This window comes from Amphibalanus amphitrite, unplaced genomic scaffold (assembly GCF_019059575.1).
Source record: "Amphibalanus amphitrite isolate SeventyFive unplaced genomic scaffold, NRLGWU_Aamphi_draft 000044F_arrow, whole genome shotgun sequence".
Taxonomy (NCBI): domain Eukaryota; kingdom Metazoa; phylum Arthropoda; class Thecostraca; order Balanomorpha; family Balanidae; genus Amphibalanus; species Amphibalanus amphitrite.
Window position 1 is genome coordinate 858,264 of NW_024881540.1, and position 143,074 is coordinate 1,001,337.

The window sequence follows — 143,074 nt, forward strand, 5'->3', positions numbered from 1 at the left end:
ATGGTGAGGTCACGAAAATGACCTGACCTCATATGACCTTTAGGAAAAATCCGAGACATACAAGTTGTGAGACTCATAATGGATACTAGATCCTGCAAGTTTCATTTCCCTGTGACATCTCCTCTGGCAGTGAGGGCGTTGCGAAGTTGCGACATCTGAACACCGTGCAGAGGTTCACTTATGACGCCATAGGTCAGTGACCTGACCTGACCCAAAAATGCGGTTGGTGTCAAAAGATCCAGCTTGAATCAAAGGTCAGGTATGCCAAGTTTCAGCTCTCTATCACCAGCGTGTTCGGAGCTATCGCGAAAAAAACCCTATGGAGGGGGCGGCACCCGCCTCCCCCCCTCGGCCGGCGAGGGTTAAAGGGACCCTCCCACCTTCAAAAAAGTTTATGAATTGGCATGAAAGTGATGTCGCTCGGTTCAGAAAGAGCGAAAACGAATATCTACCAAATTTCACCGAAAAATATTCACCGGTTTTCAAGATATTAGACTTACTTTTGTTTACTTTTTTGGGATCTCCGCTGTTTCTAGCGACTTTATATTAGAAGTGCGGCGTTTGCGGCAGATGTTGCGCGCAAATAGCATATACCACCGCGTGCTACAAAACGTTTTAGTCAAACATTAAAAAATCGTTAGATATCTGCGCTGACGTCACACATTCAGAGGGGTATTCCTAAGCATTAGCCCCTCTGAATCAAAATGCTGCAATTTTGAAATTCAATATTTCCGATTTAACCTTCCAGGCGGTGGGGGGGGGGGCATTTTTTTGCCCCCCCCCCCCTTTAGTTTTTTCGATATATCTCGAGAACCGCTGCGCCGATCGTCACCAAACTTTCAGTACCCTCCCGGGAGCAGCTAGCGCACATGGTGACCAAAAATTTTTCCAAAGGCTATGATAGGTTGGCCGCTAATGACGTCAGAGTGACGTCATTTTTGCCATTTTCGACCCAAAAAAAGGTTTCGCGGGAAGAGCTGTCAGGCCTACAGCTTTAGAGATACAGAAAAATGTTACAGACATAAAAGGTGTGGAATTAAAAGGGCTACAAAACTGCTATTTCGGTTTTTCGAATTTTTTGGATTTTGACCCCCAAAAGTCAAAAAATAGATTTTATAAATATAATAGCCAAAAAATCCAAAAAGTTTTTTGAATTTCGGAAAAACCGGAATATATGTGATAGTCCCTACCGCCTTCTATCTACATACCAAATTTGAGATCGATACCTCTTTTTTTGGCCAAGTTATAGCGAAAAAACTGTTCAAAATTGATGACGTCAAATTTTCAAACTCTATTTTTGGCAATTCTAGACCTCGTAGCGCAAAACAAAGACCACCATCAGACTCCCCGTGACGAGCTGCATCGAATCGATACCCATTTTATGCAAAAATATCAACTTTAAAATTTGACCTTTTTTGACCTGACCTTGACCTGACTTTCACCAGAAAGTGACCTAAACCGTACCTGATGGTCTTATAACCAACACCATTGAGTTGGAAATGAAAAACTGGCCATAAAACATGCATCGCATAACCTTAGTAAAGCTGGGCTCATTTGGTGACCCTTGGTGACCTTTGATGACCTGACCTGTGACCTGATCTGGTATGACCAGTGACCTCTAATAGCAACATATGTACTAGACAACTGACGCCTTATCGCTGATTTTCGACAAAATGCGTTTTACTCGGTGTTATAGCACTTTCCCTAGAAGCCACGTGAACGGTGAAACATTTTATCTTTGACCTGACCTGTGACGTCATCGGTGACCCCGAGGTCAATGAAATTTGGTTTCCTTCGACAAATTTGACAGAGCTATCGAACGCCGTTTGAATTTTCCGGATCCATCCAGTAGTTTCGGAGATAGGGGGGGGGCAAAAAAGTGCCCCCCCCCCCACCGCGCGGAAGGTGGCTGGTAGGCCCACCGCCTGCCGGGTTAAGGCATTTCTCGATGTTGTGAGTGCCGAAACCGGTAATTGTGAGCCAGGGACCCCATTTTGGCTATCTCAACTCAAATCTAATGTTAAGGTGGGAGGGTCCCTTTATGGAGTGTGGATGGAGCTGAAGAGCTCATAGACACCTACTGCCACTACGACACTCATAATACCGTTATGAGAGTCGCGTGACACCCAATATTAGTGTCATTTTTGCACAAGCTTATCGGCGTGTTTTTCTTGTGCAAAAAAAGACACTAATATTGGGTGTCACACGACTCTCATAACGGTATTATGAGTGTCGTAGTGGGTGTTCTATGAGCTCTTCAGCTTCATCCATACTCTTTAAGAGTGTGTCGAGTGTAGGTCAACACGTGACACGCGCAAGAGTGATTTAACCCGCGCCCTGCTGGGGGGGGGGGGGTGTTTGAACACCCCTTGTGGTTTTTCGCAAATATCTCAAAGTGCCGCCGTTTTTGGTACACCTTATCATACATCAATTCTACACATGTGAAACTTTCACACCAAGGTCATTCAAGGTCAGGTCACCAGGTCACTTGAAGTGACCTCACCTCATAAAAAGTTTCAATGTCTGTCATAGCTACACCGAGTGACTGATCGCTTTGAAACTTTCAGCGATTGCTAAGGTCAGGTCAATTTTGCGACCTCCCCATTTTAAGTCATTGGGAGAAAATTGAAATGCGCCTCTTTTGGACGAAAGATAATATAAACACTCTTAAACACTGAATTACAAGTGGTTTAGACACACTGAACATGAAAATGGTGGCCGTTACCCCTGTTTATGCCCTGAGGTCATCTTAGGTCACGAATAGTATCTAACAGTTTTTCGCAAATAACTTTTGACAGAGGCATGCTAGAGCAATGAAAACGCCTTAGATGTGTTCAGCTCGACGATACGGATCGACTGATATGCAACTTGACCCTTTCCGGTCAGGTCATGACCTTGACCTGAGGTCAAATTTTCAAGCTGACCTTTCAAGGTCAAGTTATAGTTCATTCGATGCGTCTTGACAAGAGAAACACGATGCCGGTAAAAGTAAGCTCGTACAAGGCTTGGGTCAAAAGTTATTGCAGAAAAACTGTTTCCGAAAAAATCGGCTATTTTTGCAGTTTTTGCTCCCTGCAGGCAAAACCGTTGACGTTAGGTCAAATCTGAGATAATTAATCAGAAAGGGCGTTAATAGGGCTATCGAATGCGCTTTCCCGCGACGCTGTAGCTCTATTGGTTCCCGATTTATGCGTTGGCTTCTTGGAAATTGTCGACATTCGACCTGGAAATCGGCGAAATTTTGCCTTCAATGACCTCTGGTGACCTGACCTTTGACCTGACCAAAAAATTGACCGAAGTGATTTCGTCATTATTTTTGACGCTCTTTCGAACGCCGCATTCCGCGTATCGCTACGTGGCCCAGGAGCCGAGTTAGAACGGGGGGGGGGGGTGTTCAAACACCCTCCCAGCAGGGCGTGGAAATCCAGGACACCCAGCCGGGCGTGGGTTAAGGAAGCATCTTTATGGGAGTACTTGGCTCCGAAGAACCGAAGAGTGTAATTATTTTTTTTTTGTGTGTGAAGGCAAAGCTACCCTGTACCCAGAAAAAGAAGTTCAAAAAAATGATAAAGGTAAATTGCCCTTTTGCCCCCAGTTGGAATATCCGGCTAGCTCCCCTTTTGACGCGCAGTTCCAAGCAGCATCCACGTCGAACAATCCAAGTCAGTCTTGAAAATTCGCGGGCAATCTGTCCTCGCCAATCACCAAAACATCCCGGGGCGATGCTGCGAGGGTGCTACCTCGAGTGTGTCGGTCGCTGGCTAGATGTCTCCACTTGCGTGCTCGGTGGCCGGCCGCCGGCGCTGCGGCCGCCCGGGCCCGCTGGGCGGCGCGGGGCGGCAGTCAGCGCGGCCGGCCGCCGGGTGTCGTCAGTGCGTTATTCTGTGCCCGCTCCCCGCCCCGGGCTGCTCCAAGCCGTGGCCGTAACCCGACACCTTCCCACGTCGCGTCGCATCTTATCATGGGCCGGTTGAACTCTGAGACCCGTGCCGAAATGTCCCCCATGATGGGTGCCAAGGACAGCGTCACGATGAAGAAGGACCTGGGTGTGATGAACGGTGTCGCCATCATCGTCGGCATCATCATCGGCTCCGGCATTTTCGTGTCGCCCAAGGGTGTGCTGGTGTACTCGGGCTCCATCGGCCTGTCGCTGATCATCTGGGCGCTGTGCGGCCTGCTCTCGATGGTCGGCGCACTCTGCTACGCCGAGCTCGGTAAGTGGCACCGCGCGAGCGCGCGCATTACTCGCGCCGCCGACCGCGCCACGCGGGGCGCCCCAGCTGTGCTCTAGCGCTGCGCAGCGTCCCACCGGAGCGGCGGCCGGCCCGTCACAGAGCCGCCCAGCGCGCCCGGCCCGCCGGCCAGCCAGCCATTGGCAGGAAATGAGGGCCTCAGGATGAACCACTTGCAATGAACGGCCGGCCGCTCCATGAGAGACGGCGGTACGCCCGGACCCGGCCCCGGCACGTGGCGGTACGCCCGGACCCGGTCCTACGTCCGGACCCGGTCCGGCCCCGGCACGTGGCGGTACGGCCGGCCCCGGCCCCGGCACGTGTCAGTACGGCCGGTCGCGACCCGGCACGTGGCAGTACGGGTGGACCCGGCCCCTGCACGTGGCGCTACGGGTGGACCCGGCCCCGGCACGTGACAGTACGCCCGGGCCCGGACACGGTCCCAGCACGTGCCAGTATGGCGGGACCCGACCCTAGCACTGTCGGTACGCCGGACCCGGACAAGGCACGTGCTGGTACGGCCGGAGTGGGCCCCGGCACGTGGCCGTATGCCCAGACCTGGCCAGTGGCCACGGCAAGTCGTGGTATGCGGCTTTCGTGAGCCCCGCGGCACGTAGCAGTTAGAATAAAACCCAGTCGATTTTCCCGCAGAAAGCAAGACTAGAATTGTTTTCACCTAGTTGGCAAATAATTTCGACAGGGATCGTCCCAAAGCAAGGATCTTGGAATCATCTCTTTCTTCATACCAATCTCGAAAAATGCTTTATTTTGGTCCTGGGAAGTATCTTGACCTGAGATCAAGGTCGGGTCAAATAATACCTACCCGGCGGTCAGGCCAGGGAACATGCCAAGAAGGAAGTAAAACCGCGTGCCATTCGTTTTGCCACTGGTATACATACTTACAAAAGAAAAAGTAATGATCATATTATTAAGTGACCGCGATACAATCAGCTTAGGCCCTAGGGTCAAAAACGCAGAATAAGCATTGGACCAGCTAAGTGGCGTATGAGAATGAGAAATGTCAGTTGTTACCTAGCATTGGGTATTTCAATCATGGCGCTAAAACCGAATTTTGCGTATTTTCCCCTTGTCAGCTATTGGGGAGTTTTTATGATTGCCCTGGACCAGACCCAATGCCATCTGTGGGAAAAAAAACTATAAACACGGTAGATAGTTGTACGAATTCGGGGGCTTGATTCTTTCATTCAGGAGCTTGATTCTTTCTGTAAGACCAGAGATTGATGTTCTTACCAAGTTCTTACGAAAGAATATCTGGAAATGAGAGTTAAACAATCACGAGTAGGTATAATGCGTTTCGAGCAGTTGTGGAAAACCGACAGTGGGGGCACCGATCTCGGCCGGGGAGGGTCAAATATGTATATGACTTTTTGTTTTAAATAGGGGAAAATACAAGGAAAAAAAAGAATGACCAATAACATGGCAGTGAATGTGAATATATATCGGTAATAATAATATAGGTAATATGTATTTATACAGTCATCATGATAAAAGTACCTATCATCCTCCTAATGAAAATAAGTGGAATTTGTATACACTTCAACATTTGTTTTTGAATTTCAGGAGTACATTGTGAATGGCATATCGTAAATCGCTGAGAATCTTATCATTTATGATGCTTTTAGATATAGGCCCTGACATGAATATCCCCATCTGGATTCAATGTGTTCTTTCCGTGTTTCCTGTTTGACGGGGATCTGTCAGTTTCGGCGACTTCTGATGTAAACAATTCATCGCATGTGATCAGCACCAGGCACCAATTGTTGGGGACGGGGATGTCAACGGTTCCTATAGCGCTCAGATTTTAAACATTTGGACAAATAATTACTGCAAATCATGTCTAAATACCACGAAAGCGGAACAATGCCTACCAACGGGCGTGCGGTATGCAGTATGATGCGTACCTACTCGTTTGGTAGGCATTCATTGAGCGGCGCGCGCAAGGCGAGACTTGCCAAATTTGCGGTCCGCGCCAATTTTGTCGTGGATATTGTTACGAAGTTTAAAACGACATCCGTTTAAAAAGACATAAATTAAACTGAAAAGGTGTCTACAGTCCCTTACCAATAATGAACAATTTATCAATTAACCTTCGCCCCAGTGGGGGGGGGGCATATGTTACCACCCTGTCGCGTTTTTCGCGTGTAAATAAAAAAGCGCGGCGCGTAGCGCCGCGCCGCTTGGGGTAGCTTTTTGTACATCAATTTTGGACAATGTGTGAAATTTTTGACCCCAGGTCATGTCAGGTCAGGTCACCAGGTCAAGTTAACTGACCAAGCCTAAAAAAAAGTTTGCAATCATGTCCAGCCTGCAGTGTTTGTCAGAAAGGTTTCAAACTTGGTGGATTGCATGATGTTATAGGCGCCTACAATTTGTATATCTCGGATTTTTTATATACGTGACCTAAGGTCAGGTCAGTGGCGTGACCTTACCATTATAAGGCAATGGAGAAAAATGAAAATGCCTCTAGATCCGTGTGTACGCATAGGAACAGTCCAAATATTTCAGAATCACAATGATTTAGTCCACTCGTGATGACCAAGGTGTCATTTTTGCTGATAGCCTCTAGACAGGTCATCCGAGGTCACTTGAGGCTACAAACAGTTTTTTGCCAATAACTCGCGATTGGAAAGAGATAGAACGCTGGGGATGGTCTCATTGTGTTTGTCTTGTTGAGACGCATCGACTGATATGCAACATGACCTTTTCCGGTCAGGTCATGACCTTGACCTGAGGTCAAATTTTCAAGTTGACCTTTCAAGGTCAAATTATAGTTCATTCGACGCGTCTCGGCGAGGGGAACACGATTCTGGCAATAGAAATGCCGTGGCTTTTTGTAGTCAAAAGTTATTGTCGAAAAACACTTTTCGTAAAAACAGCTATTTTTGGAGTTTTTGCCCTCTGGAGGCTAAACTGTTGACCTGAGGTCAATATTGATAATAATCTTTTCAAAAGAAGAGCTCAAAAGCTATCGTTTGCTGTTCCATGCGTTTTTCTAGCTACCATAGTTCCTGAGATAGCGGCATGTTTTCTGAAAAATATAATGACAATTGGCAAATTTTGACCTTTGATGACCTCTGGTGACCCCAATATTGCTCTAAGGTGAAAAATGACTGAAATACTTTCAAACGTACGCATTGAGAGCTATCGACTGCTTTTTACCGCGTCTTTCTATCCCTCTTCGTTTTTGAGTTAGAGGTGGGTGGTAACATATGCCCCCCCACTAGGGCGAAGTTGGCTGAAACCGCCACTGGGGCGCGGGTTAATTGTTCAATTACCTAATTTAATTGACTCAGTTACCTAAGTTTGTTAGAAGACATATGGATGTTGATAGGATACCTATAGCTGTAACAATAGCTGAGGACAGGGACGACTTGACTTTTCAATTGTTTCGTCCCCTCAGCCTATGTGTCTGGTCATATCTCTCAGCTCCTGGTTCACTCGGTATAGGGGGCCCGAGGCTCCGTGCCGGGGCACGTGGGCCGCGGCTGGCCGGCGGCTATCGGCCGGTCGGCGCCGGCCGCGGCCATATGGCTGCTCGGGCCGGCCATGTGGCGCGCGCCGGGGGGCGGCTGCTTTTTGTCGAATAGCGCGGCTCGCGCCGCCGCCGGGTCCAGCGGCCACTGCAGTCTCTGTGATCGGCGCGGAGACAAGATGCTGGCCCCCCGGGCGGCCGCCCTCCGCCCTGCGCCGGCCCGGCGCTATACCATGTCCAAGATAAACCATGCTTCAGTGGTGCCGCCGTGTGTTACCATGCAGTGCAAGCCGTTATGCATAAATAGCAACTCGGCATTGGAATTTTGAAGCTGATGGCATTTCCTTGTCATTCTGCTCTATCTCTCCTACGTGCATTATTTATTGCCCAGGGAAAATTCATTCTGCATTAATGTCATTTTTTATTTACTCGGGAACGTTCCAGTGTTCATGTCAGTAGTCGAGCGTTCATATAGTTCATACTCATGCCCTGTTTGACGTGGGGGTTGGGGCAGCCAGCCGCCAGGACATATACGAATTACGGAAGTCTATACATAGACTGATGCGTTTGTTGTACAGAGTCCGGCATAAGTTTTCTCTTCTTAAAAATGTGCTCTCTAAGTACCTATAAGAGGCAGCGATCCTTTTTTTTAAATTCGAAAAAAACTTTTGCGATTTTTTGGCTATTAAAAAAAAAATACTTTTTTGATTTAAGAGGGTCAAAATCCAAACCTATCAGATCCTCTGAAAAAAATCTGGTTAGAATGTGTAAAATTGATGCGCGGAGGGGCCCTGAAAGTTTGGTGACGAGTTGACGACATCTGCAGCTGTTTAGGAGATAGATATCGACGGGAAAGGACAGGGGGGGGGGGCGTTTCGCCCCCACCCCCCACCCCCACCTTACGGGGCGCGGGTTAAGCCCGCAGGAGCCGTATAGTCAACTACAGAATGATGTTCCACTTTTCACAGACAATTATTTGCCTGGAGTGGTAGACTGTGCCACATCACACAGGTTGAGTTCACAAATTATAGCTTTGTCCCAATGCTCACAATTGACACGCCTTAATTGCGTGATAAACGGCAAAACTTGCGCTCCAGTCAACTGATAGCTTCGGAGTGGAACATCATTCGGTAGTCGACTATACTTCATGCTATTTTTTTATAGTTACGGCAATCATTCTTGATCCACATACCTAATGAAATGCATTTTTGGTTCATGTTGAAAATTGGTGCATTGGCATTACCATGTTCCATTTTGTCGGTGGTTCCACGAATGTCACGCAGAGTAGAGTGACTCTTGACATAGCTTGGTGACAAAAAAAAAAAAAACGCTGATGCAGCGTTCGAGGAGGGAGCCAACAGCGCCAGCAAGAAGCCTACTCGTACACCGGAGCGCTTCTGTCGGACATGTTTACCCCGGCTTATCACAGCTCTGTAATCATATGTTTCGCCCTTTGTTCAGTTTGTGCCGTTTTTAGGTTGACATATTCGGTAGATCTTTTTATACAAGCGCCACGCGCCTAAGACCAATATCCAATACAAACATTGTTTCCGGGAACTTTTTCATAAATTTAGCTCGAATATTTGAATGGGCGATTTGACAGCGGGAACCCACGCTACGCAGACTTTGTTACCTCCCTGGTCCCCTACAGTCCAATCGTGTGGTTATTCATACTTTCGGGAAGATTTGGAATTCGGATGCCGTGCAAAGCAGGACTCGGTCCGTCCCACCGACCGATCAACCGTTGTTCTATATACCCTGGATCGACCGGCCGTGACTGTTCCCACCACCCGGCGCCATTCCAGTCAGGAGTTTCGTATCGCCGGCAACTCGAATCCGGGCACTGACTACCGCGGGGGCCAACGCTCTATCAACTGGGCTACTGAACGGTCAAAAAGCCACGAGAATTCTGCTCTTTTGGGTGGTGCTATTCGCCAGGACGAGCCACGAGATTTTTATGCTCACTGGCTACACCGACAGATCGACCGCTTTATAGATTTCAGCAATGCCAACTATACGGAAAAGTAGGCGAACCCTGACCATCGTATTTTTTTTTTTTGTATAAAACATGTCTTTGTAAATAAAATGGCATCATTTGTTCCATTGTGAAACTTGTATAACATATATTGATTTGGTTGTAGAGAAAATTAGATGCAGTGGCACCATGCGCTCCTGGGTTCGGGATCTACAAAAAACTTTTCTCGATAACTACTCGTATGACCATTTTGTGGACAAAATAGCTCAGAAGATCAATGCGGGCCCGTTATTTGGCTTTTTAGCCGGTGTTGCCATTAGAATTTCTTTACTGGAAATGCCGGTTTCTCAGAGCGTGGTGTAGATCTGGCTGGGTTTAGGTAGGCTATAGCCACTGGCGGTTGCATTGCGGCACAGTCTACCTTCTGTAATAGACTGCCGCATACTGCAGCCCTTCTACAGTTTACCTATGCCCACAGAATCTCCGCAGATTAGCCGCCGGTTTCTGGTCAAGTGACCTTAAGGCGACGTCAGTAGATGGGAACGGGGCCGGGGGGGGGGGAGACGATGGGAAGACTGCAAGATGGGAGAGGGTTAAAATCGATTTGAATTTCATTGCCGCATGAAACATGCCTTGAAACCCACGACATTCGTAACAATACAAATATGGGTTTAATTTAGTCGTCTTCATCCTGAACTAAAGTAAAATTTAGCACAATCGGACGGTATATGGGTCTGTCCCTGGGCCTGCGTAACAAGCTCTGCTTGACATGGATCCCGTTACTCTGGGATCCCGTTCTACCTACTCGTTCATTCAACCATTCGATCTCACTTTAAAAGATATCGTTTCTTGAAAAAAGCAGTTAATTGACCCCAATACAGGTGTATCATGCAGTTTGACTCCGTCGCCTGCACAGCGCTCAGTTGGTGACAGCGGCGCGTCTCTGCCCACAGGCACCATGATCCCGCGGTCGGGCGGCGACTTCGCCTACATTCACGAATCGTTCGGGCCGCTGCCGGCGTTTCTGTTCCTGTGGGTGGCGCTGCTCATCATCATGCCGACCGGTAACGCCATCCAGGCGCTCACCTTCGCGTACTACATGCTGCAGCCCTTCTACAACACCTGTCACCCGCCGGACGACGTGGTCCGGCTGGTGGCCGCCATGGTTATTTGTGAGTACCGACCATCCAACCCCTTCAGAACACGCTCCGTTTTTTATGATTTTAGCACACGCGACTTTGTTGTTGCAATGATGGTGAGCACTAAATGATGCCTCCATTATTTATTGGCAGAAGTTGTCAAAAACTAGGAATGCAGATCGCTTACTGGCTATCAAATGAGATCATTGTAGGATGTCGGCTAGCTTAGAAAAGCGGCCGAGTTAGAAGGGGGGGGGGGTGCTCTGTGTTCCCAGCCAGATCTTAACCCCCCCCCCGCAGCAGGGCGTGGAAATCCAGAAACCCCCAGCGGGACGCGGGTTAAACAGAAGTGACGATAATAACGAATTTACAATAAAAAAGCAGAAAAACCAGGATTTCGCGACAAAAAACGTAAACACGGCGGAACAGCGGCAAAACGGCTGCGCACTGACCATCTGGGCTGCAGGAAACAGCGCAGCTAAAATAACAGCGCTGCAGAGCTGTAGGGCACCACAGCCTCATTCCGCGCCGTGGCAGGGTAGGGAGTCGGGTACGTTTTGTCGGCACCTTCGACCGGACGTAAAATTTCATGTAAATTTGCTGAAATTTTTAATGAATTTGCAGTTCCAGTTACCTTCTGACGATTACTTGCTATGTACCGCACCTACTTGACATACAACTAAAGAAGCATATAATCTTGGAATGCCCATCTCACTCCGTTTTACAATCTATACACTTGTCAACACGTTCATTTCAACACGAACAGATACTGGCGCTCGCACGCATTCCGTTCACTGTTTATATACCCCGGGGACCCAGAGGCGTTTGTGTATTTTTAAATGTTGAGTGGTGGCTTGGGTCTTATGTGTATGGGCCTCGTGTATGTTTGAGACTGTTATCGTCGTTATTGGTGGGGGTTATCAGTTCTGTTGCACCTCGGGGTGCTTGTATAGATTCCTTTGATTGTGGTCAGTTAACTCTCACACATATAGTGGATTGGTTGGACCCCTCGGTTTTTTCGCGAGTAACTCTTGAAATAAGCGTCCGATCGCAACAGAACTTTCAGTACCCTCGAGTGATTCAATTTTACACAAATACCTGACCTACCTATCCTAACCATATGTAGGTTTGTGTAAGTACCTACCCTTAACATTTTATGAACTTGACCCAAATGACCTTTGACTTGTTTCCGGAGCCCCGAGACCATATCAGGCCGGAATCACGATTCGGCATATTATCGGCGCAATTATACGTGCGTTTCCAGGCCTTTACATCTTCATTTCGAAGGCTAGGAGCAGTGGGTATTTATCAGGTTGAAAATAAGAAATGTACTCTAAATGGCATGCACTAATGCTTTGTTAGCTATGCCCTTGTACAGTCGGTTACAACTTGATCGATAGACACTCTTTATCCGCCGGTAATCTATGCCTCAGCACTGGCAGTAGCAGCCCCCTGGTACTGGTAGACTGTGCCGCTTGGCTTGGTGTTCAACGGCACAGCCTATCCACGCCGTATGACACCGGCCCGGGTCGCCGGAGGAGGTCTTCATTCCAAGAAGTGTTGTTAGATTTGAATGTTGTTAGATTTAGTTAGACTCCCGAGCTGGGAGGGAGGTGGGGGGGGGGGGGGGGCAGTCAAATACATTTTTAGTCACCCGGACGAAAAGTCGGAGGGCCTCAGCCCCCACGAAGCCCTTGGCTCCCACGCCTTTGATATAGTTCCTTTCGATCAACTTGTAACCGACTGTAACAAGCAGACATGTGCATGAATCCGAGAAAATGGAGCTGGGATCTGATCCCACGGATCCTGGGCCCAATCTTACCAAATACCGTGAATGCGCATTCACGGCATTTGGTAACATTCAGAGCTATTCCACATTTACTTTTTCATTCGTTCAGGCAACATTAATAATCATTAACACTACCAAAATCACTGGACAAGATTAGCTGGATGTAAATAAAAAGGATATCTTTGATATCAGTGCCGTAAACTCCGGCCAGTGCTGCCAAATCCTATTCACGGCATTGGTAAGATTGGGCCCTGATCCTGGGCCCAATCTTACCAATGCCGTGAATAGGATTTGGCAGCACTGGCCGGAATTTACGGCACTGATATCAAAGATGTCCTTTTTATTTACCTCCAGGTAATCTTGTCCAATGATTTTGATAGCGTGAATGATTATGAATGTCGCCAGAACGAATGAATAACTGAATGTGGAATAGTTCTGAATGTCACCAAATGCCGTGAATACGCATTCACGGCATTTGGTAAGATTGGGCCCCGGATCCGACGGGATCATAGATCCAGCTCTTTAATTTAGCGAGAGATCCGTAGGGATCATAGATCGGAGTCTTATTTTTTGTCAACACAGAAATCCCCGAAAATCACTCGTTGCAACTAACAAAGTTCTATTTTAGTGATTTGATGTGATTGCACGTCATAATGCATAGTTTTGTGGCACTTATTGACTTAGAAACACCTGGAAGCCTGGCTTCAAATGATGTGCATGGCGGGATCCACTCAGATCATAGATCCACGTTCTTGGTTTATCGTCAGATTCTATGAGATCATAGATCCAGGATAAAATTTTCACGCCAGATCTGGCGGATCATAGATCCTAGCCTGCTGAGTTTCCTCCGAGATCCACTGAGATCATAGATCCATCACTCGGATCCATGCACATGTCTGGTATACCAACGCATTTCTATGAAAAATGCCTCCGTTGCCACTGCCCACCTTTTCACTGAGGTCACCAGGGCATTGACTTCGGGAACCTCTCGCGCCACAGACGCCAGCGGGCTGTGCGCAGTCTGTCATGCAGTATACCATCAGCTGGCAGGCACAAGTGACTCACTTTGCTCCGGCTGTCTGTCTCGGTCGGGGTCGTCGCCATCTCAATTACGGCGCGGTGCTCGTCGTCTGCACTCTGGACCCACTGAACTCAGAAACACGCATTTAGGGAATGAGTCATGAAAAGACCAGACCGTTTTAGTGCGCAGATGTTGTCTTTACTTAGCATACCTATCCGCATTGTGTGTGTGTGTGTGTGTGTGTGTGTGTGTGTGTGTGTGTGTGTGTGTGTGTTTTTAACAGTTTTGATTCACTATATAGCTATAGGTCGACTGGTGGTATTTCGTTGGCTGCTTTTGATACTGATTCGCAGGTGCTGAATGCCCACTAAAGCATTGACAGCTGATGAGCAATATCAACTTCGCACACTAATTTCGGCTATTATACCTATTTTTTCAGTAAACTGATCGTTGTGAAAAACATTCCGTTGATGCTATTGCTATTGATCAACCTGCCTCGTCCAAATCCTCAATTGAATCAAAATATAAATATCAAAATTACAAAGTCAAGCACCAACTGAGCTTTTATACCATTCGACTCAGCTCGACGAGCTGACTCGACGATCTTTGGTTGATAAAAGTCGCAATCGAATATACCCAACTTTGTAATTTAGTCATTTATATTTTGATGCAATTGAGGTTTTGGTCAAGTAACATATGCTGATGGTTTTCCTCACAACTCTTTCAAACCTTCCTCGTCAACTAGAGTTTCGTGTATTGTGAAAAAGGCATGCACTGTATATGTCGACATAACTTCCCTTTTAGTTTCAATTCTTTGGTTTTTATATAAGGAACTTCTTTGCTGGGTTACTCTGGGGTGAAATTGTGAAAGCCAAAGAGCTCGCTTTATTGATCGGCTTATCATTGGAATAAAAACAAATGTTGACAATACGAATGGGAGTTTTAGGACTCCTTAGGTTCACTTATGTAGAAGGAGATGTTCAAATGAGACACTTGCTTTTTAATCAAAGATTAATATTCCCTCCTATCTGTTCGTCATTTTTGGACGAACTATATCATGTTGCAACTCCGACTCAATTTCGAGACGACCAATTCGGCGACGCTATGACGACCTTCAAGGCGCTAACAAGTGTCCATTCAGAGGACAATACTGCGCTCTTCTGCAGCCACCAGCCCACTGTGAAGCACTCAGCTGAAAAGAGCAATGCATCACGCGACGATAGCGGACGGCGGTGACAGCCAGCGGTCGCGGGTCGGGACGCGGTGCACAGCGGCGGTGGACAGTGGTGTCACTCGACCGCCGCACCCACCACAATTATCGCCAATTTCGCCAAATTATTTTCGAGAACGGTTAAAGCGGAATTCACCCTAGACCTAGAGTCAGACGACTGCCCTCAGCCCTACTCTAACATGAAGTTTGCTTTGAGTTCCACTGACATCATACATACCTAGATCCAACAATCGTAAGTCGTATCGTCTCAAATGTGTGATTTCTTATATGTACATTTTTCAGTATGCCTACTAAATCCTTGACTTTACTTTACAGGTTTCTTGACGTTCATAAACTGCTACAATGTGCGGTGGTCCTCAACAGTTCAAGAGGTGTTCACTGGAGCTAAGATTGTAGCACTTATCATCATCATCGGAACAGGTTAGTGGAATGTGATTCGGCAATAATGTGCTGGAAAACAGACTCAATAATATTTTTTTTTTTTCGGCCAAATCTTACACATTTGGGTGCATAGGCTAGGCCACGGAATATATAGTCTACGACATATACGATATATACATACGACTAGAATATATGTCGTAGACTATATATTCCGTGGCATAGGCCTCTCTCAAGGGCTTGCCAGCATATAATGGTTAGGGCGTTATAGGGTAATGATTAAGTAAAATAAAGTATATTCCAGTTCATTGTTTTTGTTCTGTGAATTACAAACGTACCGAAGCATTTGGATTTCGGCTTCATCTTTTTTTCGGCTTCGGCTTCATTTGGATTTCGGCTTCATCTCCGTTGATCTCGTAGTTAACTTTGTATGCACAACGAAAATTGGCATATACGTAAGCCAATTCTCGGTAAATAGGCATGACTCATTTGACCGTTGCCTTTCTCACGGGACAGGTGTATACGTGCTAGGTACCGGTGACTTCAGCAAATACAGCCAGCCGTTCGAGGGAACGCGCCTGGACCCGGGACGGATCGCGCTGGCGCTCTACTCTGGCCTCTTCTCTTACGCCGGATGGTGGGTATTGACCTCCCATAGGCTTACTAACCTACGTATACTGTGACACTCATTGTGCGACATGTTGGGTTCGTCCATGGTCCAGTGTCCGTATGGTTAGGGTAATGATAAAAATCAATGGTGCGCTCATCACTTTTTGCCAATTTAAAGTGCTGTTTTGATAGTTGTACTCGCCGTGACAGGTTGAACCAACACCTCGTTTACCGTGTATGGCTATTGGCTGTAAATCGGGATGCATGCATGATGTGAATAATTTTGCGAAGTGGGCAGTGTGACTCACATATCCTCTACTTAACCCGCGACCGATCTTCGTCGGAGCTACGGCCGTCACACTTCGTGAGAGGTAGGTATTCAATTTCGACTAAACCGACATTGTCTCGAAAGTCAAAGCCCAAAGCTCGACGTTGGCCCCAGGCTCTGACACAAGGCTCTTGCCTTACCTCTCGCTCTCTTACCTTAACTACTCTCGATTATTCGGCTGCATTTGATAAAAAGTTGTCTCCCTTAACAGCGCAATAGCGGAATGAGTTGCATGCTGATTGTTGAGCTTATTTTTCACAAAGCACAGTACTATGTCACATAGAGCGTTTATCGCTCGTCTGGGCACATTATGCACTTTATTTACATCTTATGGTGAAAAGGCTTCAATGGCCCGCAATTTAGTGTCATATTTCTTGCATGAGGTACTGCTCTGCTGCTGACAAACATAACCATTCATCTCGTCGACTGCTGCATATTTTAAATTGTTTATTTTATATATCTAAGCTCGAACATTATAATTTGAGCACTTTCTTTTAGTTGAGCCAGAAGCGTTGTACATAGAACCGGTGTCGCAGCTCAAGTACAGCCGGTTACAAGTTGGTCGATAGGGACTGTATCATAGGCGTGGGAGCCATGAGGTTCCCGGGGTCTGAGCCCCTCTTGACTTTTCGATCGGGAATTTCATAATGTATTTAACCCCCTCCTTCCAAGCTCTGGGCATCTATAAAATCTAACAATATTCAAATCTAGCAACTCTTCTTGGAATGAAGACCTCCTCCGGCGACCCGGGCCGGTGTGATACGGCATGGATAGGCTGTGCCGCATAACACTCAAGCCAAGCGGCACAGTCTACCATGCAGTACCAGGTGGCTGCTACTGCACAGTGCTGATGCATAGATTACCGGTGGATAATGAGTCACTGTAGATCAACCTGTAACCGACCGAACAATAAAATGGAGAGTTCCTTACCCCAAAACGTTGTATATTGTATGACGTTTATGTATATTTTAGACATTGTAGCTATATGTATGTACCTACGTAGGGGAGAGTGGGGTGGGTTGTATCAGTTTTTACTCCGAGACCCATAACCTCGTAACTATCCGTGATAAAGTCATTATTTCCATACTATCTCCTTCCTTGATTCTTCTGCTTTTTTGTGCAAAGTAACTTTTCCGCTACCTCTATCAGTTTTTCTTCTACGGTCTGCCGAATAGAACAATGTTTTTGATGCAACTTGCCCCATGGCTTGGGTGAGTTGTATCACATGGTGGGGTAATTTGTATCACTATTTCACGTTTCAGGGAGTGTGCTTGCTACTGGTTTTGAACATAACAACAACATCAAGTGGGGTTAATACAATGTATATGCTCAAAGGCTTCACTTTTATTAGACCAAACTTAGGTCAATCCGAACGAAACATCGAAACGAACAAAACATCAACAGACTAGACGCAAAAGTGGCCCGTTAGGAGCAAAGAAGCCAACAAATTGTGCCGAAATGGAACGAGTATTGACTAGCTACCTACAAACGCGAGCCAGGGCTTAGCTTTCGCGATCAAAAGCAACATACCCATACATACATACATACATACATACATACATACATGTTACAACATACCCCACCCGGCTCTGATACAACATGTACCTCGCCGCCATCTTGGAAAAAACATCCTCGTGCTCAAAAACAGCGGACAGCTGGAGAAATCCATTTTCACTCACGCAGCCTTAGAACCTACACTCACCACCGCTACGGAGATCTTTCAAATTCGTGCACATCTAAATGCCCAAAACACACATTTTCTTGCAACTTATTTTTTTTAGAATGACATTAAAAAAAAACATAAAATCGGCTCTCACCTCGAGACGCGTCCACCCAGCCACACGACAGAACAGGGAAAGATGGCGCCCGGAAAACCTCGTCGGCAGGTCGTGTCACAAGCGCCATCTATTGGATAAGTTTGGCACAATTCGCCCTGATACAACTTGGACATGATACAACTCTCCCCGCTCTCCCCTATATAATACGGAACGTTCGTTACCCGGAAAAACAGCAAATTTTGCACATCTAAACGTCGAATTTCTCAAGGACATTTGTCGCTTAGATATGAAATGTTTTCTCCAGTCAGTGGAAACTGGAAAGTGATAAAGCTGTTTCTGCTTCTTCTTTATAACTAATGTATGTTTTGTATCCGCTGTGTATTCTTTTGTGCCATCTTTCTATTTTACCTCTGACTCTATTTTAACACCAACGGTCTTGTTGTTCTTTCAGGAACTATCTCAACTTCGTGGTAGAAGAACTCAAGGATCCATTCAGGTAAGGGATGACGAATCGTTCTAAGGTGGACTCGCATCCCTGCTTTCATCGGTTTCTTACGTTCGTTATGTAGAGTTATCACGGGTGGATGATAACTCTACATAACTCTACATACTAGATGATAACTCTACATACGTTACCATACCTGGAGTCATCATACGTTCACGTAATTAGTTATGATTAAATTGATGTTCAAAGCGTTTAAACATTTTCTCGGGAACTCTCTCAATACAATGCACAGGTTATCACTTTTGACCATTCGAGGGTGTGAACTGTGACTGTCTTTAATCAAATGACCTTTCATGACCTTGAAGCCAAGTGGATCTTATTATGACATAGGTACCGCTATTAAAACTGATAGGTAACACAGAATGAATATGAATGCGGCAGGAGCCTGCCGCGCGCCATCTACATCTCGCTGCCGCTGGTCACTGTCGTCTACCTGCTGGCCAACGTGGCCTATTTCGCCGTGCTCTCGCCGACCGAGGTGCTGGCCTCCAACGCTGTGGCAGTGGTGAGTGGGTGTAGCCGCATTTATATTATTACCTATATACTTAGCCCCGAGCTCAACCACCAACAAAAACAATCACCAGCTTCAGATCATCAGAAGTCCCTGCAAGCGGACTCTGACAGAAACATTCAAGCTATAGTTTCAGCCAAGCGGTCAGGAAACAGTACAGTCAGCCAAGCGTTGCCAGAAAATCAACACTTCAAGCTCGTATGAAGTTGAGAAGGAAACAGCGTTTGGGCCTATATTTTAGCATGGCAAAATTAGCTAGATGCTTTCGTTTTGTGAGGAGATGTAACGCAAGCATGTCCAGAACAGGGTTGTATACGACTCAATCAATAGCAATCAATTCAATCACGACAAATTTGGGAAACCAATCAAATCAATCAAGTCAGAGCAGTTTTCGGGAATTGATTCAATCGACTCAAACGCGACAATGAAAGGAATCAATCAACTCAATCAATCGACTCAAACCAAGATATACATTAGGTTTTTTGCCCCACCAACTTGGAAAGTGTCCATAGCAGTCTGGTGTACCTACCTACCTACCTACCTACGTACCTACAGAAGAAACATAAAAATATTTTCATTTAAAATTATAAATTGCCATGCCATTCAAAGTTTCTATGTAATAAGGAAGGATACCTAGTGATGGACAGGTGGATCATGATATTGAGGTTCAATGGGTAGAATTGGAGCAGAAGTTTCATTTAATGGGTGCAAAATAACCCAGTAGTTGACTTCAACAAACGCCCCTTAACCCAAATCACCACCTTTCACCTAAAAGTTGTCAATTTAACCCTCGCATGTGTGCGGCGTTTGCCAGCTTCTAATGTGTAGGGGGGGGGTCGGTTGGACCCCCCCCCCCTTGCCGTTTGGCCCCTGATCGAGCTAGAGCTTCGCGGAAAAAACGAGCGTGTTGCCCGTGACGAGAGGAAGCCGATGATACCCAATTTTAAGGTCCTAGGTCATTGGTTGACCTTCCAGGTCAGGTCAATGACCCAAAGTCGGGAAAATCGGGACCTGTTAGAAAGTCGTAAAGTGTGGCTGCTAAGGGGTTTTTCGGGGTGCTGATCACGAATATCGTGTTAGTTTTGATCACAGATGATATCTTGAAGCATTTAGACCAGGTCGGGTCAGGTCAGGTCAGGTCAACCAGTAGGCGTCGTGACGGGTATTCGTAGTACGTGTCAACCGCCTCTGACAGCTTCGTAACATGTTACGAAGTCACCAAAACTACTTCGTAAATGTTCAAATGGTTGCTAAATTCGAATTCAGCTCCAAAAACTAGCCTAGAAACATGTAAAACTCGAAAAAAGTGACCCGAGGTCACCCGAGGTCACCAAAGGTCAATGACCTGACCTGACCTTCAGGTGACCTTGACACACACGGGAGTAACATCAAATCACATGTTTGAACGTTTGAAACCACGAAAAGCTTGCAAACACGCGGCTAGTGCGAGCCGACATACGCGAAATCGCGATTCCGGCCAAACATGGTCTCGGAAAAGAGGTCACAGGTCAAAGGTCATTTGGGTCAGGGTCATGAAATTTTCAGGGTAGGTGTAAAATTGATCAATACGAGGGTACTGAAAGTTTCGTCGCGATCGGCCGCTTTTTACGCGAGTTATTCGCGAAAAACCATGGGGGGGGGGTCCATCCGACCCCCCCCCCCCCCTACACATGCGAGGGTTAATTTTGGCCATATTCCAGCTAAGTCATCAGGCCATCTACCTCATGTTAAGCCCCCGTCTGTCTCTTATGTGAGTTATGCGGAGCTCTTCTGAATTGAACCCTGAACATAATGAACCTAGCTAGGTTTCATGCCACACTGACACCATATGAAAGTGTTGAAAATGTGCTACAAATTTGACAACTTCATTAGGTATGCTTTATGAAGACAGTAGGAAAGCAGGTAGGTACCTACTTACCTGCCTAGATGTGTCACTGGCTACCAACAGTACCAACGAAGGTAGATAGGTTATATGTGAAGAATTCAAAACATTTTTTGCAATACAATTTGAAACTGTTAGGACTGGGGGATAGGGATGAACATTAAAAATATATTTAAGAGGAAATGGAAAGGACAGGGACTCTGGAACCACAGGATAAGTTAAAGACAAAGGAAGAAGGTACAAGGAAAATTAAAACGCGAAAACGGCACGGTGCGACTGCGAAAAAACAAAGAAAACGTTTTGCCGATAAGTATGCTAAGCTTTTATAAATCCTTATTCTACGTCTTTTGATTTTTTGGTAAGATGACGTCATTGGTTATCATGTAGTATGATAGATCATCATAAAATAAATCGGTTGTACAACATTAATTTCGTTTTAATTATTATTTCATTTGAAATAAAACCACTTAATAATATTCGGTAAAATATTTTAAGGAAAATGAAATATATTTAATATGTTATGCTTAGGCTCTCAGGAGAAAAGTATCAACAAACGTTCTGTTGCAAATTAAACAATGTAGCAAATTAGCTATTAATTTACGTAAACGTTATTAGCGAGACGAAAACGACGCTTTTGTTTCAGTTATTTTTGTAGGAGTTTCAGATATTTATAGAGTTCAGTGGGTTGTTTCTGAGGAGATGTGGAGATGTGAATTATTAATTAATCACACTTTATTAGTATATAGGGCCTTGCACTTTATCATCTGGATTAAAAAAAAGTTTCCTGCTGAGTGCAGAAAGGTAGGTAGGTGCATCGCCAGGTATTATCTCATCCATGGCCAGGTTCTATCACAGGATTGGAGCAGTTATTGCAGTTGAAAGTCAAAGTTGGCTGTTCATGTTTAGGCCCTGTTCTTTATTTGGCCATCTACCCCATATTGCAGTTGTGATGACAAGCAGTTTTCAGTGTAGTTTTGTGATCTTTGATGTCATCAATTGGTGTCATTATTTTTCGTCAACTAAAACTTATTTAAACTTTCCATTCAATCGACTCAATCATACGAGTCACTCTAATTTTCGGGAATCAAATCAGTCAACCAGTCGCTAAAGTCAAACGAGTCAGTCAACCAGTCATCTCGAAAAGTCAATCGACTCAATCCAATCAACTCAAAATACGCGTTGAATCAAATCAATCAATTCAATCGACTTGATTGGTATACAACCCTGGTCCAGAACCGGACATGGCATAAAAAACATTCCCCGCTAATATTTTTCTTAGTTTGTAGTTTCCTAGTTGACAAGAGATTTTGTTTAGATGGTTTGTAATGATAATAGTGATAAGTGGTCCCCCTCCAACTGCTTTAAAGTGACCATCCCACCTTAACATTAGTTTTGAGTTGAGATAGCCAAATTGGTGGCCATGGCCTGCAAATACCGGTTTGGGCACTCACAACATCGACAAATGCTTAAATTCGGAGATATGGAATTTCAAACTTGCAGTTTTCGGATTCTAAGGGGCTAGTGCATTGGTATGCCCCCTTAGAATTTGTGACGTCAGCGGAGATCTAACGATTTTTAAATCTTTTACTAAAACGTTTGGTAGCACGCGGTGGTATATGCTGCTTTGCGCGCAACAAATGCCGCACTTTCAAATAAAGTCGCTAGGAACAGCGGAGATCCCAAAAAGTAAACAAAAGTAAAAGTCTAATATCTTGAAAACCGGTGAATATTTTTCGATGAAATTTGGTAGATATTCGTTTTCGCTCTTTCTGAACCGAGCGACATCACTTTCGTGCCAATTCATTAACTTTTTTGAAGGTGGGAGGGTCCCTTTAAATGTTTCCCCGGTCTATCGAAGCAGTAGATTGAATTCAGGGATTAATATTGCATGTTATCAAAGTTTAATTGCCATAATAAGTTTATTGGTCAATCGAGGCATCATTGTCAAGCCCTTTACTTTGCCATCCAGCTTTTTTATTTCTGGTTGCCATCTCTTATCCCAATATTTACCTATGTGTGTATTTATTATGTTGTCATGTCTTTTCCTGTAATCAGCATGCTCTAAGGTAGATTTGATGTGCCAACCCGCCTAAAAATGCAATATGCTTTAATCTCCATAGACCTTTGGTAACCGGATGCTGGGAGTCATGAGCTGGATGATGCCGTTCTTCGTCGCCTGCTCGACGTTTGGAGGGCTCAATGGCGGCATCTTCGCATCCTCGCGGTTATTTTTCGTTGGTGCCCGTGAGGGCTGCCTTCCGGTCGCCCTGGCAATGATAAACGTCAACAAGTTGACCCCAGTGCCTTCTCTCGTATTTTTGGTAAGTATTGATTCATTTTGTTGATGTGTGCTACGTGGCATGTATACAATACGTTCAATGGCGTCGTTTAGCGCTTTTCTCTCCCAAACATTTATCAGTTACCGATCGGTTTCTGTGACGCACCATTTCGTTTCAGTGCTTTCTCACACTCTGCATGCTGGTGACATCGGACGTGTACTCGCTGATCAACTACATCAGTTTTGTGGAGAGTCTGTTCATCACTATGTCTACGGCCGGCCTCCTGTACCTGCGCTGGAAACTGCCCGAGGCCCCGCGGCCGATCAAGGCGAGTTTAGACTCACCATTATCGGTGTAGAACGTCTCTCAATAGCCATCACGCGGTGTTAAGCAGAAACGTTGCTTGCTGCTGCAGCACTAATTTTATTTTGCTGCCTAAAAACATTTTTTTTGTATTTTCAATATTCAATTAGCCGATGTATGGCCAGAACTGATTAACGATTATTAATTCAGATTAATAATGGTTTCTCTAGCACGCTAGCAAACGTAAACGGCCATGGGTGGAGCTTTCCCAGGGAAGTTGGTGGGGCAAAAAGTCGTCAAACCTCAAATGTCCGATTGTTAGGTTAGATAAAGTGCAACATTGAATCATTTTTTCATTACAGAGATAACATTTTGTATTACACACACATTTCAAAGCTCCTCAATGCGAAAACAAAGTCCTACAAATCAGCGTAAGTTGGTGGGGCAAAATGTTTATTGGTGGGGAAAAATGGCAAGTTGGTGGGGCACCCGCCCCACCAACTGAATAGGAAGCTCCGCCCCCGTAAACGGCTTCCCGTTCTACATTGCTTCCATTACGGCAGCAGTATCGGATGACAATTGGTTTCTCCATTACAAACGCAGGTGAACATCGCGCTGCCGATCATTTTCCTGGTGGTGTGCCTGTTCCTGGTGACATTTCCCATCTACATGACGCCGGTGGAGGTGGGCGTGGCCTGCGGTATCATCCTGTCGGGCGTGCCCGTCTACCTGGTGGGCGTACTGTGGCGTCGGAACGTCTCCTGCCTGGACGGCCTCATGGGTACGTGACAGTCGCCTCTCCATCGTACGGCACGAATGAACTGAGTCGTATTGAGTTTTTACGCTCACTTTTTTAAACTGACATTTTGGATGATAGTTATGAGATGTTACTTTTACGGTGTGGTCGCTCACAATTTTCATTGTGTCGTATAATACGCTCTAAGCAATGCTGAAGATCTCTATATTTAATTTAGTAGCTAGATTTGTACCTAAAGGATGTATGTTCTCTGCTATCATGTGTGGGAAATCAAATTAAACACTATATCATGACTTCTTGTTTTCAGATTCCATGAATAACGCGATACAGAAGTTGACCAACAGTGTGATCGACACATCCAAAATGGATTGATGGTGCTTCGAACGCGGCTTGCGTTTTCCCAAGCTGTGATTTCGGACCGCGCTGTGCCGTATCGGAGGCCGCCGTCGGTCGGGTCGCCATCTAGCGGTGTGGCGCAGAGCCATAGTGTAATTGGTCGCCGGTAGGTGACGCCAATGGCGGCACGGGACTCGCCGAGTCAAGATGCGTGTTGTCGTTTCCGAGACATGAGCCTCGGCCGATTGTGAGCCGTGTGCAGTTGGGTGCCGGGTCGACGCGACCAGTGTTGCGATGACTGGTGCGATCCAGCCGGTTCACTCGTGCGTGTCGCTGTGTGAGCCAATGTGTGCATGTGGGCATTTCTGACCCCTGTCCTGCGGCCAAACGGGGAATAACAAGCGGGTGGGCGTCTTAGGCCGGTTTGTGTACGAAGCTGTACACAGGTAGACGACTTGAAGCGAATGGCGACTGTTAGGTGACTTGTACGTTTTTATGCATCGTTATAGCAATAAGCCATCGAGTAAATTTATTGGCTGGGTAAATTTGTTTAAAAGAACGTTTGTTGACTGACCTTCGCGCATTTTCTCCTACTTACTAACCAATGACGTGGAACACATGTTCATCGTGTTGGATTATCACCATACATTAGTTGATAACCCTAGCGAAGCCACGTACTTCGCTAGAGTAGTTTGACAGTTGAACGACGTCAACATTTAGCCATAAGGTATATGTGCTGGTGTGAGAATGATGTGTTTTCCTGTAGACGCCTATTTTAATAACACGAGTGTTTGCCAATGTGTTAATGAGTAGACCGGTAAGATGCTCTTGACAGCACGTATCTGGCTTTGGAGCATGTTTGTAGCGGTCAATAAAATATTTTGAGCCTTTGGAACGAGCAATCGTGAGTAGAATCGGAAAACTATTTTTTTAATACCTTAACCACTGTGGTAAATTATCTTGCAGTAACTTCTAAGCAAATATATATAGCTGCTTAGTAGAACTCATGCTCGTGCGCACCCAAATTAAAACTAAATCTGGGACTGGTTGACTGCTCAAACCTGCGTTTAATCTTGAACTTTTATTAACCTCGAGCAACACGTTCAATTCACATTTACGAGCTGTGGCGTCAGAATTCAACAATAAAACATAACAAACACAAACAAGCGCATGTGCACATCGACCAACATAATGCCCAAAATGGTATGATCGCACTTGACAAAACTAAAAACATTTAAACTTAACGAAAAGGTAAACGAAATGGGGGTAGGGCAACGCCGGCAATATCCACGTAAGATCGAGTCCTCTGAAGCCTATAACAAACAAAAACAAAACACTGAAAATGAACAAAGTGGTGTGATAACATGGCATGCCTACCTACAGCAATGGCATGCATTTTCCACTGATCGCACTCGAACACGCATTTAAATCGCAACAGACGTATTGTGCGACTGGTAACGTCCTGCCCGCTCGGTCCCCTAAATGGCTCTGTATGTATGTTTGTATTTAGTTCAACACTGCCCTGTCAAAGCTGACTGGTCTTTGGAGGCGGGTCATCGCTAACGCGTCGTTCCCCGTTGCTTTGGTGGAGTTTATCGTTCGCAGGCTGTCTTCCAGTCATCCCCGCAGGTTGGTGACACGTCTCCGCGAGCTCTGTCGGGCAGGTGCCGCCCAGACCGGCGGAGAAGAGCCGCTGATACTCGTCGAACCGGCCGCCACGGTGGGAGGAGAGCAGCAGGCTCACCGGCACGCTGCAACGAGTGTCAGAGTTACACTGACGCTCAGTAGTTGGTCAGCAATCCCGAGCCCTCAGCAGCTAGCTTCTGTGGTATCAGCTATCACACCTTCATGGAAGGCAAGTGAGTGAAGGGGGGCAGGTAACCTTCTGCTCCATTGGCAGCAATATGCAACAAATGTTAGTCGGCATTGAATGACCACTTAGGTACCTGATTCAAAATATTAGAAAACAATATCACAAAAAAGTAAACTTAGGCAAGTGAGTAATCCCTGACTGATCGGCAGGCTGACCGCCGGGGACCTGAGGACTTTGCCCTCACCTGGCGATGGCGAGCAGCGGCCGGTCCGCCCCAGAGCTGGCCACCAGGTCACACAGGCGGCGCTGGAAGCACGGCTCGTGGCGCCAGCTGCGCGCCGACACCAGACTGAGAAGAGTCCTCACCACCGCTGAAATCACATCCAACAGTCAGCTAAAACGGGGTTCTAGTTGCGATAACGGAGCCCGAAGGCATTTCACGAAACGCCTCTGGTGGCGACGGTTTGCACTTCACAGCAGGTGACCGGAAAATACTGATGCTTTCCGAAAGTATGGGTACAACTGGTCTCCGAAGTCCGAACTACTTTTCAAATAAAGCCATCTGAGTCCGATGGCTTTATTTCAAAAGGAGTAGACAAGGACAGTGAGCCTAAGCAGCTAAAGGATCCTTTTGACTTCGGCGTCAACTGTCAAGTCAGGTCGCCCTTGTGCGCCACCCGCCGTCACAAGGCATTTAGCAATAAGCAAATATGGTAAGTAAGTTCCCAAAAACCGACCCAAATCCGGCCCATGAGACTCTGTGATACACATCGCCCTCAAGGTGCATACGACAGGACTTATCTACGCCCTGTACAAACCTGCAGTGCGAGGCGCGGAAGCTGAGCGGCCGTTGTTGGTCGCCGTATTGGTGTTGGTAATGACGTCGTTGTCATTGTTGGTGAGCGTGTTGGTGTTGGTGTTGACCGGGTTGGCGTTGGCAGCCGTGGTGATAACGTCGTTGTCCGTGTTGGTCAGTGTGGGACTGTTGGTGTTGGCAATGGTGGTGGTGTCGGCATCGTTGATGGTGACGGTGACGCTGCCGGAAGAAGCGCCGGACGACGCTGCTGCCGCCGTGGACACGGAGGTCGAGTAGCCAACCAGCAGAGCCAGCGGCAGGAAACCGAGCAGGTCGCCGAGGTTCGACTTGCAGTCGCACATAACTCGCTTCCCATAGGGCTTCGGGGTTTTTGGCTTCTTGTTTGATTTGATGTGGCCTTTTGGTTTGCTCTTTCGTCGGAAACTTGACTTCAGTTTTGCTCTTAGATTGTCAAGGCTCAGATTCAGATTGATATTAAGCCCGGGCTTCTTTTTGGCCTTCTGTTGTCCCTTTGAAGCGATTTTCGTTTGTGCCTTATTCGTTGTTTGGTTGCGAATTTGACTGTATGGCATAGCGGTATCGTTCTTATTGTTTTTCTGTATATCGCCTTTCGCAGTGGAAACGGCTGGAACCTGTCCTTGGACACGAGTAGTTGTTCGAGCCGTCTGTTTGCGAGGCCACCGTCGTCGAGAGGACCCCCGAAGTCGACTCATTGGCTGAGAGCGGTGCGGTGGTATCAGGGGCCGATGTCCGGTCGAACGCGGCGCCATGACATTTGCGCGAGCACCTTTCTGTCGGGAGGTCCCCGCTCTACGCCAATGGGGCAGCACAGCACCAAGGCGCGGCTTCTGCCTGAGAGAAGGCCGCACTCTCAAGGTGTGCACCATTCCCCTGGGATGCAGCACCATCTCTCCGGATGGATAACTCCGGGAACTTGTCGTGTGGTTAGCAGATATCCCCATCTGACGGGCTTGGGCCGTTTGCCGGCTGACCAACACCAGCCGCTGCCCCCTCCGTACGGTTTGTGCTAGGCTGGGCTGCCTGCGACCCAGCCAGGCTAACAATCGTCCGAGGCTGGGCCAGCGGCGGTGGCTGGCGGCCGGGTGGCGCCGCTGTGCTGGCCGCGGCTCTGCAAGAGGGTGCCGCTGTGCCGGCTGCGGCTCTGCAGAGGGGTGTCGCTGTGCTGGCCGCGGTTCTAAGATATGAGGCCGCAGCTGTGCCGGTTGCGACTCTGTATGTGGGCTCCGCTGTGCTGGCCGCGGCTCTGTGTTTGGGCGCCTCTGTACTGGCCGCGGCTCGGCGGGGTGGCGCCGCTTTGCCGGTCGTAGCTTGATCGGCTGGACTGGAGACGTCTCCAGCAGTCGGTCAGTCGGAGACTGACCTGCTGTTTGCCACAAAACAGGTACCGACGCAGCGCTTTCGGCAGTCGTTCCGTTCATTTCTTCCTTCTGCTTGAACACTGGCGGGTCTATATGCTCTCCGCCGTCTATCGCTCCCTGTCCAGAGGAGTGATCGACTCCAGGATCCTCTGTCACCAGCACAGGTTTCTGGGTGACGCCGTCCCGGTGACCTGACCGGCCGACCGGCCGTGCGGTGTGTCCGGTCTCCCGTGCTGGTGCGTTGGTGGTTGTCGTTCCGCTGGCGAGCGAGTTGAACAGCTCCGGCCAGGTGAGGCGGCCGTTGCGCCTGGAGTCGGCTTCGGGCCGCCGTTTGCGTACGTTGATGGGCACGCCGAGCTGCTCGAGGCGCCGGCCGGTGCCGAGCCGGTGCGGTCGGCACAGCCCGGCGGAGTGGCACCGGTCGGGCGATACCGTCCCGTCCAGCCACCGCAGCAGCAGCGTCGACATCGGGCGCAGACCTGCAGCGGGACAACCGCAGTGAGTTACCATGACATGCTGATGCATTTAACATTAGCAACCGTATTTCATTTTCAAAGACTAGGTAAACTGGGAATTGAATGAATCTTAAGAAAAAATTACATGTAACTGGGGGATCGCTCATAATCAGAATTTATTAATTAATCCTCGCATGTGTGGGGGAGGGGGTCGGATAGACCCCCCATGGTTTTTTGCGAATAACTCCCGCAAAAAGCTGCCGAGCCCCGCGAAACTTTCAGAACCCTCGAGTTGATTAATTTTACACCTACTCTAAAAATTTCATGACTCTGACTTAAGTGACCTTTGACCTGTGACCTATTTCTCGAGGCCATGTTTGGCCAGAATCGCGATTCGGCGTACGTCGGCTCGCATTCGCCGCGCGTTTGCAAGCTTTTCGTGGTTTCAAACGTTCAAACATGTGATTGGATGCTGCTCCCATGTATTAGGGTGGATGTCAAGGTCACCTGAAGGTCAGGTCAGGTCACTGACCTTTGGTGACCTCGGGTCACTTTTCGAGTTTTACATGTTTCTAGGCTAGTTTTTGGAGCTGAATTCGAATTTAGAAACCATTTGAACATTTACGAAGTAGTTTTGGTGCCTTCTAACATGTTACGAAGCTGTCAGAGGCGGTTGACACCTACTACGTCTACGAATACCCGTCACGACCCCTACTGGTTGACTTGACCTGACCTGACCCGACCTGGTCTAAATGCTTAAAGACATCATCTGTGATCAAAACTAACACGATATTCGTGATCAGAACCTCGAATTCCGAAAAAACCATAGCAGCCACACTTAACGACTTTCTAACAGGTCCCGATTTTCCCGACTTTTGGGTCATTGACCTGAACTGGAAGGTCAACCAATGTCCTAGGACCTTAAATTTGGTATCATCGGCTTCGTCTCGTGACGGGCAACACGCTTGTTTTTTTCGCGAAGCTCTAGCTCGATCAGGGGACAAACGGCAAAGGGGGGTCCAACCGACCCCCCCCCCCCGACACGTTAGAAGCTGGCAAACGCCGCACACATGCGAGGGTTAACGAAAGAACGCTTCGCGCTCGTTATTCATACCTAACGAGTTTCATATTTAATTCTCCCGATTTTCAGTGCGCCACCTCTTTTCTGGATCTAGCCGACTGCTTAAGGTCTCCCCCCTCCCCCCACCCACCCCCGAGCGCTCGTGAACGGGCAGTGGCCGCACTCACCGGGCAGGCTGGCCGGTGATGATCGCGAGCGGGCGGTGGCCGTGGACGTGGAAGTGGCAGTGGTCGTTCCGCTCGTCGCGGCCACCGTGGCCAGCGAGCCGGCGTAGATGAGCAGAGCCAGCAGCGAGGTGAGCGCCGCCAGCACGCCCGGCGTCACCGACGACTCGGGACAGCGGCACACTGGCTCGTGCCGGTCCCCACCGGCGCGACGCCGCATGCCGGCGTTATCCAGATGCGAGGCCACGAGATTGGCGCCGACTCCGACCACCACATCCAGGGCGTCCGGGCCGTCAAGCTGACCGAGCCGGTCCCTTAGCCACAGCAGCTGCTCCGCCAGGCCGGCCTGGGGCGGAGCCGGCTCGCCCTGCACGAACTGGGAGCCGAGCTGAGTCAGTCGACTCACCAGAGGCTCCAGGGGTGGGTCCCCGGGAGGCGCCGGCACAGAGTCGCCACCGCCCACCAGGTCCGTCCAGATGGCGGCCGAGACGTTCTGAGAGAGCAGACCGGTGACTGCTGGCTCATCAGACAGCACTTGGTCTGCAGACGACAGGGGTTTCATTGTGACGTGTTGGTCGGCCACTGGCGGCTGCGACGGGGCCATGGCCGATGCAGGTCTGGTGTCGCTCTTGGGGAGCGATGGCAGGCGTGTCTGACCTCGGCGCCGGCCTGGTACGTTCTCCGTACGGGGTTGTTGCTCCTGTGTAACTGGCTTGTCGACACGGGAGATGCTGCCGTTGTAGATTTCGGTCCAGATGCTCTGTCGACCAGCTGTGAACCATGGTGGCATCTGATGCCCTGTATGTGTGCTGGGTAATCCCGTTCCATCATCTTTGACCTTGGAAGACCAGCCGTCTAATGGCCCCAGCACCGGCTCCGAGAGCATGACGCGCCGCCCGGCGGACGCGTGCTGCGCCCCGACCGTGTTGGCCTGGTAAAGCGCGCCGTGTCCGCCGACGGCGTCTGTGATCGGAGAGCTGGCCAGGAAGCCGTTGGCAGGCACCAGGTTCTGCACGTTGTAACGCGTGACGGGCGCCTCGTCCATGTTGTGGCTGGAGAGAGGACCTGCTGTGGCATCGTTGGGCCCTGAATGGTCCTGGTTGCTAATCGTATTGTTGGTCGCAACGTCGTCTGTTGTCTCAAGCTGAAAGCTATCAGAAAGGTCACTGACTTGTTTGGTAGAGGTTTCTGAAGGCCTACTTAATGCTAGTGCGGAAGTGACGCCACTAACATCGACCCAAGCTTCGGGCATCATTGCCTGCATCGTCTTAGCGGGGCTTGTGGTGTTGTAGCTTGTGACTTGACTTGTTCTGTTGTCTGACTTGCGTTCATACAAGACCGGCGCCGTGCCGGCCACTGGGTCTCGTCTCCGCGTACCTGGTCTGTGCCGATCACCCGCTGCTCGGTCCGCCGGTCTCCTCACTGAAGTCTGCACAGGCAGGCGCGGTACGCCCACCAGGGTAGCTGACACGGGCAGCGGCGGTCGACTCCGCGGCCAGCGCAGCGGCCGGCCGGCCTCGGCGCGCCCTGCTCCCCCGCCGGTCACCAGCACCAGGCTGAAGTTGGCCGAGGCGGGCCCCAGCGCGGGCAGCCGGCGCAGCAGCTCGTGCACCGGATCGACCGGCTGCCGGCGGCCGCTGGAGGCCGTGCCAGTCTGCAGGTCCGATCGGGCCGGCACCAGGGCCGGGGTCGAGATCGGCACAGGCTCCGTATCGGCTGCCACCAGAACACCTGCTGTGGACACGAAGAGCAGCAGCGACAACATCAGCAGCCGATGAGGAACATGCCCCAGCATGGCTGCCCTAGCGCGAAGGGCGCCAATTTCCTCGTCTGGACAGTCAGCCTTCCGAGGACCAGGCGGTATACCGAATCGGATACCCACTTGAGATGTTCGATGCGGCACCTCCGTAACGTGCCTCAATTGAAGCAGCAATTTCTTTCTGGGAAATTTTTCTATATTTCTCCCAAGTAGAGCACACGTCAGTCGTCCGTGCAACCTTCAATCCGTCCTTGATTCACAAAAGGCAACTACACTAGGTATCACTTGGAACTGCGGCAGACGTCGAGACAACCCTTATTTTGCAGCAGTCTCAACAGGCTTCCTCTGTCCATGTAACGTCGACGACTACCTTCTAACGACTGGCTTGTCATCCGTCGAGCCCATCGGGTTTCCGACAAGTGTCTGGAGCCAGACACACGCACGCACACGCCGAGGGGCAGCCGGCAGCAGCTCCCGCGTTTTTACCGCGCCACCTGCCCCGGGAGGCGTCGGCGGGTGTCGGCAGCGGTCGACAGATGTCAGCGGTACGGCCGGCGAGCGAGTGCGAGCGCGCCTGCGGTCAGTTCATTAGTGGCCGGACGTCCAGCGGATAATGTGAGAGTGCTGGGACTGACTCGGGACTGACTCATGACTGGTGACTGGGAACGGGTTGGGAAATCAATCATTCAGCGTGCTGCATACAGAACGGTTAGCAACTCTACTCAGCAATATCATTTATAGAAAAGTCATGCACCTCTGACTGTGGTCGGTATAGGGAGCTGAACCGGCAGGTCAGGTCAGCTGTCCGACGTGACACGCGGGACGAGATCGGCCGGCCCCTGGTGGTGGACGAGATCGGGCGGCTTGAGCTCCCTGGTGGCGCAGCGTGCGGCCACAGGAGAAGCGGCCGGCCAGACCATCGCCTGACGCGGACGTGAACGCTATCAGCCGCGATATTTTATCTGTGTCGGCCCGGCCGCGGCCCGGCAGGTGGTCTGTGCAGGCCCGGAGCCGGCGATACGCCTCCCAAGCGTGGCCACCGGCCGGTTCCAGGTGACAACAGTCACTCAGGGGTATATTAGTCGGATGGGCGATGAAAAGGCCACTTTGACCCTCAAGCCATCGCCAAAAGCACCGAACGGGTTGTATACGATCAGTTACTTTACAAACCAATAACCATTATCTATTATTATCTAGTCAGCATGGTCTTAGGTCGAATCCCTCCACTGACACTGCTCCTTACTGTAACAGATAGAGTACTTATTGGAGATTTGAAGCTATGGACCAGAGCGAGGTCAGTCTTCTACACCTGTTAGATCTGTGTAAGTGTTTTGGCGTTATTACTGCGCGCAAAGCAGCATATACCAACGCGTGCTACCAAACGTTTTAGTAAAAGATTCAAAATCGTTAGATCTGCGCTGACGTCACACATTCAGAAGGGGAATTCAAATGCACTAGCCCCTCTGAATCAAAAGTGCTGCCACTTGGAAATGAGATATTTTCGATTTGAGGCTTTTCTCGATGCTGTGAGTGCTCAAACCGGTAAGTGCAAGCCAGGGACTCCATTTTGGCTATTTCAACTCAAAACTAATGTTAACCCTCGCCCGCACATGGGGGGGGGGGGTGCCACCCCCAGGCAGTCTTTCTGCTCTGCACTCAACATTTTTAGAGCTAGAGGGCTGATTTTTCGTATAGCTGCTCCTCTATCCTTTCTTGATGTCCACTGAAAATGTCAAGTTTCTGTGACTTTTGGATTCGGAGATATGACCTTGTTTTTCAGGTCATGTCATGACCCAAATGGCCAATTCTCAACATCTTGCGTTTGCCATGGGCCTTGTGAGCTTTTGACACCTTGATTTCGGCCTTTTTTTGCCAGTCTTACCTCCCACCTATCATGGAACATGTTCGACGATGTACAGGGGTCAAGGTCAGGGTCAAGGTCAACCCAGGTCATCTAAGATAATTGCGTTTTAGGCAAGCTAAAGTTACTTTTTGTGAAGTTTTTTGACTACATTTCTAGTAAAAGCTTCTCAGATCATGATTTCATGTAATATGGACACAAAAACAATCGGTGCACACATCAGTATACACACAGACACACACAGACATACAAACACATATAATTGACCTTGACCTAACTTGACCTGAAATGACCTCAGCAGCAAAAATCTGGTCGGGTAGTGTGACAAAGAGGTTCTAGCTGGCTTGGCACCAGAAAACAGCATCGTCATCGGTATTTGATAAGCAGCGCACTTGATATCCAACGGTGACCCAAAACAGCAACATTTTTTAGTTTGACCTGACCTGGAAGGTCAATGACTGACCTGAGAAGGTAAAACTGGGTATCATTGGATTCGTCTCTTCCCAAAGAACCTTTTTGGTCTTTACCGCTAAGCTCTATCTCCAACAGGAACGAAATGGCGCGGGGGGTGGCAACCACCCCCCATGTGCGTTCTAGGATGGGAAAATGGCATGTGGGGGCGAGGGTTAAGGTGGGATGGTTACTTTAAGTGCATTGTAATGTCTGATAGGTAAATGATTAATTGATTAGTCTCTGGTGACCCTTTGAAGGTCACCAGAGGTCAGCAAAGTGAAAATATTATTTTTTCCCGGATTACGATGATTATCAGCTTCAGACGCTCTAGCGCGAGAACCAGAAGAGCTAGAGCGGCTTGGAAAAAGAAACGATAGCCCATTTACAGCACTATCCGGAGTAAACCGTCAGATTTGTCCTCAGGTCAACGGATTGGCTTCCAGGGGTAAAAAATCGCCAAAATAACCAATATTGACGAAACTAGTCTTTTTCGGGCATACCTAACTTCTGACATCGACGTGTTTTTTTTTTTCCAAACCCGACATCTGTTCTCCCGTAAATTTCCGGGAAGCACGAAAGATGTCTCCAAAAAGTGTCGAATTTCGATCTTGATCAATGTGTGTTCGTAAGCTTGTTCTGACATTGCTTAATCTGCCAAGACAAAAAAAAAAAAAAATCAGAGAAAAAGAGTGACTGTAGGTACCTTTTCTGAAAGGTTCTTATCAACTTGTCGGAAATTCCCGGGAGAACAGATATGGGGTTTGGAAAAAAGAATACGTCGACATATTAAAGCTCGGTCAATAATTTAATCAATATAACATTTTTCTCAGACGCGTCGTTTCGAAGACATCAATTTCAATAATGCATAAAATAGCCTCGAAAAGTCAAATTGAAAATTTGATCTCAGGTCAAGGTCACGACCTGACCCAAAAAAGTCATTACGAGCGAGCGAGCGCAGCGAGCGAAGCGAAGTCTTTTCAATATAACGGAAAAATCTCAGTATGAGCGGCCCGGCCCGGCCCGGCCTGTAACGCTTTTGAGAGGCTTATATCTCAGCAACCGCTGGACCGATTGGCCTGCGGTCTTTTTTGCTGGGTAGCCCCATCCCTTCTACCCCGTAATTGACTACTTTTGATACATCTAGCTCAGTGACCGTCGTGGCACGTGCCACGTGAAAAGTCAAGGGTGTTCAAGCAGTTTTGCAAAAGTAGTGATTTTGAGAGGCCCATATCTCAGCAGGGGCTTGAGCGATTGTCTTGCGGTAATTTTTATAGGGTAGCTGCATCCCTTCTACCAAAGGTCAGATACTCTTGATCGATGTGAGTGACCCCTACTGCACGTGCAAAATACAAAAAGAAGAGGTACCAAATTTGTTCCCATTTCAGTAACTCGGTAATTACTGGGGCGATTTCGCTGAAACTTGGCATACAGATAGGCACCCACCAGGCAATGCATTCCCATGTGTTGCGGTTAGGGCATGCTACTGCACGTGCGCACGTGCAGGGGGCTTTCCAGATCTCGAGAATGGCTGGGCCGATTGCGCTCAAATTTGGTACACGGTTGGGGACCGGTTAGTAGGGTGCCGTGCAAAAGTCATTTTGAACCCCGTTTTGCACGTGCGCACGTGCAGAATGCCGCTTCCAGATCTCAGGAACGGCTGGGCCGATTGCGTTAAAATTTGGCACACCGCTAGCGGCCGGTTAGAAGGGTGCTTTGCACAAGCACGTTGGAAGTACCCTCTCGCCCTTCCGCACGTGCAGGGCTCACTATCTCGCTCGCTCGTTCTTCGCCCAAAAGGCGTTTTACTGGTAAGTAATTTCTATTGATTTTTTCTCGTTTACCCTAACAATCCATTTTTGTTCCTCAGATTACCTGTATGCTTCCATTCCACGCTCATTGCCTAAATATTTTATGCGTCATGCGGTAACAAACAACGTCCTCACGCCCTTGCGGCGGCCTAACGAGCGGCCACCACAACAGAGCGCGGCAGTGAACGACACTCAGCCGACCGTCTCGAGGGACGCAACTCGAGCCGGGTCCTGCCGAATCGGACTCACCTCTGACCTTGAGCGCCCTATCGGACACTGCAGTACCTACACTGCGCACCATCCTCTCTCAGGTGTTGTTGAGATTGGAGCGTGCCCTTGCCTCAGACTGCTCTATTGACTCACATCGTGAGCATTGTTTTCCTCTCTTTGTTTTTACTTAGCGGATGATAAAGACGGGCTACGTCATCAATGCACCATACACAGGGCCTTCTCGGTACGTTTTTATTACGAGCGAGCGAGCGCAGCGAGCGAAGCGAAGTCTTTTCAATATATGTAAGGGAAAAATCTCAGTATGAGCGGCCCGGCCCGGCCCGGCCTGTAACGCTTTTGAGAGGCTATCACAGCAACCGCTGGACCGATTGACCTGCGGTCTTTTTTGCTGGGCAGCCCCATCCCTTCATCCCCGTAATTGACTACCTACTTTTGATACATCTCAGTGACCGTCTTGGCACGTGCCACGTGAAAAGTCAAGGGTATTCAAGCTGTTTTACAAAAGAAGTGATTTTGAGAGGCTCATATCTCAGCAGCCGCTTGGGTGATTGTCTTGCGGTAATTTTTGTAGGGTAGCTGCATCCTTTCTACCAATGGTCGGACACTATTGATCTATGTGAGTGACCCCCAGGCCTCACTGCACGTGCAAAATGCAAAAAGAAGAGGTGCCAAATTTGTTCCCATCTCAGTAACTCGGTAATTACTGGGGTGATTTCGCTGAAACTTGGCATACAGGTAGGCACCCACCAGGCAATGCATTTCCATGTGTTGCCGTTAGGGTGCTACTGCACGTGCGCACGTGCAGGGGGCGCTTACAGATCTCGAGAACGGCTGGGCCGATTGCGCTCAAATTTGGTACACGGTTGGGGACCGGTTAGTAGGGTGCTGTGCAAAAGTCAGTTTGGACCCCGTTTGCACGTGCGCACATACAGAATGCCGCTTCCAGATCTCAGGAACGGCTGGGCCGATTGCGTTAAAATTTGGCACACCGCTAGCGACCGGTTAGAAGGGTGCTTTGCACAAGCCCGTTGGAAGTACTCTCTCGCCCTTCCGCACGTGCAGGGCTCACTATCTCGCTCGCTCGTTCTTCGCCCAAAAGGCGTTTTACTGGTGCTGTACATCAATTGATTAGTCTTGCCCAGCTCTGAACGTAAGAAGTAAGTACATAGGACACCCCAGATTCTTGCAGATAGGTGTACTGATAACGCATGTTATCGATCAATGTGCGGACGACACTGTATACATAGCCCGCGCCGGGCCGGTGCTCGGCGCCAACCGTGCGGGGCTGGGCGGGGGTGTCTGAACACCCCCTGTCTAATAACTCGGCTCCCGGGCCACGTGGCGATGCACAGTAAGCGGCATTCAAAAGAGCGCAAAGATCATGACGAAAGTACCTCGGTCATTTTTAAGGTCTGGTCAAAGGTCAGGTCACCAGAGGTCACCAGAGATAAGATTTCGCATGTTTCATTTTTTTTTTTTTTTTTGACAAACCGGCGCATAGCTCGGGAACCAATAGGTAGAAAAATAGAATAGTTATAAGTACCTACTAGAGCGACGAGCGTCGTGGACGCATTCGATAACTCTTTTAACTCTCTTACTGAAATGTGTCATATTTGACTTAACCCGCGCCCCACTGCACAGTGGGGATTTTTCCGATCTAGCGCCTATTAATTCAAAAAATATTTTTTGGATTTTTGTTTATTTTTTGTGTCAGCAGGGCTAAGAAATGTCTGAATTTTTCATATATGGCATTGTTTTATCTGTACAGGGTGGGGCAGCATAATCGGGAATAAATATCAAACGGGATTATTTGGTCATGAATTTAAAAATATAGCTCCAAGCACTATTTTAACAACATCCCATCAATCGGTCACCTTTTACCTATCCCTCATCCTTTTTGACCGCCCTTCGCGTCGATGACCTTCTCAAGGCGGGTCCAAAAGCACGCGCATGCACGTGCAACCTCCTGCTTGTCCATGATCGCCCATCAGCTTCGTACCTTGCACTGAAGACCGTTTTTACTGATGATAAGTTGTTCATTAAACTTCTACCAAAAAACGCTCCATATAAAGAATTTGGTCGGATTTAAATCGGCGGAGTTGAAGGACCAGAAGTTTTTGGTTCATCTCAGGTGGAAGTGCCCTACACAATAACATGTCGTCCTCACTGCAGTACCAGCACGGACAGAGTCCTCGTAAGACGTGATCTGGACCGTCAGTGATCCTCTCTTCCGACGACTCCACGTGAGTCTGCCAGAGTGTGGATGTATTTACCAGAGGTGCTCGTTTTATCCGGGCTCGATGAAGTAGAGTGCACCACGTGCACCTCCCTTGAAGACCACCCATAGGTCCATTACCTCAACAGGATGTTTACTGTGCATGACCGCTGCAATATTCTCGATACAATCCCCTATATGGCATGCCATTCTTTTTTATCGTATTCCAGTCGGTGATAAGATTTTTGGTCGCTGAAGTTTTGAACATTGTTTCTTTTTAATATGCTCAAGAGCTTCTTCCTTATATTCAAGTGAGTCATCTTGTATGTCCTCTGCTAAGAGTTATTTTACGACGATTACGTTAACTTTTTGTCCTAAGTATCCCCACACAATCCTTATCGTCCGTGATAACACGTTGACCTGTCCAGCAACCTTTACGTGGAATGGCATTGTTCAAAATTCAAAATTCAAAATGTTCTTGTTTTACTCGTTTAACATTAGTGTCTATGGGCGCGCGCAAAGCACTTGGAGCACCGTCGAACTATTTTGCTGCTCTTTTCCAGGAAGTTGCATGTTCATGGATGTAGTCATGTCAGATGATGCACAACTTTTGGGCGTTTCATTGCCATGATATAACTTATCAAAATAATGCCATGCCTACTCATGACCAGAGCCCAGAAAGCATTCCCGATTATGCTGCCCCACCCTGTATGTCCACAGCAAAACTAGGAAAAATGCGCCCAAAGTTCACACTCATGCGTGATTACTCAATGGGCTCAGCAAGGCCCGAAAGTATAGCTCAATTTCATTGTCCTGTCCTGTTGGTTTTAATCTTGCGAGGTCTTAAAGTTGCATATCGTCTGAAAGGCACCTTTATTAGGAATGGAATGGCAAACAAAAAGTATGCCACAACCTTACTAAGGTCACAAAAATGCCCTTTACAAAAAAACTCTTACAGACACCATATTGAAGGAATGGTATTCTAAATAAATGTAGGAAATCAACAATGTTCTCCACACTTTTCCACTCCGAAATATATCCTATGGAATTCGCCACTTTCTTCTGCACAAGACAACGCCTAGTTTGGCTGCCGAAACTTGCCTGAACACGGAATATTCACATTAGAGTATCTTAACACCCCACTCGAGGAGCGCTAGGGCAAACAGCACGATATAGGTATGTTCCGGACATAGGCGAATAATTTTACTTCGTGATTTATATGATGCATATTTTCTGAGACACATTCATTAGGAATAGGATGACAAGCGTAAATTATACATACCGTAACCTTATTAACCATCGCACTTGCGGGGAGGGGGAGGGGGAAGGGGTCGGATAAAACCCCATGGTTTTCCGCAAATTACTCGCTCAAAAAGCGGCCGATCGCGCCGAAACTTTCGGTACCCTCGAGATCATCAATTTTACATCTAACCTAAAAATTTCATGACTCTGACCCAACTGACCTTTGACCTGTGGCATATTTCTCGAGACCATGTTTGGCCGGAATCACGATTCGGCGTATGCCAGCTCACATTATCCGCGGTTTCCAGTCTTTTTGTGGTTTTAAACGTTCAAATATGTGAAATGATGTTGGTGCCATGCATAATGGTGGGTGTCAAGGTCACGTGAAGGTCAAGTCAAGGTCATTGACCTTTTGATGACCTTGGTTCACTTTTTCGAGTTTTACTTGTTTCTAGGGTAGTTTTTGGTGCTGATTTCGATTTTAGCAGCCATTTGAATATTTACGAAGTAGTTCTAGTGCCTTCGTTCCATGTTACGAAGCTATCAGTAGTAGGTGACACTTCTATGGATGGCCGGCAGGACGCCTACTAATTGATCTAACCTGACCTGACCCGACCTGGCCTAAATGCATAAAGACATCGTCTGTGATCAAAACTAACATGAAATGCGTGATCAGCACCCCAAAATACCTCGTAACACCCTAACTTTGCGAAGTTTCAAGAGGTCTCGATTTCCCAACTTTAGTTGGGTCATTAAACTGACTTGGAAAGTCAGCTTATGACCTTGGACTTTGAAATTGGATATATTCGGCCTAATTTCGTCATAGGCAGCACGCTTGACTTTTCCGCGAAGCTCTAGCTTGATCAGGGGCCAAACGGCTGAGCGGGGGGTCCAATTGAACCCCCTATACTATGTTGATTATGCACATTTACAGGTAAAATTCTCACCAGGACACACCAGCCAACATCTGTGCACAATCTGGCTACAATTCTACCTATGGTTTGCCCTCTACGAATAAATACGTGCTAGATTGGAAAAATCCCCACTGTGCACTGGGGGGGAGGGGGCTACTCATAACCCCCCTCTCGTTTTTCTGCAATAACTTCTAAACCACTAGACATGTCGACGCGAAAATTTCAGTACCTTCGGCTGCATCAATTTGACACCTTGTGTCAAACTACGAACTTCGTAGCTACCATAGATCGGCCGGAAATGACGTCAGAGTGACGTCATGTTCGACCGATCTCGACGCAAAACATTGAACTACGGCAATTGCTCTCAAGAGCTCAGTTTTTGAACTAGATCCAATTTCGAACATATTTGGTGGAGTGCTGTGCTGAGCATTGTTAGAAGGAAAATAGTTATCATTGAGATATAATAGCCTTTGCTCATATTAAGTTCCGAATGGAAAATGAAATGCAAAATTCTTTGAAAAAATACCCCCTTTCTAAAAAAATAAATATGTATTTTTTCAAAGCATTTTGCATTTCATTTACCATTCGGAACTTAATATGAGCAAAGGCTATCATATCTCAATGATAACTAGATCCAATTTCCTTGCATGAAAGGACTTCAAATACGCAGTGCTATCAAACTGCTATCTCAGATGTTCAAAATTTTGAACATTTTGAAACTTATTAACATTAAATTTCAAAGTTTATATTTTCATCTTTTTTCCATTTTTTTTTTTACTTTTCGAAAAAACCGGAATAATATGATAGAACACCTGCCCATGATATACTCTAACAAGTTCTAGGATATCTTCAGAAATAGCCAAGTTATACCTACGCATTATAGCATAAATTTCACTATTATAAAAATCAATTCTTCAGTACGTATTTGACGTCGCACACCAACATAAATAGCATCATCGTGTTCTGAGCTCAAACTGCATCTAATAGGCACATTTTTTGTTGAAACATTTCAACTTTGAAATTTGACCTTTTTGACCTGAAAGTGACTTGACCTCCGGTAAATTTAGCTGAAAATGACCTCAAATGATACAGACGACATTGGTTTCGAAAACCACGAGTAAAATGGACCATAAAACATGCGTCACGTGACTGATACATGATATACAATTCTCGTGACCTATAGGCTGACCTGACCCTGACCTAGAAATCAAAGTACAAGTCTTGTACCCTCAGGGTATCTAAAGCATCTATTCATAAGTGCGTAAACAAAAATGAGCCTTATCTCACTTGTACCTAAGCCGACGACCAGAGCCCAAAATGTGAATAAGCCAACCATCGATAATTTTTACTTTGACCTAACCTGTGACGTCATGGGTGACCTCGAGGTCAATAAAATTAGGTTACGATCGACAGTATTTCCGGGGCTATCAGACGCCGTTTGAATTTTGACAATCGGCCCAGTAGTTTCGGAGTTAGGAGGGGGGGGGGGGGGCTATGAAGCCCAACTGAGGGGGGATGAAGCCTCCCCCTCAGTAGGGCGTGTTATACGCAGACCCCAGAGGGGCGCGGGTTAAGGTCAATAGTCTAGCCTCCGGAGGACAAAAACTAAAAATAGCAGTTTTTACGAAAAGTGTTTTTCAACAATAACTTTAAATCAAGAAAGGTACGATACTTATTTTGCCAGCGTCGTTTTCCTCTCGTCGAGACGCATCGTGTGAGCTTTTATTAGACCTTTCAAGGTCAACTTGAAAAATGGATCTCAGGTCAAGGTCATGACCTGACGGGAAAGGTCATGTTGCATGTCAGTCGATCCGTATCGTCGACCTGAGCGCATCTAAGTGTTTCCATCGTTCCAGCATGTCTCTATCAAAAGTTATTAGAAGAAAAAAAAACTGCTGGGGACCTTTCGTGGCCTGAGATGACCTCAGGGACATAAGGGGGAGTCACGGATACAATTTTCCGATTCAATGTCTCAAGTTTACCTGTAACCTTGTTGACCGATAAGTGAGCTTACGAGTATGCAGTTGGTGTCAGACGAGTTCAGCGGAACACTCTGAAATTATACAAACACAATCGCTATGACCGGAGGAGCGGAGTGAATGACCGGATAAAGCGCATGACCCGATGAATCGGATGAGGGTTCTCACCTGACAGGAAGCTGCCGATGCGTAGGCCTGTGGTCTCGCTGCGGCCGGCTTGGGTGACCGAGGTCGGGACGGCGCCACCCGTGGTCAGCTTCTCGATTGGGTGGTCGTCTCATCGTGCCGCTCACGGCTCTTCCTGGCACTGCTGGAAGGGAGCGTGGCACTGCCCGGCCAGAGATCAGCTCGCCCGTAGTCGCCACCCTCTCCTGCAGTGCTTCCTGAATCTCTGGGAGAGGGCTGGAACCTGTCCTGGAAGGCAGCCGCACTTTTCCAGATGTCCGTTTGTGTGCGACGCGAGGCGGCACTAGGAGAGACCAGAGTGTCGGCGGCGTGCTGAAGTCCGCGGCCGCGCCCAGGTGGCGGGCCGTGTTGGTGATGATGTCGTTGTCCTGGTTGGACGCCGTGTTGGTCAGCGTGTTGAGCGGGTTGGCCTGAGCAGAGACCGTGATGACGTCGTTATCGGTGTTGGTGAGCGATGGCGTGTTGGTGTTGGTGCTGGTGACGGTGTTTCCGCCGCTGACGGTGACGGAGGTGGTGCTGCCGCCGCCGGAGGTGGTGCCGCCCGCCGCTGCGGAGGCCGAGACAGTGGTGGTGTAGCCGAGCACCACTGCGATCGGCAGGAAGCCGAGCAGCTCCTTGAGCCCGGTGCGCTCCGGGCAGTCGCACTCGTGGTGGTTGTAACCCTTCGGCCGGCGGCTGCCGCGGATGCTGCGTCCCAGTTTGGCCATGATCGTTTTAAAGCGTGCCTTCCACGACTTGTGGCCGGGTGAGTGTCTGGCTAGCGGTGTTTGACCGTCCACTCTGCGGTGTCGTTGAACCGGCCGGCCGCGAGACTCAAACGCTCCACGGCGTCTTGGAGCCCTGCGTGCCACCTGCCATCCACTGGGGTTGTTTTTAGCCTCAGCTGCCTCACGCCGACGCGATCTCTTCGATAACACACTGACACTTCCTTGATGTGTGGTTCTGTGCCTCGACATCAAGGGCAACGTGAGCTGACCAGTCGAGTTCAGTGAAGTGCGCTCCTTAGACTCGGGGGACTGGAGCGGGGAGCTGAGACAGGTTTGTTTGCCGGCGCATGGTCTCCTCTGAGGTCTGAGGTGAGACGAGGTGCTCCTCCGAGCTCCAGACGTTGACACCGGACTGACGGATGGTGCCAGGTGCCGGCGTACACGGTGGCTCTCAGCAGGATGCATCTTCCAGTTAACTGGCGGAGCGATCAAGCTTTCAAAAACTTCAGTTAAATTGCTGGATATCTTGAGAATATTCGTTCTTCTCGTCTCGTCGTTCGGCGTCTGATCCAGTAAGAAACTGGCCAATTCTGAAAGAAATTTAATCACGTTATCAGTACAGTGTCTTGTGAGAAATGCCTAAAATGATTAAAAATCAGATAAGACCAATCGGAACAGTATCTCCTAGTCCTACCTAGTCCTTTTACCATTATTGATGCTTCTTATGGACATGCATCAAAGGCTCGATAAAGCCCCGAACAGCTTATCTATCACCCCAGACCAAAGTGAATACCGTTCACCTTCCCTCCGGCCCAGTTCAGCGCCGTCCCTCCAGCGTACCGTGGTAATGGGCGCCGTCCGCCCGGGCGCGTCCCGTGGCCGTCGCGTTGGCCACCGCCTGGTAGTTGTTGGATGTGCTTGTCAGCGCGTACACCAGCAGAGCGGCCAGCGAGAGGACGCCCAGCGCGGTGCCTGGCCGACTGAAATCCTCGCACAAACACTGCTCCTTCATGGCGGCCTTGGAAGCCGACGGGTAGCCGTCAGTGGTGTCCCCCGGCAGGTTATACCCGGTACCGACCTGGTGACATTTCACACACATGTTACAATGACAGGGTGTGCTCGGTACCGGCCTTAAAACGGCCGGTGCTAAGTCGGCGTGTCATAACCGCAGGTTGTTTCTTCATTAGACAAACACTATTTGTTAGAATTGTGTTTTTCTATTGAAAAACAACCGGAGCAGTCCTTCATCGGGCTATCTGCGCCATTACATCAACTGCTCACCCTGATAATAGCATCACGCTTTGTCACAATTTCCCGGTGGCAGTGTGATCACCGCAGTCTACATTTTAAAAGTGAGTTTAGAAGTCATACCTGGTTTAATATGGTTTGTTTATGCATTTGATCCAGCTGTGATTCGCAGCCTAATAATGTCTCGCAATGGATTTTGTGTGAATAGTAATAATGGAAATATATGCATTCAATTTATATGAAGACACTGCTTAGTTCACAACTTCAGTTCCAGGGCGTCCCGCCACAGTGAACGTCTGAGTCCTGGCGGAATGCCAAGCCCGTTTGTGAGTCATCGGGCCCCCATGTCACATTGCCACCGCATCTACCCACATAATGTTCTGCTTACTGCATGCAACATTCATTGTGATCGTATTTGTTATCGTTCTACGCTCGAGGGTGTACTGTCGTGTTTCTGATAGTGTCATATCTTTGGGCGGCCTCACCTTGTGGAGGACGCGCTGCTTTCCCCTGTGGAGGCCTGTCGAGCTGAGCTCGGAGCGCGCGCGGCGGGCCGCCGACTGGTGGCCGTCCGCAGCCGCCGTGAGCTTACCGAGCAGACTCGCCACGTCCAGGGCCGGGTGCAGCCGCGCCGGCGGCGCCGCTGCCCCGTCGGCCCGGGCGCCGTACCACGGCCGGCCGCCGAGCGGCAGACGGCGCGGGGCGCGCGCCCGGCTGGCCATGACAGCCGTCAGCGGCCGCGCTGACGGGGCCGCCGCCGGCCGGCTGAGCGCGCCCGTCCGCCGCCGGACCGCCTGCGCCGCGCGGGTGGCGCTCACCAGACGAGCGCCGATGCTGAGCGGGCGCCAGCCGACGCGCGGCAGCCAGCCCCAGCCGGGTGGTCTGGGCCCGCGCCGGCCCCGATCGGCTCCCGACACCCCGCGCCGAGGCACCACCTTCCTCGTCGGCCAGTGGAGCCTCCAGACTTTCCTTGGGCGTCTTCTGGACATCTGCCGAATTTTCGATCCTCGTGTGTACTGCGGGTACGCTTCCGGTTGACTGCCCTCTCGGTCCCAGGTCACGGCTCGTGGGTCCATGGTGCCGTCAGTCAGTGGCCACAGCCGACCTGATCGTGACACGGGTTCTTTGAGCTTCTCTCTCGAGCTGGCGGTGAGGTTCCAGTGCGTCTGTGTGACTGAGGACAGACCTGGTGTCTCTGTGAGCTGTCCAGGTCGCTGAGTGGGGTCGACCAATGGCATGGACGGTTCAGGTGCCGCTAGTGTACCACCATGAGAAGGCCAGCCATAGGCATGGTGCACTAGATCATGCACACTCACTGGGACATCTGCGCTCATCCAGCGGCCGGCTCCTGCTGGTTCCGGCGGCTGTTCTGGCCGACAGATGAGGCAGCTGCGCCGTCGTCGGCTGTCGGGCTGCCTCGGCCCCCTGCCCTCCGCAGCTCGGTCTTGGCCGAGCGACCCCAGGCGCTGAGGGGGCGCAGGAGTCCCTCCCGGTGTGACCAGTCGTTTGGTTCTGTCCGCCGAACCGACTGCTTCCCACAGCCTCGTGGGCTGCGCTGGCGGACGGCGCCGAGACCAGCCGGAGGCCGCAGACATCGGCTTCCGATGCCCGTGCAGCTCGGATTTCGTGGCGCCAGCGAGGACCAACACTGCCGTCAGAGCGGACAGCACAGACGTGCGGAACACCATGGTGGGCCGGGACGGTGCGCGGCCGTCCGGAGACTGCGCGTCCGCTGTGTGAGCGCACCGTCCACGGCTCGTCAGCGGCATCCGTCATCGCGACCGCCGCCCTCCTCCGTCCATCACTCCGGCTTTATCGCCCGCCGGCCGGCCCTAAATCAGGGTGACAATGGCGGGACGGCGCCATCCGCTCGTTCGGGTCCATCCATCAGCGTGCAGCGCAGCGCTCACGGGCTGTCCGCTGTCGCCGGCTCTGTCCGACCGGTACCACGCAGGCTACTCCGAGTGTTTTTGTGGTCCGCCAGTTACAGCGGGCTGCGGTGAGCACCCAGCAACAGGTGATCCGTTGGACTCTCTACTTCCTCATTAGGTGAAGAAGTAAATGACGGATGTTGTGTCTGCGCCAACCGCAGGCCAGGCTCCTGCAGTCGGCATTATCTTTCTAACGGACAGTTTCTGGCCAACGGTGAGCTAAATATGCTCGATGATTCTAAAAACCGTTTAACGTCAAAAGAGCTGTTTCGGCTGTGGTTCCTACCTAATCACTATCTTCTTGGTAAAATTATATTCACCTAATCTGTCATCAAGACCACCCGTGAAGTCTCGGAGATAACTTAGTAGTTGATGAACTTGGAAACAACAGCGTCGTATAAAAATGTTATACCGTGATTTGATACCGTATGTCACATAAAGGTCCTTTTGCATTAGTAATAGTGATAAATCACGGGTTTGGAAGGACGGTGATACCTTTGAATCATTTGAGCGATTGAATCGAGTGATTAAATCGATTTATAGCTTGTAGGTAAGCATATTTATAAATTAATTGTTTTCCATTAAAATAGGTGTGTTCCTTTTAGCGAAAACTGAAAAGCTTTGATGTCTGAACGTTAACATAATACTTAAACGTCAGACACTCTGTCAGACATCCACTCAAACACAAGTGTGTGTGTGTTTTAGTTTATGTATGCCGATGATCAAGCCCACACAATACAAAATACAAAAAAAATGACCGATGGTCAATGAGACGTTTAGTAAATCAAACGTCAAGCATCACATACGAATTACGAAACGAATGAGGGGAATCAACATTTAAATGAAGCAACTTCATTCAGTTATGTAACTAGTTAGCCAAGCAATGACATCGAAGAGGATGCTCTTCGATATCACCACTGGTGGGCCCAGAAAGGCGGTCTTGGACACTGCGGGGGGGGGGGCATACCCCAAAAAGTTTCTCCAAATTCCAAAAACTAGTCGGATTTTGATTCCTCTCGCACTGCTGTGCAGTTTAAGACAAACGTTTCTAAAAAAGTTGTTTAGTTTTCGTCTTATTGTCGAAAAAAACACAATTTTTTGCCGATTTCGGACGCTACGGGCAGGATTTCCCCTGGATCCGCCAGTGGATGTCATTGCATAGCTAACTTGTTATATAACAAAGGATTATTATTAGCAACATTTTTGCTTTTAGCCAAGGCAACAAACAGATTTGGCACGTCATCTACTTGATCTATAGATGATTAAAGGGAATAGTTCACTTTCCCGAAATTAGTTTTTTTTTGCAATTGATTTAGGTATGATTTTATGCTCAGCAAATGATCAGCAAAGAACATAACACCTTTTTACATAAAAAAGATTATTTCCTATATTTTAATATAGGAAAAATTTTATTCTGTAAAAAAAATGTTATTAGACGAGGAAGCTTATTACGCGTTGACTAATCATATTGCGTAGTTCAAACCCATTGGCTGTAAGCAGCATGAGCAGCATGAATCTGAGGTGGCTACATTCTGGGTATTTCTTCATTAGGACACCAATATCCTGTTTAGGACACTCTTTTCGGAACGAGTGGAATATCCTTACCCAGGGTGATCGTTAAGCCGTAAAAGCTTTTGACTTGTGCTCGTCTCAGCTCAAGATACAACACTACTATTCCAATTCAAAACTCCATGTTAAAAGTGAACCATTTCCTTTAATGATAGTAGATTTTGATTTATCTTCACATATGCCTAGGTAACGGAATTTTCCAACATAACGCGAATCTACAGCCTAGAAACTAATGAATCTACCATGATGTGCCTAAATGCATATGTGCCCACTGAACGCCAGTCAGGAACTATGAGACGTGAAACCAAACGCACTATAGGTCCGGTCAGTGATGCCTGGCCGGCGGCGGCGTCGACACCGGCAGACTGTTCTGATACATCCAGCCGGTCCAGATGCACAGCAGTCGGAAGCCGATCGCCATTGGAGTGCGCAGTCCGCTGAGCACACCGATACCGGCTACGACCACCACCGCGCTGAGGTCGGCACAGATCAGCAGCAGCACGACCAGCGAGTATACGACGTTCCACAGCAGCCAGACGCTGAGTCGGGCGCGCGCCGCGCCGTCGCTGAGCCCCAGCAGCAGTGCACCCGACACCGCTCCGTCAGCCAGGCTCAGCAGAAAGGCCATACCGAAGACGACAAGGGCGCCGCCGCCCTCCACAGCTACCATGTACTCGAGGTAGGTGAAGAAGGAGAACATGGACATGACCTGCGAACAAGAAGAGCGGCCATTATAATGTTTTAACGTTTAAGTATAGCATTTGTCTGCATTCTAAATTTACAATATTGACAATTAACTGTTATTTTCGGGTGTGAGGCTGTTGTTTCCTATTGTTTATAAACCATCGGTGATGAAAGCGTATGTAGTTATGTGCGGTGTCATGTCACTACCGATGCCGGTGGTCTAGGCTCCACTAGACTAATACAGAAAGGGGTAAGTGTCAATACGGCGATACATTTCATAGCCACAGACTGTAAGAGCGTCCACAATCTACCAGTATAACTCCTTTTGGGGCGACTAACGGAGCGAGCGAGAGGGCGGGCCTTGCACGTGCGAAATTGCGAGGGGGTACCTCCAACTTGACTTGTGCACGGCACCCTACTAACCGGTCTCTAGCGATGTGCCAAATTTGAGCACAATCGGTCCAGCCGTTCTCGAGATCTGGAATCGACCCCTGCACGTGCGCACGTGCGGCAGCACCCCAACTGTTGCACATGCAAATGCATTGCGTAGTGGGTGCCTACCTACATGCCAAGTTTCAGCGCAATCGGCCAAGTAGTTACCGAGATATTGCAATTAAAAAAAACTGACACCTCTTCGTTTTGCACGTGGCACGTGCATAAGGGGTCACCCACATGCATCGGGAATAGTCCAATACTTGGTAGAAGGAATGAAGCTACCCTACAAAAATTACCGCTTGTAAATCGGTCAAGTGGTTGCTGAGATATAAGCGTCGCAAAATCGTGACCACGGCCGGCCGGCCGCTCATACTCAGAAATTTCCGTTATTCTACGTAATACTCCGCTCGCTTCGCGCGCTCCGTAACCAGTATAACGCCTTTTGGGGCGACTAACGGAGCGAGCGAGGGGGTGAGCCTTTCACGTGCGAAATTTCGAGGGGGTACCTCCAGCTGACTGTGCACGGCACCCTACTAACCGGTCTCTAGCGATGTGCCAAATTTGAGCACAATCAGCCCAGCCGTTCTCGAGATATGGAAGCGGCACCCTGCACGTGTGCACGTGCAAAATGGGTCCCAACTGACTTTTGCACGGCACCTTACTAACCGGTCCCTAGCCATGTAGGTACCCGAAGGTTGTTTCTTCATTAGACAAACACTATTCTTTAGAACTGTGTTTTTCTATTGAAAAACAAACTGAGGGTGTTTCCATTTCGGGGTAGGATTATTACGAGCGAGCGAGCGCAGCGAGCGAAGTGAGTCTTTTCAATATAACGGAAAAATCTCAGTATGAGCGGCCCGGCCCGGCCCGGCCCGGCCTGTAACGCTTTTGAGAGGCTTATATCTCAGCAACCGCTGGACCGATTGGCCTGCGGTCTTTTTTGCTGGGTAGCCCCATTCCTTCTACCCCGTAATTGACTACTTTTGACACATCTCAGTGACCGTCGTGGCACGTGCCACGTGAAAAGTCAAGGGTGTTCAAGCTGTTTTGCAAAAGTAGTGATTTTGAGAGGCCCATATCTCAGCAGCCGCTTGGGCGATTGTCTTGCGGTAATTTTTGTTGGGTAGCTGCATCCCTTCTACCAAAGGTCGGATATTCTTGATCTATGTGAGGGACCCCCACTGCACGTGCAAAATGCAAAAAGAAGAGGTGCCAAATTTGTTCCCATTTCAGTAACTCGGTAATTACTGGGGCGATTTCGCTGAAACTTGGCATACAGGTAGGCACCCACCAGGCAATGCATTCGCATGTGTTGCGGTTAGGGTGATACTGCACGTGCGCACGTGCAGGGGGCGTTTCCAGATCTCGAGAACGGCTGGGCCGATTGCGCTCAAATTTGGTAGGTACACGGCTGGGGACCGGTTAGTAGGGTGCCGTGCAAAGGTCATTTTGGACCCCGTTTGCACGTGCGCACGTGCAGAATGCTGCTTCCAGATCTCAGGAATGGCTGGGCCGATTGCGTTCAAATTTTGCTGTGCACACCGCTAGCGACCGGTTAGAAGGGTACTTTGCACAAGCCCGTTGGAAGTACCCTCTCCCCCTTCCGCACGTGCAGGGCTCACCATCTCGCTCGCTCGTTTTTCGCCCAAAAGGCGTTTTACTGGTATATTACTGACCGGGCCGACGAAATTATTTGGAAACGAGGTTTGCAAAATTGACGGAGGCCCGAGTGCGGAGCACGAGGGCCGGAGTCAAATTTTGCAAGCCGAGTTTCCAAATAATTTCGTACGGCTGAGGTCAGTAAGATTTTTGCTACATGCCGCATACCTATTAAAACGTTTTGACAGGTTTTGATGACATTTATACAATTGTTTTGTCCATAATTTCCTAACAATGATTGCGTTACTGCTGTGGATAAAGCTTTGAAGGAAATTCATAGAAGAAAATGCCTCAAAATACCTTACTTCAAACGGAATCGTCTCTGAAAATATTACCTCAGAATGGCACAACAATTGGATATCCAAGGAACATAATACATGAATGATTTGTCACGACATAAGAACAAGAAGAGGTATACTATTCCTAGTGATTTAACCTTCCAGGCGGTGGGGGGGGGGGGCATTTTTTTGCCCCCCCCCCTTTAGTTTTTTCAGTATATCTCGAGAACCGCTGCGCCGATCGTCACCAACCTTTCAGTACCCTCCCGGGAGCAGCTAGCGCACATGGTGACCAAAATTTTTTTCCAAAGGCTATGATAGGTTTGCCGCTAATGACGTCAGAGTGACGTCATTTTTGCCATTTTCGACCCAAAAAAAGGTTTCGCGGGAAGAGCTGTCAGGCCTACAGCTTTAGAGATACAGAAAAATGTTTCAGACATAAAAGGTGTGAAATTGAAAGGACTACAAAACTGCTATTTCGGTTTTTCGAATTTTTTTGATTTTGACCCCAAAAATAAAAAAAATAGATTTTTTGAATATAATAGCCGAAAAATCCAAAAAGTTTTTTGAATTTCGAAAAAACCGGAATATATGTGATAGTCCCTACCGCCTTCTATCTACATACCAAATTTGAGATCGATACCTCTTTTTTTGGCCAAGTTATAGCGAAAAAACTGTTCAAAATTGGTGACGTCAAATTTTCAAACTCAATTTTTAGCAATTTTAGAGCTCGTAGCGCAAAACAAAGACCACCATTAGACTCCCCGTGACGAGCTGCATCGAATCGATAGGTACCCATTTTATGCAAAAATATCAACATTGGAATTTGACCTTTTTTGACCTGACCTTGACCTGACCTCCACCAGAAAGTGGCCTAAACCGTACCTGATGGTCTTATAACCAACACCATTGAGTTGGAAATGAAAAACTGGCCATAAAACATGCATCGCATAACCTTAGTAAAGTTGGGCTCATGTGGTGACCCTTGGCGACCTTTGGTGACCTGACCTGTGACCCGACCTGGTATGACCAGTGACCTCTAATAGCAACATATGTACTAGACAACTGACGCCTTATCGCTGATTTTCGACAAAATGCGTTTTACTCGGTGTTATAGCGCTTTCCCTAGAAGCCTCGTGAACGGTTCAACATTTTATCTTTGACCTGACCTGTGACGTCATCGGTGACCCCGAGGTCAATGAAATTTGGTTTCCCCCGACAAATTTGACAGGGCTATCGAACGCCGTTTGAATTTTCCGGATCCGTCCAGTAGTTTCGGAGATACGGGGGGAGGGGGCAAAAAAAATGCCCCCCCCCCCCACCGCGCGGAAGGTGGCTAGTAGGCCCACCGTCTGCCGGGTTAACGTGAATTTTCCAGTCTTCTAGCAAAAATCTTTGCTTTATATATGTAATCTTGCTGTGTTGATGCCCTTTGGCAAAACGTTCGTGAAATACATTATATTTTCCATATTTTACATGTTTGTCTCGTGGAAAAGACCATACAACTATCAAATAATAACTCAATAAATAAATAAAGTTAGGCCCAAGGAAACGGTGTACATATAAAACGAAGATAAGACAACAAGCGATAATGGATTTCGGTTAATAGGTGCAATGTGCATATCTAACCATAATTTTGGCTTTGTAACCAATACAAAATATTTCAAAGCCCTTTATAAGCAGAGCAGATATTTTCTACCAAAAATGTTAGTTTTCTAATTTTACGATGCAACTATCATGAAATTAATGATGGCAATTATACATTCCCTGGGTCAATACCTCTGGACAATGCGATAAGCTCTACAGTTCAGAGGTCATTGCCCTGGGCAGTAAACCTGGGCAGTAAACTTTTGTTTCCTGCCCAGCCTATCAAATGAGATGGCATTTTGACACCGACAGTTTCTTGGTCATAGTTTTACTGCCCGGCTCGTGCTGTGCTTAAGACACCCGGCATGTAGGAATCGTGTTTGGTGCAGTAGGTACCCGAAGGTTGTTTCTTCATTAGACAAACACTATTCTTTAGAATTGTGTTTTTCTATTGAAAAACAAACTGAGGGTGTTTCCATTTCGGGATAGGATTCGTGTTTGGTGCGGCGAATTGGGGTACCTTGCACCGTTTGCACACGAACCGACAGATTTTGATTAAATTTTCAGGACAGCTGCCCCCGCAGATTATCTACCACGAAACACCCTCAGCTAAGAATATAATTATTTTTCTTGCACGGAGCACGTGCACGTGTTTTAGGCCCATAGGCTTCAACATTAGGTGGATTTTCGGCATCGAATTTCTCGCAGACGGGTGCTTGTAATGCGATGGGCTTCTATGTGCTCGGTGGCCGCCCCGGCATCTACCATGAGCCGGCGGCGCCGTTTCGGGCAGCCTCGGGAAGGGGGTGCAAATTGCACGTACAGCCGCCATTGGTTTAACGTTACGAAATGGGCCAAAACGGGTTTTCTCGATTTGCTGAAAATCGGCTCGATAGATTTTCTTTGTTTTTTGAGTACGTCGGTAGTCGGTCAGGGAGTGTCGATCGCTTGAAATATAATTAACTTTTTTGCACGTGGCACGCGCACAAATTTTCACGTGTTAAGTCAATGGGATTATTTGAAAAAATTACTTAAATCGATTTTGCTCAAAATTTCCACGTTAGATTTTAAAAATGTTTCAGTATCTTATGCACCCACATGTCGCCTACCAAGTGGCATAGGCCATATATGGGGCGATTGAAATGCACGTGCACGCCCCGCACTTGTTTGAGGGGACCACCTCCGTGAAAATTTGACCACTGCTGGTATGATGGCCTGTGCCGCGCAAACGATGCGTGCCAGCGGAACCAATCGAGGGCAGTCGTCAAGGGGATGCTCCAGGCTAGTTGCACACCTCATCACGTGGTGCTCGTGTTTTCGCACGTGCGTCATGTGGGTGTAGCATTTTGGGGTAGGTAGCCATTGGTGCATAATTACGCTCAGGTGATAACCAGGCGCGTAACCACGAGTCTGAAGTTACTGGGGACCACATAGAGGACCGCGAAGACCAAATATTATATTTCAGGATCAGTCTGTCTTCGCCCGATTGGGGGCGGGGGGTGACCACACACAGTTTTTTTGCGCGTGTAAGGAAAACCGCGGCGCGCACCACCTCGAAACTTGGTATAGCTTATGATACCTTAATTTCGCATCGTGTGTCAAAATTTTGACCCCAGGTCACATAAGGTCAGGTCACCATGTCAAGTAAAGTAACCATGCCTCTAAAAACTTTGTGACTGTCATTCTTACAGTTTACACACCAGAAGTTTGAAACTCGGGCGTTTGCATGAGGAAATCAGTATGAACAATTCGTATATCTCAAAGTCCACATCGGTGACCTAATGTCAGGTCAATTTTGCGACCTCTCCGTCTCCATTATAAGTCAATGGGGAAAATTGAAATGCTCTTCTTTTGGCCTAAAACACATTCAAACACCGTGAAACAGCCAACAGGTAAATATGACACACTGAACCGGAAAATAAGGAAAATTGCACCTGTGACTCCTTCTACCTATGTCCCTGAGGTCATCTCAGGTCATGAAATATCTCCAACAGTTTTTTTACCATAACTCATTAGGTAGAAACATGCTAGAGCGCTGAAAACACCATGACATGGTGTGTCAGAAGTGGAAATAGCCGAACGGCCTTAGTTCTCCAGCCTTGTCAATAGATGACTGACGTCATAAAGTTTTGTCGTTTTCCGATATGGACCGTTTCTGATATCGCTGAGGATGAAGCTCAACTGTAAATGAACTAGACAGCACCTGCTGTCATCCTTAGACATCTAAGGACACTTCCAACTAGTTCCTGACCAATTATCGGTCCTTTATGTTCGGTCTCATGTATTATCGTGAGGAAACTGAGAGTCGCAAATCTATAATTTCACTTCTGACGTCACTGTGACGCCATTTCAAATGCGATCTACACCACATTTGGACACAACCTTGCTTCGGTATTCAGAAAAATGTGTGCGAAGTTTCGCTTCTCTATCTCTTCGCGTTGCGACGATATCGTCAACTCTGCCTGAGGCTCATTATGAATAATGATAATATAAGAATAACCAATAACCTCATACTATAAATCAGAAATAGGAGCCAAAAAGTTATATTTAAAATGATCAAATATTTCGCTCGGCCCAATATTTCTTTCTTTCTTTCTTGTTTTCTATCATAATTGCTATTTCATGGCGGAAACTCAGCCTAAAGACGAACTTTTGAATCGTTTTTGACGGGGCCCGTGACCGGACCCGTGACCGGACCCGTCTCCCGGACTCATCGACAGCGCATCTTTGATCCACTAAAGTCTAAAACTATCACAAATCGAGGAGGGATTCCACCTTCATATATACTTAACGATAGCTCCGGGTCTGAAGAACACACCAAAACACATAACAATGACAAAAGCTCACTTCTTAACCCTTGCCGGCACAGGGGGGGGGGGGGGTTGATGCAACCCCCCTAAGGTTTTTCGCGAATAACTCGCGTAAAAAGCGGTTGATCGCGACGAAACTTTCAGTACCCTCGCACTGATCAACTTTACACCTACCCTGAAAATTTCATGACCCTGACCCAAATGACCTTTGACCTGTGACCTCTTTTCCGAGACCATGTTTGGCCGGAATCGCGATTCGGCGTATGTCGGCTCGCATTAGCCGCGCGTTTGCAAGCTTTTCGTGGTTTCAAACGCTGAAACATGTGATTTGATGTTGCTCCCATACATTAGGGTGGGTGTCAAGGTCACCTGAAGGTCAGGTCAGGTCATTGACCTTTGGTGACCTCGGGTGACCTCGGTTCACTTTTTCGAGTTTTACATGTTTCTAGGCTAGTTTTTTTAGCTGAATTCGAATTTAGCAACAATTTGAACATTTACGAAGTAGTTTTGGTGCCTTCGTAACATGTTACGAAGCTGTCAGAGGCGGTTGACACGCATTACGAATACCCGTCACAACCCCTATCGGTTGACCTGACCTGACCTGACCCGACCTGGTCTAAATGCTTCAAGACATCATCTCTGATCAAAACTAACACGATATTCGTGATCAGCACCCCGGAAAATCACACAACAGCCACACTTTACGACTTTCTAACAGGTCCCGATTTTCCCGGTTTTCGGGTCATTGGCCTGACCTGGAAGGTCACCCGATGACCTAGGACCTTAAAATTGGGTATCATTGGCTTCCTCTCGTGACGGGCAACACGCTCGTTTTTTTTCCCGTGAAGCTCTAGCTCGATCAGGGGCCAAACGCGAGGGGGGGGGTCGTACCGACCCCCCCCCCCCCTTGTGCCGTCGAAGGACGCAAAATGGCCTGTGCCGGCGAGGGTTAATGCTCACCGCAAAGATTTAACCCTCGCCGGACCTATTGGTTTTCTACATTCTAACCCTCGCCGGTCAGAATGACGTCATAAGCGTTTTTGTGGATATATTAGCCATAAAATCAAAAAAGTTTTTTGAGTTTCGAAAAAACCGGAATATATGTTATAGTACCTACCGTCTTCTATCTACATACCAAATTTCAGATCGATACCTCGTTTTTTTTTGGCCAACCCAGTAAACATGCCGACGTCGGCCCGACTTCGGGGTGACGTCGGCAACTCGGCATCGGCATGCCGACGTCGGCCCGACGTCGGTCCAACCTCGGCACGACGTCGGCTGGATGTCGGATATGCCCGCATGTTCCGACGTCCAGCCGAGGTCCAGCCGACGTCGGGCCGACGTCGGACCGAGATCAATTGCTGAGGTCCAGCCGACGTCGGGCCGACGCCGGGGCGACGTCGGACCGACATCGGCCGCTGTTTTGACCGTTAAAATAATATAAAATACTTGTTTCATGTTTCATAAAGAGCTTCTGTATTCAAAATATCCTCAGGAAACTCAAATCTTCCTCCACGCCGCAACCCCCTGATCCGGACTGGACGGGAAACTTTATCCCATTTGGGATTGCCCGCAAGCCGAGCTCGCCCGTAGCCGGGTGCGGTGAGTGCTTGGGGGCTGCTCGGCCTATCCTTTGGTCAGGCTCAGCCCCGGCAACTCACCAGGGCCGGGCCCAGTTCATATAGAAAGGCCAGTCGGCAAGTGTCACTTTGCCAAAGTGCCACTTATCAAAGGGACACTTTGGGAAACGTTGGTGCAGGTGTGTAAGAGTGGCTATAACAACAATGGGACCAGGGACTCTATATGAACTGGACCCAGGGTGCTCGCCAAGAAGACCAATGTCTCCATCTTATCATCCTTCCGGCTCTGAAATGGTCTTGTCAGACCGAAAGGGCATAACCCAACAAAGCAAACTAAGCTCGATATCTGGCTGCGTGGTGTAGTGGTTAGCGCACTAACCTCGCGTTCAAATTACACGGGGTTCGAATCCCATCGCCGGCTGATGCTTTTGGCGTGTTGTCCCAGTAAACATGCCGACGTCGGCGACTGGGGGGCTCGAATCCCGCCGCCGGTTGATATTTTTGGCGCGTTGTCCCAATGAACATGCCGACGTCGGCCCCGTCGGTCCAACGACAAACGATCTCGTCAACCTCGGCAAACGACCTCGGCCCGACGTCGGCTCGACGTCGGCTGGACTTCGGCTGGACGTCGGAACATGCGGGCATATCCGACGTCCAGCCGACGTCGGCATGTTTACTGGGAAGTTTTAGCCAAAAAAACTGTTCAAAAATGATGACGCCAAATTTTCAAACTCATTTTTTTGGCAATTTTAGACCTCGTAGAGCAAAACAAAGACCATCATTAGACTCCCCGTGACGACCTGCATCGAGTCGCTACCAATTTTATGCAAAAATATCAACTTTAAAATTTGACCTAATTTGACCTGACCCTGACCTGACCTTCACCAAAACGTGACCTGGGCTGGCCCCAAAGGCTGCCTAACCCACATAATCGCATTTGTCATGTAAGATGGACCATAAAACATGTATCACACGACACTTTCATATTGTGACTCCCGGTGACCTGACTTCGCTCATCGCTGTGACCTGACCTGGTATCAGTGACCTCAGATAGCAAAGTATGTGTTTGACGAACAATGTACCATCGATGGTTTTCAATAAATTACCAATTTACTCGATTTCACAACACATTTCTTGAAATGCCCGTGAAAGGTGAAAATCCGACCTTTGACCTGACCTGTGACGTCATCGGTTTGACCTAGGTCAATGAAATTTGGTCACAAGATAGTTTCTGGGAGGGGCTATCGAACGCCGTTTGAATTTAAGAAAATCGGCCGGTAAATTTCCGAGATCTTAGGGGTGGGCCGAAACGCCCCCCCCCCCCTACGGGTGGTAGGGTCTGCCGGTAGCCCTACGGGGCGCGGGTTAACCCTCGCCGGACCTAGAGGGTGGGTGGGTGGGTACGACCCCCCCCCTCGCCGTTTCGCCCCTGGTGGAGCTAGCGCGTTGCGGAAAAACGAGCGTGTGCGCCGTTACGAGACGCAGAGATTGGTACCCGATTTTAACCCTCGCCCGCACATGCCATTTTCCCATCCTAGAACGCACATGGGGAGGGGGGGGGGGTGGTTGCCACCCCCCGCGCCATTTCGTTCCTGTTGGAGATAGAGCTTAGCGGTATGGACCAAAAAGATTCTTTGGGAAGAGACGAATCCAATAATACCCAGTTTTACCTTCTCAGGTCAGTCATTGACCTTGCAGGTCAGGTCAAACTAAAAAATGTTGCTGTTTTGGGTCACCGTTGAATATCAAGTGCGCTGCTTACCTATCATATACCGATGACAATGCCGTTTTCTGGTGCCAAGCCAGCTAGAACCTCTTTGTCACACTACCCGACCAGGTTTTTGCTGCTGAGGTCATTTCAGGTCAAGTTAGGTCAAGGTCAATTATATGTGTTTGTATGTCTGTGTGTGTCTGTGTGTATACTGATGTGTGCACCGATTGGTTACGTGTCCATATTACATGAAATCATGATCTGAGAAGCTTTTACCAAAAATGCAGTAAAAAAAATTCACAAAAAGTAAATTCCGCTTGCCTAAAACGCAATTATCTTAGATGACCTAGGTTGACCTTGACCTTGACCTTGACATCTGTACACCGTCGAACCACATGTTCCATGGTAGGTGGGAGGTAAGACTGGCAAAAAAGGCCGAAATCAAGGTGTCAAAAGCTCACAAGGCCCATAGCTACGCAAGATGTTGAGAATTGGCCATTTGGGTCATGACATGACCTGAAAAACAAGGTCATATCTCCGAAACAAAAAACCACAGAAACTTGAAATTTTCGGTGGATGTCTAGAAAGGATAGAGGAGCAGCTATACGAAAAATCAGCCTTCTAGCTCTAAAAATGTTGAGTGCAGAGCAGAAAGACTACCTGGGGGGGGGGTGGCAAACCCCCCCCCCATGTGCGGGCGAGGGTTAAGGTCCTAGGTCAATCGGTAACCTCTGAGGTCAGGTCAAGTGCCCCAAGGTACGGTTCAGTTTTTGGTGAATAACTTCGCAAAAAATGGCCGCAGAGCCGCAATTTTGGCAGCATCGTGTTCACCTCGCTCAGGCGCGTCGAATGATATACTGTTTGCTCGGGTCAGGTCAACTTAGGGTGTTGACCTCAGGTCAAGGTCAGGTCAGCACCCCCAGGTCACGAAGTTCGTCGAAAGAGGTCATATCGCATATCATTCGATTCGGCAGGTCTCCCTGAGTCCATTGGTGGCTTTCCCGACTCGCTAGCTCAATTTGATCAAGAGGTATTGACGAAAAACGAATAAGACCTTGATGACGTCATAAATGACGTCACGCAAGGTCAACATTGCAAAAGTGACGCATCTAACCTTGCAAGCAGTGCATCAAATCACGATTCTGTATGCTTGAGTTAGTAGGAGATCGTTCCCGGCGCCAGAATAGCAGTTTTCATTTTTCCCCATTGACTTATAATGGTGAGGTCACGAAAATGACCTGACCTCATATGACCTTAACCCTATTCCTGGCGGGCTCCGCCGGGACAAGAAACTGGCGGGGGGGCCGATTCAGCCCCCCCTGAGATCTCGAGAACGAAGCAAGATAGCGACAAGCGGTAAACGGCATCGGATACGCATGGACAAGGTCTACAATTTTTACAAAGGTCATTTTCAGGTCAGGTCAAAGATGACGTCACAGGGGTCGAAAAAGTCAAAATGGCGGCGCTAGATATGGAGAGAGTTTTTCTCGAATAACTTTCGAATTAGTCAAGATAGGAACAAACTAAGGGCATCATCGTGATCCTCTCGTCAATCCGCATCGAATGATATATATGTTGACCTCGAAAGGTCAAGGTCAAAGGTTGACCTCAGGTCACGTGACCTCGAGGTCATCATGTATATCAATCGATGCGTCTTGACGAGCTGAACACAATGAGACCATCCACGCGTCTGTATCTTGTTCCTGTACGGAGTTATTGGCCAAAAACCTTTGGTGACCTTTGATGACGTCACATGACCTCACAGCTGCCCAACAGCAAAACAGACCTCAAGGTAGTGAAGGTTGATCGTATATGAAGTCATGTATGGTATATGGGGCCATTCCGACCCGTTTTAGTGGTAAAAACAGGGAGTTGATTTTTCCCCCATTGACTTATAATGGGGAGGTCGCGAAATTGACCTGACCTTAGGTCACCGATATCAAAATTCCGAGATATACAAATTGCACATACTGGTACCCTAACTAAAGCCTGAAGAGAAGAAATTGATCGGTCAAAAACTCTAGCTCTGGCGTGATTGCAAACTTTTCTGAGGTAGGGTCACCAAACCGCCTCTGGTGACCTGACCTGAGGTCAGATCAACTCAAAATTTTCAGACATGTTGCGTAGAAGCCTTATAGGAAAAGTCAGAAAATTTGAGCTTCCTAGCTCAACGCGTTTGGGAGAAATAACCAAAAAACCTCAGGGGGGGGGCTCCTGAGGCCCCCCCGCCAGGAATAGGGTTAAGGAAAAATCCGAGATATACAAAATGTGAGACTCATAATGGATATTAGATCCTGCAAGTTTCATTTCCCTGTGACATCTCCTCTGGCAGTGAGGGCGTTGCGAAGTTGTGACATCTGAAGACCGTGCAGAGGTTCACTTATGACGTCATAGGTCAGTGACCTGACCCGACCCAAAAATGCGGTTGGTGTCAAAAGATCCGACTTGAATCAAAGGTCAGGTATGGCAAGTTTCAGCTCTCTATCGCCAGCGTGTTCGGAGCTATCGCGAACAAACCCTATGGGGGGCGGCACCCGCCCCCCCCCCTCGGCCGGCGAGGGTTAAAGAGTGTGCAAAATTTGGTGGTGCTACGTGTTACCATTTTTAATATTTTTGCAAAATTCCGATGCTGCTAAACGATTCTAATTTTGCCCTGACATATATGCCGAATTTTATGACCTGGTGACTTGACCTGAACCATGCCTTAACTTTGTAACAGGACTGGAACTTGAGGTGTCCAGGAAATATGCCAAAAGGATGCCCAGAGGATACCCTTAACCCTCGTCCTAGCAGGGGGGTCGATGCGACCCCCCTTAGGTTTTTTCAAAGATAGCGTAAAAACGGCGGCGCGCAGCGCCACCAAATTTGGCACAGCCTATGGGGCAACCTTTGTACATATGCCCTCAAAAATTTCAGGTCCGGATTACCTTAGGTCAGGTCAACAGTTCAGAAAAACCGATACAAGGTCATGGTCAAATTTTAATTTTCTTTATGCACCTGTCCTACTCACGTTTTGGACTGATTTACTAAACTTCAAACTTTCAGGATGTGCTAAGTTCACCGAGTTGTCTAACATATAGTTCGTTTTTTTATGTTACTAACTTTAAGTCAGTTAGAGCTCATTACGCCAAAATGATAACCCGCGCCCCGCTGGGGGGGGGGCAGAATCTGCCCCCTCCCGTTTTTCGCCAATAACTTCTAAACGCGTTACGCCAGCGACGTCAAACTTTTAGTACCTTATCATACCCTGAAAATTTGAGCGAAATCCGTCGGATTTTTTTTTTGTTGAGAAAATGACGTTTTAATGACGTCATGTTCGCCATTTTCGCCTCAGAACGGCTAAATTTCAAACGCCGCTAACATCTTCATTTTTAATTGCATAAAGACGTAACAAAAAGGTTATGCGTGATTCTACTTTGTCTATCAAATAGCTATCTCGGTTTTTTGAAAATTTGGGATTTTGGCCTAATTTTTTTTAACTGACTTTTTTGGGAATATAATTATAAAATCCAAAATTTTGAGTGTATTAAAAAAACGGAATATATGTCAGAGAAGTGGTCTATGTGCACTAGAGCACTTCATGGGCCGGATAAATCCGTTATCCACGGATAAATCCGCGGACCGGATAGGATTGGATTCTAAATTTGTTAAAAAAGAACGGATATGGGCGGGCCGGATTTGGGAATTGAAGGTTGAACCCGGATCAAAACGGATCAAAATTTTAACATTCAACATTGAAGTTAAAAATTAACCTAATGTGTTAAGCGGCAGCAGAGGTTTGATTAAAGTAATAGGCATCATTTTATGACACTCACTTGTCACAAGACTTGTATGGCTGTCTGGTCCCTTAGATTGAATTTGTTAGTCCAGTTTTGGGTGAAACCAGTTATTGGTGAAACGGATTATTACGGATATTTTTTGGAAGTTTGGCTGCAATACGGGCCATGGGTGGGCCGGATTCTGATATTCAAAGAAAGGCGGATAATGGGCGGATCTGGATATGACTTGCCGGATATGGGCCGGGCCGGATCCTAAAAAGCCTATCCGTGAAGTGCTCTAATGTGCACCTACATACCTACCTACCAATTTTCAGAAGAATCGGTTCAAAAATGTGAGAGTTATTCAAAATTTTATGACGTCACGACACACAAAATTTATGAAAAATGATTTTTTTGAAGTTCTAGACCTCGTACGTAAACAAAAATAGCACCATTCGATTCGCCGTGAAAAAATACATCAGATAGACATCTTTTTAGGCCTTAACAACCAGCTTCAAAATTTGACCTCACTTGACCTGACCTTGACCTGAACTCGACCTGAAATTCATCCAGAGGTGGTCCATATCACTTATTGCGTGTGCCTATTGAATTCTATGAATAAAATGACCCATAAAACATGTGTCGCACATGCCCTTTTCTATATTTTGTTTTTGGTGACCTAACCTGACCTGACTGACCTTGACCTTTGAATGATATTGTATGCAACGAATATTGTCTTCAGTGGCGTATCCAAGGGGGGACCCTGGGGGTCCTAGGATCCCTCCTGGAGCCTAGACAAAACGTTTTTTTTTATAACACGAAAAAATTGAAATGACTTCAAGGGCCCTTTTGACCACTTCCCATTTTATTCGCAAAAAGAAAAAGTATTGTAGAACTCTTTTAGGGACCCCCTGAGGACTATAAGAGGACACTTTTAGGCCAATGAGGGTCCTTGTGAAGTAAACAGAGGGCCCTCTCAGGTACACAGAGGGCCCTTTCAGGCACACAGAGGGCCGTCTCAGGCACACAGGGGGCCCTCTCAGGCACACAAAGGCCCTCTGAGACACACAAAGGGCCCTCTCAGGCACACATAGGGCCCTCTCAGGCACACAGAGGGCCCTCTCAGGCACACAGAGGGCCCTCTCAGGCAAACAGAGGGCACTCTCAGGTACAGAGAGGACCCTTTCAGGCACACAGTGGGCCCTCTCAAACACACAGGGCCCTCTCAGGTACACAGAGGGCCCTCTGAGACACACAGAGTGCCCTTTCAGGCACATAGAGAGCCCTCTCAGGCACACAGAGGGCCCTCTCAGGTACACAGAGGGCCCTCTCAGGCACACATAGGGCCTTCTCAGGCTCACAGAGGGTCCTCTGAGACACACAGAGGCCCTTTCAGGCACACAGAGGGCCCTTTCAGGCACACAGAGGGCCCTTTCAGGCACACAGAGGGACCTCTCAGGCAAACAGAGAGCCCTCTCAGGTACACATAGGGCCCTCTCAGGCACACAGAGGGCCCTCTCAGACAAACAGAGGGCCCTCTCAGGTACAGAGAGGGCCCTTTCAGGCACACAGAGGGCCCTCTCAAACACACAGGGCCTCTCAGGTACACAGAGGGCCCTCTGAGACACACAGAGTGCCCTTTCAGGCACACAGAGGGCCCTCTCAGGCACACAGAGGGCCCTCTCAAGTCTCAGGTACACAGAGCGCCCTCTCAGGCACACAGAGGGCCCTCTCAGGTACACAGAGGGCCCTCTCAGGCTCACAGAGGGTCCTCTGAGACACACAGAGGCCCTTTCAGGCACACAGAGGGCCCTCTCAGGCACACATAGGGCCCTCTCAGGCACACAGAGGGCCCTCTCAGGCAAACAGAGGGCCCTCTCAGGCAAACAGAGGGCCCTCTCAGGTACACAGAGGGCCCTTTCAGGCACACAGAGGGCCCTCTCAAACACAGAGGGCCCTCTCAGGCACTCAGGGGGGCCTCCCAGACACACAAAGGGCCCGCTAAGACCAGCAGAGGGCCCCCTAACCCGGCACCGCCTGGGCTATTTCCGTACCCACATCAGCCTGGGGGGGGGGGGGGTCGGATCCGACCCCCCCCCCCTGTTATCTCGAGAACCAATGGTCGTATCGAGCCCCGCGAGGCGGCGTTCGAAAGGTCTCTATGAGACCTTTCCAAAGCACTCTTAAGATTTTAAGATTGAGGTCAACTTTCGGGTCAAGGTCAGGTCAAAGGTCAAATTCAGGGGTTTTGCATGATTAGGCTTACGGACAGCGGAATCGATAGCTGCTGCTCGAAACTCACCACAAATGACCTCAAAGACCTAGTGAAGGTACCATGTGCGTATAGGGGTCATACTAAGTACGGGTCAAGGTCAGGTCAGGTCACGAAATGTCACGGTTTTCACTTTCTGCTACATGGGCGTGCGACACATGTTTTATGGCTTATTTTTCACGCCAAATCCGATGGTAATGGTTATATGTGACCCCAAGTCACTGTGCTGGTGATAAGTGTGCATTGAAAGCATAAAAAATCGTTTATACCATACATAACTAAACGAGGGCTAAGAAAAAAAGTCAATTTTTCAACTTTTTATTTTTGACATAAAAATGCACTTTTCTAGACGAGCTTTGTCCCAGGAATCTAGTGGTGCCATTTGTTTTCACATGCGATGTTCAGAAGTGCCTCTAATTCGCGAAAATGCTTATGACGTCACCATGCCCTATGCATGTTGGAGCTATTTTTTACAATTTGGGGGTCAAAAATCAAGATAGAAAGTTGAAATTTGGGACATCTAATGTTCTTATAGAGCTCTATAACATATATTCCGGTTTTTTGGAAATTCTCAAAATTTTGGATTTTATTAGCTGTTTTCCAAAAAATATAGTTTTTTGAATTTTTAGGGGTGAAAAACGCATTTTATGGAAAATCCGAGATAGCCATTTTAAAGAACTCGTTGAGCTGCGTCTTTTCATGACCTTAATTTGCAATTTGCTTAAAACCTCGATTTTTGGCGATTTTTTAACCCGCGCCCCGCTGGGCTATTCAGCCATACGCGCCCTGCTGGGGGGGGGGGGGGGCAGATTCTGCCCCCCTGTCTAACTTCCGAACCGATGGTCGTAGAAAGACGGGGAAACAGCAATCGAAAGCTCTCAACAAGGCGGATCTTAAGAGCCCAAATTTTTTTGCTTAAGTAGGTCAGAGGTCAGGTCAAGGTCAGGTCAAGGGTACAAAATACAAGTTTCTACAGTATCGGCCTTGCACCGTAGTTGCCGAAGAATGGACTGAGACTGATTGCCCAAAACGTGTTCTTAGACTACCAAGACAACATTCATTGCACACAATGTCATTCAAAGGTCAAGGTCAAGGTCAGGTCAGGTCAGGTCAGGTCACCAAAAACAAAATATAGAAAAGGGCATGTGCGACACATGTTTTATGGGTCATGTTACTCATGGAATTCAATAGGCACACTCAATAAGTGATATGGACCACCTCTGGATGAATTTCAGGTCGAGGTCAGGTCAAGGTCAGGTCAAGTGAGGTCAAATTTTGAAGTTGGTTGTTAAGGCCTAAAAAGGTGTCTATTCGATGCAGTTTTTCACGGCGAATCGAATGGTGCTATTTTTGTTTCCGTACGAGGTCTAGAACTTCCAAAAAAATCATTTTTCAAAATTTTTGTGTGTCGTGACGTCATAAAATTTTGAATAACTCCCACATTTTTGAACCGATTCTTCTCAAAATTGGTATGTAGGTGCACATAGACCACTTCTTTGACATATATTCCGGTTTTTTTCGATAAACTCAAAATTTTGGATTTTATAAATATTTTCCCAAAAAAGTCAGTTTTTTGGAAAAATTTTGGCCAAAATCCAAAATTTTCAAAAAACCGAGATAGCCATTTGATAGACAAAGTAGAATCACGTATAACCTTTTTTGTTACGTCTTGATTCCTTTAAAAATGAAGATGTTAGCGGCGTTTGAAATTTTGCCGTTTTTGAGGCGAAAATGGCGAACATGACGTCACTAAAACGTCAATTTCTCAAAAAATTTCCGACGGATTTCGCTCAAATTTTCAGGGAACGTGTCAAATTGATGTATGATAAGGTACTGAAAGTTTGACGTCGCTGGCGTGACGCGTTTAGAAGTTATTGGCGAAAAACGGGAGGGGGGCAGATTCTGCCCCCCCCCCCCCCAGCGGGGCGCGGGTTAAACATTTACCATTTTTTGACTGAAAACGCCATGTAGTTACATCACTAAAATCGATATATCTAAAAAAATTGAAAATTTTTTCTTAAAAATTGCACAGGAGACGTCAAATTGATCGGGGAGAAGGTATGCGAAGTTTCAAGTTGATAGCTCAAGCGGTTCATGAGTTATTCAAGAAAAACGGAGGGGGGGGGTCGGATCCGACCCCCCCAGGCGGTCGCGGGTTAAGACTAACAGAAGGCCCTCTGAGGTACCAAGGTCAATTTCAGGCCACAAGGTGTCCTATGAGGCCACCAGACGGCCCTCTTATATCAACCCTCGCCCGCACATGCCATTTTCCCATCCTAGAACGCACATGGGGGGAGGGTTGCCACCCCCCGCGCCATTTCGTTCCTGTTGGAGATAGAGCTTAGCGGTAAGGACCAAAAAGATTTTTTGGGAAGAGACGAATCCAATGATACCCAGTTTTACCTTCTCAGGTCAGTCATTGACCTTCCAGGTCAGGTCAAACTAAAAAATGTTGCTGTTTTGGGTCACCGTTGGATATCAAGTGCGCTGCTTATCAAATACCGATGACGATGCTGTTTTCTGGTGCCAAGCCAGCTAGAACCTCTTTGTCACACTACCCGACCAGAATTTTGCTGCTGAGGTCATTTCAGGTCAAGTTAGGTCAAGGTCAATTATATGTGTTTGTATGTCTGTGTGTGTCTGTGTGTATACTGATGTGTGCACCGATTGTTTTTGGGTCCATATTACATGAAATCATGATCTAAGAAGCTTTTACCAAAAATGCAGTCAAAAAACTTCACAAAAAGTAAATTCAGCTTGCCTAAAACGCAATTATCTTAGATGACCTAGGTTGACCTTGACCCCTGTACATCGTCGAACAACATATTCCATGATAGGTGGGAGGTAAGACTGGCAAAAAAGGCCGAAATCAGGGTGTCAATAGCTCACAAGGCCCATGGCAGGCGCAAGATGTTGAGAATTGGCCATTTGGGTCATGACATGACCTGAAAAACAAGGTCATATCTCCGAAACCAAAAATCACAGAAACTTGAAATTTTCAGTGAACCTCAAGAAAGGATAGAGGAGCAGCTATACGAAAAATCAGCCTTCTAGCTCTAAAAATGTTGAGTGCAGAGCAGAAAGACTACCTGGGGGGGGGGGGGTGGCAACCCCCCATGTGCGGGCGAGGGTCAAAGATAGTCCCTGGAGGTCACCGGAGGGCCCTCTGAGGTGAACAAAGGGCCCTCTCAGCCGCCTCAAAGAGAACCCTCTGAGGTCGAAGAGATCAAAGAGATCAAAGAGGGTCCTCTAAGGCGAATGGAGGGCCTTCAAATGCCACAAAGTGCCCTCTGAGACCACTGGAGGGCCTTCTGAGGTGCTATGAGGCTATGTCAGACCATCATGAGCCCTATGAGGTCATCAGGCCCTCTGAGATCAAAGAGGGTCCTTGGAAGTCATCGGAGGACCCCTTGAGGCCCCTTGAGGCAAACAAAGGCCAGAGGGGCCCCTTAGACACCATAAAGAAGTAAAAAAGATCCCTCTGAGGTCAAAGACAGCTCTCTGAGATGTAATAGGGCCATTTGAGGCATCCGAGGGCCCTCTGATGCCACAGAGAGGCGCCCTCTGATGCCAAAATAGGGTCCTCTGAAGTTTGAAGCCACCAGAGGGCCCCCTGAGGCGAACAGAGGGCCCTCACATCCATCTCAAAGAGGGCCCTCTGAAAATCAACTGGCCCTCGGAGTCAGTGTCCCAAAATTGTATTTTGGCTTGGGTGTCAGAGGGGGAAATAGGTCACCCAAAAGGGGGATAAGAGTGGACAATTGTCAGTCACAGCGCAGTCGGAGCCCTCTGAGAAGGCCACTCGAGCCTTATGTTAGGAATATAGAAGACGCCAGTGTTGAAGGCGCACGTGATATTGATAACGTGTTGCTGATAATTGATCTTGAGTCGACGAGTTAAGTGATTTATAATTGTGAGTCAGTCAGGCGGTGCGCCTGACCACGAATGGTAAGCTGGAGTGTATTGGAGGCTGGAGCAGAATACAAGGACGTGTGCACGATCTCTAACACTGGCGCGGTCGCATGCTCACGTTCCTACGTGCCGCTAAATTAACGACATTTATTTGCTTTACTTTTTCATAAAAGCATAACGATGTTAATTATCCGTTATCTTAAGCATATTTTAGAGCTTAATTTTGAGTCCCGAGCACATGAATAGATCGACCGACGAGTCATGGTGACTTCCGACATCGGCTTCGGTGTTGATACGGCCGCAGCCCTCAAGTCTCTGGAACAACGCATGGACGATATCCAACAAACACTGCGGCAACTGCGCAGACACCTGTGCACCGACGGTTTGAAGCGGCAGTTCGCCGGGCCCGCTGGAGATGGTGGCACCGGCAGCAGAAGCACTACGTCTGCGCCAGGAAACGGCCAGCCTCGGTGTTTCGTCTGTGGTGACTGGTGATCTGGGTCACATCCGACGTTTCTGCCCCAAACGGGGCGGCCACATCGAGAATCGGCAGTGTTTCGCATGTGGGAGAAAAGGACATCTGTTCCGAGAGTGTCCCCACACTGGTACTGTAGTGCACCGCCGCACGTTCTCCGACGCGGCGCGGCACTACCGCCGCTGGCGACTGGCGAGCGCTCCGACGCGGGGCGGCGCCACCGTCGACCTCAACGTGGCGCTGCTGTCGCAGCTGACGCGAGGCGCAGGTTCAGCGATATCCGCCAGATGGCTCTGCTCCACTTGTTCATTTTTTATGTCCGATTTATTAATGTTTTAGAAATGTATGTTCGTGTGTATGTATCATAATGTTCATCGTCGTGTGGGCATTCACGCACTCTTCTAGAAATTATCTCTCGCTCTGATGTACGTTTTCTCACTGCTTTGTACTGTCCTTAACTTTGCCAAAACGAACTATGGTTTCATCGCTGCGTTCACTACATAGCTTGCTCATGTCATGGGCCATCAAGTGAATGAAAAAAGCCGAATATCCCCAGTATCCCACAATCAACTTCCTGTCTGCTCCTCCCCCCCCCCCCCACACGTCTACTGCATCCCCAGAACATGAGGACCGGTCATCAGGTGACGGCCATTGTTTTGAAGCCAGTGCAGTGGACTGCGACTCCCAGCACCGTCTCTTCCGACCCCACCTCACCCCCCCCCCCCCCCCCACCCCTCAATGCAGCCGAGACGGGTGTCAGCTTACGATGCAGGTTCAGTGAACTCCGATTCGCGGCGACTGCGTTTCCAATGCCATCGCTTCCTAGTCCTTTGTTCTACCAGTTCTCTTCGAGGTGCGTTTGCGCGGGGACGCGGTGAGCCGGTCATGGCCAAGAGTAACGCGTATAACCAATCCAATTTTTCTTCCACCCGCATTTAATTGATTGCATAGGGGATGTACTGAGTCGGAGCCGGAGCCGCCGGAGCCGGACCATTTTACTCGGAGCCGGAGCCGGAGCCGGAGCCGCCATAACATTTCACCCGGAGCCGGAGCCGGAGCCGGAGCCGATTTTTTTCTCCGGAGCCGGAGCCGGAGCCGGAGCCGTCTGAAATATCCACGGCTCCGCATCCCTGGTTTGGGGGAGACGGCTCCACATCAGGGAACTTCCCAGCCCGTCGTTGTGTGGAATCCCAAGTTGCGAATCCCAAACACTGGAACGGCTTCATCCGGCTTAGAGCACGACTCGCCACGGCACCAGCCACAGTACCTCGCAGGGGCCCTTCTGTCTGCGCTGTAGACACGATGGCCATTGGTTGTCCGACTGCAGTCTGCACGGCCCGGTCACGATGGGCGGTGTGCCCGCGTGCCCCGGTGCTGGACAGACCCCGAACCAGGGAAACTAAGGGCAGCTGGTATTAAGGGACAAATGCCAGCCGTGCTTGTACCAGGGTCCCACATCGTAGCATCTGCTGTGGAAATAGAACTTGGAGGTAGGCGGGTGTGGGCCCTGGTGGACACCGGGACTGAGTTATCGATGACAGGTGGCAACGGAGGCCCGCGGTCGTCGGGGGACGAGGTCTTTCACGATGAGCCCGCCGTTTTGGCCCCTGCTCTCGGCCACGGGTTCGGATCTGGCGCGGCGAGACGGCTGGAGGCCGAGAGTTCTCAGGTTTGTCGTCTTCCCTCGGTGGTTTTGGCGTCTGTGGTGCATCTGCTGACTTTCGTGCTGTCCTTGTTCTCGTGGGTGTCTAGAGGACGAAAGTCAGCGCCCACCCTGGGTGGGTCAGCTTCCGGCTCGTACGTGGGTAAGGTTACATGCCAGGGGTCTGACCCGGTGCAGGGCGGTGCGCCTACACCGGAGAGCACTGATAGGGTCGCTTCTTTTCGAGCTGGGAGTGGGGAGTCTGCCAACAGGGGAGGGACGGCTCTGATCGTGAAGAATGGCAGCGTGGGCGCGGAGAGCCGCGGCCGGCTCAGTGTAGTGGAGCCTGACCCGGTGAAGGACGGGTCGCCCACGATCAGCCGTTTGGACGGCGATGCTCACCTTAGGGCTGGAGAACCCGTCATCAGTTCCCGAGCGGAGCCAAATCAGCTGCCTCCTGTGCTTCGGGCACGGTGGAGACGACAGCGCCGCCGCCGCCGCCGCCGCCGTCCCCCTCATGGTCTGAACGGTGATAGCGCTGAGGAAGTGTTGACCCACAACAATCTGAAGCCATACATGGAGCCGAACGCGCCGGTGAACCAGTGCACCACGGGCTCCGCGGTAGGGCGGACCCTTAACTCCGAGCCCGACCGGGTGCAAGGCGGAGCGCCTACACCAGAGGGCAGGAACGGGGTGTCTGACCCATTGGTAGAAGCATGGCTGGGCGGTGCGCCCGGTCCAGCCCGTCACTCGCCATCGGGGAGGCGAGGCGTCCCGGCTGGATCACGAAGGGAGGAGGGGAAAGTTCGGGAGTGGTTTATGGCCCACCCACTCCACCGTTCACGCGCTATGGGCACCTGTCGCGCCCAGTGGTGTTCAGTCCATGAATGATCCGAGATAGTGGTGACGGTCTCAACAGGTGTCGTGATGATGGTGCGTGCAAACTCAGTGGTGGTGGATTGCGAACTCTTGTAAAATGCGACGGCGCGTAGCGTGCTGCTACCTGTTGTGACCGGGGATGACCTCGCGGTCATGAGTACATGGTGAGCGTGTGTTTCGGAGAGGGGAGGGGTGTTAGGAATATAGAAGACGCCAGTGTTGAAGGTGCACGTGATATTGATAACGTGTTGCTGATAATTGATCTTGAGTCGACGAGTTAAGTGATTTATAATTGTGAGTCAGTCAGGCGGTGCGCCTCAAGTGCGCCTGACCACGAATGGTTAAGCTGGAGTGTATTGGTGGCTGGAGCAGAATACAAGGACGTGTGCACGATTTCTAACACTTACAACAGCGGGCCCTCTGAGGTGATATGAAGGCTATGTCAGGCCACTATGGGCTCTATGAGGTCATCAGGCACTCTGAGGAAAAAGCTGGCCCTATGGGGCGAACAGAGGGTCCTTTAGGACAATCAGAGGACTTTTAGGCCAACTAGGGACATTATGAGGCCTGAACAATGGGCCCTTTGGGACACAAACGGCCTCTCAGGCACCCGGAGGGACCTCTTTTCTAAGGCAAACAGGGGGTCTCCTTAGATGATATGAGGGCTTTTTTTAGGCCACCAGGGGTCTCATGTATTAGACCAACATACGGCCATCTGAAGTAAAAGAGGACCTTTTGAGGTAAAAAGGGTCCCTGGAGAGAAAACAGAGGGCCCTTTTGGGTACTCAGAAGGACCATGGGGGCCACTAGAGGGCCCTTTGAGGCCAGTGATGGTCTTCAGAGGCCATCAGAGGTTCCCTCTGAGGGTAACAGAGAGTCCTTAAGACGACCAGAGGCCCCCGTGAAAATGCAGGTGTCACAAGGCCCGGTTTGCATCAAAGGTTAGGTAGCTATGCCCAGTTTTGGCTCTCTGTTGCCGACGTGTTCCGAACTGTCGCAAAAAAAAAACGATGTGGTGGCACCCACGCCCCCGGCCCCCCTCGGCTGGCCAGGGTGCTTCTAACCAGGGATGCAGAGCCGTGGAAATTTCAGACGACTCCGGCTCCGGAGAATAAAAAATAGGATCCGGCTCCGGCTCCGGCTCCGGCGGCTCCGGCTCCAGTACTCAGTAATCCTCTATACAGTTAAATACGGGTGGAAGAGAAAAGATGAAGGATTGGTTCACGTTGCTTTTGTATTTGCATAGCAAGGCTGTTTTGAATGTCACATGTTTTACTGCCTTGTAGGTACTGTCAAACCGAACTAGGTCAATAATTGTTTCCTCTTCAAAAAAAGTAGCCGGAGTCGCCGCCTTTTTTGAATGCTCCGGCTCCGGCTCCGGCTCCGGGCTATATTCTTTCACGGCTCCGGCTCCGGGCAAAATATGCCTGCTCCGGCGGCTCTGCAGCTCCAGCTCCGCGACTCCGCACCCCTGCTTCTAACTCGGCTTCTGAGCCACGACACGCCAAAGGCGGCGTTTGAAGGGACGCAAATAATAATGACGAAATTACTCTGGTCACTTTTTAGATCAGGTCAAAAGTCATTTCACATAGGTCATCAAGGGCAAATTTCGCCAATTTTCAGATCCAATTTCGACAATTTTCAACAAACCATCGCATGACTCGGAAATGTGGAGCTACAGTGCCGGTGAAAAGCGTAGTTAATAGCTCTTCAACACCCGTTTCGCCGTTTCCATCCTCATGACATTCAAATCCTTCTCCTCCATGCCGCAAACCCTGATTCGGGCTGGACCTGGACGGGCAACTTTATTCCATGCGGGCGGCTCCCATTGGAGCGCACTGCAGCTCCTAATCAAGCACGCTCGTAACCGGGTGCAGTGAGCACTTGGGGGGCTGGTCGGCCTGTCCTGTTGGACAGGCTCAGCCCCGGTGACTCACCAAGGTGCCCGCCCAGACCAATGTCTCCCTCAATTCCTTTCCTATCATCCTTCCGGCCCTGAGCTCTGTTCGCACCCCGTTTATTTATCAGCAGGCTGCGAGCATGCTGCCACTTCTGGGCTCATTGGTCGAATTCAAGTGGTCTATTCGTTAGACCAATGAGAGGCCAAGAAGCGCCAGCAATAACTTCCTTATATGGGGAAAACCGACAGCACGCTGATATAAAAACAGCGATCGAACAGGGCTCTGAAATGGACTCGTCAGACCGAAAGGGCCTGGGCCCAACCCAGCAAAACAATCAAAGCTCTTTTAATGCTCTTTCTGTAAACTGTGCTCAGATTTGACCTAGGCCTGTCAATTCTACACCTTTTAAGTCGGAACATTTTTATGCTTCTACAGCTCTGTAGGCCTGTGGCTCTTCTTGCGAAACCTTTTTTTGTCGAAAATGGCAGAACATGACGTCATTCTGACGTCATTTGCGGCCGACCTATCATAGCCTCTGGAAAAAATTGGTCACAATGTGTAAAATGGATGCCCAGAGAGGTCCTGAAAGTTCGGTGGCGATATTTGCAGTCATTTAGGAGATAGCTACGGAAGAGGACAGGGGGCCGTTTCGCCCCCCCCCCCTCCCTACGGGGCGTGGGTTAACGCCCTTTCAACTCAGGCTACAAGGGCCCTTTTGCCACTTAAGGGCCCTTTCAACCCAGTCAGTCAAGGGCCCTTTTGACTGCGGACCCCCCTGAGAGAAATCCTAGATACGCCACTGATTGTCTTGGTAGCCTAAGAACACGTTTTGGGCAATCAGTCTCAGTCCATTTTTCGGCAACTACGGTGCAAGGCCGATAATGTAGAAACTTGCATTTTGTACCCTTGACCTGACCTTGACCTGACCTCTGACCTACTTAAGCAAAAAAAGTTGGGCTTTTAAGATCCGCGTTGTTGAGAGCTTTCGATTGCCGTTTTCCCCGTCTTTCTACGACCATCGGATCGAAAGTTAGATAGGGGGGGGGGCAGAATTTGCCCCCCCAGCAGGGCGCGTATGGCGCTATATCACTTTGTGCTTTGCTACCACAGCGCTTAACCCTAGAACGCCTAGGGGGGGGGGTTGTATCAACCCCCCCCCTGAGGTTTTTTTCGAAGTGCACGCTAAACGGCTTGTCGTAGCGGGCTGAAATTTTCAATACCCTCTGGGGCAACCTTTGCGCATCTTTTGCCGAAAAAAATTGATCGGGTCATGTCAGGTCACGGAGTTATGACGTCATAAGAGGTACAGCCTCCGGCCGACAGTTACCAAACGTGTGCGCCGAATCCCTAGGTTTTCTGCCGGTGATACCCACATTGTTTGATGGATCATGATGAAACTTCCCATGCATGTTGGGGCAAGCATTGGCTATCGTGTGGTGCAAGAAAATTGACCGGGTCAGGTCAGGTCACGGAGCTATGACGTCACAAGAGGAACAGCGTCCCGTACTATTTTTGAAAAGCGCCCGAACCACTATTTTGCTAATTCTTGTCACCTCAATGGGAATATGCAGCAATATTAGCTTCTATAGGGAGCAAATGGACCTCCCAAATCCAAAAATACAATCAGATTTAAAAAATTTAAATTTTGATTTTTCGAATTTCTGCCGCCGACTGTGACCTTGCCGACTTCCGGCGCTCCCAACGCGCCATTTTTAGAGCTAGGGAAACGAAATACATACCAAACGATAGAGAATTGATCAAGGAACACGATAGTGAAGGTTTCAAGTCGATATCTCCCACCGTTTTGCCGCAATCGCCGCGGAAAGTTGAAAAAGGTCTATTTTTCCGAAAATTTGACCTTTGACCGGTCAAAAGTAGGTCAAATGTTGACCTAGGACCAAAAAATATACCACCAATCGCGAGATCTCGTTGAGAGCAATCCGTTGGTTTTTTCCGCTAAGCTCTACGACCTTCCGTTTCGAAACGCCAGGGGGGGGGGGGTCGTAACACCCCCCCCCCTGGTCGTTCGTGTTATGAGAAATGGCCTGGTCGTGCGAGGGTTAACATTATGTCACTTGATTTTTCCTTGTTTGGTGTACTTATCCAAGGGTCAGGTCAAATGAGATCAACTGAGGTCAAAAGACGTTTGTGCCAATAACTTGTCACATAATAAAGATAGAGCTTTCAAAATGGTATCATTTTGTTCCTCTTGAACAGCCGAGACGAATGATAGGGCAACATTAAAGGGACTATCCCACCTTCAAAAAAGTACCATTTAGGATTCGGAAATGTTACTCATGATATTGTGACGAATTCTGCAAGTTTTTACGCGTTTTCATTGTATACTTTTTGAGATATTGCGACTTTTATATTTCATCGTGACGTCATTTAGATCGGATCTGTGATGTAATGAAGGATTTACTTCATGTCAATGTGGGGGAAATTTGGCAGCAAATATAGGTATTTGCTCTCAAATATGACGCGGCTCATAAAATAACAAGTGTCTCTGATCAGCTTATTCGTAAATCAAGTGAAACTTCACATGCGTGACAGGTGTTCAAAATGCAAATGACGTCATCAAATGGCCGTTAATAGTTAACCCGGCGGCCGCTGGGCCTCCGCGCCACCCGCCGGCCGCTGGGGGGGGGGCATATAGTTGCCCCCCCCTTTACTTCTGCGACGATATCGTCGCAACGCGAAGAGATAGAGAAGCGAAACTTCGCACACATCTTCCTGAATACCTAGCCGAGGTTGTGTTCAAATTTGGTGTTGATACCATTTGAAATGACGTCACAGTGACGTCATAAGTGAAATTATAGATTTGCGACTCTCATATTCTTCACGATACATCAGATATATGGGACCGAATATAAAGGGCCGATTATTGGTCAGAAACTAGATGGAAGTGTAGTTAGATGTTTTAGGATGACAGCAGGTGCTGTCTAGTTCATTTACAGTTGAGTTTCATGCTCAGCGTCATCAGAAACGGTCCATATCGGAAAACGACAAAACTTTATGACGTCACTGTGACGCCATCTTAGGTGCTGCAACCACCAAACTTTTCTCAAACATTGCCTAGGTATTCATTTGAAGCTATGCCAAGTTTCACGTTCGTAGCTCATCAGGTTTCGGAGATATTTCACAAAACGTGAAGGGGGGGGGGCAACTTTATGCCCCCCCCCCAGCGGCTCGTGGGTTAAGATATAGCTGAGGCCCACTTTTCAAATGAAGGGAACGAATTTCTTTAACACCACGAAACTGAGGATATTGCGACCAGGATATATAGTGGTTTCTGAACCTGGCCGCCAACTTGGCTATCTCAACTCAGAACTAATGCAAAGGTGGGACAGTCCCTTTAAGCATTTCAATCGTTCTTAAGACTCAAGTTTTTCTTAAGTAGTGCTTAACTTTTAAGGTACACTTGGGCAGGCAAAAATGTATACCATTCGACGCGCCTTGACGTGCTGAGTTCACTACCTACTGCTTCTGTTTTTGCTCTATCTTAGTTAGATCAGAAGTTATAAGCGAAAAACTTTTGACCTCTTTTAGCGAAATTTTTGCATTTATACCCCCAAAACCAGTAGCGACGGAACAGCTTCAATTAACGGAGTGGGCACTGTCGACTTTTGGTCCCATTCCTTCCATGCAACGCCCATAGGGCTAATGTTAAAATGCCAAAATCAAAGGGGGCACGGTGCCCCGGTGCCATCCCCGTTCCGCCGCCTATGCCCAAAACCCCCCTAACAATTGACCATAGAGCAAGCAACCGACTTTGCACATGGGCGGGAACTCCAGAAAGGTCACCTACCCACCAAATTTGGTGTTTCTAGGTGCCATAGGAGCCAATCGCGAGGGGGGGGGGGTCGCATCGACCTCCCTCCCCCCTGCCAGGCCGCGTTATGAAAAATGCCCTGCCAGGGCGAGGGTTAATAAGCTAACTTTAGCGGTGCCACGCGCCGCCGTCTTTACGTTATCTACGAAAACTTTAGTGGATGTTGCATTTCCCCCTCCCGGGAGCCATTTTTCACCCCTAAGGGATGAAAAATGGCCGAGGGAGTTACTTGAAAGTCATTGTCATAGGTAGGTATTCGTGTTTCACGATCACTAATCGACATGGCAGAAGTTTTGAAGCAGTTGTGAATCTGACATTGTGAACAACTTGTTGACGACAATGTCACGCGTGCATAATAACATACAAAGTTTTTATTCGCAAAAAGTGAGGGATCAACTCCCACCCCGGTTTTTAAAAGTAGGGGCAGCGCGACCGATCCACCCAGTTCGGCGACGCTTTTGACAATACTCATTACTCACCACCAGTGTCCAGCAGATTGCGATCAGGCCGGTCTGATAGCTGAATAAGCCCAGCCATTGTGCGTCCATACTGCTGACCGGTGCGCCTCCAGCGTTCATGGGCATTTCCTCGGCTTTGTTACGTGCGGTAGTTATGGTGAAGCGCCGGCGCTGTCGCCGCTAGCCCTGAGTCGACGGCATGGGAATGCACACTACACAGCACACACGTCTGGTCTGACTGCAAGGTGACAAGAGCAGTTGCGCTCACCGGATCTTGCAGATAGATTACGATTCTGCACTGTTGGGCGTCCGGCGCCTTTCACCGAAATGTATCAAGCCACTCCTTGCACGGTGTGATACGTTTGCTCGTCGGTTAACTCATTGCTGCACTGCTGCAGGCTGATAATGCAGGCTTCTGCTCTGCCATTGGTGCATTTTGACTGAGGGGTGACGTCATCAAACTGACAAGGCCGAATGCGACATTCGGAATCCAAGGTGACGCGCTGCACATGGGCAACCGGTTGGGTGATGGGGTGGGGTGGAGTGGGGATGGTTGGGGCGGAGCACGTCAGTCTAGCCGCAAGGCTATAATCGCCTAGCCCTTTTTATCAAATACCTATCGCGAGACGTGGAAAACTGCCCTGCCATCAAACTATGAGGCTTGTTCGACAGATCGATTGTTGCACATTTTCATAGCAGGCAGGTGTCACCTGCCGTGCCTGGTTATAGGTACTTAGTTATATTACAATTGCTGCTTGTAGTAGCCGGAGCCCCAAGCCTGAGCCGTAATGGGAGCCAAAGCCAGGCCGGGCGAGGGGCTGCCGGGAATCGCCTGTCCGCCGGCGGTGTAATCAGGGCTCTGTGTCACGGCACGGCACGGCACGCTTCTACGTAGGGGAAGAAGGGTGAATTGCGCCACCTTAACCCGGCAGTTGCTGGGGTATTTCGCCACCCGCCGTTTGCTGGGGAGGGGCGTTAAACGCCCCCAGCCGATAACTCGAGAACCGATAGGCGCAGCAAAACGCACGAGGCGGCAAACGAAAGAACGCGACGAGACGCTTCAGATGAGTACTTTAAAGTTGAATTTTGAGGTCACAAGTCGGGTCAAGGTCAGGTCAAACACCTAAAATCGGGCTTTCAGTAGCATGGACTTCAGAACCTCGCAATGGGCGTCTCTCGTCATAAACTCTGTCAAAACGGCGCACAGGCCATCATATAAGGCCTACAAGAGTGTCAGATCCATGTAGGGGTCAGTCAAGCATAGGTCAGGGTCAAGGTCAGGTCAACCAGGTAGGCTAATATCCCCGAAAATCAAAACTGATATTCGCAGCCTGTGACACACGTTTTTTTGGGTAATTTTGGGCGTAGAACACGATGGTGACATTCATTTTATCATATGTGTACGTGTTTGGTAAAAAAGTTCAATTAAGAAATGCATGTATCATGATCGTGAAGAAGTCATGAGAAATTGCCAAGATTCTGTTCAAGATTTTGGAAAATGAGGAACGATAATCAAAAATTGGAAATAGCCATCTGATTGTCCATGGTATAGGCAGTTTAACCCGCGCCCCAGTGGCGGTCTCAGCCAACTTCGCCGTAGTGGGGGGGGGGGGGCATATGTTACCAGTTACCACCCACCTCTAACTCAAAAACTAAGAGGGCTAGAAAGACGCGGTAAAAAGCAGTCGATAGCTCTCAATGCGTACGTTTGAAAGTATTTCGGTCATTTTTCACCTTAGAGTAATATTGGGGTCACCAGAGGTCATCAAAGGTCAAAAGTTGCCAATTGTCATTATATTTTTCAGAAAACATGCCGCTATCTCAGGAACTATGGTAGCTAGAAAAACGCATGGAAAAGCAAACGATAGCTTTTGAACTCTTCTTTTGAAAAGGTCATTATCAATATTGACCTCAGGTCAACGGTTTAGCCTCCAGAGGGCAAAAACTAAAAAAATAGCTGTTTTTACGAAAAGTGTTTTTCGACAATAACTTTCGACTACAAAATGTCACGACATTCATATTGCCAGAATCGTGTTCACCTCGCCAAGACGCGTCGAATGAACTATAATTTGACCTTGAAAGGTCAACTTGAAAATTTGACCTCAGGTCAAGGTCATGACCTTAACGGAAAAGGTCATGTTGCATATCAGTCGATGCGTCTCAACAAGACAAACACAATGAGACCATCCCCAGCGTTCTATCTCTTTCCAATCGCGAGTTATTGGCAAAAATCTGTTTGTAGCCTCAAGTGACCTCGGATGACCTGTCTAGAGGCTCTCAGCAAAAATGACACCTTGGTCATCACGAGTGGACTAAATCATTGTGATTCTGAAATATTTGGACTGTTCCGATGCGTACACACGGATCTAGAGGCATTTTCATTTTTTTCCATTAACTTGTAATGGAAAGGTCACGCCACTGACCTGACCTTAGGTCACGGATATAAAAAATCCGAGATATACAAATTGTAGGCGCCCATAACAGCATGCAATCCACCAAGTTTCAAACCTTTCTGACAAACACTGCAGGCTGGACATGATTGCAAACTGTTTTTAGGCTTGGTCAGTTAACTTGACCTGGTGACCTGACCTTACATGACCTGGGGTCAAAAATTTCACATTGTCCAAAATTGATGTACCAAAAGCTACCCCAAGCGGCGCGGCGCTACGCGCCGCGGTTTTTTATTCACACGCAAAAAACGCGACAGGGTGGTAACATATGCCTCCCCCACTGGGGCGAAGGTTAATGCCGTTTACGACATGTCTGTATCTTTATTCTGTGATGTTATATGATGTTTTGAACATATGCCGTTTTTGGTCGGAAACTCAAATCATGACGTCACTAAAACCTTAATATCTCAAAAAATTTTCCGACCGACTTTTTTGAAACTTTGTCACAATCAGCTTCAATCAATTCCCTACAGATACCAAAATTTTTTTATGCTATAGCGCGGCGAAAAAGTGGGGGCGTTTAACGCCCCCTCCCAGCAACTCGCGGGTTAAAGGGACCCTCCCACCTTCAAAAAGTTAATGAATTGGCACGAAAGTGATGTCGCTCGGTTCAGAAAGAGCGAAAACGAATATCTACCAAATTTCATCGAAAAATATTCACCGGTTTTCAAGATATTAGACTTTTGCTTTTTTTTACTTTTTGGGATCTCCGCTGTTCCTAGCGACTTTATTTGAAAGTGCGGCATTTGTTGCGCGCAAAGCAACATATACCACCGCGTGCTACCAAACGTTTTAGTAAAAGATTTAAAAATCGTTAGATCTCCGCTGACGTCACAAATTCTAAGGGGGCATACCAATGCACTAGCCCCTTAGAATCCGAAAACTGCAAGTTTGAAATTCCATATCTCCGAATTAAAGCATTTGTCGATGTTGTGAGTGCCCAAACCGGTATTTGCAGGCCATGGCCACCAATTTGGCTATCTCAACTCAAAACTAATGTTAAGGTGGGAGTGTCCCTTTAAGGAAAAACGCTAATTGTAAGAAAACCGCTTGAGATAATAAGCATGCACAAGTAACCATTTCAAAGAGGAACTAATTGGCTACGATTTAAGAGCCCCCCGATCAATTAAGAATGTTTCGTTTGCTTATGACAGCTGCTTTTTCTGAAACATGCAAAAGGGCGCATTTGCCAAAACCAGCTGTAAATTGCGCCAGGAGGATGGCGCAATTAGAACCCAATTGCGCCCTATACTTTAACATGACTTTAACATGGCTAAGCGAATGAGACGGAATGCATACACCCCGGCAGTCTAATGTCATTGCGGCTTACTTAAACATTTATGATGTCAATCAGGCTGGATAAATAATAAATGTAGATATAAATCGCGATGTGTTTTGCCCAGGTAAATCTCTACATGTGTCCGTATGCTGGTAAAAGTGCAACGAAAACGTTTAATGTAACCGACTAGATATATTGTGAACGTATGTGCCTATGCGGCTAAATTTTCAATCGTTTCTCTCAAAAGTAATAATTTTTATCGTTTCGACAACTTTCTGACATCAATTCTTACTTTTTTTATCACAGCTGTCACCTCTCACGCCTGAGTCCATATTGAAAAGCCCTATTTTGTCAATTACACCACAAGTTCGTGGCCTAAGTGGCAGCTGCATTATAAGTTTGACGAGAGAAATAATTTGCGGACTGACGACAGCGGGCTGCTCCCCTGCCTGACATTAAACTCCTTCTTTATTGCAATCAGTTACTGATGCATTCATACTGTCGAGATACAATAGCTACACCATTATTCTATTTGCGCCCCCCTGGCGCAATTGCCATGGGTGCAATTAAAATTGGGGTACTTTTTATTAAAAGCGTAAAAGCTATGACAAAGATGCTGAAGGAATTTTACTGTTTCAGTGAAATATATTGAAAAAAGGGTTTTTCTTTCTAAATATCAATATGAAAATCACACATGTATCGTATATTTTTATAGCCAACGGTTCAAAATACTGCTAAAAAGTTAACCCTCGCATGTGTGCGGCGCTTGCCAGCTTCTAATGTGTAGGGGGGGGTCGGTTGGACCCCCCCTTGCCGTTTGGCCCCTGATCGAGCTAGAGCTTCGCGGAAAAAACGAGCGTGTTGCCCGTGACGAGAGGAAGCCGATGATACCCAATTTTAAGGTCCTAGGTCATTGGTTGACCTTCCAGGTCAGGTCAATGACCCAAAGTCGGGAAAATCGGGACCTGTTAGAAAGTCGTAAAGTGTGGCTGCTAAGGGGTTTTTCGGGGTGCTGATCACGAATATCGTGTTAGTTTTGATCACAGATGATGTCTTGAAGCATTTAGACCAGGTCGGGTCAGGTCAGGTCAGGTCAACCAGTAGGCGTCGTGACTGGTATTCGTAGTACGTGTCAACCGCCTCTGACAGCTTCGTAACATGTTACGAAGTCACCAAAACTACTTCGTAAATGTTCAAGTTGCTAAATTCGAATTCAGCTCCAAAAACTAGCCTAGAAACATGTAAAACTCGAAAAAGTGACCCGAGATCACCCGAGGTCACCAAAGGTCAATGACCTGACCTGACCTTCAGGTGTTCTTGACACACACGGGAGTAACATCAAATCACATGTTTGAACGTTTGAAACCACGAGAAGCTTGCAAGCACGCGGCTAGTGCGAGCCGACATACGCGAAATCGCGATTCCGGCCAAACATGGTCTCGGAAAAGAGGTCACAGGTCAAAGGTCATTTGGGTCAGGGTCATGAAATTTTCAGGGTAGGTGTAAAATTGATCAATGCGAGGGTACTGAAAGTTTCGTCGCGATCGGCCGCTTTTTACGCGAGTTATTCGCGAAAAACCATGGGGGGGTCCATCCGACCCCCCCCCCCCCTACACATGCGAGGGTTAAGAAAACGCCGTAATATCTTTGATGGCGTAATGAGCCCTGCTGATTGGCTTCATCGGAGAGCTCATGGGCCATTATACAAACTATCAAGTGGTGAAAATAATGTTTTCGAACACAAAATTCTTAAAGGGAGATAATGAGCTTTCTTTTTTCTTAAATAAAAATTACTCGACATCTATACTATTTCTACTGTAGTTTCTATAAAATATGAAAATTTCCTAGCACATTTTCGTATGTGAAAAAGGTTTTTATTTTTGCAAAAAAGAAGCAGTACTTGCAGTACTTGTAACACCCACCGAAATGCGTTGTCCTTCTCTATAAAAAAGTCGCAGTATATGCCCAGTAAATATGCCGACGTCGGCCCGACGTCGGCCGACGTCGGTAACTCGGCATTGGCATGCCGACGTCGGCCCGACGTCGGTCCAACCTCGGCACGACGTCGGCTGGATGTCGGATATGCCCGCATGTTCCGACGTCCAGCCGAGGTCCAGCCGACGTCGGGCCGACGTCGGACCGAGATCAATTGCTGAGGTCCAGCCGACGTCGGGCCGACGTCAGGGCGACGTCGGACCGACATCGGCCGCTGTTTTGACCGTTAAAATAATATAAAATGCATGTTTCATGTTTCATAAAGAGCTTCTGTATCCAAAATATCCTCAGGAAACTCAAATCTTCCTCCACGCCGCAACCCCCTGATCCGGACTGGACGGGAAACTTTATCCCATTTGGGATTGCCCGTAAGCCGAGCTCGCCCGTAGCCGGGTGCGGTGAGTGCTTGGGGGCTGCTCGGCGTATCCTTTGGTCAGGCTCAGCCCCGGCAACTCACCAGGGCTGGGCCCAGTTCATATAGAAAGGCCAGTCGGCAAGTGTCACTTTGCCAAAGTGCCACTTATCAAAGGGAGGGAAACGTTGGTGCAGGTGTGTAAGAGTGGCTAGCCTATATGAATCCATTGTGGGGCCGCCCTTTCCAATAAGTGTCACGTAACAGCAATGGGACCAGGGACTCTATATGAACTGGACCCAGGGTGCTCGCCAAGAAGACCAATGTCTCCATCCTGTCACCCTTCCGGCTCTGAAATGGTCTTGTCAGACCGAAAGGGCATAACCCAACAAAACAAACTAAATTCGCTAACTGGATGTGTGGTGTAGTGGTTAGAGCACTAACCTCGCGTTCGTATGACACGGGGTTCGAATCCCATCGCCGGCTGATGCTTTTGGCGTGTTGTCCCAGTAAACATGCCGACGTCGGCGACTGGGGGGCTCGAATCCCGCCGCCGATTGATATTTTTGGCGCTTTGTCCCAATAAACATGCCGACGTCCGCCCCGTCGGTCCAACGACAAACGATCTCGTCAACCTCGGCAAACGACCTCGGCCCGACGTCGGCTCGACGTCGGCTGGACTTCGGCTGGACGTCGGAACATGCGGGCATATCCGACGTCCAGCCGATGTCGGGCCGAGGTTGAACCGACGTTGGGGCGACGTCGGGCCGAGCCTCGGCCCGACGTCGGGCCGACATCGGCATGTTTACTGGGTGGCGCTTTTGTTTCAAACAGCGACGCTTGGGTTTTTGTTTATGTTATCGCCTTGTCGTTGCTTGGTTGTAAGGATTCTAATTTGAATTAGAGTTAATTCGGTTTAGAATTAATTAGATTCTAATTCGGGGGTACATAGTGCCTACTCTTCTTTGTTTCCAATTATTATTTCATGGGCGTAGGAACGTCATGAAAAGTGGGTGGGCCACCCTGTCAAGGGGCCTCCTTTTCCAGGGGGCCTCCTATTTTCAGGGGCCTCCAACTTTTGCCTCGTCCTGCTGGCTGCTTTCAAGTATGACCTCCAAATCTAGCTTCTGAGATCGGGCAGATATACCCAGGGGCGTAACCGCTTAAGCGAACAGTGCAGAAAGTCCGCACCATTTTTAACCTTCGCCCCAGTGGGGGGGGGGGCATATGTTACCACCCTGTCACGTTTTTTGCGTGTGAATAAAAAACCGCGGCGCGTAGCGCCGCGCCGCTTGGGGTAGCTTTTTGTACATTAATTTTGGACAATGTGTGAAATTTTTGACCCCAGGTCATGTCAGGTCAGGTCACCAGGTCAAGTTAACTGACCAAGCCTTAAAAAAAAGTTTGCAATCATGTCCAGCCTGCAGTGTTTGTCAGAAAGGTTTGAAACTTGGTGGAATGCATGCTGTTATGGATGCCTACAATTTGTTTATCTCGGATTTTTTATATCCGTGACCTAAGGTCAGGTCAGTGGCATGACCTTTCCATTACAAGTCAATGGAGAAAAATGAAAATGCCTCTAGATCCGTGTGTACGCATAGGAACAGTCCAAATATTTCAGAATCACAATGATTTAGTCCACTCGTGATGACCAAGGTGTCATTTTTGCTGATAGCCTCTAGAAAGGTCATCCGAGGTCATTTGAGGCTACAAACAGTTTTTTGCCAATAACTCGCGATTGGAAAGAGATAGAACGCTGGGGATGGTCTCATTGTGTTTGTCTTGTTGAGACGCATCGACTGATATGCAACATGACCTTTTCCGGTCAGGTCATGACCTTGACCTGAGGTCAAATTTTCAAGTTGACCTTTCAAGGTCAAATTATAGTTCATTCGACGCGTCTCGGTGAGGGGAACACGATTCTGGCAATAGAAATGTCGTGGCTTTTTGTAGTCGAAAGTTATTGGCGAAAAACACTTTTCGTAAAAGCAGCTATTTTTGGAGTTTTTGCCCTCTGGAGGCTAAACCGTTGACCTGAGGTCAATATTGATAATGACCTTTTCAAAAGAAGAGTTCAAAAGCTATCGATTGTTCTATCATGCGTTTTTCTAGCTACCATAGTTCCTGAGATAGCGGCATGTTTTCTGAAAAATATAATGAGAATTGGCAAATTTTGACCTTTGATGACCTCTGGTGACCCTAATATTGCTCTAAGGTGAAAAATAACCGAAATACTTTCAAACGTACGCACTGAGAGCTATCCACTGCTTTTTACCGCGTCTTTCTAGCCCTCTTAGTTTTTGAGTTAGAGGTGGGTGGTAACATATGCCCCCCCTCACTAGGGCGAAGTTGGCCGAGACCGCCACTGGGGCGCGGGTTAAAACTTATTCCCCTCCGATTTTTTTTTTTTTTAGAATGTATTTGCCGCAAACGGCGCATGACCCCTGAAAACCCTTACACAAATGTCTTCCTCGTTTCCCAGGTGCCCCCATTAGCTTCATAGGCGCCCTCTTTGGCATATAAGCGCCCTATGTATAGTCATCAGAGACATCCCATATCCTTCAAGGCGGTGGGGGGGGGCATTTTTTGCCCCCCCCCCCTTTCGTTTTTTCGATATATCTCGAGAACCGCTGCGCCGATCGTCACCAAACTCTCAGTACCCTCCCGGGAGCAGCTAGCGCACATGGTGACCAAAAATGTTTCCAAAGGCTATGATAGGTTGGCCGCTAATGACGTCAGAGTGACGTCATTTTTGCCCTTTTCGACCCCAAAAAAGGTTTCGCGGGAAGAGCTGTCATGCCTACAGCTTTAGAGATACAGTAAAATGTTTCAGACATAAAAGGTGTGGAATTAATAGGGCTACTAAACTGCTAATTCAATTTTTCGAATTTTTCGGATTTTGACCCCAAAAATCAAAAAAGATTTTTTGAATATAATAGCCAAAAAATCCAAAAAGTTTTTTGAATTTCGAAAAAACGGAATATATTTGATAGCCCCTACCGCGTTCTATCTACATACCAAATTTGAGATCGATACCTCTTTTTTGGCCAAGTTATAGCGAAAAAATTGTTCAAAATTGATGACGTCAAATTTTCAAACTCAATTTTTAGCAATTCTAGACCTCGTAGCGCAAAACAAAGACCACCATTAGACTCCCCGTGACGAGCTGCACCGAATCGATACCCATTTTATGCAAAATATCAACTTTGAAATTTGACCTTTTCTGACCTGACCTTGACGTGACCTCCACCAGAAAGTGACCTAAACCGTACCTGATGGTCTTATAACCAACACCATTGAGTTGGAAATGAAAAACTGGCCATAAAACATGCATCGCATAACCTTAGTAAAGTTGGGCTCATGTGGTGACCCTTGGTGACGTTTGGTGACCTGACCTGTGACCTGACCTGGTATGACCAGTGGCCTCTAATAGCAACATATGTACTAGACAACTGACGCCTTATCGCTTATTTTCGACAAAATGCGTTTTACTCGGTGTTATAGCGCTTTCCCTAGAAGCCCCGTGAACGGTGAAACATTTTATCTTTGACCTGACCTGTGACGTCATCGGTGACCCCGAGGTCAATGAAATTTGGTTTCCCTCAACAAATTTGACAGGGCTATCGAACGCCGTTTGAATTTTCCGGATCCGTCCAGTAGTTTTGGAGATACGGGGAGGGCAAAAAAGTGCCCCCCGCCCCCCCCCCCCCCCCCCCACCGCGCGGAAGGTGGCTGGTGGGCCCACCGCCTGCCGGGATATATGTCCCACAGTCGCCCCATTGTCGCATACAATGTGCGCTTATCATAGGCGTCTCTCTTTTATGGACACTTGAAGGCACCTCTCTTTGCCATGCCGGCGCCCCTGTTTCTTATGAATGCACCCTCATGGCATTGATCAATTGCAATTTGCAGACCTCTATTGCATGTGGACGCCCATATATGTAGGCCTCAGAGGCGCCCCTATTTCGCATTGAGGCGTCCCTATGGGCTTCATAGGCGCCCCTTCATTGCACGTAGGTGCCCTACTGTCTCAGAACCGCTCCCCTTTGGCATGGAGACGCCCATCTTTCGTACGGAGGAGCCGCTGTGGTTCTTAGAGACGGCATGGTGCCCCCAGACGCAGATGGGGCTCTCGGAGTCGACAGTGTGGGACCTTCAGTCGCTGATGGGTGCCCGCCAGATGTGGACCCTCGGAGACGCCGGTATGGGGCCCTCAGAGATGCCGGTATGTGGCCCTTAGAGACACCGGTGTGGAACCCTCAGATACTTCAGTGGGAAGCCCTTACAATTGCTGGTGTGGAGCTAATAGCTATGAATGCGCTGGCTTAAATCCCTCAGAGGCCGGTACATGGACGTAAGAGCTCAGTGAGAGCTTGTGTGGTGCCTTCAGTGGCCTTGTGGAGCCGTTAGACATCAACATGGTGCTCTCAGGAGCCGGTGAGTCCTCAGAGTCACCGGTGTGGGGCCTTCCGAGCTCCGAGATACTGGTCTGGGGCCCTCAGAGGTGTCGGTGTGGGTCCTTCAGATGTACCTATAGAGCCTTGAGATGCACAGGTGTGGTGGCCCACAGAGGCGCCGGTGTGGGGCCCCCAGAGCCACCGATATAGGGCCCTAAGAGACACTAGTATGACCCTCAAAGGCGCCGCTGTGTGGCGCTCATAAACACTGCTGTTGAGCCATCACAGGCGGGTGGAGCCGTTAGAGGCCGGAAAGGGCCCTTAGATGCCTACAAGGAGCCTTCAGAAGCCGGCGTGGCACGTGGGGATAAGCGTGTCTACTTAGGAGCCCTTGAGGTGCTCTCATGAGCTCTGTGGGGCCCTACCGAGCCGAAATATGGCCATGGCCAGTTGCCGCCGCATGGCTCTTCGGACTATCATTCTCAGGGGCCTCATCTGCCTAGTTTGAATAGAAGGGCCTCTCAGACCATCAGTCTCATGGGCCTCCTCTGGCTAGTATAAATAGAAGGGCCTGTTAGACCATCAATCCTAGGGGCCTCCTCTGTTTAGTATAAATAGAAGAGCCTCTCAGACCATAAATCTCAGGGGGCTCCTGTGGACAGTATAAATAAAAGGGCCTCTCAGACCATCAGTTTCGGGGGCCTCCCTAGAAAAGTGTAAATGTGGATAGAGGGCTCCCTCAGATTCATTAGGAGTGGACCTCTCTGACTATCACTCTCAGGGGCCTCTTGTGGCCAGTATGAATATAAGAGCCTCTCAGACCATCGGTCTCAGGGGCCTCTTCTGACTAGTGTGGATAGAGGGCCCTCCCAGACCACCGGTTTCAGGGGCCTCCAGTGGCCAGTTATATGAACAGAAGGGCCTCACAGCCATCAGCCTCGGGGGCCTCTTCTGACTGGTGTGAATATGAGGGCCTCTCATACCATCAGTCTCAGGGGCCTCCTCTGCCTAGTGTGAATATAAGGGCTTCCCAGGCCATCAGTCTCAGGGGACTCTTCTGACTGGTGCCGGATTGAGGGACCTCCCAGACCGAAAGTTTTGGGGGTCTCCTGTGGCCAGTATAAATATAAGGGCCTCTCAGTCCATCAGTATCATGGGCCTCTTCTGCCTGGTGTGATTATAAGGGCCTCTCAGGTCATCAGTCTCAGGGGCCTCCTCTGACTACTGTGTAGATGGATAGGCCTCCCAGACCATCAGTCTCAGGGGCCTCTTATGACTATTGAGGATAGAGGGGCCTCCTCTGACTAGTGAGGGAAGGGGGCCTCAGCTAGACCGCCAGTGTCAGGGGCCTAAATTTATTCTGACTAGTGTGGATGGAGGGGTCTCTCAGACCACCAGTCTCAGACCTCTGACTAGTGTGGATAGAGGGGCCTCCCAGACCGCCAGTGTCAGGGGCCTCCCCAGCCCAGCGTGGATATTGGGGCCTCCTCAGATCCACTAGGGCCTCTCAGGCCATCAGTCTCAGGGGCTTCGACTGACAAGTATGAACAGAGGGCCTCCTTGGATCCATCACGGCCCCTTGGAGTCCGTGCGTGGGGATTCGTGGAACTTATTTTTACCGAGTTTGTTTATTCTGGAAGGTGACGACGTCCTCTCAAATCGAGAAGAGGGGCCTCGAGTAAAAAGTGGGTGGGCCGAAACACATGGTTGGCCCCCCCACCTCGAAAAGTGGGTGGGCACTTGCCCACCTGGCCCCCCCCCCCCTGTTCCTACGCCTATGTATTATTTTGCGCCACAAATGAACGGCATGCGCCAGAAACGCAGCCAAATCTTGCGATTGCGACTACGAAATTCATTATTTTGGCGTCAGAGCCTGAAGCGAAAAATACAAGCATATTTATTTCAAAAAGACTTCAGGTTTGTCGAACGGTGTTATGAGAATTTTGATGACAGTACTGCATAAGTTTTTCAGTGATGCCGCAAAAGTGTTGTATCTATCTTCTTTTATTTTGCAGTCGGCGGGACCGATTCAAAATTGAGTCGTTGCTACTAAAATAGCAGCATATGGCGTCAGATGATGAACAGGAAAAATAGTTGCGTAAATTTATACATAAACCACCCCCAAACCATGAATATCTTTTGAAGGCACTATAGACGACTATTAACTAACTAGATGTGATGAAGATCAAATGTAAGGAATACGCTCATTTTACAAAATTACATGCAAGTACCAAAAAGTGATGTAAGTAGGTACTTATTCAACGGTCATTTTCAGCGCTCCCCGCTAACGTGACTTCAAGTTGAGATATTTGCGGCAAGGTACCGAATTGAGCAAAATGGTTTTAATTTACATTATAACTTGTTGTGTTTTGTCAGAAAATGGTCCTAACTCAGATTTTGTGGAAAAAGGTCATTATCTCCCTTTAACATGCCATTAAATTCGTGGGAATGCTGGTGGGCGCAATTGGTTAGGAGGGCGCAATACACCCACTTTCCCCTAGGTATAAGGGCCGACTAGCGGTCAGTAGGTATTTATAGCGTTTCGTGAGAACCTTGGCTCAGTTTAACCCGCGCCCCGTTGGGCTCTGCCGAGCAACGCGCCCGGTTGGGGGGGGGGGCATTTTGCCCCCCCCCCTAAGATCTCGAGAACCACGCAACATAGCGACAAGCGGTAAACGGCGTTGGATAGCCCCAACGGGGAACTACCTTGTGACCCAATTTTATTGACCTAGGTCAAACCGATGACGTCACAGGTCAGGTCAAAGGTCCAATTTTCACCGTTTACAGGCATTTCAACAAATGCGTTGTAAAATCGAGTAAAATGCATTTCATTGAAAATCATCGATGGGGAAATGTTCTTCAAACACATATTTTGCTATTTGAGGTCACTGATACCAGGTCAGGTCACAGAGGTCAGGTCACGGGGGGGTCACAATATTGAAGTGTCGTGTGATACATGTTTTATGGTCCATTTTACATGACAAATGCGATTATGTGGGTCAGGCAGCCTTTGGGGCCAGCTTAGGTCACGTTTTGGTCAAGGTTAGGTCAAGGTCAGGCCAAGGTCAGGTCAAATTAGGTCAAATTTCAAAGTTAATATTTTTGCATAAAATGGGTATCGAATCGATGCAGCTCGTCACGGGGAGTTCAATGGTGGTCTTTGTTTTGCCGTACGTTGTCTAGAATCGCTAAAAATTGAGTTAAAAAATTTGACGTCATCATTTTTGAACAGTTTTTTCGCTATAACTTGGCCAAAAAACGAGATATCAATCTGAAATTTGGTAGGGGAAGGAGGGTGAATTGCGCCACCTTAAAGAAAAACGCTAATTGTAAGAAAACCACTGGAGATATCAGCATGCACTGGTAACCATTTCAAAGAGGAGCTCATTGGCTACGATTTAAGAGCCTCCCGATCAACCCTCGCCGGCCGAGGGGGGGGGGGCGGGTGCCGCCCCCCCCCATAGGGTTTTTTCGCGATAGCTCCGAACACGCTGGCGATAGAGAGCTGAAACTTGGCATACCTGACCTTTGATCCAAGCCGCATCTTTTGACACCAACCGCATTTTTTGACGTCATAAGTGAACCTCTGCACGGTCTTCAGATGTCGCAACTTCGCAACGCCCTCACTGCCAGAGGAGATGTCACAGGGAAATGAAACTTGCAGGATCTAGTATCCATTATGAGTCCCACAACTTGTATATCTCGGATTTTTCCTAAAGGTCATATGAGGTCAGGTCATTTTCGTGACCTCACCATTATAAGTCAATGGGAAAAATGAAAACTGCTATTCTGGCGCCGGGAACGATCTCCAACTATCTCAAGCACACAGAATCGTGATTTTATGCACTCCTTGCAAGGTTAGATGCGTCACTTTTGCAATGTTGACCTTGCGTGACGTCATTTATGACGTCATCAAGGTCATATTAGTTTTTCGTCAATAACTCTTGATCAAATTGAGCTAGCGAGTCGGGAAAGCCACCAATGGACTCAGGAAGGCCTACCGAATCGAATGATATGCGACATGACCCCTTTCGACCAACTTCGTGACCTGGGGGTGCTGACCTGACCTTGACCTGAGGTCAACACCCCAAGTTGACCTAACCCGGACAAAAAGTATATCATTCGACGCGCCTGAGCGAGACGAACACGATGCTGCCAAAATCGGCGCTCTGCGGCCGTTTTTTGCGAAGTTATTCACCAAAAACTGAACCGTACCTTGGGGCACTTGACCTGACCTCAGAGGTCACCGGTTGACCTAGGACCTTAAAATCGGGTACCAATCTCTGCGTCTCGTAACGGCGCACACGCTCGTTTTTTCCGCGACGCGCTAGCTCCACCAGGGGCGAAACGGCGAGGGGGGGGGTCGTACCCGCCCCCCCCCTCGGCCGGCGCGTATGTAGAAAACCAATAGGTCCGGCGAGGGTTAAGAATGTTTCGTTTGCTTCTGACAGCTGCTTTTTCAGAAACATGCAAAAGGGCGCATTTACCAACAACTGATGTAAATTGCGCCAGGGGGATGGCGCAATTAGAACCCAATTGCGCCCTATCCTTTAACATGGCTAAGCAAAGGAGACGGAATGCATACACTCCGGCAGTCTATGTCATTGTGGCTTACTTGGACATGTATTATGTGAATCAAGCTCGATACATAATAAATGTAGATATAAATTGCGAATTTTTTTGCGCAGGTAGGTAACTTTACATGTGTCCGGTATGCTTGTGAAGTGGAACGAAAACGTTTGATGTAACCAAGATGTAACCGACTAGATATATATGAACGTATGCGCCTAGACGGTTATATTTTCAATCGTTTCTCTCAAAGTTAATATTTTTTATTGTTTCGACATTTTTTGACATCAGTTCTAACTTTGTATCATAGCTGTCACCTCTCACGCCTGAGTCCATGTTAAAAATGCCGTATTTCGTCAATTACCTCGCAAGTTCATAGCCTAAATGGCAGCTACATTATAAGTTCGACGAGAGAAATAATTTTTGGACTGACGATGGCGGGTTGCTCCCCTGCCTGACATAAAACTCCTTCTCTATCGCAATCAGTTAATGATGCATTCATACTGTCGTGATACAATAGCTACACCATTATTCTATTTGCGCCCCCCTGGCGCAATTGCCATGGGCGCAATTAAAATTGAGGTACTTTTTAATAAAAGCGTAGACGTTACCGTAAAGATACTGAAGGATGCTTACTGTTTCAGTGAAATATAATGAAAAAAGGATTTTTCTTTTCAAATATCACTCTCAAAATCACACATGTATCGCCTATTTTTATAGTCAACGGTTCAAAATGCTGCAAAAAAACTAAGGAAACGCCGTAATATCTTTGATGGCGTAATGAGCCTTGCTGATTGGCTTCATCGGAGAGCTTGGGCCATAAAAGGAACTATCCAGTGGTGAAAATAATGTTTTCGAAAACAAAATGCTTATCATGTCATTGAATCCGTGGGAATGTTGGTGGGCGCAATTAGTTAGGAGGGCGCAATACACCCACTTTCCCCTATGTATATAGAAGAGTGCTGGGACTATCACATATATTCCGGTTTTTTCGAAATTCGGAAAAATTTCGGATTTTTTTTTAGTTTTTCTAAAAAATCAATTTTTTGAAATTTTTTTGGTCAAAAACTAAAACTTTTGAAAATCCGAGATAGCAGTTTTGTAGCGCCGCATTTTGTCTACTAGACCATATAAAGAACTTTGAAATTGCTTGATAACTGTAGATTTGGTGAGCGCTTCAAGATTGCATGTTTTTTGCTCATTTTTGCTCGAACATGACCTCAGTTTGACCTCAATAACTCCTGACCTAAGGTGACCTAAGACTTGAAATTTGGTGTGAAGGTGTCAAATTGATGCCCGGGAAGGTACTGAAAATTTGGCGGCGCTGCGCGCCGCCGTTTTCTTGCTATTCAGGAAAAACCACAGGGGGGGGGGCCAAAATGGCCCCCCCAACGGGGCGAGGGTTAACCTTCGCCCCAGTGGGGGGGGGGGCATATGTTACCACCCTGTCGCGTTTTTTGCGTATAAATAAAAAACCGCGGCGCGTAGCGCCGCGCCGCTTTGCATAGCTTTTTGTACATCAATTTTGAACAATGTGTGAAATTTTTTACCCCAGGTCATGTCAGGTCAGGTCACCAGGTCAAGTTAACTGACCAGGCCTAAAAAAGTTTGCAATCATGTCCAGCCTGCAGTGTTTGTCAGAAAGGTTTTAAACTTGGTGGATTGCATGATGTTATGGGCCCCTCCCAGCAAACATGCCCACATGGTTCCCATATGGGACCCACATGGGCCCCCCACCTCTTCCATATGGGTCCCACATGGGAATGGCAGTGGGTGACACGTGGGACCCATATGGGCCAGCCCACGTAGGCCCCATATGGAACCCACGCGGTGCCCACATGGGACCCATATGGGTAGCCCATCTGTAGCCCATGTCCCACGTGGGCCCATCTGGCCCATGTTCACCCCATATGGGACCCACATGGGATGCCCATCTCCAGCCCACATGCGTTTGGCCCATCTGGCCCATTTTTATCCCATATGGGGCCCATATGGGTAGCCCATCTGTAGCCCATGCCCATCTGGCCCATGTTCACCCCATATGGGACCCATGTGGGCATGTTTGCTGGGCTACAATTTGTGTATCTCGGATTTTTTATATCCGTGACCTAAGGTCAGGTCAGTGGCGTGACCTTACCATTATAAGTCAATGGAGAAAAATGAAAATGCCTCTTCTAGATCCGTGTGTACGCATAGGAACAGTCCAAATATTTCAGACTCACAATGATTTGGACCACCCGTGATGACCAAGGTGTCATTTTTGCTTATAGCCTCTAGAAAGGTAATCCGAGGTCATTTGAGGCTACAAACAGATTTTTGCCAATAACTCGCGATTGGAAAGAGATAGAACGCTGGGGATGGTTTCATTGTGTTTGTTTTGTTGAGACGCATCGAATGATATGCAAATTGCAACATGACCTTTTCCGGTCAGGTCATGACCTTGACCTGAGGTCAAATTTTCAAGTTGACCTTTCAAGGTCAAATTATAGCTCATTCGATGCGTCTCGTCGAGAGGAACACGATTCTGGCAATAAAAATGTCGTGGCTTTTTCTAGTCAAAAGTTATTGTCGAAAAACACTTTGCGACAAAACAGCTATTTTTAGAGTTTTTGCCCTCTGCAGACTGCAGGCTAAACCGTTGACCTGACGTCAATTTTGATGATGACCTTATCGAAAGAAGAGTTCAAAGGCTATCGATTGCTTTTCCATGCGTTTTTTTAGCTATCATAGAACTATGATAGCTAGGAACTTTCAGAACAGGAACTTTCCTGAGATAAAAGCATGTTTTCTGAAAAAATATGATATTTGGCAAATTTTGACCTTTGATGACCTCCAGTGACCCCAATATTGCTCCAAGACGAAAAATGACCGAAATACTTTCAAACGTACGCATTGAGAGCTATCGACTGCTTTTTACCGCGTCTTTCTAGCCCTCTTAGTTTTTGAGTTAGAGGTGGGTGGTAACATATGCCCCCCCCCCCCCCACTAGGGCGAAGTTGGCTGAGACCGCCACTGGGGCGCGGGTTAACGGCAAGCTACTTATTGGTAATTTTGTTCAAGGTAGCCGTTGTTACCGTGGAAACCATACTGCCAACACCTGGTAGCAGCGCGGGTGGTGGAGTGCCGTGAAACGGTCTCAAACCCCTTCAGCGTTTCAAACCCTAGGCGGCGACGGCGAGTCTCCTAAGATTGTCTGTTGCTGGTGGCGCCGAATATCGTGACGCGTTTCCGTTAGCCCGCGCCGTGATGGGAGGGGGGCGGGGCGTAAACGCCCCTCTCGGGTTTTCGCGAATATCTAAAAAAAAAAAACTGGGGCACGCGGCGCAGCAGTTTTTAGCACACCTGCTAAGTGCTAACCCTCGCCAGGCGACAGCCTTTTTCATAACGCGGACGGCGAGGGGGGTTGGTACGATCCCCTCGCGATTGGCTCCTATGGGACTTAGAACCGCCAAATTTACCTACATGGTAGGTGGGTCCATAGGAGATCTCGCCCCGTAAAAATTTGGTGACTAGGTCAATATGTAGGGGGATTTTGGAGGCACAAATGTAACAATTTCGCTAAAACCATGTCGAAAGTTGTATCGCGTATCTTGCTGGTTTTACGAAGGCTTGTAGCCGAAAGTTCACATTGAATATAGCTTATGGCTTTGATTTTACTTGTTCGAGGAAAAGGTCAATGATTATTCACGTAGGGGAAGGCATGGGGTAAGACGGCCTAGCGGGGCAAAGCGGACCACCAGCCTTCCCGGCTGAACCGCTGCTGTTCTGTTATCTGCTTAACCCGCGCATGACTGGGTGCCGGGGGGGGGGGGGGCTCTACAGAGCCCCCCTCCCGTTTTTCGGCATCTTCTAAACCATTCGACGGATCAACACGACACTTGCGGTATCTTCAACGGTATCTTCAAATTTCAATTTTGCGGTATCTTCAAATTTCAATTTTCTAGCTACCATAGTTTCGCCGAAAATGACGTCAGAGTGATGTAATGTCGGCCGATTTTGATGCAAAATATTGAATTACGGCAAACGCTCTCAAGATCTCAGTAGCTAGATCCAATTTCTTTGCATGAGTAGACTACAAATAGGCACGTAGCTATCAAACTGCTATCCCGAATCTTCGAAATTTTGATCTTTTTAAACATGCATTTACAATTACACTAAAAAATATTTTTTTTTATTTTTTTTAAAATAATTTTTCAATTTTTCGCTAAAACCGAATATGGGTAGGTATGTGATAGAACACACACTGATAAACTACTCTAGTATGTTTTATCCCAATATTTTCAAAAAATAGCCAAGTTATTTGCATTATTGTTAAAATTTACAATTATATATTTTTTTAAACAATTTTTCAGTACGTTTTTGACATCGTAAAGCAATATAAATAGCCCCATCGTGTTCCTGAGCTCAAACTGCATCTGATAGACACATTTTTTGTTCAAAAAATTCATTTTCAAAATTTGACCTTTTCTGGCCTGAAACTGAAAGTGACCTGACCTTCGGTAAACGTAGCTGAAAATGACCTCAAATGACACTGACGACATTGTTTTCGAAATCTACGAGGAAAATGGACCATAAAACATGCGTCACGTGACCGATACCTACATGATATAAAATTCTCGTGACCTAGGCTGACCTGGCCTTGACCTGAAAAAAATTCTAAGTAAAAGTTCGGTACCCTCAGAATACCTAAGGCATAAATCGAGGAGAGCGTAAACCAAAAATGAGCCTGATCGGACTTGTCAGCCAGTGGTCAGAGCCTAAATTGTGAACAAACTTTGTGAACAACAACTTTGTAGCCCTGCAAAGTGGCCTAAAAGTGGAAAGTGGCCCTTCTAGGCTGGCAAGGACACTCAGAGGCTGGTAAGAGGCCCTCAGAGTCACTAGTACGTGTCCCTCAGAGGCGCCGATATGGGAACTCTCAGAGCCGCTGATGTAGGCCCTTATCCCTCGCCCTGGCAGGGGGGGGGGGTCGATGCGATCCCCTCAGGGTTTTCAAAGCTAGCGTAAAGACGGCGGCACGCAGCAAGGCCAAATTTAGCACAGCCCATGGGGCAACCTTTTCACAAATGATCTGAAAATTTCAGGTCCGGGTGACCTTGGGTCAGGTCAACACTCAACAGGCCAGAAAAACCGGAACAAGGTCATGGTCAAATTTCAATTTTCTTTATGCCCCTGTCCAACTCACAGTTTTGGATTGATTTCTTTCAAACTTTCAGGGTGTGCTAAGTTCACCGAGTTGTATAACATATAGTTCGTTTTTTCGATGTCACTGACCTGAGGTCAGTTAGAGGTCATTATGTCGTAGTGTTAACCCGGCGGTGGGGGGGGGGGGCATTTTTTTTGCCCCCCCCCCCCGTATCACCGAAACTACTGGACGGATCCGTAAAATTAAAAACGGCGTTCGATAGCCCTGTCAAATTTGTCCAGCGAAACCAAATTTCATTGACCTCGGAGTCACCGATGAGGTCACAGGTCAGGTCAAAGATAAAATGCTTCACCGGTCACGGGTAGAGGTGGCAAAATGTGGACCCGAGGAGTGAGGACCCGGTCCGAAGAACCAGTCTGGACCCTTATGGGTCCAGACCGGTTCCTGGAAATTTTCTGACGGGTCCAACCGGGTCCTACCATGAACTATAGTATACATCTTGCATTCTACACATTATTGCAAAATATGATGTGAATGAAGTGAATGTTTCTTTGCACACAGTAGCTCATGAGTATTCCCAGTGGGAAATAGGCTGTTTTACATGATGCAACTAATGATACCTACAAGTAGTTTGTATTAATTGACTTTTGGGGAACGGGTCCAACTGGTTCCGATTCCAACTAAGACCGGGTCCGACTGGTTCCAGAAATGTCCAGCCGGGTCTGGTTCGAGTCTGGTTCCCAAAATTCTCATCTTTTGCCACCTCTCGTCACGGGTCTTCTAGGGAATGCGCTATAACACCGATTAAAACGCATTTTGTCGAAAATCAGCGATAGGACGTAAGTTACCTAGTACATATGTTGCTGTTGGAGGTCACTGATAATAACAGGTCAGGTCACAGGTCAAGTCACCAAGGGTCAGCACATGAACCCAACTTTACTAGGGTTGTGCGATGCATGTTTTATGGCCACTTCTTCATTTCCAGCTCAATGGTGCTGGTTAGGTATAAGACCATCAGGAGGTACGGTTTAGGTCACTTTTTGGTGGAGGTCAGGTCCATGTCAGGTCAAAAAAGGTCAAATTTTAAAGTTGATAGTTTTGCATAAAATGGGTATTGATTCGCTGCAGTTCGTCACGGTGAGTCTAATGGTGGTCTTTTTTCGCTATGTGTTCTAGAAGTGCTAGAAATTGAGTATGAAAATTTGACATCAATTTTGAACATCAAATTTTCGCTATAACTTGGCCAAAAAAAAGAGATATCGATCTCAAATTTGGTATGTGGATAGAAGGTGGTAGGGACTATCACATATATTCCGTTTTTTTATTCAAAAAACTTTTGGGATTTTTGGCTATTTTATTCAAAAGTTTTTTTTTTTACTCTTGGGGGTTAAAATCCAAAATTTCAATAAGCCGAGATAAGTTTTATAGCCCTGTTCATTCTACACCTTTTATGTGCAGAACATTTTTCTGTATGTCTAAAGCTGTAGGCCTGACAACTCTTCCCGCGAAACCTTTTTTTGGGTCGAAAATGGCAGAAATGACGTCACTCCGACGTCAATAGAGGCCAACCTATCATAGCCTTTGGAAAATTTTTGGTCACAATGTGTAAAACCTATTCCCGGGAGGGTACTAAAAGTTTGGTGACAATCGGCGCAACGGCTCTTGAGATATATCGAAAAAAAGCTAGGGGGGGACCCTCCCCCACCGCCTTGAAGGTTTAATCATATTATTCTCATACCATCACCAGTCATAAGCAGGCTGGAGAACCATGATTCCGCATATTTGATATGTGAAAAAATGTATTTTTATGTCATATACATATCCCGGTAGGCCACTGCCGTTTGGGTACAAAATAACGTGGTAAAAGCCCACTGAAGCGTGCTGGTTTGGAAAGAGGAAGCATCTCGGAGCTGCCGGGACGGGGTGTATCCAAGACAGCGTAGCACCTTAGCCCTCGGCAATCACTCAATTCACTCAGCCCTCAGCAGATAACTCAGCTCACTCAGCCCCAACTCGACGAGACACACTGTCCGAGGGTACCTTTGCCTGCCGCGCGCTGGCAGGGCGGCATCCCTTCCGCCTGCCCTGTCCCCGACGGACCAATCGAGCGTACAAACAATGGTAGAATCAGCGCCATCGTAAGTCTACGGCAAGTTATCGCGGGTGGCACTGAACACGTCTGGTCGCACTCGGTTATTACTAGCGAGCACGGCAGCGGGAAGCGATTAATGGGGCGAACGCTAAGAATACAGAGAGCTCGAGCCGGCCGAACGGAACGAGTTCTACTCAGCCTCTGGTCGCGGACGGACCGATCGCCGTCGATCACTGGTCCGCCTCGGGTTGGATACGAATCCCGCTCAGTCTGGAGCTCTTTTCCCTGACACCTTGCTGCGCACACTCCTATGCACGCGGGCAGCACAGCCCGGGCGGTGTGCGGACCGGGTGCAGGCCGACGACCGGTGGCCGGGCGGCGCCGCACTACTGACTGCCAACTGACTGCAGGGAACTGGAGCTGCTCTGAGCGATCTGCGCCTGCATCCGCTGCAGCATGTCCTGCATGCGCCGCAGCTCGGCGTCCTTCTCCTGGATCATGCGGTCCTTCTCGGAGACGTCGTCGGCGCCGGTAACGGAGCCGGCGCGCGCCTTGGGCGCCGCCTGGCGCGCCAGCCGCTCCGAGCGGTAATTCTCGTAGTGGCTGTCGTGCGTCATGTCGTCCAGGTCCTGTGGGGGTGCAGCCCGTGTCAGACGCATGCCGCCGATCCGCAGTCCGCACCATGACTATTTAGTTACCCGGGATTATCAATAAAAAATACTAACAATATCGGTGGCAGATAAAGTCACCACATCCACCAGGCAAACGACCCGGACATATACAATTGAAGGACTCAAAAGAAGAGCTTAATTTGTGACGATGGGTGAGCATGAAAGCTGAGTTACAGTCTCCATATTATTTTCTTTTATTATAGGATACCAAACAAACGCCAATGAATCCGATTGCATTTTGGGCCATAGTAGCTTCGATCCGTGTTGCACCAACAAGCAGTTTACTTTCAAACACACACACATAGTTTTTCAAACGCTATTTCTGAAGGACGCTTATCAAACTTTTGAACTCAGCATTGCACCAGGGCCTCAGCCGCCAATTCGCTGGCATTTATAGCCTACCTGCATGTGTGTCATGAGCATGGTCCGCAGCTTGATGAAGTCGCAGTGGTTCGGGTTCTCGACGTCGATCACGCCCCACGGATACTGGCGACCGCGGATCTTCTTCCCTGAAACAGTTGACTCAATAAATATCAGGGTTGCATATAGCGCGAAAAAAAATATGAATTGATATGTATGTATGTTTTTTCATCTACGTTTTTTGTCACGTACCGTCCCCCGTGATTTATAACAGCCATTTAAAAGTGTAAGGCATACCTAGTTTAAACCACCTAGCTCAATCCGTTTTCTCAAGGCGCCTCTCCCACCCATCAGGCAATACATATCATCGCCTTATAAGGTCGTAATTCTCCTTACTGCAGGCAATTATTTGCTTATTGTCATTTTTATTATCATTATTATCATTGCAACTATTGCTTATTGCAGGTGTTTTCGAAGACACGGCGAACTTACGAATTACGATACGGTCGCTACTATTATATCTCAGCGGCCATCTGCAGCTCACAACACGAGAGTACTGGGCGCTGAAGCTCCCAAAGTGAATCGATGGCTGAATAAACTGATATGCGAGCGCTTTTATGACATCCACGCGTGTTGTGTTAGAACCGCAGTATGTAAGTGAAGCGTACCTGCCACCTCGATCTGCTGGCTGCTGCCGCACACCGCGAACGGCATGGCCGCCTTCAGCTGCTTCACCTGCCACCGAGACGCACCGGGAGAGTGAGATCAGGCGAGCAGCGAACATGTTACAGTGAACATACTAATAGGCAGCTTAGACAAGATCGGGAACACTCCTACTGCCGTATGGCGGAAATGAATAGAGACTAAATCACGAAACGAATAAAACAATTTTGTAACACGTCAAATGTTGCGATCAAATCAAACGCTATCCATTTATACTTCCAGCCAGGGTTGTGCTTGACTCATGAGTCGAGTCAGAAATTTGACTCAACTCTGACTCAAATGAGTCAGATTTGAGTCGAGTCGGATAAAATGTTGAGCTGTTGAGTTGAGTCAGAGTTGAGTCGGACAAAAATATTAAGGCGTTGAGTTGAGTCAGAGTTGAGTCAGTAAAATAACTTTTGACATTAAGTTGAGTCAAACATTTAGGAACATGAGTCAGCTGACTCAACTTTCTAGAAACAAGCTTTTCACACCCCCCCCCCGCTTAACAACTTCGCCCTGGCTCTGCTGCCGGATTTTTTCACCCCCACCCCCGCTCAACAACTTTTTTATCTGAGTCAATTTTGAGTCAACTCACTTGACTCAACAAAAAATTTGAGTCAAGTTTGAGTCGACTCATATTTTCATTGAGCCGCTTGAGTCACGAGTCGAGTCAAGGGCAAAAATAAGCTCCTTGTTTGAGTCAGAGTTGAGTCAGGGCTTACTGAAGTTGAATGATGAGTCGAGTCGGCAAATTTTTTTGAGTCGAGCACAACCCTGCTTCCAGCAAGGTTAGATGTCATAATGCGCTTTGCATACTTCTATAGAGTAAATATGAGAGGTCAAATAATAACCTAGGTTCGAAGATGCTTCACAGGGGGTGTGGACACACTAGTATAACAAAAAGTTGATCGGGCATCGGGCTCTGTCGCCTTCGTTAGGACATAAGTCCATTCGACATTACTAATGAGCGGAAGCCTATAAATAGCTTGCTAACTGAGACGAAAAAATCAAACGAAAGCGAACAAAAACACATGCAAGCACGATATACTTACACCCGTAGGTAAAAATCCTACAACGGTTTGCTAATTGATTCGGACATTGCACAAGCCACCAAATCCTTCATTGTTTCTACTTTATAACCTATCTGTGAATATGGTCACAATGCCACCTAATTACAACCCCATTCCTTTTTTGACGTGCATTAATTCCCAGCCACCCTCTACCTATATGTAGAGCCGCCCCAGTGAGCCGTTAGCAAACCTCAGTGAGCCCGGTTGGCCAGCCCCTGCCCCGGTGAGCCGTTAGCCAGCCCCGGTGAGCCGTTAGCCAGCCCCGGTCAGCCGTTAGCCAGCCACTGCCCAGTGAGCCGTTAGCCAGCCCCGGTGAGCCCGGTTGGCCAGCCCCGGTCAGCCGTTAGCCAGCCCCTGCCCAGTGAGCCGTTAGCCAGCCCCTGCCCAGTGAGCCGTTAGCCAGCCCCTGCCCAGTGAGCCGTTAGCCAGCCCCGGTGATCCGTTGGCCAGCCCCGGTGAGCCGTTGGCCAGCCCCGGTGAGCCGTTGGCCAGCCCTGGTGAGCCGTTAGCCAGTCCCGGTGAGCCGTTAGCCAGTCCCGGTGATCCGTTGGCCAGCCCTGGTGAGCCGTTAGCCAGCCCCTGCCCAGTGAGCCGTTAGCCAGCCCCGGTGAGCCGTTAGCCAGCCCCCTCTCTACACAGCCAGCCCGGTGATCCGTTAGCCAGCCCCGGTGAGCCGTTAGCCAGCCCCGGTGAGCCGTTAGCCAGCCCCGGTCAGCCGTTAGCCAGCCCCGGTCAGCCGTTAGCCAGTCCCGGTGAGCCGTTAGCCAGCCCCGGTCAGCCGTTAGCCAGCCCCGGTGAGCCGTTAGCCAGTCCCGGTGAGCCGTTAGCCAGTCCCGGTGAGCCGTTAGCCAGTCCCGGTGAGCCGTTAGCCAGTCCCGGTGAGCCGTTGGCCAGCCCCGGTGAGCCGTTGGCCCGCCCCGGTCAGCCGTTAGCCAGCCCCGGTGAGCCGTTGGCCCGCCCCGGTCAGCCGTTAGCCCGCCCCGGTGAGCCGTTGGCCCGCCCCGGTGAGCGGTAGCACCTGTTCCTTGTACTCCTCGTCCTCGTCCGTGTCGCAGTCCGGCAGCTGGTACACGCGGATGCCGTGCTCGCCGATCTCTGTGCGCAGCCGCGCCTTCAGCCGGTCCATCTCGGCCTTGGTCAGCGTGTCCGCCTTGGCCACCACCGGCACCAAGTTCACCTGCCCAATCAGGAAACACTCCATTTAGAAATGTAGCGAAATGTTTAATTAGTAGGTGTCTGTCATGCCTGAATGCCATGTCGCAGAATTGTGATCAATATTTTAACTACTTGCAAGCGCCGAGCTCATCCATCAAATGTAGTTTGATAATAACAATTTTGACCGGATGTTTAATACAGAACGGTACGTGGCAGCATTGCACATCAGGTCCAGCTAAGTAGCATTGTCACTAGTGATGTCAATTACGGAATATCGTGAAACCGATTCCAAACCAAATACCAACAATACCAATGGGAAAATACCGAAACCGAACCGACTTGGGAATATGAGGGAAATACCAACTTTTTATCGAACTCTCAGCCTCTTTTACATTAGTGAGGATTCATAATACCAACAAAATACCAAATGCATTCGCCATGAAATACCAAATACCAAGCTGGTATCGGTTTGGCATCGGTATACCAAAAAGTTGGTATCCGATTGACATCTCTAATTGTCACCAGTTTCCAAAAAGCTTAACACAACTACCTACCTGGACTAATCGTAATTCCTCAAACTATGACTCATCCAGTGTTCAGAACGTACCTTGTTGTGCAGCATTTTCATGAACTGAACGTCCAACGGCTTCAGGCCGTGCCCGGCCGGGTTGATGAAGTAGAAACAGCAGTGTATCCGGTTATCGACGATGTTCCGTCGGTTCAGCCCGGACTCGTCCTTGAAGTACTTCTCGAACTGGTCGTCGATGTACTGGACAATGGGCTCGAAGCAGTTGGTGTTGTCGATGGCGTCACCGAACCCTGGAGTGTCTGCGGAAAACGGCGAACATGCATCGGTTCCCGACCGGCTCAGCACCGCACTACTCGCTAATAAACAGAAGCAGATGCATTCATTAGGGTTACCTTTATCCCGATAAACACTATAACACATGATTAGCGTGATGCCTGATATCAAAATCTACAGGATTCAAGGACAAAGTGTGAATTTCGGTCCTGACCTTTAAACTTCTGCAGTATTCCACGTCACACAAATGGAAGACTGGTTAGCACCTCGGCAATCAGCATGACAATAAAGGACGGTTTGCCGTTGACTTGAGTACCAGACATGAGACACCAGACCAAACACGGGAGACTCCTCGCTTTGAGCATAGACTGCATGTAAATACAGCCTTACCTACAACCGTGAGCCGCAACTTGACACCGCGCTCTTCGATTTCTACCGTGGAAGCCTCGATCTTAACCGTGCGCTTGATCACGTCGGAGGCGGCTGGCACCTGGACACAACAAAGCTTAGGTTACAAGCATCAAGACTGGCTCAGAGTTGGTGGAATCTGATCAAGTTAAGTTTAAATTAGATTATTGAAATATCACCAATGGTAGCTCTGTCTAAGCTCTAACAACGGAAGCTGAATCTAGTTGTGTTAATGGTTTATATTCCAGCTCCAAGCTCCTAGCTTATACGATAGGTAATGAGACACAATTGTTTTTCTCCGTCACTTAAGTAAGAGGTGAGACAGTAGTATATTAATGCACATTTTGAAAATCCCTTGCCATCATTCTGACATGCAGAGGGAAAAACAATTAGGTACGTTAGGGTGACATCTGGCCTGACATGATACATCCTGACCTGGGGTTCCTAATCATTTTTGTCTTTGAACAGAAGCATCGGTCAGGCAGATTTCTTGACCTCAATCAATCTTATTTTAACTCACCTGTCGTTCCGGGTACAAGTCAGTGAGAAAGAGACTATTAACAAGGGTCGATTTCCCAAGCCCTGACTCGCCAACCACCATCATAGTGAAGCCAAATCCCTTCTTGACTGACTTGCGATGCACCTGGTTGGGCAGGTTGGCAAAGCCAACATAGCCGGGTGCCTCTGGGTTGCCAAATTCTGAGCGGCTGCTCATTTTCTGGAGCAGAAGACAAGAGCATTGAATCAAATTTGCATATATGACATGATCTATGGACATGACAAAAGGACATGATGCAATTCACAAGGCTAACATATAAAAAGCTCTGTGTAAGTCGTAAGAGTACAAAAACATCACTGTACTCTTTATCACCAACTCAGGAAACATTCTGATTTGGGGGTAAGTTCCCTGGGTAAATCTGAAGATGAAGCAGGTATAGTCGACTACAGAATGATGTTCCACTTTTCACAGGCAATTATTTGCCTGGAGTGTTGGGCTGTGCCGCATGACACGGGCTGAGTTCACAAATTATAGCTTTGTCCCAATGCTCACAATTGACACTCTTAATTGCGTGATAAATGGCACAACTTAGCGCTCCGGTCAACTGATAGCTTCTGAGGAGTGGAACATCATTCTGTAGTCGACTATACGCTATGGTGAAGATAAAAAATATAATCTAACCTGACCTAGCCTTACCTACTGACCTAAAAGCTTGAACCTACCAACCTATGTCCATAAAGTTAGCGTCGTATTCGTATTCGGATTCAAATTCGAGTAATGATTTCGCTCAAAATTGTCATACAGATAGCCCATGGCACGCTGAGTTCGAAAATGGTGACCTTTTTTTCCTAGGTCAAACCGTTTGACCTTGAGAGGTCAAAATACTGCGTACCCTGTAGAATCTTTGTTTATGGTCCGATTTGAAAAAGTCGACCACCAGTGTGTTCGTCTCATCGAGAAGCAGTAGCACATTCAAAAAAATCCGAGGTCAAGGTCATAGGTCAAGGTCAAGGTCACTTTAAAAATCGCCGTACCCTATAAAATCTTCATTTTTGGAGCTATCGGAAAATTTCGGCCACCACTGTGTTTGTCTCATCGAGAAGCAGTAGCACATTTGAAAAAAAATCCGAGGTCAAGGTCATAGGTCAAGGTCAAGGTCACTTTAAACGTTAATTTTAGTCCCCGTACCCTGTAGAATCTTTGTTTATCGTCCGATCTGAAAATTTCGGCCACCACTGTGTTCGTCTCATCGAGAAGCAGTAGCACATTCGAAAAAATCCGAGGTCAAGGTCATAGGTCAAGGTCAAGGTCACTTTAAACGTTAATTTTAGTCCCCGTACCCTGTAGAATCTTTGTTTATCGTCCGATTTGAAAATTTCGGCCACCACTGTGTTTGTCTCATCGAGAAGCAGTAGCACATTTGAAAAAATCGAAGGTCAAGGTCATAGGTCATGGTCAAGGTCACTTTAAACGTTAATTTTAGTCCCCGTACCCTGTAGAATCTTTGTTTATGGTCCGATTTGAAAATTTCGGCCACCACTGTGTTCGTCTCATCGAGAAGCAGTAGCACATTTGAAAAAATCCGAGGTCAAGGTCATAGGTCAAGGTCAAGGTCACTTTAAACGTTAATTTTAGTCCCCGTACCCTGTAGAATCTTTGTTTATGGTCCGATTTAAAAATTTCGGCCACCACTGTGTTCGTCTCATCGAGAAGCAGTAGCACATTCGAAAAAATCCGAGGTCAAGGTCATAGGTCAGGGTCAAGGTCACTTTAAACGTTAAATTTAGTCCCCGTACCCTATAGAATCTTTGTTTTTGGTCCGATTTGAAAATTTCGGCCACCACTGTGTTCGTCTCATCGAGAAGCAGTAGCACATTCGAAAAAATCCGAGGTCAAGGTCATAGGTCAAGGTCAAGGTCACTTTAAACGTTAATTTTAGTCCCCGTACCCTGTAGAATCTTTGTTTATCGTCCGATCTGAAAATTTCGGCCACCACTGTGTTCGTCTCATCGACAAGCAGTAGCACATTTGAAAAAATCCGAGGTCAAGGTCATAGGTCAAGGTCAAGGTCACTTTAAACGTTAATTTTAGTCCCCGTACCCTGTAGAATCTTTGTTTATGGTCCGATTTGAAAATTTCGGCCACCACTGTGTTCGTCTCATCGAGAAGCAGTAGCACATTTGAAAAAATCCGAGGTCAAGGTCATAGGTCAAGGTCACTTTAAACGTTAATTTTAGTCCCCGTACCCTCTAGAATCTTTGTTTATGGTCCGATTTGAAAATTTCGGCCACCACTGTGTTCGTCTCATCGAGAAGCAGTAGCACATTACAAAAAATCCAAGGTCAAGGTCATAGGTCAAGGTCAAGGTCACATTAAACGTTAATTTTAGTCCCCGTACCCTGTAAAATCTTTGTTTATGGTCCGATCTGAAAATTTCGGCCACCACTGTGTTCGTCTCATCGAGAAGCAGTAGCACATTCGAAAAAATCCGAGGTCAAGGTCATAAGTCAAGGTCAAGGTCACTTTAAACGTTAATTTTAGTCCCCGTACCCTGTAGAATCTTTGTTTATGGTCCGATTGGAAAATTTCGGCCACCACTGTGTTCGTCTCATCGAGAAGCAGTAGCACATTTGAAAAAATCCGAGGTCAAGGTCATAGGTCAAGGTCAAGGTCACTTTAAACGTTAATTTTAGTCCCCGTACCCTGTAGAATCTTTGTTTATGGTCCGATTTGAAAATTTCGGCCACCACTGTGTTCGTCTCATCGAGAAGCAGTAGCACATTTGAAAAAATCCGAGGTCAAGGTCATAGGTCAAGGTCAAGGTCACTTTAAACGTTAATTTTATTCCCCGTACCCTGTAGAATCTTTGTTTATCGTCCGATTTGAAAATTTCGGCCACCACTGTGTTCGTCTCATCGAGAAGCAGAAGCACATTTGAAAAAATCCGAGGTCAAGGTCATAGGTCAAGGTTAAGGTCACTTTAAACGTTAATTTTAGTCCCCGTACCCTGTAGAATCTTTGTTTATGGTCCGATTTACAAATTTCGATGAGACGAACACACTGGTGGTCGAATTTTTCAAATCGGACCATAAACAAAGATTCTACAGGGTACGCAGTATTTTGACCTCTCAAGGTCAAACGGTTTGACCTAGGAAAAAAAGGTCACCATTTTCGAACTCAGCGTGCCATGGGCTATCCGTATGCCAATTTTGAGCGAAATCATTACTCGAATTTGAATCCGAATTTTAACGTTTAAAGTGACCTTGACCTTGACCTATGACCTTGACCTCGGATTTTTTCGAATGTGCTACTGCTTCTCGATGAGACGAACACAGTGGTGGCCGAAATTTTCAAATCGGACCATAAACAAAGATTCTACAGGGTACGGGGACTAAAATTAACGTTTAAAGTGACCTTGACCTTGACCTATGACCTTGACCTCGGATTTTTTCCAATGTGCTACTGCTTGTCGATGAGACGAACACAGTGGTGGCAGAAATTTTTAGATCGGACGATAAACAAAGATTCTACAGGGTACGGGGACTAAAATTAACGTTTAAAGTGACCTTGACCTTGACCTACGACCTTGACCTCGGATTTTTTCAAATGTGCTACTGCTTCTCGATGAGACGAACACAGTGATGGCCGAAATTTTTAAATCGAACCATAAACAAAGATTCTACAGGGTACCGGGACTAAAATTAACGTTTAAAGTGACCTTGACCTTGACCTATGACCTTGACCTCGGATTTTTTCAAATGTGCTACTGCTTCTCGATGAGACGAACACAGTGGTGGCCGAAATTTTCAAATCGGACCATAAACAAAGATTCTACAGGGTACGGGGACTAAAATTAACGTTTAAAGTGACCTTGACCTTGACCTATGACCTTGACCTCGGATTTTTTCGAATGTGCTACTGCTTCTCGATGAGACGAACACAGTGGTGGCCGAAATTTTCAAATCGGACCATAAACAAAGATTCTACAGGGTACGGGGACTAAAATTAACGTTTAAAGTGACCTTGACCTTGACCTATGACGTTGACCTCGGATTTTTTCAAATATGCTACTGCTTCTCGATGAGACGAACACAGTGGTGGCCGAAATTTTTAAATCAGACCATAAACAAAGATTCTACAGGGTACGGGGACTAAAATTAACGTTTAAAGTGACCTTGACCTTGACCTATGACCTTGACCTCGGATTTTTTCAGATGTGCTACTGTTTCTCAATGAGACGAACACAGTGGTGGCCGAAATTTTCAAATCGGACGATAAACAAAGATTCTACAGGGTACGGGGACTAAAATTAACGTTTAAAGTGACCTTGACCTTGACCTATGACCTTGACCTCGGATTTTTTCGAATGTGCTACTGCTTCTCGATGAGACGAACACAGTGGTGGCCGAAATTTTCAGATCGGACGATAAACAAAGATTCTACAGGGTACGGGGACTAAAATTAACGTTTAAAGTGACCTTGACCTTGACCTATGACCTTGACCTCGGATTATTTCGAATGTGCTACTGCTTCTCGATGAGACGAACACAGTGGTGGCCGAAATTTTTAAATCGGACCATAAACAAAGATTCTACAGGGTACGGGGACTAAAATTAACGTTTAAAGTGACCTTGACCTTGACCTATGACCTTGACCTCGGATTTTTTCAAATGTGCTACTGCTTGCCGATGAGACGAACACAGTGGTGGCCGAAATTTTCAAATCGGACGATAAACAAAGATTCTACAGGGTACGGGGACTAAAATTAACGTTTAAAGTGACCTTGACCTTGACTCATGACCTTGACCTCGGATTTTTTTCGAGTGTGCTACTGCTTCTCGATGAGACTAACACAGTGGTGGCCGAAATTTTTAAATCGGACCATAAACAAAGATTCTACAGGGTACGGGGACTAAAATTAACGTTTAAAGTGACCTTGACCTTGACCTATGACCTTGACCTCGGATTTTTTTTTTCAAATGTGCTACTGCTTCTCGATGAGACGAACACAGTGGTGGCCGAAATTTTCAAATCGGACCATAAACAAAGATTCTACAGGGTACGGGGACTACAATTAACGTTTAAAGTGACCTTGACCTTGACCTATGACCTTGACCTCGGATTTTTTCCAATGTGCTACTGCTTCTCGATGAGACGAACACAGTGGTGGCCGAAATTTTCAAATCGGACGATAAACAAAGATTCTACAGGGTACGGGGACTAAAATTAACGTTTAAAGTGACCTTGACCTTGACCTATGACCTTGACCTCGGATTTTTTTCGAATGTGCTACTGCTTGTCGATGAGACGAACACAGTGGTGGCCGAAATTTTCAGATCGGACGATAAACAAAGATTCTACAGGGTACGGGGACTAAAATTAACGTTTAAAGTGACCTTGACCTTGACCTATGACCTTGACCTCGGATTTTTTCAAATGTGCTACTGCTTCTCGATGAGACGAACACAGTGGTGACCGAAATTTTTAAATCGGACCATAAACAAAGATTCTACAGGGTACGGGGACTAAAATTAACGTTTAAAGTGACCTTGACCTTGACCTATGACCTTGACCTCGGATTTTTTCAAATGTGCTACTGCTTCTCGATGAGACGAACACAGTGGTGGCCGAAATTTTCAAATCGGACTATAAACAAAGATTCTACAGGGTACGGGGATTAAAATTAACGTTTAATGTGACCTTGACCTTGACCTATGACCTTGACCTCGGATTTTTCAAATTTGCTACTGCTTCTCGATGAGACGAACACAGTGGTGGCCGAAATTTTCAAATCGGACCATAAACAAAGATTCTACAGGGTACGCGGACTAAAATTAACGATTAAAGTGACCTTGACCTTGACCTATGACCTTGACCTCGGATTTTTTCGAATGTGCTACTGCTTCTCGATGAGACGAACACAGTGGTGACCGAAATTTTCAGATCGGACGATAAACAAAGATTCTACAGGGTACGGGGACTAAAATTAACGTTTAAAGTGACCTTGACCTTGACCTATGACCTTCACCTCGGATTTTTTCGAATGTGCTACTGCTTCTCGATGCGACGAACACAGTGGTGGCCGAATTTTTCCGATAGCTCCAAAAATGAAGATTTTATAGGGTACGGCGATTTTTAAAGTGACCTTGACCTTGACCTATGACCTTGACCTCGGATTTTTTTGAATGTGCTACTGCTTCTCGATGAGACGAACACACTGGTGGTCGAATTTTTCAAATCGGACCATAAACAAAGATTCTACAGGGTACGCAGTATTTTGACCTCTCAAGGTCAAACGGTTTGACCTAGGAAAAAAAGGTCACCATTTTCGAACTCAGCGTGCCATGGGCTATCTGTATGCCAATTTTGAGCGAAATCATTACTCGAATTTGAATCCGAATACGAATACGACGCTAACTTTATGGACATTACCAACCTACAGCATACCAATTTACCAAGAAAAATTGGTAAATGTCAAGATAAAGTCCTGAGAAGATTTCAAGGATTTTTTTCTCATAATCTTACATTATTTGACATCCCAAATCCAAAAATGATACTTACATGTCTCGCAAATAAAAGGAAATAACATAAGCAAAACTGACTTAACCTTACCTACTTACCAACTACAACCTACCAACCTAAAACCTGCAAACCTACCAACCTACAACCTCAAACCTACAAACCTACAACATAACCTACAACCTAAAATTTCCACTGTTTCATATTCGTATCAACAGCAGTCAGCACCACAATTGTAGATCAGACCTTATCTTGACAAACACCCTGAAATTCATCCCCACATTATACCGTTTCTAATCCTTGCCTCTGGATTGGGATTAAAGGGACCCTCCCACCTTAACATTAGATTTGAGTTGAGCTAGCCAAAATGGGGTCCCTGGCTCACAATTACCGGTTTCGGCACTCACAACATCGTGAAATGCCTTAAATCGGAAATAGGTATTGAATTTCAAAATTGCAGCATTTTGATTCAGAGGGGCTAATGCATAGGAATACCCCTCTGAATGTGTGACGTCAGCGCAGATATCTAACAATTTTTAAATGTTTGACTAAAACGTTTTGTAGCACGCGGTGGTATATGCTGCTTTGCGTGCAACAAGTGCCGCACTTTCAGCTGCCAAACTATTGCTTCCAAATGAAGTCGCTAGGAACAGCGGAGATGAGATCCCAAAAAGTAAACAAAAGTAAAAGTCTAATATCTTGAAAACCGGTGAATATCTTTTGGTGAAATTTGGTAGATATTCGTTTTCGCTCTTTCTGAACCGAGCGACATCACTTTCATGCCAATTCATAAACTTTTTTGAAGGTGGGAGGGTCCAAGCCATCCCAGACCCAATTCGGGTTCAATTCCTGGGCAAGTTGCGTGGCCTTGTCCCCACCTGGTCTGGTCACTTGGAACAGGATGAGATTTCCAGTTAGAACTTGGTCCACTGGATATGGTACTTAATCAAAATTCCAAATTGCATTATTAGCACCGTCACTGACTTATAGGTACCTATTCAGCTTACCTCTTACTGTAGGTAGGTAATTGATATTCACCAAAACCCTCCTTTTGTGTCTGCCTGAGGGATTTGTTCAAACAATCCAGCAAGTTAAAACTTGAAAGTATGAATACCTTTCGAGTGACAACTCGAAATCTTTCCAATTTTTAAACAAAGATTTGCAACTCCGGCGACATCCGAGGTGTGGCCTGTGATGCCAAAAGCTTCAACGTGATTGGGCAGCTCGGCAAATGACGTATACGAGGTAAAAGAGGAATACGCTAGAAGAAGCATTTATGACAAACAGAATCAATGGAACTATTTTTTCCCGAATTAGACAATTTTGGATCTTAAACTGATGTATTGTAACAAAAATACATTTATTTTCAGGTGTAAATGACGATTGTGTCTACATCAGCGATTTAGCTCACTTTCCCTTTTGTAGCAGCTTTTTAAGAAGACCATCGAAAATGTCCATCTGTGGCGCACGAGTTTCAATAAAATTCGCTCTTCAACGCGTTGCCTACGCGCGCCGAATCTACAGATAATAAATTGAGGGAAAGAGGGGTAGGTTCATAGGCAGGCACGTATCCAGGATTTCGCTCAGGGGGGGGGGGGGGGGCGACAGCCGAGAAGGGCCCGGAGGTCAGCCAAAAGGGGCCCCACAGCGACTGCCTATCCTGGCGTGTAAAAATTCGAGAATGTCGAAAAAACAGCAAATTTACGATAGAATTTGGCATTGTAAATGAAAATGCATTGTCTTGCGTTTCTCGACCTTGATAACATGTTTGCAGTTAGCTTCCGTTGAAGTTCGTTTTTGCAGTTCACTTCCGTTGAAGTTCGTTAACCCGCGCCCGGCCGGGGGGGGGGGCTGTTTGAACACCTCCTCCTTGCGGTTTTGCGTGGATATAAAAAAGGGGGATGAATCTTATCTACAGATATGAAAATTTTACACCCAGGTCGCTCAAGGTCAGGTCACCAGACCACGTCAAGTGACCTCACCTCAGAAAAGGTTAGAATGCTCTCCATAGCAACACCGACTGAACGATCGGCTTGAAACTTTTAGCGATTGATAAGAGTAACAGTATGTATAAAATGATTATCTCGAAATTTGCATACCGGTGGTGACATAAGGTCAAGTCAATTTTTGCGCCCTCTCCATTAGGTTTTATAAATGGGAGAAAATCGAAAGGTGCCTCTTTTAGGCAAACGTCATCCTAGGCACCCTCAATCACCTGGTTACATAAAAAATGACAACCTAAATCGGAAATTTGTACCCGTGACCCCTCCTTATGTCTATGGGGTCATCTCAGGTCACGAAATGTCTCCACAGCTTTTGACAATAGCATTTGTTAGAGACACGCTAGAGCGTTGAAAACACCTTGGATGTGTTCAGGCCTTATCGACGATACGGTTTGACGGATGTGCATCATGACCTTTCAGGTCAGGTCACCTTGAATTTAGTTCAAATTTTCTAAATGACCTGATAAGGTCAAATTATATGTAGTTCATTCGACGCGTCTCGACGAGAGTAACACGATGCTGACAAAAGAAATGTCGTGCCTTTTCCTGAGTCGAAAATTGTTGAAGAAAAAAAGTGTTTCATAAAAACGACTATTTTAAAAGTTTTTTCTCTCAAGAGGCTAAACCGTTAACCCGAGCACCGACGGGGGGGCTGTTATCCGCCCCCCCCCTTGAGGTTATCGTGAATAGCGGGAAAACCGCGGCGCGTAGCGCCGCGAAATTTGGCATGACTATTTTCTCATTAATTTTACACATGGTGTGCAAGTTTGAACCTCCTAACTTTTAAGGTCAGATCACCAGGTTACTTCGAATGACCCAACCTCAAATCACTTTTTTGCAACTTTGTCACGTCGTGTCAGAGCTACAGTAGATAACGGAGTATGATTCGATGCGGATTGACGAGAGGATCACGATGGTGCCCTTAGTTTGTTCCTAGCTTGGCTAATTCGAAAGTTATTCGAGAAAAACTCTTCATATCTAGCGCCGCCATTTTGACTTTTTTACCCCTGTGACGTCATCTTTGACCTGATCTGGAAATGACCTAATTAAAAATTGTAGACCTTGTCCGTGCGTACCCCATGCCGTTTACCGCTTGTCGCTATCTTGCTTCGTTCTTGAGATCTCAGGGGGCGGGCGGTCATCCGCCCCCCCCCCCCCGTCGGTTCTAAGTTGGCGCGGACCCCCGTCGGTGCGCGGGTTAATCGCAGGTCAATTCTGAGAACAGTTTACGGAAAGAACGTTAAAAGAACTATTGAATGCGTTTTTTTGTGGCGCTGCAGCTCTGTTTGTACCCGGGTTATGCGCCGGAGTTGTCAAACAATGTTGAAATAGGCAAAATGTGACCTTTGCTGACTTATGGTGACCTGACCTTTGACCTGACCTAGAAAATGACCGAGTTACTTTCGGCATGATTTTTTACGCTCTTCCGAATGCCACGTACGCTTACGTGTCGCTACGTGGCCCAGGAGCCGAGTTAGAGAGAGAGGGTGTTCAAACGCCTCCCCCACCGCCTGTCCCAAACGCCATCCGTGGCGCAACTATGGAGCTCATTTTGTTCGGAGAACTGTAAACAGGAGCAGCCCCATGAGGTCAGTCGAAAGGGTCCCATCATCGGCTGTTGCCTGTTCCTCGGGCCCCATGGCCTGGACAGGGCCTTCTCAGCGGGCCCTTCCGTTTCTGGGGCCCGGCCAGGACAAGCTGTTTCTGAGACTGGGCACGGAAGTGTATATCTGGGCTCGCTTTCTTGATACGTTGTCGAGGCCGAGGGACCAATACTTAAGCTCAAAAGCCTGCTTCAAGGCTTTCTGAGCGGGCCCTTCCGCTTTTGTAGACCTCCCGGGCCCCCGGTTGTCATTGGCTTGGCCCGGTCCGCTTGTGGGGCCCGGCTAGGGACCCATATGAGCACCGGCAAGACCCTATGGGCCCTTTTTGGACCCGAAAGCCTGGGCAAGATCTTCTCAGCGGGCCCTTCCACATCTAGGGCACAGACAGGCCCTGTGACTGGGCACGGAAGAGGATTTTTTCGGATCCGCTAACCATAACTTCTCCGGGGCCAATTAGCTCAAAAGCGATACCTTTGGGCCCGATAAGGGACCCGTTTGGAGTCCGGCAGGGCCATAGGGGCCCTTCCTCAAGCTCGAAGGCTCGAGCATATCCTTCTGAACGGGTCTTTCCGCTTTTGGGGCCCTGCCGGGCTCCAAATTGCCCTCGCTCTGCCCAAAAGTGGGCCGAAGGGCCCAGTTACGGACCTGTTTGTGGCCCGGCAGGGCCCCAGGGGCCCATCCGCGAACCAAAAAATTCGAGCAAATCCTTCTGAACATGCCCTTCCGCTTTTTGGCCCAGCCGACCCCAAATTGTTCCTGACTAGGCCCCAAAGCGGGCCCTTCGGGCCCGCTTTCTTGCTGCCTAGCGGGCCCTGCCGGGCCCGCTTTTGGGGCCCGGCAGGGCCCAGGGGGGGGGGCGACCGCCCCCGTCGCCCCCCCTTGGATACGTCCCTGTTCATAGGTATTGACAGGTATTGAAATGTTAGGTAAGGAAATCAGGAACCCAAATTTTAAGTTCCATAGCAAGGTAAGGTATAGTTCAAGTTGGACATAAGAGCCTCGACGCTAAGCGCCCTAATCCACAACAAGGTATCCAAAACACTTGCCACAAGTGCAAGCGGTGCAAGCACAAGTGCCTATACCAAAATTCAGCTTGAATTGTAAAAAAACTGCTGAAAAGACTGTGTTAAATGGAGAAGCTTTCTGGTCTAGGGGTAAGTTCCTTGCCACCAGATTCGGCCATCCTGATCCGGGTTCGATTCCCGGGCAATGCACGTGGCATTGCCACTGCCTGACCGCTTGGAACAGAGTGAGTGTTCCGGGTAGCACTTGGTCCACTGGGTATAGTGCTTAACTCAAAGCAAGTGGTGTTGAATGATTTTTAGTTTTGATGTGAATGAAATAAAGATAATGGACTGCAGTTTTTTTTCTTCATTTTGTTACATGCCTTGGCCTGCGAAGTAGGTAGGTATGTAGGAATAGGTACCTTTTGACAGATGACAATCCTAACACAGTAGGCGGAACTATGGTCAAGCGTACCCATTTTCGGGAACGCATTTTCGTTCCCATGTTTGGGAACGATAAACCCAAATATGGGAACGCCATGTAGGCACTATTTAAAACAAGAAAAAGAACCGTTAAATGGCGTCCAAAAAATATAAAACGATCGTGAACCGCCTGATATTTGTCTCAATATTGTTGGGAAAGAGTTTGATATTGTAAGGCCCATCGTAGTTTCAAATCGTTCCCCTATTTCTAAAGCAGTCCATCATCCGGGCCGCGAGCCCAAATTTGGGAACGCTCTCGTACTCTGGCGCTGCAAGCGTTCCTTATTATGGGAACGGCGTACCCAAAATTGGGAACGATTTCACCGACGCCTTTCAGGGGCTCTTTTCATTAACAAGCATCACGTCCAACGCCGCAAATTATTGTTAACGCAACAATCATCAGATGACCTTTCCGGCAAGACCGTCGCATGTTTCGCCCGGTCTTCTGCGCTTTTATTCCCGTCGATCTCGCAGCGGGCACGCCCCCCTCTGCAGGATTACGTAATTCACAACGCTCAGCGATGTTCAACAAGGTCTTCCATACCGATATCCACCGTCCGCGCCGAGGGTGGAGACATATCAAGCACCTGTCTGTTTATCACCGTAGTTGACGAGCACAAGGAAGTATCCAAAAATGGGAACGCTGAATATGTTACACCCTCAAAACACCTAGTCCCAGGGGCGGCGGATTCAGGGGGGCAGGGGGGGCAGTTGCCCCCCCTGGCAAACTCGTGGGGGGGCAAAAGTATCTTTTTGCCCCCCCATAATTTGTGACAAAGCTTAGACAAGAAACCATATACCTGATTATTCTGTTCGATCATCTGAAAATGTAACCAGATGCCCATATACTTTATCATACGTTGCCTTTCTTAAATGGCAAGCGTTAACGTTCAATTGAAGTTTTCCGCTCTTCAACCTAGTTTTGGAGGCATTATAAGCGTCAACGTGAAGCAGTGGCAACCCAGGCCTTCAGTGACCGCTTACAGGGGCGACGGATACGGGGTGGCAGAGGAGGCATCGTTCCCTAAGAAACTTTTGGACGAGGGGCAAACGTATATTCTTGCCCCTCCATAATTTGTGCCCTAAACATGAGGAAAATTTCCATAACCTGATATTGCAGCTAGCGCTCCTACAGTTTGTCCAACGGTGCCTTTTGAATATGTGTAAATGCTAACCATTTCCGCTTTATATCATTTTGTTTTTGTCTTTTCAGATTCGATTTATAGATGTGTGCAAGTGACGCAACTCATACCTTCAGTGGTCGTTTGCCTCTATGTTGTGCCTACATAAATGCCAAATCGCAAGCGAGCGGAGACGGAAGGGCTAGGCATTCGCTTGCGGGTAGTTAGGACTGATGAGCGCTCATAATAAGCCACTCCCCCGATTTTTTCGAGCGCAACAGTTTCCAGCGCATAAAATGGTAAACGCCGAGGTCGTGCACATTGACGACATTGACCAATGCACGGTATGGTATGACACCCAAAGGCCGGTCATCAGAGATCTGCTTTGGGCATTCGGAGGCTTGTGTGGGGCCAGTGTAAAAACTGGATGTTCACTGTTCAGTATCCGCTTTATTTCAGTTTTCACTATTAAAAAAGTAAAAATTAATGTTGGAAACTTTTGAGGGTTAGGGCACTGATCATTAGTGGGCCCCCCTCTGTCTAAAGGCTGACTATAGAATAAAGAGCATCAAACACGAACAGCAGCGGCGGAACACCTTCAATTAACCCTATTAGTGGCAGGGGGGGTTGTTTTTATCCACCCCTCAGGTTTTTCGGGAATATCTCCGAAACCGCTGAAGCTACGATGCTGAAATTTTCTGACTTTTCCTAAAACTAAATTGGGCACATTCCCTGAAAATTTCAAGTTCATAACTTTACCAGGGGCGGCTCCAGAGCACTGGGAATTGGGGGGTCCTATTCGTGAAGCGAGTCATTTGGGCGAAGATCACGATGCTGCACCAGTTTTACGAACAGTGAATAAAAGGTATCATGTGATAACATATACAGTTATTGTGCATCCTCTTTTGACACGTTTTTGCTATAATAGGCGGATCCATGGGCGTCCAAAAAGGGGGGTTATGTTTTACCTCCCAACATAGGTGCCCTGACACCGCCTATGCATTACCAATACAATTTTAGGCGTTCTCTCATAAGAAAATTATAACATAACAAGACCATTACCACCCTTTTTAGAAACAGTACCAACAAAAACCTTATTTACTATACTTTTTGTGTACCCCCAATCTCAATGATCTGTATCCGCCTATGATTTTTGAAAATGCATATTTTTAGGATCCATGTGAATTCCTGGTTCATTCTCTATCGATCGGCAAAAGTTGCGTTAAGATTGGTTCAGAAACCTGGCCGTGATAAACAGTCTAAAATGTATCTGCAATTTGCCCGTTTTTACCCCCCTCTACCCTCCCCCCCCCCTATTGACATTTTTTACTTTTTATTTTTTAGAAATGTAGATCACGTTGAGCGAAATCGAATGCCGTTTGAATTTTGAAAATCGGCCCGTTAGATCTCGAGATATCAAGGGGGGGTCGTAAACAGCCCCCCTGCCACTAAATAGGGGGTAGCCAGGAGCCTGTCACTAATAGGGTTAAGGGAGGGGGGGGGACTGCCGACTTTTGGTCCCATTCTTTCCATGCAACGCCCATAGGGCCAACGTTAAAATGCCAAAATCAAAGGGGGCACGGTGCCCCGGTGCCCTCCCCGTTCCGCCGCCTATGAACACGAAAGCAAAATCTGAGGCATTTTGGAAAAATGAGTATGCCCCGCAGCGTCCGATAACTACCACCTTCCAGCAGGGGTGAAAAATTGTATCGTTTTGTCGTTGTCGACGACAACCGATAAGACGATCTTATGACGACCACGCGCAGCGCCTGAACTGATTAACTCCTAGTCCGCGGTTACATAGATGCGCACAATCCATCCGCCTCTGCCCACGCAACCCAATCGCCTTTGCCCACGCAAACCATTCTCTGTCCCTCCCCATCACATCTACTCACGCAGTTCTCGAGTCCGTTACCTCCGGCGTACGCGGCGGCATCCCAATGGAAAATTTCCTGGTAGCTACAGACATATTCCAACTCCCCGTAGCTATTTAGTATATACTGCGTCGTTCGACCATCGTTCGGACGGCCGATCGGCGACCCTCATAAAGACGACCAATGGCATACCAAGTGGTCGCCGTGGTTGTCCGCTGGCAATACGTGTCTGGCAAATCTAGTACATTCCAGGACTTGGCCGGCCCCTGCGCGCACCCTTCAGCGCCGCCCCCCGCCCGGCGGCCAGTTAGCGTCCCCTCCAATCCGCCGGGGCTCCTTTTGTGACGTCAAAACCCACCCCGGTGGCGCCTGGGGGTAGGTCCGCGGCGGGACATCTTGAGTGGGACCGTGTCAGTGCCGGTAATGTTTTGATGAGGCCGAGGGGAGGGCACGCCATGTCATGCCCACGAGGATAAAGGACTTCCGAGGTCGAGGGACACGGATCGTCGGACAATTGAGCCTGACGGCTGAGCACCCTGCGCTATCAAAAAGGAGCGGAATTATAATATATTCGCACGCAGGGTCCGTGGCGTCTGCACGACTGAAATGTACCAACTTGAGCGCGTTTTGTTCAAAGGTGAGTGGAAGTCGGCCAGTGGCACCGTCGAAGGGTCACCGAAAGAGTCAAAACTCAAAAGGGCTATCTAATCTTTTCCGTGGCGTTGTATAGCTCTATATAATTGGCTCCCGAGTTGTGCGTCGGTGTAAAAAAAAAATGAAAGGCAATATCTTCCATTTAATGACCTCTGGTGACCTGACCTTTGACTTGGCCTATAAAACGAATGTCATATTTTCGTCGCCCTTATTTTGGACGGTCTTTCGAATGCCGTTTACTGCTTGTCACTACGTGAACCAAGATCCGAGCTAAAAGGACGGGTGCTTGACCCCCCTTCCCGAGCAGGGCGTAGAAATCAAGGACCCTCAGCGGGGTGCGGGTTAGATATCTTGAGTTGACAACCAAATAAGCCCGTTTGCCTTTGGACGACAACCACCGAGACACTTTTTTTCAGCCCTGCCTTCCAGTGGGTCAAGCCAACGGGGCCCAAGTCTATTAGACTATGGCACACTTAACGAAAGCACTAACCTTGTCTCACTTTTTGTTGAAGTCTGTTCCGAATAGTTTCGGTCATAGACTGGCTGCACTGAGGTCGTTTGGTATGTGCAACTGTAATTAAAGCCACCTGAGGCACCCTAACACCAGGCTGAAGCTAGGGTTGGAAATGCTTCGTCTTTGCAGATATCACTGGCCGCTGATTCTCGAGTGCCTAAATCGGTAGATGTCGTGGCAAAATTTGGTGTGATAATTTGGACCTTACCGCAGTCAGCGCACCCTAAAGCCCCGATAAAGAAACGCCCCACCCAGAGCTTCTGGATCCTCATTCCAGTCCACCGTTCCTTCACCCTAGCCCGCCGCTCCCTCGCCTCAGCCCTCCGTTCCCAGCTTGACGAGCGTTTGGGCCTTAGTTAAGCCTTGCTGTAGGCTAACTGTATAAACCCATCGAGACAGCCCGTCTCGGTGAGCTTAGTTGGCGAACTACTGCCTTGGGGAGGGTTTCTGGCGGATCGCTGTCCCAATAGGTTTAGATGCGACCGACTGTCTCTGAATGTTTGAGCGGTCTCCTCCCGCTGTGAGCTAGTTTCAGTTGATATCTGTCTCAGAAATAATTTTTAAAGGAAGGTTAAACGGAAATCGAACGGGAAATGAACAGAGGAAATGGTAACGAGTTACCTCATTGAAGAATAGCGCTCGCCTACTTGTTAAAGATTTGGAACCGTTCTTCAACATCTAATATGCGATCGGGTTATGGCACAACTTTTCCCATTGGAGTTTTTTTTTTCTAATACAGCAATACGAAAAGCGTTGCATCGTTTACTGGCGGAACCAGGGAGCGGGCATTTAAAGCAAATATTTTCTCTCCCTCCCCTGGCTCCTGCATCGCCCGAAATAGACAAAACGTACCTTATGTTTCCTAATAATAACACTTTTATCAGATTTGTTTTTTCTTTATATTGTTCAGCAGTAGATCCGTAAGGAATCGAAATCCGAGGAGTTTTTGGATTTTGGACACTTGGGGGGGGGGGGTATGTCCCCTACAGCGTCGAAAACGCCTTTCTGGATCCGCCTATGACATCATCTCGACAGGGATCTTGCCCCCCCCCCCCCACGCCAAAATCGAATCCGCCGCCACTGCCTAGTCCCAATGAAAATCTAGTTTTTTCCTTTCTTGATGAGTGTAAGTGGCAAAAGGCCTGGTAGGATGGGCACGAGGAATGATCGAAATCAGCATAAAAATTATAAATAAGCCACACAGAGCGACCTATATAAGAGAAATTCCCCCAAAACGATCGTGCTTAGAAACACGGAAGACAAAAACCACGCTCATGACGCTCCTTATAAAACAACGCTTAACAGCTAGCATCCAAATAAAAGATGTCTTTCCGGGATGATAAAATACAGCTGAATAATTTTAAACCAGTTTTAAACCACTGAAACTGAGTTTACAACAGTAGTTCGTTGACCAAATGCTCCATGGGTTCACAGAGGTGCTTCTCCGTACCAAGGCGATAAACCTCCGTAGCAGAACAGCCAGGTTGAAGACTAACTCGTTGTCATGGAAACGAAGCTGATTTGTTCAAGTAATTTAATATCAAAATAACTTCTATCGGTATTTACGTAAATGAAAAATGATTTCATAATACCAAAATGTATATTAATAAAAACAATATCCATTTAATTGTATTCTTTAGTTACTATTTGTTTGCGCCCACAAATAATTCGTCGCCAAACAGCCAATCAAAACAAATCCTAAAAACGCGAGCTGTCAAATTTACCTAGGTAGGTAGGTAGGATGGTGCAAGAGAAGTTACCGCCGTAGGTAGTTTAACTAGGTAGGTATTTTGCCGATTCTACCTTGCTAGGTATTTTGGTGCAAGAGGCCTAAGGTGTAGAATTGATCAACTCGGTACTGAAAGTTTTGTCGCGATCGGCCGCGTTTTGCGCGAGTTATTCGGAGGGGTGTTCACGGGCACCGCACACTGCTGCGTGCGGTGTGTGCGGTGCGTCCAGCAGGCGTGGGGGTAGGGGATGGGTAGGCGGTTCTGACGTCACGGCTGCGTGCGGTGGACGGTCCGCTGTGGCCAGTCCCGACCGGCCACAGCGATCGCTGTGTGCGGTGACGGAAGGCTGACGTAGGGACGAAGTGGGCGGAGCTCCGTGGCTGTGTGCGGTCCGACCGCACACAGGCCCCGTGAACAGCCCTCGGGAAAACCATGGGAGGATTCATCCGACATGCGAGGGTTACTTACCTAACCTGACCTACTCTAATAATATTTACCAAACAATTACAATGTAGGTACTTACAAAGTGTAAGTTTGTTGGCAGTTGGTGGGTTGTTAGTGCAGTGATTAAGTATAAAAAATGATTTTAGTGCTCAGTTCTCATGACTTTTCCATAGCGTCAGCGTGTTCTTTCCTTTCAAGTTCTTATTCTGTGAATTACTGCAGTTCTGAGGGTGGTGTAAAGGCTTGTGTCACTTAGAGGGGTGTGTAAAAATTCTCCTTCCATCACGGTGTGCATCGGTGTGGGTCAGTAAACAGTTTGTGCGCCCATTGGCCAGATTGCGAAGGCAACAGAGTTGGTGAGCTGCACCAGCGAAGGTGACAAATCTCCACCAGCCTTGACCAATGGGCAACGAGACTGGAATCTGCACCACTCTGCTCTGAACACGACCTACAATATTCCCCAGAATGTGTAGACCATTGCACTTTTTATAGAGAAGGCTACAATGAAAGGCCAATTTTCCTTGGCAGGGCTGACCCCACTGTCGCTCATACATCACTTTCTCAGATAATGTTGTGCCCATTTATGATCTAACCGTTCAGTTCAGGCTTCAGCATTGTTACATCCTGCGTCCTTCATCTTCCTTCCCCCACGAGTCATCAGACAATTTTAACTTAATTCTTTGACAGGATTATGGCGTCCACTGCGATGTACCGTTTGGCGCCAATACTGGACAGCACTGCCTTTGCTGTTAGCCTGCCGACATGTATGTACCGGCTGCCTCCCATCCAGTCAAGCTCTGTTGCATCATCACTACAGGTGAGAGCATTTTCTAACTAGGTACCTATATACTAGTAACTAGAGCCATGATCTTCATTGGTAGCTTAGATGAGTGAGTATTATTCCTAGCTGCTCAATTACGCTGATGATCTATTCGTTACCGTGAAAGTCATTGCACTTGTCAATCAAAAGAGGCTGCTAGTGCCTCACATAATATGGTACGGTCAAATCATCTGGCGTTTCTGCAGCAGGCTGCTGGTGCGAGTGGTGCGGAGCTGGCGCAGCTGGAGAGGCGCCAGGAGGCGATTCTCTCCCAACTGGCGCAGCTACGCTGTCGTGTGGAGGAGGCCGTGCGGCAGCGGTCCGCCCGATCCGCTCCGGGGCAGGGAGTCGGTGCAGTGGTGGCCACAAACACCTGCCTGCCGTTAGACCATGTGAGTAGTCTTTTGCTCCTCATTCTGCCATTAAAGGGACTATCCCACCTTTAACATGGGGTTTGAGTTGAGATAGCCAAGTTTGCGGCGAGGTTCAGAAACCACTATCTATCTAGGTTGCAACCCCCGCGGCCTCTTGGTGTTGAAGAAATTCGTTCCCTTCATTTGAAAATGGGCCTTGTACAAGGCCCTATCTTCAACATGGAGCGACCGTTAGTGTGACGTCATCTCGTTTAGTCATTCTGATTTAAATGGGCTTGTTCGTTGAAAAATCGCTTAAAACTTGGTCTGAACTTTGTTGTGGTGCCTACAGAGTAAAAAGAATCAGCTTTATGACAGTAATGTGGCCTGGGGAAGGAGGTAATTTTGGGCTGTGACGTCACATATTTGAAAGTTTGTGTTTGGAATATGGGAAGCCTAAGATGTTTAATGAAAAATAAATGCCAGAACCGTGTTCCTGGTCATCCAATCTATAAAGTCGGGCACAATTTAACTGGTTTTAACAACATTTTAGAAGGTGGGATAGTCCCTTTAACGGAGCAGTGACATGTACAACCTACAAGCTGCAAATCTCGTCATTGTTTGATTCCTTCATTCTAAGGGTTTCTTCGGATGGTGTGTCATTTTGGAATAGATCAACACATAATATTAGTATTTGATCATAAAACTTTATTAATGCTGCCCTGTTGTAGTCTGAGACGAAACGCAGTTGTTCGGAAATCTATAGGGGAAGTTGGGGCAATGCCGGAGTTGGGGCAAAGCCGAAATTCGAGATATTTCTAAAACCGTACGACATGGATGCCACGTCTCAGTGATGCTATGAAGCTTAAGTGACTACAATTATCGCATGTTTGTTACGAGTTGTCATTTGGAATACTTCGGCTGTGAGGGCGCCAAAAGCGTTTTCAAGGTACGTTTCCCTTGTACTACATGCGCCTTTGAAGCTGCATTTCTTACTCATTATGCTACCGTTTGTCTGGCCAATTCGGTCAAGTAATCTTCAGCATGTCTTTGCATAAGTGTGCTGCCTATTTGAAATTTATACAGCACGTTTAAAAGTTATGGGCCTGCAAATGAAAGTATGGCTGGCTGGGGTAATGCCGAAAACGTGCAATTACGCACGTTAAAGCACGCTACGTGGACTTTACTGCTGTAGAAAAGCAACGCGTATTTTTAGTCAAACAAATTACACTTTCAGCCGGCACAACGGCCTGTTACCTATAAGGAATGATTTACCTAGCATTTTTTATTATATCACACAATTATAACTTCCAGTGTGCACCAAGCGTCCTCAAGCTCTTAAAACGCGTGTCAGCTTTGATGAATTTTGGATAAAGTTTGAGATAAATTGGCAAAACATCAATGTCAGCATTCCTCGTAGATCATTTATCCCATTTTCGGCTTTCCCCGCAGTCCGGGGCAACGCCGAAAAAGTCAGTTCTTTGATATTTTTAGTTTTTGCGCTTAACGGTATGCGAATTCATCAAATGCGCCTGGTATGTTTGAAAGACAAAAGACTGGCCTCTCGAATGACGCCAACAAGAATAGCTTATGTTGTCTACCTTGCGTGCTACGGGCGTCAGAAAAAAAGTATTCGGCGTTCCCCCAACTTCCCCTAACAGGGAACATAAAACATAAAACTTTATTAATGTTGCCCTGTTGTGGTTTGAGAAAAAAAACGCAGTTATGGTCATAGCTTTATAACAGGCAACATAGTGCATAGGTAAACGTAGAAGGATCTAAAAGCGTGGCCACATGGATGTAGACAGCTGGCTCGGTTCTGCGACTCTGACGGCTAGCTCGGGCCGCCGGCAGCGGGCCGAGCTGGTGGTGGTGGCCTCGGCCGAGCGGCCGCCGTGTTCGCTGCTGCTGCTGCGCCTGCTGGCCCCGACCGTCACCCTCACGGCGCACGTGCACTCCACGTGTCCGGCCGTGCCGCCGCACCTGCTGGACGCCTTCCACTGGAGGGGAGCCGCCGGCGGTGCGCACATCCGCCTCATCTGGAAGCCAGGTACGGTCGCCGTTCACCCACTACCCAGCCAGCGCCCAACGGCGCTCGGCCTTTCTAGTGATGACGGGACGACGGGAGGAGAGGCTTCGCCTTCACGCTGATGGCCCTCGGCCCATCAGTGACACGTTGCATGTTAGCGTGGAGATGGGGATTGTCTTGGTTTTATAATGTAGGGGTTTAGTAGGAGCAGTAATGTTTTGCTAGGTACTTATTACTTGTTTACGTACGCATTTGCATTTATGAAATTTGGACTTATTGATGAATAAGGCTTTGACGCCGCCTATATTACTTCTTACAACAGCGGAAATGGGTTCTAGAATGTCTGCACAGTACCCATGTTTTGCCGTGTTTCCTGTCACGTTTCGCCGTTTCGCCCTGTCACTGGCCTGTGCACCACTATGACGCTCTCCGTGCGCCCCGGTCACCTGCGGCAGAGGTGGGTGAGCCGCGGCTGCTCGTGTCGCCGGCCGGACAGGGCTGCCCGCTGGTCGGCGAGGAGCAGCTGTTCCGCTATCTGGCTCGCGCTCTGCTGCCCGGACAGTACGAGGCGGCCGGCGCCGAGAGGGCGGCGCTCATTGATCTTCATCTGGAGCGTGCTGACCGACTGATGAACGGCTCCGTCGCCGAGAAAAAGGCGGTCAGTGACACGCCGATCGACGCCGGGCGGCCGCACGGTGGATGGTGCCCAACATGTCAAATTTGAATGGCTTAAATCATTGTCATAAACATGCTGATACATTCCATTAATTACTGTGTCTCAGCAATATTTTTTATTTGCTGTTAGCATGCGGTGGTACGGTGATTAATTTCACGGCTCAATGTACTCTTAAAGCCGCCGTATTTTCTTGTATGTGTGGAGGGAGAAGAGGGTGAATATAAAATCATAGCCCACCCTGTAGCTTAGCGCAGTGAGCTTAGTGGCTGAATACGGCCTGCGGCTGCTGGTGGCAGCGTTCAGCAATGTGTTCTGGTCTTGAATGCTAGTCCTGGTTTTATGTTGGTTTTATGTGTTGTTTTTGTGCACTGGTCATGTGCGCTGGTCCTGTGTGCTGGTCCTGTTTGCTGATTCTGGTTGCTGGTCCTGTGTCCTGGCTCCGCGCGCTGGTCCTGTGTGCTGGTCCGGTGTGCTGACCTGCGGCTGTGTTCGCAGGTGCTGGGCACGCTGGACGGCCTGCTGGGCCGCCAGCCGTTCTTGCTGGGCGACCAGCTGGCACTGATCGACGGCGTCCTGTTGTCGGCTCTGCGCTGCTCAAAGGTGTCCCCGGCGCCGGCCAACGTGGCCGCCTGGCGCGACCGGGTGTCCGTCGCCGCCGGTCTAGGTGAGCGCACCTAGCGCGCCATGGGCCGCTGTCCGGCGACGGCTGCTGGGAGAGGGCAGACCGATGGCGGTCAGTCATTGTTACCCGGCTGCGGGTTTGTGCAATCAGCCGGACAGATTGGGCCCCTGTTCAGCTATAACACCCGCTGCATTTGGTTTCCAGTGAATATAACCCATTGGTCTTTTGGTGCCTATTTATATGATCTGTACACCCGGTAGACATGGCTTGCCTCTGAGTTTTTGTTTGAGGTTTTAAAGTCACGTTCCTACGAACCGTTCACGTCATGCGGTGGGTTGACTCCAGCGGCGGCTGGCGGCGCGGGAGCGGCTGGCGGCACGGGAGCGGCTGGCGGCACGGGAGCGGCTGGCGGCGCCGGCTCGCCCCCGGCTATCGGTGACGGCGGCGGCCACCTGGACCAGGCGCGGCTGATGGCTCTGCTCGCCAAGCTGGACATCCACGCCGAGACAGTCACCCACCCGGCCGTGTTCACCGTGGAGGCGATGATGCCGCACCTGGCCGCCGTGCGCGGCGCTGTCACCAAAAACCTCTTCCTGCGCGACCGCCGGCGGCGTCTGTTCCTGCTGACCGCTCGGCACGACGCCCAGTTCCGGCTGGCCGACGTGGCGCGCCAGCTGGACGGCGCCAAGGAGCTGCGGTTCGGCGACGAGTCGGAGCTGGCCGCTCGGCTGGGTGTGCGCCAGGGCTGTGTGACGCCGCTGGCGGTGGCCAACGACACGGAGCGCGCCGTGACGCTGCTTGTGGACGCCAAACTGCTGGACGGCTCGGTAGAGATGCTGTGGTGTCACCCGCTCACCAACGAGGCCTCCACGGGCCTGAGTCCGACCGAGTTCCGGAGGTTTGCCGCCGCCACCGGCCACGAGCCGATCCTGATCAGCGTCTGAGCGCACCTGCTCGGCCGGCACCGGCGCCGGACCCTTAACCCCCCAGTGTGGTGATTCAAACGAACGGTGTCCACTGTGTCCTCTCAGGCTTTATACTAACGTGACTGATCGCTGAATATAACAGTACCTGCAATGTCATGTATGGTGAAGCTAGACCACTGAAGATACAATGTGTACGGACCACGGGAAACATGGCGTATGGCGTAAATTGCAATTTTTACATAACTATCTGACAAAACTTAACGCAATTTGTTTTGTTGCCGGTGTTATCGATCATTCACTTTTTGCGACAATGCATGTAATTAAAATGGGGTAGCCTGGGGCAAGACGCCCCGGATAATTTATTTTGCTACAAGTAACTTCTGTCTCACATGACCTGGAAGGCTAAATTTGTGCTCAATGCGTTCTTTGGACATTTTACTTTAAATTCCACCCCTCAAATTATTTCACTTATGATCGGACTCCCAGCTAGGAAGTGATTTGTGAAGCAACTGCAAATGAGGCATTTTGCCCCAACCCCAGGGCAAAACGCCCCACGGTCTGGGGAAAGAAACCCCATACTCTAGATTTAAAGATTAAACACGGTAGTTGGCTAAATCTTATATGAGATGTCCGTTAGACCTCTGGAGGCACGGCACTGAAGTTACCACATTCCATCCTATCAGGTGTTCACTGTTCAGCTATAACGCTATTGTATGAGCAGCTTTTTCACCTGCCTCATAAGGGCAAATAATAAATTATTGCAATGCAAATGTTAACAAAATACTTTATTTGCCATCCAGTTGCTGAAAAAATACATATAAATGCATAGAAGCATACTGTTTGCTAGCTACTGAACATTAGGAAGTGAGCAGTCCTAACAACACATGAGGTAAGACGCTTTTTGCCCCGCGACTTACTGGAGCATTAAATGTTTTACCCCATCACGTAGTTCGGTCAAAGAACAACGCCTCGCGCTCCAGCAAGACATAATTCAACACGAACCAACCCGGCATTATAAGCGTTAGACAAAAGTTGTTCAAAACACATCAAAGTCGCTAGCCTGATATGGCCAATAACCCTCGCCCCGCTGGGGGGGGGGGGGAATTTGCCCCCCCGTGTTTTTTCCTGAATTGCAAGCGCCGCCAAGTTTTCAGTACCTTCCCGGGCATCAATTTGACACCTTCACACAAAATTTCAAGTCTTAGCCGTCACCTTAGGTCAGGAGTTATTGAGGTCAAGCTGAAGTCATGTTCGAGCAAAAATGAGCAAAAAACATGAAATCTTGAAGCGCTCACAAAAGCTAGTTACCAAGTAATTTCGAAGTTCTTTATATGGTCATGTAGGCAAAAGACGGCGCTACAAAACTGTTATCTTCAATTTTCAAAATTTTGGGATTTTGACCCCCAAAAATTCAAAAAAGTTGAATTTTTTTTAGAAAAACGCAAAAAAAAATCCCAAAATTTTTCCGAATTTCGAAGAAACCGGAATACCTAGGGGAGAGTGGGGTAAGATGCCCAGGGTTTTACAATCTCATATATTATTCGAAAATGACGATCGGAAAGCAAAAACTTGGAGTTTCAACGGAAGCCGACATCATTTTTCTCCAAAAATAACACACTTTCATGCCTGAAATATGATAGCTTTTATGCTATTAAGCATTTTCCTGAAGAAGTGAAAGGGGGCATCTTACCCCACAGGGTGGGAAAGACGCCCCCTGGCGTTGGGGAAGATGCCCCCCTGCACTATAAGTGACATAAATGGGCACGTGAATCGCCTGGCCGCCCTGAACGAATCAGTAGTCCCTTCGAGCCTGCAATAGACACTAAACGTCATCGTAAGGGCCCTCAAAAGTAGTCGTAAGGGGCTTCAAAGGTCCTGACGATGGCCCTGACGATGACGTCAGGGCCATCATAGTTCAGCGCGGCCAAACAAGCCTCCGTGGTGGCGTTCGGAGACCGCTGTGGGGCTCTTACAGGTCTCCATGATGCTTGAGGGCCCTCGAGCCTGCATCGTGGGGACCTCAGATGCCAGCGCGGCCCGTGGAGCCAACATGGGAGCCCTCAAAGGATGTCGTGAGGGGCCTTGGAGCCAATAATGGGGCCCACAGAGGCCGTCGTGAGGGCTCTCAGAGTCAGATGCCGCCCAAAAAGTCGCTGTGTGTGCCGAGAGACCGGCATGGGGAGCACCCGACCGTACTGGGCTCTCAATAGTCCCAGATCGGCTTTTGTCTCTCATCACAAGTATGTAATAAATGATTTGACGGGTTCCTTGAAGGCCAGCCTACGGATTTAGGGGGGCGTCTTTCCCCATTAGGGCAGGGGGCATCTTACCCCAAGGTACCGAATTAACATTAAATCAGTACAATTTGTTAGCCATAAAACTATACCCTGAAGCAAACTGTTTGGGACACAGTAGGTACACGCATGTTAATGTATCAGTTATCACGACCATAGCAAGAGACATAAAAATTATTTACCTTCTTTGATATTTACAATGTTTTGACACCAAAATATTTTTCGAAAGAAGCAAATAAAAAACATGCAATCACCAGCCAGCCGTTGCCCAACTGAGCTTCGCAAATTTTTGTGCAGTTACCATGGCAGTCTTCCACTTCACGCTAAGAACATTAATTTCCAGGTTCGATTCTTTGTTTTGCCGCTAGAGGGGGTGGGGCGTCTTTGGGCATCTTACCCCACTCTCCCCTATATGTGCTAGACCCTGCGCTCTTCTATATCCACACCAAGTTTTAGTTCAATAGGTACCTTTTTTGGCCAAGTTATAGCGAAAAAACTTCAACTGCAAAAATATCAACTTTGAAATTTGACCTAATTTGACCTGACCTTGACCTGACCTTGACCTGACCTTGACCTGACCTTCACCAGAACATAATTTTAAGTGACCCCAAAGGCTGTCTGACCAACATAATCGCATTTGGCATATAAAATGGACCATAAAACATGCATCACATGATATTTTCATATTGTGACCCTCAGTGGCCTGACCTCTGTGACCTGACCTGGTATCAGTGACCTCAAATAGCAAAATATGTGTTTGACGAACATTTCTGCATCGATGATTTTCAATGAAATGCATTTTACTCGATTTTACAACGCATTTCTTGTGCCAGTAAACGGTGAAAATTCGACATTTGAATTGACCTGTGACGTCATCGGTTTGACCTAGGTCAATGAAATTCGGTCACAAGGTAGTTCCCTGTTGGGGCTATCCAACACCGTTTGCCGCTTGTCGCTATGTTGCGTGGTTCTCGAGATCTTAGGGGCCAAATTGCCCCCCCCCCCCAACTGGACGCGAATTGCTCGGCAGACCCCAACGGGGCGCGGGATAATAGAACGCCATGATGCATAATCAGACAATAAAACATAGAAATCACTCCAAAAACACGTTTTTGGTTATATCTCCCAAAAAAAGTTATCACAATTTCTTTCCAGTCTGCTCATATTGGCAGTGGCGGTCGCAGGGGGGGGGGCATCAGGGCCATGCCTCCCCCCCAAAGGCAAATCAGGGGGGCCATCATATCATTTAGCCCCCCCCCCAAACAACCGATGGGCCCCCATGGCCGTATGGGGCCCTGGCCCGTATTCGATTGTCACGAGGCTCGAGAAACCCACGCCAGCTATTAACAGCTCCCATACCAGTCTTCGAGGGTCCTACACTGACCTCTGAGGGCCCTTCAGTGGCGGTCAAGCGTCCACATTGACCTCTGAGGGCCCTCCACTGGCCTTTGAGGGCCCCTAAACCGGCCTCAGGGGCCTAACAGGCGTCTGAGAGCCTCACACCGGCCTCTGGTGGCCTCATTTCTGTCTCTCGAGTCCCAAGACTAGCATTAAAGTGTCTCTGAGGGCCCCGCACTGGATTCTGAAGACCCGATGTCGGCCTCTAAGAGCCTGCATCGGCCTCTGGAGACCCATCTTGGCCTTTGAGGGCCCTCCGCTGGTCTCTGGGATCCAACGCCTGCCCATGCCGGCCTTTTAGGGCCCCACACTGACCTCTAAGGGCCCCATGCTGGCCTGTAAGCACCCACATTAGCCTCTGAGGGCCCCCCGCACTGGATTCTGAAGACCCAATGCCGGCCGCTCAGGGCCCGCATCCGCGTCTGAGGGCCCATCTTGGCCTTTGAGGGCCCTCCGTTGACTTCTGGGGCCCAACGCCGGCCCATGCCGGTCTTTTAGGGCCCCACACTGATCTCTGAGGGCCCCATGCTGCCGTTTGCCTGCAAGGACACACATTAGCCTCTATGGGGCCCGCACTGGATTCTGAAGACCCGATGCCGGCCTCTAAGGGTCCGCATCGGCCTCTGAGGGCCCATCTTGGCCTTTGAGGGCCCTCTGCTGGCCTCTGGGGTCCAACGCCGGCCAGTGCCAGTCTTTTAGGGTCCCATTCTGACCTTTGCGGACCCCATACTGGCCTGTAAGGGCCCACATTAGCCAGTGAGGGGCCCCCGCACTGGATTCTGAAGACCCGATGCCGGCCTCTAAGGGTCAGCATCGGCTTCTTAGGGCCCATCTTGGCCTTTGATGGCCTTCTGTTGGCCTCTGGGGTCCAACGCCGGCCCATGCCGGTATTTTAGGGCCCCACACTGACCTCTGAGGGCCCGTGCTGGCCTGTAAGTAAGGACCCACCTTAGCCTCTGAGGGCCCCGCACGGGCTTCTAAAGACCTGATGCCGGCCTCTAAGTGCCTGCATCGGCCTCTGAGGGCCCATATTGACCTTTGTGGGCCCTCTTATGGCCTCTGCAGTCCAACAACGGCCCATGTCGGTCTTTTAGGGCCCCACGCTAGCCTCTGAGGGCTCCATGCTGGCCTGTAAGGATCCACATTAGCCTCTGACTTCTGAGTGCCCAATTCGGTCTCTGATGGTCTCAAACTGCCCTTTGCAGGCCCTGTACTGGTCTCTGAGGGCCCTTAACTGGCCCTAAGGGCCCAACTCAGCCTCTAAAGGTCCCACACCGGCCTCTGATGGTCCCATTTCTGTCTCTGGGACCCAAACTGACCCTTATGTGCCTCTGAGGGCCCCGTACTGGCTTCTGAAGGATCGATGCCGGCTTCTGAGGATCCATAACGGTCTTTAAGTGCCTCATACCGACACCTGAGGCCCCACACTAGCCTCTGAGGGGGTCCCAAACTGGCCTATGAGGTCTCTACACCGGCCACCGATGGCCCTCTTATGTTCTCTGGGGGCTCAAGCCTTACCTTTGGGCGTCACGCGCTTCCCTCTGAAGGCCCACATCAGCCTCTGGGGCCCTACCTGGGGCCTTTGAGGCCCTTCGCTGACCCTTGGGTCCAACGCCGGCCTCTGGGGGGGTCTGACACCGTACTCTAAGGGCCCTGTTGCAGCCTTTAGGCGATAGGTATCGCCGAAGCGCTATCGATGGTCCCATAAGTGTAGGAACCATGGGTGCAGTGGGCTCCGAAGCGCTATCGATGGGCCCATAAGTGTAGGAACCATGGGTGCAGTGGGCGCAGTTGCACCAACAAAAATTCTGCAGTGGGTGCAGACTGCAGACAATGCATTCTGCATCCACAATAATCTGGAACGAAGCCCCTTTTCTCAGCAACACTACTTTCCATGCAGCACGACAAATTTAGGATATTTTGCCCACTATCCATCTTTCGAAGCATTTGCTAATGGTCTTCAAAACTTACATTTGTGCTCAAGTAAAACAAAAAGATGAAACGGAACACATGTAATTGAACAGTGAACAGATACCGATGACCCACTGTCAAAAGTTTTAGCACGATGATCTTAGAAAATGGCAGTTAGCCGCCTTTACTTCTGCGGTAGTTCATTCACAGTTGCGTGAATTATTGACATAATCAATGCTTCAAAATGCACTTATCGGTACCTTTTCGACATGGTACACCCTCAAAGCTCGCAATGAGCCTCGGGTGCCGCTCCCTACCCCTCCCCCCCCCCGCTTGACGCTTCACCGGCCATGGCCTGTATTTCTGCACCCGTGCACTACGCCCGTGGGCCCCTTTAAGCTAGCACCGGGCCCCCCGGGCCAGCGCAGGGGCCCCTTTGCCAAGTTGCCCCCCCCCCAAACTCCAAGTCTGCGACCGCCCCTGCATATTGGTTATAATCATATAGGTCACGTTTTATAGAAGAGAGGATGGTTCCCCAGAACCTTGCCAGTTACGAGAAACATCGGAAAGGCGTTTTACCTCGTCAGGGCGACTTGCCCCGGTCTACCCTAGTTGTAAACCTTTCCCTCATCTTGTCATAGTATTTATTCTTTATTCTTTATTTATTCTAGCACCTATTTAACTGACTGTTTCGTTCCCTTTGAACACTAGCTGGTCTTGAAATTTGAATTCATCGTTCTTGCCCTAAGCAGTGAACATAACCCGCCTACGACGGGGGTTCTACAGAGCCCCTGTTTTTTTTCGATATCTTCTCAACTTCTCGCAGCGTATCAACGCGAACTATCGGCGGCTGCGCCTGCATCTATTTCAGGCTGTGTGCGCAGGAAAATTTATTAGCTTCAATAGGTCGGTCGAAATGACGTCGCGCGTATGTTCGTCGTCTTCGGCCGATTATCACGGCAAAGAATCAAGGTTAACCCGCGCCGTGCTTGGGGGCGTTTTTACGCCCCCCCCCCCCCAGGTTTTTCGCGAATATTAAAAAAAAAAAATAACTGCGGCGCTTTGGTACACATGTTCATACATCTTTTCCGCACATGTGAAAATCTCAGACCTGAGTCATTCAAGGTCAGGTCACTAGGTCACGTCAAGTGACCTTACCTCAGAAAAAGGTAAAAGGCACCAAACTGCTCGCCTGGTTAAGGCGTGTCGTTTGATATGCAGCCTGCATGACCATACCCCACAACCTCAGATAGCAAGGTTGAGCTGAAGGTTCCCGAAAAGTGTTGTGAGATGAGGAGTGCTATTTGTCGGAACTGCATTAACCCGCGCCCCGCTGGGCTATTCAGCCATACGCGCCCTGCTGGGGGGGGGGGGCAGATTCTGCCCCCCCTGTCTAACTTCCGAACCGATGGTCGTAGAAAGACGGGGAAAACGGCAATCGAAAGCTCTCAACAAGGCGGATCTTAAGAGCCCAATTTTTTTTGCTTAAGTAGGTCAGAGGTCAGGTCAAGGTCAGGTCAAGGGTACAAAATGCAAGTTTCTACAGTATCGGCCTTGCACCGTAGTTGCCGAAGAATGGACTGAGACTGATTGCCCAAAACGTGTTCTTAGACTACCAAGACAATATTCGCTGCACACAATGTCATTCAAAGGTCAAGGTCAAGGTCAGGTCAGGTCAGGTCAGGTCACCAAAAACAAAATATAGAAAAGGGCATGTGCGACACATGTTTTATGGGTCATTTTACTCATGGAATTCAATAGGCACACTCAATAAGTGATATGGACCACCTCTGGATGAATTTCAGGTCGAGGTCAGGTCAAGGTCAGGTCAAGTGAGGTCAAATTTTGAAGTTGATTGTTAAGGCCTAAAAAGGTGTCTATTCGATGCAGTTTTTCACGGCGAATCGAATTGTGCTATTTTTGTTTCCGTACGAGGTCTAGAACTTCCAAAAAAATCATTTTTCAAAAATTTTGTGTGTCGTGACGTCATAAAATTTTGAATAACTCCCACATTTTTGAACCGATTCTTCTAAAAATTTGTATGTAGGTGCACATAGACCACTTCTTTGACATATATTCCGGTTTTTTCGATAAACTCAAAATTTTGGATTTTATAAATATTTTCCCTAAAAAGTCAGTTTTTTGGAAAAATTTTGGCCAAAATCCAAAATTTTCAAAAAAACGAGATAGCCATTTGATAGACAAAGTAGAATCACGTATAACCTTTTTTGTTACGTCTTGATTCCTTTAAAAATGAAGATGTTAGCGGCGTTTGAACTTTTGCCGTTTTTGAGGCGAAAATGGCGAACATGACGTCACTAAAACGTCAATTTCTCAAAAATTTTCCGACGGATTTCGCTCAAATTTTCAGGGAACATGTCAAATTGATGTATGATAAGGTACTGAAAGTTTGACGTCGCTGGCGTAACGCGTTTAGAAGTTATTGGCGAAAAACGGGAGGGGGGGCAGATTCTGCCCCCCCCCCAGCGGGGCGCGGGTTAACATCACCGGATACATGATATAATCCGCGGCGACGCAAATCGGTAAATAATACAACCAGTAAAACGCCTTTTGGGGCGACCAACGGAGCGAGCGAGAGGGTGGGCCTTGCATGTGCGAAATTGCGAGGGGGTACCTCTAGCTAAATTGTGCACTGCACCTTGCTAATCGGTCCTAGCGACGTGCCTAATTTGAGTGCAATCGGCCAAGCCGTTCTCGAGATCTGGAAGCGGCACTCTGCACGTGCGCACGTGCGAAATGGGTCCCAACTGAATTTTGCACGGCTGACGGCACCCTACTAAACGGTCCCTAACCATATAACAAATTTCAGCGCAATCGGGTCAGTCGTTCTCGAAGTCTGGAATCGACCCCTGCACGTGCGCACGAGCAGCGGCACCCCAACTGTGACACATGGACATGCATTGCCTCAGAGGCGGCGGAAGGTAATTTGGGATGGAGGGGGGGGGGCACACCTGATCCTTCCCGGAACCTAGGGTACCCCCAAATCTAGTTTTCTCACCGGTTTTAGGCCACTTATTTTTCACCCCTTTGCCTTTACAACGAAAAATCGAAACGAAAACATTTGCAAAAAAAGTGAAATATTCCGTCTCATCTGAGCCAAGGTATACCGCTTCAGCCGCCACTGCATTGCCTAGTGGGTGCCTACCTGCATGTCATCTTTCAGCGCAATCGACCCAGTATGTAGTTACCGAGATATTGCCATTGTTACAAAACTGACACCTCTTCGTTTTGCACGTGGCACGTGCAAAGGGGTCACCCACACGCATCGGGAATAGTCCAATAATTGGTAGAAGGAATGAAGCTACCCTACAAAAATTACCGCATGTAAATCGGTCAAGTGGTTGGTAAGATACCTATAAGCCTCGCAAAAGCGTCCGCACGGCCGGCCGCCCGCTCATGCTCAAGGCCCCAGGACCTCATGCTAAAAAATTTCCGTTAATCTGCAAAAGACTACGCTCGCTTTGCTCGCTCCGTAATTACAGTGCTCACTGCTCATAAAAATAAAAATACTTTTATTCTGTAGTTTTATATGTATTTCACAATGTAAGAGATGTCACATGAAAGCATGTCTCTTGTCTTTTTCGCTGAATACTGCATTACGCTTAGTTTGCGATGGATTAAAACGAACAACGATTCATAAACAGAAAGAACACGATCTAATGGCCGTAGCCATAGCTGACGGGAGCGTAGCCGTAGCTATGGCTGGAGTATCCGTAGCTGCGGGGAGCGTATCCGTATCCGTAGCTAGGGGCAGCGTATCCGTGACCGTAGCTGGCGTAGCCCAGAGAACGGCGGTGACGGTGACCGGCGTAGCCATGGCTCAGGCCGTGTCCGTAGCTGCTGTATCCGTAAGAGCGGGGAGCGTATCCGTAGCTAGGGGCAGCGTAGCCGTATCCAGCGTGTCCGTAGCCCAGAGAACGGCGATAACGGTATCCGGAGTATCCGTGGCTCAGACCGTGTCCGTATCCACGGTGGTATCCACCGTATCCACCGTATCCGTATCCAGGGTGGGAGGCAGAGACGCACGCCACCAGGGCAGCCAGCATCAGCAGCTGAAAGTAGAAAGGACATATTTCAGTTCACTGATTGAATCGACGTCATGTCTTATCTCGATGGTCACAAAAGGAAACTGCACATACATGTTAACATCGAAATATATTAACATTACAGGCATATCGTCGGTATCAATTTTTTAGTCAAGCAAAGGAATGCTTACCGCAAGCTTGGCGTTCATCTCTGCGGTTGGTTGTTGCTCCGTCTGCTGGGAGAGTAGACCAGTGAGTGTGTGTCGGCTGTGCGCCTGCTGCACCTTATATACGGGACAGGGGCGTCGGCTCTGACCTTGCCCAGTGCCGCGAGGGCCGTGAAACTGCAAGTTCCCGGAAGCTAACACGTCATTCACACCGTCGGAGCTGCCTGTCTGTTGGGGACATGTCTACATTTCACAAGGAACTTTACCTTGTATCGCAAATTAACCCGCGCCCTGGTGTGGGTCTGAGCCACTTTCGCCCTGGTGGGGGGGGGGGCCAAAATGACCCCCCCCGTCTAACTCGAAAACGAAGAGGGCTAGGAAGACGCGGAAAAAAGCAAACGAAAGCCCATAACAAGTACGTTCGAAAGTATTTCGGTCATTTTTTCGCTAAGGTCAATATTGAGGTCGCTAGAGGTCATCATAGGTCAAATTTCAGTGTTTTCGGTGTTGCCGGACATATTCCGCTGTAGCTCGGAAACTAGAAGAGCTAGAGAGCCGCGGAAAAAAGCAATCGATAGCTCTTTTCAAGCTCTTTCGCCAAGGTTCGTCAGATTTGACCTCAGCTCAACGGTTTGGCCTACAGAGGTCATGCAAGGTCAACTTGGCAAATTTCGTTGAAAATGTTTTTAACTATAGCATGCATTCACGAGAAAATAGAGAAACGATTCATGCACCATCGTGCTTGGCTCGTCGAGACGCGTCGAATGATATATAGTTTGACCTCGAAAGGTCATTTTGAAAATTTGACCTCAGGTCAAGGTCATGACCTTACCGAAATAGGTCATGCTGCATATCATTCGATCCGCATTGACGAGACAAACACGATAAACGTCGAACGGAGTCTCTATCTCTATTCAATAACAAGTAAGTGCAGAAAAACCGCTGGTGACCTCTGGTGACCAGGGAGATGACCTAGCGTGACCTCAGCGAGGTCACAAGCAACTGGTTTCACATGGGCTGTGATTTGCTGACCCAAGACACTTCAATAACGAAATATAGGAACAATCACGCCCGATTTAGCTGAAAAACAACTACTTTTCGATTCTCCCATTGACTTATAATGGGGAGCAGCGATGACCTGACCTGACCTTAGGTCACATTTATAAAAAATCCGAGATAGCCATTTTGTAGAGCTGGGTGACATCTTCAAGTACTGTAAATTTTACATCGATCGGATAAAAGCTGTGCCTTTGAGAGAGCTTTGAACTTTTTTAGAGGTGGTGTCAGTTTTGGTGACCTTGTGACCTGACCTGACCTGACCCGAACCCCCCAAAAAAGGACATGATGTAAAAATGTTGAATAAACAGCTATACAAAGTTTCAGGGCGCTAACTCAAGTGGTTTCTGAGTTATCGCTGAAAAACCACAGGGGGGGCCAAAATGGCCCCCCCCCCCACCAGGGCGAAGGTTAAGACTGATGTCAGGCTCAGGCAGCTCTTGCATAGTTATCAGGGAACCCATTTTGTTTTTCAGCAGAAAAAACACAATGCTAACGAGCAGTGTTTAAACGATTGAAAACAATTAACAAACCTACAGTTAACAACCAGTCACCAAACTAACTGACGTCCTTAAAGATGTCAGTTTTTAGATGTTAGTTGTGAGTTTGTTTTTTTAACCCTCGCCGGACCTATTGGTTTTCTACATATGTACGCGCCGGCGGAGGGGGGAGGGGAGGGCGCGTACGACCCCCTCGCCGTTTCGCCCCTGGTGGAGCTAGCGCGTCGCAGAAAGAACGAGCGTGTGCGCCGCTACGAGACACAGAGATTGGTACCCGATTTTTAGATCCTAGGTCAACGGGTGACCTGTGAGGTCAGGTCAAGTGCCCCAAGGTACGGTTCAGTTTTTGGTGAATAACTTCGCAAAAAACGGCCGCAGAGCCGCGATTTTGGCAGCATCGTGTTCGTCTTGCTCAGGGAGCGTCGAATGATATACGTTTTGTTTGGGTCAGGTCAACTTAGGGTGTTGACCTCAGGTCACGGTCAGGCCAGCGCCCCCAGGTCACGAAGCTGGTCAAAAGAGGTCATGTTTATAGGTATCATTCGATTCGGCAGGTCTTCCTGAGTCCATTGATGGCTTACTTGACTCGCTAGCTCAATTTGATCGCGAGTTATTGACGAAAAACTAATATGACCTTGATGACGTCATAAATGACGTCACGCAAGGTCAACATTGCAAAAGTGAAGCATCTTACCTTGCAAGGAGTGCATCAAATTACGATTCTGTGTGCTTTAGATAGTTGGAGATCATTCCCGGCGCCAGAATAGCAGTTCTCATTTTTCCCCATTGACTTATAATGGTGAGGTCACGAAAATGACCTGACCTCATATGACCTTAAGGAAAAATCCGAGATATACAAGTTGTGGGACTCATAATGGATACTAGATCATGCAAGTTTCATTTTCCTGTGACATCTCCTCTGGCAGTGAGGGCGTTGCGAAGTTGCGACATCTGAAGACCGTGCAGAGGTTCACTTGTGACGTCATAGGTCAGTGACCTGACCTGACCCAAAAATGCGGTTGGTGTCAAAAGATCCGGCTTGAATCCAAGGTCAGGTATGCCAAGTTTCAGCTCTCTGTCGCCAGCGTGTTCGGAGCTATCGCGAAAAAATCCTATGGTGGTGGTGGTGGGGGGGGACACCCCCCCCCTCGGCCGGCGAGGGTTGATGTTGGGCTCATCATCGGAATCCTCAGATCCTCTTCGCTCATTTCATTCTCATTACGAGCGAGCGAGCGCAGCGAGCGAGCGAGTTCATACTGAAAAATTAAGGGAAAATCCTGAGTATGAGCGGCCGGCCGGTCGGCCGTGGGGGCGCTCTTCAAAAGATAATATCTTAGGAACGGGACATCCGATTGACAAGCGGTCTTCTTTACTGAATGTCACTTGGACGTAAAAGTTATGTGGTGTGATGGCACCATGCGTTCTTGCCAACCACCGCACGTGGCGCGTGGCAAAGTTGGACATTTTTTAAGAACCCCCAAAATAGCAACCTCAATAACGGCACAACGGTTGGGCCGATTGAATTGAAACTCAGCACACAGGTCTCCATCAGATAATTCATCTGCATGTGTTAACCCTCGCCCGTATTGGTGTTTTTCCAGCCGCGAACGTATAAGGGGGGGGGGTCCGTTGGACCCCCCCCCCCCTTGCCGTTTCGCCCCTGATCGAGCTAGAGCTTCGCGGAAAAAACGAGCGTGTTGCCCGTGACGAGAGAAAGCCGATGATACCCAATTTTAAGGTCCTAAGTCATTGGTTGACCTTGCAGGTCAGGTCAATGACCCCAAAGGCGGGAAAATCGGGACCTGTTAGAACGTCGTAAAGTGTTGCTGATGTGGGGTTTTTCGGGGTGCTGATCACGAATATCATGTTAGTTTTGATCACAGATGATGTCTTCATGTATTTAGGCCAGGTCGGGTCAGGTCAGGTCAGGTCAACCAGTAAGGGTATTCGTAGTAGGTGGCAACCGCCTCTGACAGCTTCGTAACATGTTACGAAGGCACCAAAACTACTTCGTAAATGCTCATATGGTTGCTAAATTCGAATTCAGCTCCAAAAACTGGCCTAGGAACATGTAAAACTCGGAAAAGTGAACCGAGGTCATCAAAGGTCAATGACCTGACCTGACCTTCAGGTGACCTGGACATC

At 48.2% G+C, this 143,074-nt stretch overlaps 6 protein-coding genes across 12 annotated transcripts; 2 read left to right on the top strand and 4 right to left on the bottom strand.

Annotated features, from left to right (window-relative positions):
- Positions 1-3,769: 3,769 nt before the first annotated feature.
- Positions 3,770-25,436, top strand: LOC122377430 (Y+L amino acid transporter 2-like). The gene is made up of 10 exons (XM_043357455.1): positions 3,770-4,214; positions 10,654-10,872; positions 15,196-15,300; positions 15,775-15,895; positions 18,425-18,469; positions 18,860-18,983; positions 22,992-23,192; positions 23,329-23,478; positions 24,057-24,234; positions 24,518-25,436. Exons 1-10 carry the CDS (start codon positions 3,962-3,964, stop codon positions 24,580-24,582), a joined length of 1,461 nt encoding a protein of 486 aa, XP_043213390.1. The 5' UTR covers positions 3,770-3,961; the 3' UTR covers positions 24,583-25,436.
- An 842-nt stretch (positions 25,437-26,278) lies between these two features.
- On the bottom strand, positions 26,279-44,709 carry LOC122377385. The gene is made up of 4 exons (XM_043357340.1): positions 44,451-44,709; positions 42,886-44,200; positions 26,604-26,730; positions 26,279-26,297 (listed from the first exon to the last, which is right to left on the bottom strand). Exons 1-3 carry the CDS (start codon positions 44,707-44,709, stop codon positions 26,652-26,654), a joined length of 1,653 nt encoding a protein of 550 aa, XP_043213275.1. The 3' UTR covers positions 26,279-26,297; positions 26,604-26,651.
- Positions 44,710-47,480: 2,771 nt separating this feature from the next.
- Positions 47,481-78,625, bottom strand: LOC122377431. Its single transcript, XM_043357456.1, has 2 exons — positions 78,253-78,625; positions 47,481-49,067 (listed from the first exon to the last, which is right to left on the bottom strand). The coding sequence occupies exons 1-2, from the start codon at positions 78,355-78,357 to the stop codon at positions 48,684-48,686; spliced, it is 489 nt and encodes a 162-aa protein (XP_043213391.1). The 5' UTR covers positions 78,358-78,625; the 3' UTR covers positions 47,481-48,683.
- A 21,575-nt stretch (positions 78,626-100,200) lies between these two features.
- LOC122377434 (septin-2-like) lies at positions 100,201-113,918 on the bottom strand. The gene is made up of 8 exons (XM_043357465.1): positions 113,708-113,918; positions 106,203-106,400; positions 105,665-105,764; positions 105,080-105,300; positions 104,336-104,494; positions 102,211-102,277; positions 101,585-101,691; positions 100,201-101,140 (listed from the first exon to the last, which is right to left on the bottom strand). Exons 2-8 carry the CDS (start codon positions 106,395-106,397, stop codon positions 100,898-100,900), a joined length of 1,092 nt encoding a protein of 363 aa, XP_043213400.1. The 5' UTR covers positions 106,398-106,400; positions 113,708-113,918; the 3' UTR covers positions 100,201-100,897.
- Positions 113,919-114,208: 290 nt separating this feature from the next.
- On the top strand, positions 114,209-129,713 carry LOC122377432 (aminoacyl tRNA synthase complex-interacting multifunctional protein 2-like). 7 transcript variants are annotated; one of them, XM_043357457.1, is made up of 7 exons: positions 114,209-114,245; positions 124,819-124,948; positions 125,158-125,343; positions 127,159-127,354; positions 127,789-127,991; positions 128,505-128,673; positions 128,977-129,713. In XM_043357457.1, exons 2-7 carry the CDS (start codon positions 124,823-124,825, stop codon positions 129,573-129,575), a joined length of 1,479 nt encoding a protein of 492 aa, XP_043213392.1. In that variant the 5' UTR covers positions 114,209-114,245; positions 124,819-124,822; the 3' UTR covers positions 129,576-129,713. The 7 variants fall into 7 exon arrangements, with proteins under 7 accessions (XP_043213392.1, XP_043213396.1, XP_043213393.1 ...); XM_043357461.1 differs by lacking the exon at positions 114,209-114,245 and adding an exon at positions 123,667-123,685; XM_043357458.1 differs by lacking the exon at positions 114,209-114,245 and adding an exon at positions 123,700-123,738.
- An 8,963-nt stretch (positions 129,714-138,676) lies between these two features.
- LOC122377435 (prisilkin-39-like) lies at positions 138,677-139,550 on the bottom strand. Its single transcript, XM_043357466.1, has 2 exons — positions 139,398-139,550; positions 138,677-139,233 (listed from the first exon to the last, which is right to left on the bottom strand). The coding sequence occupies exons 1-2, from the start codon at positions 139,413-139,415 to the stop codon at positions 138,838-138,840; spliced, it is 414 nt and encodes a 137-aa protein (XP_043213401.1). The 5' UTR covers positions 139,416-139,550; the 3' UTR covers positions 138,677-138,837.
- Between the last annotated feature and the right edge of the window lie 3,524 nt (positions 139,551-143,074).

Excerpts from the sequence above, each read along its gene's own strand:
- LOC122377430 (XM_043357455.1), top strand. The coding sequence starts at position 3,962 with ATGGGCCGGTTGAACTCTGAGACCCGTGCCGAAATGTCCCCCATGATG. Across the intron at positions 4,215-10,653 it reads ACTCTGCTACGCCGAGCTCG|GCACCATGATCCCGCGGTCG; the intron begins GTAAGTGGCACC and ends CTCTGCCCACAG. Across the intron at positions 10,873-15,195 it reads GGTGGCCGCCATGGTTATTT|GTTTCTTGACGTTCATAAAC; the intron begins GTGAGTACCGAC and ends TTTACTTTACAG.
- LOC122377385 (XM_043357340.1), bottom strand. The coding sequence starts at position 44,709 with ATGTGTGTGAAATGTCACCAGGTCGGTACCGGGTATAACCTGCCGGGG. Across the intron at positions 44,201-44,450 it reads GGACGGCGCCCATTACCACG|AATTGGCCAGTTTCTTACTG; the intron begins GTACGCTGGAGG and ends AATTTCTTTCAG. Across the intron at positions 26,731-42,885 it reads CATCGGCAGCTTCCTGTCAG|CGGTGGTGAGGACTCTTCTC; the intron begins GTGAGAACCCTC and ends ATGTGATTTCAG.
- LOC122377431 (XM_043357456.1), bottom strand. The coding sequence starts at position 78,357 with ATGCCCATGAACGCTGGAGGCGCACCGGTCAGCAGTATGGACGCACAA. Across the intron at positions 49,068-78,252 it reads CAATCTGCTGGACACTGGTG|GTCATGTCCATGTTCTCCTT; the intron begins GTGAGTAATGAG and ends TCTTGTTCGCAG.
- LOC122377434 (XM_043357465.1), bottom strand. The coding sequence starts at position 106,397 with ATGAGCAGCCGCTCAGAATTTGGCAACCCAGAGGCACCCGGCTATGTT. Across the intron at positions 105,301-105,664 it reads GTTGCGGCTCACGGTTGTAG|ACACTCCAGGGTTCGGTGAC; the intron begins GTAAGGCTGTAT and ends CGTTTTCCGCAG. Across the intron at positions 102,278-104,335 it reads ACGAGGAGTACAAGGAACAG|GTGAAGCAGCTGAAGGCGGC; the intron begins GTGCTACCGCTC and ends TCTCGGTGGCAG.
- LOC122377432 (XM_043357457.1), top strand. The coding sequence starts at position 124,823 with ATGGCGTCCACTGCGATGTACCGTTTGGCGCCAATACTGGACAGCACT. Across the intron at positions 125,344-127,158 it reads CCTGCCTGCCGTTAGACCAT|CGGGCCGAGCTGGTGGTGGT; the intron begins GTGAGTAGTCTT and ends GGCCGCCGGCAG. Across the intron at positions 128,674-128,976 it reads GTCCGTCGCCGCCGGTCTAG|CGGCGGCTGGCGGCGCGGGA; the intron begins GTGAGCGCACCT and ends GGTTGACTCCAG.